General features: G+C 38.6%; 2 protein-coding genes across 7 annotated transcripts; both read left to right on the forward strand.

The window, feature by feature from the left end:
• The first annotated feature begins 2,303 nt into the window (after positions 1-2,303).
• Positions 2,304-96,858, forward strand: ppp6r3 (protein phosphatase 6, regulatory subunit 3). 6 transcript variants are annotated; one of them, XM_057835737.1, is made up of 25 exons: positions 2,304-2,492; positions 8,855-9,012; positions 16,714-16,947; positions 20,961-21,147; positions 21,220-21,357; positions 25,494-25,559; positions 26,243-26,355; positions 28,032-28,145; positions 34,833-34,959; positions 35,157-35,309; positions 44,568-44,717; positions 50,260-50,324; positions 50,777-50,892; positions 58,727-58,812; positions 60,959-61,045; positions 65,564-65,610; positions 70,617-70,671; positions 76,755-76,885; positions 79,122-79,234; positions 85,136-85,217; positions 85,320-85,417; positions 85,509-85,704; positions 89,140-89,157; positions 93,881-93,955; positions 96,528-96,858. In XM_057835737.1, exons 3-25 carry the CDS (start codon positions 16,721-16,723, stop codon positions 96,577-96,579), a joined length of 2,496 nt encoding a protein of 831 aa, XP_057691720.1. In that variant the 5' UTR covers positions 2,304-2,492; positions 8,855-9,012; positions 16,714-16,720; the 3' UTR covers positions 96,580-96,858. The 6 variants fall into 6 exon arrangements, with proteins under 6 accessions (XP_057691720.1, XP_057691716.1, XP_057691717.1 ...); XM_057835733.1 differs by having other exon boundaries at positions 65,513-65,610; positions 96,528-96,857; XM_057835734.1 differs by having other exon boundaries at positions 65,513-65,610; positions 93,884-93,955; positions 96,528-96,857.
• Positions 96,859-99,363: 2,505 nt separating this feature from the next.
• On the forward strand, positions 99,364-108,786 carry tmem170a (transmembrane protein 170A). Its single transcript, XM_057835740.1, has 3 exons — positions 99,364-100,302; positions 104,514-104,684; positions 108,162-108,786. The coding sequence occupies exons 1-3, from the start codon at positions 100,191-100,193 to the stop codon at positions 108,290-108,292; spliced, it is 414 nt and encodes a 137-aa protein (XP_057691723.1). The 5' UTR covers positions 99,364-100,190; the 3' UTR covers positions 108,293-108,786.
• The last annotated feature ends 21,965 nt before the right edge of the window (positions 108,787-130,751 follow it).

Below are 130,751 nucleotides of genomic sequence, written 5' to 3' on the forward strand. Positions count from 1 at the left end.
AACACAGTCGTGCTCACTGTCATTGACCGGTTCTCAAAGACTGCTCATTTCATAGCACTACCCAAGCTTCCATCAGCTAAAGAAACAGCAGATCTGTTGGTACACCATGTCATCCGTCTACATGGAATCCCTGTCGACATCGTTTCTGACCGTGGCCCCAAGTTCATCTCCCAGGTTTGGAAGGCTTTCTGTACGGCCCTGGGCATCAAAGTTAGTCTGTCCTCCGGATACCATCCACAGACTAACGGGCAAGCAGAGAGAGCCAACCAACAACTGGAGTCTGCCCTGCGCTGTATGTCCAGCTCACACCCATCTTCCTGGTGTTCACATCTCGCCTGGGTCGAGTATGCGCATAACACATTACCGAGCGCTTCCTCAGATATGTCCCCCTTCCAATGCTCCGTGGGATACCAACCCCCCTTGTTTCCATCGCAGGAAAGTGAATGCACTGTTCCATCGGTGCAAACCCACATGCGCAAGTGTGCCAGGGTCTGGAAGACTGCTCGCGATGCCCTGCTCCGTGCGGCCTCAACTTCCAAAACGCAAGCTGATCGCCGACGCATACCAGCGCCATCTTACACCGTCGGGCAGAGGGTCTGGCTCAGCACCCGTAGAGTCCAAAAAACTATCACCACGATTCGTGGGCCCCTACGAGGTCGCGGCAGTGATAAACCCATGCGCTGTTCGCCTCAAGCTCCCTGCATCCCTCAGAGTCCACCCCACATTCCATGTGTCTCAGGTAAAGCCAGTCTCATCCAGTCCGTTGTCCGCTCCAGTGCCGGCCCCTCCTCCTCCTCAGCTCATCGATGGGCATCCTGCCTTCTCCGTCCGGAAGCTGCTGGACGTGCGTCGGCGGGGTCTCCAGTATTTAGTGGACTGGGAGGGATACGGGCCTGAGGAGCGCAGCTGGGTCCCTGCCCGCCATGTGCTATGCCGGTCGCTTATCCGTGACTTTCATCGTCAGCACCCTGGTCGCCTCTCTCGTGCGCCGGGTGGCGCCCGTAGGAGGGGGGGTACTGTTAGGAATCCTGCCTCCTGAGCCCTGCTCCTCCTTGTGTGTGTGTGTGTGTGTGTGGGTGCGTGTCTTGATTGCAGGTCTGGACAGATGGGTGAGCCTGGGACCAGGTGCAGGTGATCGTCGTTAACAGCCTACTTAAACCAGTGCCTGGCCTCACCTCATCGCCAGATCAACAACTCAGCTCAAAGAGTTGGTGACTCCAGCCTCAGTCAAAAGACCTGAAAAATACTATTAAGCTAATTTTTCTTTTATTCCCTAGATCCTGTGATTCTTGCCTGCCTGAACACCTGCTTGCCCGTCTGCTCATCTATCGCAAAGACTCACCTGACTATTTCAACACCTTCTGCCAAACCTGCCAATAAAGTGTTGTCACTGCCAGTTTTGCCTGTCATCTCTGCGCTTGGGTCCCCTGCTCAATCAGAACCATAACAGTGACGTAAACGCTCGAGCCTAATAGTGCACATACTTCAGAGCCGGTGTTTTCACACACAAACCGGAACAGCGCGTGCGGCAAACACACACATGCAAAACAGATGCAGAGGGATATGATGGCAGAGCATTCAGAGGAAAATTTGTCCTTTATCAGGTGGAGATATAAACACTATTTCAAGTTGGTTGAAATTAAAGGAAAGAGTGTGCATGTAAAGTGTAATTTATGTCCCGGGGCGAAGCTTTTGTCGACATCTGTGGTAAGCAATTCAAATCTGTTATTTTTTGTTGCACTTCAAGTGTAGGATAAATCTGTTGCTTGTGAGGTGCAATAAATATTACAAGGTTCTATAACACAACTATCTGTTCTTCTCTGTTCAACTGACTCGAATACTGCTCAGAAAATTTCAGATTCTTTGACATACAGCAACTTCTTTTTAAAGTAACAGAAATAGTTACTTTCCCTGGTAACTAGTTACTTTTACTATAGAGTAATTCAGTTACTAACTCAGTTACTATTTGGAAGAAGTAGTGAGTAACTATAACTAATTACTTTTTTTAAAGTAACGTGCCCCACACTGACTGTAGTGTACTACATTATATTACATTACCTTACATTACATTACATTACATTACATGTAGTGGGTTTTCTGCAGAAAATATGACGTTGTCTGTTTGGTATATCCAACAAAACTGCAACCATCACTTGGATTCGTTACATTTTTCTGTCCACGGAGCTCGAGAGCCAATAGAATACAAGGGGCTGTTTTGAGTGATTGGATTTTAACCAATAGTATTACTGTTACCAACTGAGCGACAAACCTCTAACATGCTGTGGGGGAAGGGATCGATGCTATTGACTGGTCGGGAGCGCCATCTTGAAAAGTGTCCTCCATTGCCAACTATTTCATGTTGGTCACATCCCTCAATTTTAAATGTTTTTTTCTCCGGCACGTTTTATATGTATTTATCTTTGGGACTGATTATTGATTTGACTTCATTGGAAAGATATTCATGCGGAGGGTCACCGAGCACAACATTGTTGGTAGGTACACTAGCCGGTCCGTGAAATGAATCATGATTGGTGCTACATGAACGACTTGTCAGCAGTGATTCTACAGTCTAGCCGGCAAACGCAAGATGTGCATGTACGCTACTTATATTTTAATAATTGAACGATATTGATAGATTGAGATGATGTGGTAAACTTGGTTGATATGGCTGGTTCAGCTGATAGTCAAGTAACATTGTTTATGATAAACGTCGCTGTTACTAGTTTGACAGTTGTGTTTTGGAGCAATACGTGCTTGTTGCAATGCGAAATGACATTTTACTAGAGCATTCACTGCTAATAAAGCCAACATGGGCTGGTTTCCGTATCTGAAGGACCAGTACCAAAAGACAACAAACCTAGCAAGGTTCTGTTGGATTTGTTGTGTTTTGCTTCTGGTTGTATTAGTACAGAAAGCAGCCTATTTTGGATTTCCTAGGAGGGTTAACAAGAAGCCGAGCCGATTACAGAGTACAATGGTAATTTTTGAGAGTGGTCCGATTGAATCGGACCCTCCTGACAGCTCGCTGCTAATTGGCCAACCTTTGAACTGAAGCTGCTCGTCGCATCTTGCATTTGCTTGGTCTTTTTCTGCCGTAGAAATAACGGGAACAAGGATGTTGTGTTTATCATATCAGCGGGAGTTTTAAAAACCTTTTTGTTTTATGTAATTGTGCCCGGTTAGTAGACTGCTGAAGGTCGTGTTTTTGTCACGAGTAGAAGCATAACCTTCATTTTTTTGCCTGACTGGATCGTTCAACCACACACCACAAATAAGAACAGCATACATACATACTAGGGGTGTAACAGTACACACAGGTCACGGTTCGGTACGTACCTCGGTACGGGGCTCACGGTTTGGCACAGGTTCGCGACAACAGGGAAAACAAATTGGCTTTAAAAATTTTTTTAAATCACAGCATTTAAAAGTTAAAGTTTATTCTACTGTCTTAAACTAAAAAGCAAGTTCAAAATAGAAGAAAATGTCATCCATCCATCCATCCATTATCTACCGCTTTATCCAGGGTCAAGTCACGAAATGCGAACAAATATTCAAACGCTGGGCGACGAAACGGCCTCTTTTGCCTTGACATGTCCACTTTTCACGTCCTGTTCGTACCGTCCGGCCAGATTTGATAAATTCATGAAAATGTTCGGTTTTCATGATTTTTCACAGGACCAATTTGAAGAGAATCCCTCCAGCTGGGGGCAGCCACCTGCCTGCATTGAAGTGGCTCCTACTAGTAGGGGGAGAAGGAGTAGTTCTAAAAGACGTTATGCTGTTGTATTTTGTTACCGACATCCCCAAGTGGCCGCTATCCTTTTTCGATATGACCGGCCATAGACTTCATAATGTATTGACGGGACACGGGGCGTGGGGCCGTTAAATAGGGGGCCTGCATTGTTGGCGAGGCCTTCTGATCGAATGGAATCACAGACAAAGAGCTTTGCTCGTTGAAAATTCGTGTGAATAAATGCTTAAATCCTCGAATTCTTTCTAGATATGGATGTAAAACAGTCTCGATTCTTGGTTAAAAGCAAAAAAATAAAAATAAAAACGTGCAGTTAGCATTTATTTTAGTTAAATATCTCGAAGTACAATGGTATGCTAGTCTGTTAGTGAATGTATTTAGCGGCTGCCTCATGTAAACAGAGCTTTTCCGGTGAAAATTCTTGTGTATCAATGCTTAAATCCCCGAATTCTTTATAGATATGGACCTAAAACGGTCTCGATTCTTGGTTAAAAGCAAAAAAAACCAAAAACGTGCAGTTAGCATTTATTTTACATAAATATTGTGAACTATGATGCCAATCGGCTAGTTTCTCCCAGTGATTTTTTTTTCACGTTTCAAAATGCATGCATCGCACAAAAAATATAGTAATTACCTTGAATCCTCGAACAAATTACTCCTGAGACCAGAGGTTGCGCTAGACTTTTTCGTTGTCTGTCATTTTGACTGACAGGGTCATAAAAATCCGGTCATAATCTATTTTTACCCGTCACTTAAATTTTAAAAATGATGATAATGACATTGTGGTGACCCTTTGTTTGGCATAATTCACCTTCCGTACTTGTGTGTCCATTTGGCTGAGCGCGTTACCGGCTACGACAGTCACGTGACAGAGACACTTAAGAGCCGCGTGGGTCCCCTCACTATCCACTCGCTCTCGCTATATGATTGGCCGAAGAGTCGAAATGCTCTCCCGTGAAATGCCTGTTTAAAAATGTTCCCGTTGTTACTTCTTGCGTTCGCTTATAAGTGCCCATTTAAAAAGGAAAAGCCATGGATGATACTACACACAGAGCGTATTATTAACAAATGTTAAAGTTGTATAATCATATAGCGAGAATAAGGAACGTCACTGACAAGCGCAGGCCCCCGCGAGTGGATAGTGAGGGGAATAGGATAGTGCGCCTACAGCTAACAAGACTCTTAACATTGCATACCGCTTCAACATATTCAATAGTATTTAGTTTTCATTCATTTTAAATTAATATTCTATCCGAACAAGCTTAACAGAGAATCCACACCGTGCCATCACACATCAAGCAGATGAATATGTAACTTTTTCTCCGCAGTGACAAAAACAGCTGACTGTGGCCCCAGTAAGTAGGTAGCCTACCATATGTAGCATATGGAACAATGAAATTAACAGTTCACCTGCTGTGGCCTGAACGTAGTCTCACACTTTCCTCCTGGTGCGCATGGACTTGAATTGCGTGCCCGCTTGTGCAGTCCCTGTTTTTTCACCTCTTTTATCAACACCATCGTCGTTTTGGGGCTTTTTGAAGAAACTTCGGACACTCAGTTGCCTTGACATTTTTCCGAGTAAGGCCAACGACGTCATGCATCAAGAGAGACAATAGCTAATTAATATGCTCATTCGCCACCCTGTGGTCTGGGGTGTGAATTGCAACCGGTCAAAATGACGGATGGACTTCAGTTTTTTCCGTCACCGTTTTAAAAAATCGGTCAACGACGGAAAATATTCGGTTAACGCGACCCCTGCCTGAGACAATCCTTCCTGTTTGTATGCAGTATAGCTTTCTTACTTTTTCAACAGAAATCCGGCGTTAGATCGCTGGTGGCCCCCTACTTGAAGGCGAGGCGCATGACCGATATGACCCGTCAATACATCATGAAGTCAATGGGCCGGCATTACAAATATAGCGCAGAGGAAGAAATTGGGCTAAAAAAAAAAAGATATACGTCAAATTTCCAAATTTTGGCGCCGATAGTCGGCCTGACCGATCGGTGTATTTCTAATTTCAGGTAATTTCGTGTTGATTTGAGGTTACTTCCCGTTTATTTTTAGGGCATTTATGGATCTTTCTTTGAAATTTCTTTGGAATTTTGGTTACTGACCAGGAAGCTAACAGGGAATATCCAAAAATGAATAGGAAATTAACTGTGAAGTCACTTATAAATGTCCTAAAATTAACAGGAAGTGACCTGTAAATGCCCCCAAAACCGGGATGACTGGCTATAAATGCTTTGATTTAGGTACCTTATTTTTATTTTATTTTTTTAAACACCGACTTTTAATACGATATATCGATAATTGACGGAAGCATGTTTATAACCCTGGATCCAAAGTACCACGATATATTGCCTCTTTGATATATTGTCACACCCCTACTGTTAACAGTACTCCTTATGGCACAGCAGTTACATTTTAGTTCTGTTAAACCAAATGATACTGTCTCCCAAAATTAAGGTGTTTTCCTGTGGTTTAAAATGGTTGAGTGGTCTTTCAGCCTGTCGTTACAATACTTGTTTCACAGTGGATATCGATATGCTTATCAGCTTCAGCCAGAATCATTGCATAGTCTGGTATGAGATGCAGAGGAAAAAAATGCTGAATTATCTTATTCTCTCAGTAAACGTCTGGTTTCCACTGTTTGTCATGTCCAAGCTCATAAAAAGTTGGCCCCACTTCAAACGCAAATTTATAGAAAAAATTTGTTATTCGTTTGTGCAAGGTTTGTGCTCGTTTGTACTGAAAAATGTTTGCTGTTGAGATATTAGCAAGTCTATTATAGATCAATCCGAGGTAGACCAGCATCCCATTCTGATTAAAACTGGCTAAAAAAGATGCCAATCGTTTGTGCTGTAAAACTTTTTGTTTCTGCTTCTATCGTTTTTCAGATATTAAAATATTAGTTTCGAGGGATTGCGTTACTCGCAGCCCTCCAGCGGCTGATAGAGCGTACCAACTCCCTCAATTACAGAGGGGTGTCCCAACAACTAGTTTGAACATAGCACAAACGAATGGCACCCCTTCAGGACCATTTTGCAGTAAATGGGGGTCTGCGAGTCACCATTCGTTGGCGCTACGTTTGCGCTGGTTGTTGGGACACCCCTCTGTTAATGAGAGAGTTGGCACGCTCAGTCAGGCGCGAGACACGAAAAAGCTGCGAGTGACGTCATCAGTCGAAATTAATATATCTATGAAACGATTGCAGCACAAACGAAATTCCTGAAAGTCACGTCAACACTCGAGATGAAAATATCTTAAACCCCATTTAATGCAAAATGGACCCGAAGGGGTGCCATTAATTTGTGCTACATTTAAGCTAGTTGTCTGTTCTTGAGAGAGTTGATATGCTCCAACAGTCAAATGATTTTTTTTTCCCAGTATCAGATCGGGACTCTGTATCAGCAGATTCTCAAAATCAGGTGACTCAGACTCGGGTGCAAAAATATGCGATCGGGACATCACTAATTTTTAGTGTCAATTTAAAAAACTTTCCTACGTAGTCCATGCATGCTCCGCTAAATGCCCTGACGAGTACACAGAGCCCTGACATCTTACCTGAGACTGCCCCAAAAATCCCTTTTCTTCCCTTTAAAAGAGATTGTTTTAGCGAACACGTCCCTGCAGCAGCAGCGCCCTTTCATCTAGCCTCTGCTTTGTCTCAGCTTGGCAAAAACCCTTTTCGAACCCACTTAAGACTTGCTACAAGACTTGCTACTAACGGTAAACAATTACGTTTGCGTTTTTTACGTTTCTGGTGCTGATTTGATTGGCCAAACGCTCGTTGGTTTATGTTAGTGATTGTACAATCATGCGCAGCATGCATGAACTGCAGTTACGCTTTAGGCTGGAGGCGGCAGTCACAGGTAAAAAAAACTCAACCTCCACTTCTCAGTAGCACCTTTAAAGATGCCACATGTTTGAACCGGCCGGCGTAATTGTAGGACTTCCGACTGCAAGCTTGTGTGTGGTAGATGATAATGGATGGATGGATTAATCTATCAATTGGTTCGTTCGAATAATCGAGTAATCGGATTACCAGCATTTAATTGTTGCAGAATAAATTTTAGTAGATGTGTAACAAAGGCTTGTGAAGATTGAACTTTCAAAACATCATTAAATGCGAATACAAAATAAAATTCCAGAGTGTTTTTTTCAACCTATGCAGAATTACATTTTCATTTCACAAGAGCAATAAATACATTTCAAAATAGACCTGTGCTTAGCCTCAAACGGTATACAAAAAAAAAAAAAAAAAATCAAAGTATTTAAGTAGTTATCAGTAGTAAGAGGATCTCATATGTAGTTAGAGGATTGAAGTACAACAAAAGAACAATTGGCTAACTTGCATAGCAAAAGTCCGCTAGCTTAAATGCTATAAAATGCTAACATTGTTTTATTAAATGCAAACACTTTCAAAACAAACATTACAATGCCACTCCAATTAAACGAATCCCCTAAGCAGCAAAATTTTTTTCGAAGCTTTTTTCTAATCAAATTACACAAGTTAATCGATTAATCGTTGCACCACTACTGTATATGTATAATAGTCATGTGATCATTGTTGCCTCACTTTATTGGTGAAACTGGGAGAGCCACCGTCGACATCACTGCCAAAGATAAAGTAAATTCTAATATGTTGAATAAAGAGGAGAAATGTAAGTAACGCAAGGGTAGCCCAAAGTAGCAGAGTAAGAGTAGCGTTTCTTCTTCACAAATCTACTCAAGTAGAAGTATGGGGTGGTAAAACTACTCTTAGAGGTAGATTTTTCTCCAAAAGTTACTCAAGTAATTGTAACAGGGTAAATGTAACGCGTTACTACACACTTCTACCTACAGTAGACTAAGAATGTACATTGCAACCGAACAAAAAATAATGAGGAAAATCATCCTTAGGTGCTGTGTGGATGCTGCCAGATTTGAGAGCGAGCGAGTGGGAGAAGTTTGGAAGGGCTTTTCTCAGCATTGGGTCACTCACATAATGCAAATAATTCTGAGAAGCTCCACTGATGGGAAACATTTTACATTTTACATCAATATCGTTTATGTCTGATAAACCGAAGACCCAGATTGTCTTTTCCTATTTCTCTTTACAGGTGGTGTATGCTGTATGTGCACGGCTGTTGTGACATTCATTTCCATTGCGCTGATTAACCTGCAAGTGCCGACAGACTTGGAATGGGCCACAAATATCACACACCACAACAACCTGTCTTTTAACCTGAGTTCTGACTTGTGGACTTCCCACAAATAGGTATGGAATGCGATTAGTTCGTCCCTAATTTGTTATGGAAAGTTGTGCCGTATGATACGAAGGACTGGGAGTGCCAGTTACAGTAAATTAATGCACAGTTGGATAAATACTATCGATGCAACAATACTCAGTTTTGTATTGAACCATTTGATACGCCCTCTTTGATTCAATACGCAAAAACATTCGATCCAAAACTCCCAAAATATATTTTCTGAATTTATTTTTGTCGTCTCTCTCGCTTAAATGTCCGGCCCAGCTTTGCCTTCAATAAATAAATTCTGCCGTTAGCAGCTCCCCTCCTCCACTCCTGCGCCAAACTGCATGAATGAATGGTGGGAGCTGTGGCGCACGCGGATCCTTACTCATAAGGAAAGACAGAAACTTATAGAGGCGGCTTACCGGCTTCAATATCATATAGAACCGTTGTTTGGCAGCATTTTGGGTGATCTGATATGCTATCCCCACTCGTATATATTAAACAAAGACTGTCTTTTCGGATACGTACAACAAAGACCGTCAATACATTGTTGCTGACTTGGCTGCTACGAATAACCTCGTTTTGACAACAGACAGGTTAAGACCGTGGGTCACAGAGACCTAACTCACGGTTACATGATGAACAATCAGTGGCAAATTAATAGCGCTGTACTTCAAACTCGTCGATTGTCAAATGCTGGTGTTGTGCAGTAATGAGCAGATGTGACTTCTGTGGCGTTTGTTAACTTTTTTTTAATGCCCAACCACACTCGCGCACACAAACTAGATATCGTCAAATAGCAACCTAGATGGGCTATGTTAGAGCCCTCCAAGTCCCATGCCATTGGCTGCGTGAGCCCAGAGTGATCATGGGACGCGTAGTCCATATACGATATCGATGAATTAAAAACCGCCATGACTGAATGGAAGTTAAGCAGGCCATTCCAGTGACTATAGATCAGGGGTCCCCAAACTTTTTCCTGTGAGGGCCACATAACCCTTCTCTTCTCTGATGAGGGGCCGGGGTCAGTTTGTAACAGAAAAAGTGTGACGATTGCAGGAGTGCCTAAATGTAAAAATGTATTGTTTTTCAGAAAGCCACAATCAAATAACCCTTTCTGGATTCTTCATGGAACCAAAGTAAATAAAATAAAAATGATATAATATAGTATAATATAATATAATATAATTAGGGCTGTCAAACGATTAAAAATTTTAAGCGAGTTAATCACAGCTTAAAAATTAATCGTAATTAATCGCAATTCAAACATCTCTAAAATATGCCTTATTTTTCTGTAAATTATTGTTGGAATGGAAAGATAAGACAAGACAGATATATACATTCAACATACTGTACATAAGTACTGTATTTGTTTATTATAACAATAAATCAACAAGATGGCATTAACATTAATATTCTGTCAAAGCAATCCCTGGGTAGAAAGACTTGTAGTTCTTAAAAGATAGATTTTAGTACAAATTATAGAAATTTTATGTTAAAACCCTTCTTAATGTTTTCGTTTTAATAAAATTGGTAAAATTTTCAATCAAAAAAATTAACTAGTAGCTCACCATTGTTGATGTCAAGAATTACACAATGCTCATGGTGCATAAAATCAGTCGCACCCAAGCGCCAGCAGAGGGAGACAAAAAACACAAGTAACAAGTGGACATGACACTGCTGTCATTTTAATCTGTTTGAACGGGGCATATGCGTTAATTGCGTCAAATATTTTAACGTGATTAATGAAAAAAATTAATTACCGCCCGTTAACACGATAACTTTGACAGCCCTTAATATAATATAATATAATATAATATAATATAATATAATATAATATAATATAATATAATCAGGGGTGCACATATTTTTTTTGCCCAGGTTCTCAGAGGAGGACCTGGAGATGTGACATGGTCCTCATTGAGCTTGAGAGCCGACCCACCTGATGCGATAAATTTATGACAAGCTTTACTTAGAGCCAATTAACTTTGATTAATTATATTAACAGTTAATGCTCGATTAACATCAACTGGCACAACAAAATTGCCATTACTTTGAAGTGAAATGTAAAGAAATAAACATAAAAGCACCAATTCAAAATAAAGGGCATTATGCGGCTCCCACATTAACTCCAAGCCTTTTTAACAGTGGGATGTCCTCCTCATAAGACCTCATTGAACGTGCATGTTTAGCTTTGTAAAATGCGAGCAAAAACACGTTTGTCAGTGCATATCGCTGTTCATTACCTTTATTCCGCCCTATTCCGCCACATGTCCATAGGGCGAGTGGGGTCCTGTTTGACATCGATAGTTTGCTTAATTGCCACATGCTCTGTTTTTTTCGTGCTTTTCAAAATTTGGATGGCTGAAATTCTTTGACCCTACATAAATCTAATCGGCGACATTGGGATTCTCACGGCACATTTCCGTGCGAGCATCATTCGCTTCTAGCCATGGTACCTCCTGTAGCCACTTTTCAGCAAAAGTCCTTTTTTTCGGTAGCTCCGGTGACGTCTCTGTCATCTGTCTGTCTTTTGACGGGGGTGGGGGAACACGGAAGTAATTACTCAGTGTGGCCTGCCTCATCGACATTTTGAGAAGTTATTTTCTCGTGTCCGCCGCAAATAGAGTGGTCAGCCATCGGTACGCAAAAGCGTATGGAAGCCGTTGAGGGCCAGCGCGTTTGTCTACGTCCAGTACGCATGTGCGGACCACTTATGTGCACCTCTGAATATAATATAATATAATATAATATAATATAATATAATATAATATAATATAATATAATATAATATAATATAATATAATATATCATGTAATATAATATAATATAATAATACTGTATTAATTAAATAGATAATAACCAAATAACCATTGCTCAGTTCTTCACAGAAAAAAGCCAGGACATAAATAACTCTATTGGGGGGGGGGGGGGGGGGGGGGGGAATTTTTTTTTTTTTTTTTTTTTTTTTTTTTTTTTTTTAACAATTTTTTTTTTGTTTTTTTGTTCAGGGGGCCGGACCAAATGTGGCTGCGGGCCGGATACGGCCCGCGGGCCGTAGTTTGGGGACCCCTGCTATAGATAATGCTGCAAATATTGTTAATTCAGTACGTAACACAGATGGACTCGGACCACTAATAGGATGTTTTGCTCATGTGGTAAACATACCTGCTAAGAGAGTAATAGCAATCAACAGTGTGCCCCGCCTCACTTTACAAACAGTAAAGATTGTTCTCAGCACTTTTATACAAAATTTCTTCAGATCAGTGAGAAGTAAGCACATAAATACGCATGTTTATATGACGGCATTGTCATTTTTGCTTGTTAGCAAAATAAAAAAAACATAATAAAAAAAAAAAAAAAATCTGGGACTCGTCCATTTTATGTTTTTTTAATGACTGGTCAAGCCCGCCTCCTGCCTAAAAGCCGAGTTCAAGCTAGTTGCTAACAGTAATGCACAGCCCTGTCAACCCCGTCCTCCCTGCCTCTCTCACTCTTTTCTGACATAATTGCGGCATGAATTCCAATTTGGGAGACTTGAGAGTTCAGACCGCAGCCATATTCTGGAAAAATGTGGCCCAGATCAGATTGCCACCACATACTAAAGTGACCTTGATCGGATTTGAAATTGTCCACTTCTATGTGACCAATCGGCAAAGTTAATGCCTCACTAGTGTCGGAAAAAAATTGTGATTTGTGCATTAGAACCTGCGGTATGAACCTAGCCTATGTCTGAACATGTTTAATTTATCTAAGTCATAGACTTCATAATGTATTGACAGGGCGCGGGGCCGATTCATAGGGGGCCTATCTCCGTCAAATCTGACCGAGGGGAAACACAGACAAAGAGCTTTTTCTGTTGAAAATTGTTGTGAATAAATGATTAAATTCCTGAATTCTTTATAGATATGGACATAAAACAGTCTCGGTTCTTGTTAAAAGCAAAAAAGAAAGTACAGTTAGCATTTATTTTACATAAATATTACAAACTATGCTTCTAGTCATTAAGCAAATTAGCGGCCGCCATATCACAGATAAAGAGCTTTTTCCGTTAAATTCTTCTAAATAAATGCTTAAATCCCTGAATTCTTTATAGATATGGACGTTAAACAGTCTCGATTCTTGGTTAAAAGCAAAAAAAACTATGCAGTTAGCATTTAATTTATCTAAATATTGCGAACTATGCTTCTAGTCAGTAAGCAAATTAGAGGCCGCCATATCACAGACAAAGAGCTTTTTCCATTAAATTCTTGTGAACAAATGCTTAAATGAATGAATTCTTTATAGATATGGAAGTAAAACCGTCTCGATTCTTGGTTAAAAGCAAAAAAATCATGCAGTTAGCATTAGAGCTGTCCCGACTAGTCGACATAGTCGACGTCATCAATGACGTAAATCCGTCGACGAGCACAACATCCCGTCGACGGTTAATGAAGGGTTGAAAAAATATATGCGTGGAAAGTTAGAATGTCGGATGCTCTGTTTGCAAGCGGGGAAAGCAGCACAAAGCCAAAAAAAGCGCACCAAAGTGTCCAAAACATTGACTTATTTCAAAGAAACTAAGGAGAGTACACTCTTCTGTCCTGTCTCTTCAGTGCCAAGCTTGGCTGCACGTCGGCCGTGAATAAACACCTCAAGCGCCTTCACGCAGTTTGTAATTGTTTTTTTGTTGTTTTTCATTTTTTGTACACCAGAGGGTGCTGTCGCTTAACTAAATAATAATGTTTCATTGACAATGGGCCTATAAATGCTATTAGTATTGTTCTTAATGCTAATTGAAAGGTTTATTTCATCTTATGGTTTATTTTATGGTATAGAAAATTATATAAGGTTAAAAGGTCATAAATATATACAGTATATACAGTGATTGCACTCAAGGGAGAGATTGTCAATGATAAGGTAATAAGGTAAAGGCAATTCATATAGGCAATTCATTGATATATAAATAAGGTTTAAAAGGAAAAAGGTGAAAAGTTTTTGTTAATTTCTAATTGTGTTGCTTTATTTGTGTGCACCGTAGCTCTTACGGTGTGTTTACATCAAGGATGGAATAAAAATTGTAAACCATCAGTTTAAGAGACCATCTTTTCAATCGGGATGCTACACTAGTTAATTCTATCAGTATTTGAACTCATTGTTTATTTGTGATTTATTATTGTTATTTACGTGTTTATTTGTACTTTAATAAATGATTTGAGTGTTCCAGTATGTTTTTTGTGAATTGATAAGCGTCAACAAAAATTTCATTGCTAAATTAGTAAAAAAAAAAAAAAAAAAAAAAATTAATTATTAGATTAGTCGACTAATCGTAAAAATAGTCGGCTGACTAATCGGGAGAAAATTAATCGTTTGGGACAGCCCTAGTTAGCATTTATTTTACGTAAATATTGCAAACTATGATGCTAGTCAGTAAGCAAGTTAGCGGCCGCCATATGTAAACAAAGAGCTTTTTCCATTAGATTCTTTAGAATAAATGCTTAAATCCCTGAATTCTTTATAGATACGGATGTAAAAAGGTCTCGATTCTTGTTTAAAAGCGAAACAAACGTGCAGTTATCATTTATTTTACGTAAATATTGCAAACTATGATGCTAGTCGGTAAGCAAGTTAGCGGCCACCATATTTAAACAAAGAGCTTTTTCAGTTGAATTCTTGTGAATAAATGCTTAAATCCCTGAAATCTTATATAGATATGGACGTAAAACAGTCTCGATTCTTGGTTAAAAGCAAAGAAAAATGTGCAGTTAGCAGATAATTTATGAAAATATTACGTAAGTATAATGCCAATGCTGTATCTGCTAATTTCTCCCATTGACTTTTCAAACATTTCAAAACGTATGCATGGTACGAAAAAAATACAATAATTACCTTGAATCCTTGAACAAATCACTCCTGAGAAAATCCTTCCTGTTTGTATGCAGTACAGCAGCGGTCTCAAACCGACTCCACAAAGGGCCGCAGTGGGTCCTGGTTTTTGTTCCAACAGATCCAGCACAAACAGTTCAACCAATGAGGTTTCTACTAACATAAGCAGCACCTGATTGCAATCAACTGATTACACTTGTAAGAAACCAGATTGGTGAAAAGGTATTTGTCTCGTTTGGTTGGAATGAAATCCAGTACCCCCTGCGGCCCTTTGAGGACCGGTTTGAGACCACTGCAGTACAGCTTTCGTACTTTTTCAACCTAAATCCGGTGTTAGATCGCTGCATGTGACTGACTGCTAATAAATGAAGCGGAGTGTGGGACGGCCCCCTTCGGGAAGGCTTGACGCAGTGAATGGGGAATGTGTCATGTCAATTCATTATGAAGTCTATGTCCAAGTACTGCATATCAGATCCTCTAGCTGGGACGTATTACCAATTTGTGGGCTTCAGTCAGCAACTTTTCTCACCCTCGCGACTATTTTCACTGCAAATTGTTTTATTTTGTTTTGGTGACTGTGGACATTTAAAGTTTTCAAAAGCAGTGAAATGACTGGCTTTATAGCTGGAAACATTTAACATGCAAATTGCCAAATAATCAATGACTTTGAACTGATTCTTCCATATAAATAGCGGAAAACACTCAGATGACTTGAAGTTCCGCTCTGAGACCCCCAATTTGGCCAAATTTCTAAATTGTCCTGTATGCATGTGTGATACAGCATTGGAAAGCTTAAAATCTCAATTTTCTGGGGGAATAATTTTTTTGAACAGGACAGCATTTAAAAAAAAAAGAAAAATTAACAGCAAAACCCTAACTGGAGGTGAGAGCATGCGAGAGCAGAATTACAGACGCCATGACTTTAACGAAATATTATCGCGTACTTACCTTGTTTCAATCCCAAAACTCCATTCTAGCATGTATCACTGAGTGCCAAGACACAGCTGAGAATGGCCACAGCTGGATTTTTGGGGGGATTTTATAGGTGAAACCTGGTAATATAACAACGGTTGCGATGCAGAAATCGCAGACATCAAGGAGTGGTCGAGATTTTCTTTTTCATATATTTACCCTTTTAAATGTTTTTTTTTCTTTTTTTTCCAATTTTTCTTTGTTTGGATCGATTATTTATGTAACGTATTGGAGAAAATGCGACAGTAACAAAAAAAAAATACAATTAAGTGATTGTTATGAGGTAGATATCCGTGACTTTTTTTACAGACGCCATTTTTTCATTGTGACGTAATTTGTTTAAATGTTTAAAATATGCGAGGGAATAATTTTTTAAGTTTTTTTTTTTTTTAAACGAAATATTAGACATCAATTAATGATCCTAAGCTAAAAATGACGGACAATTTGAATGATAAATATAATTAATAACCTTCGTTTTATGGCTGGGTTGAAACAAAAGCGGTTGCGCGACGTCTGTGAACGGGGGTTTCCAGGGTAAAATGGACAATTTAAAGATATTTTGGGGGCATAATGCGCCATGAATCTGCTATGGCAGCATATAGACATATTGTTCTATCAAACACAATAAATGGTTTGGCTTAAAATACAGCAATTTCTTTTAAAGAAGGGTGCAAAAGCAGAAACTGTTTTTTTCAGTCTTGTCAGTGTTTTCCGCCTTATGCTTTTCAAATATGTACCCGTAATGATATTTGACATTAAATGAAGTATTGTTGAACTCTATTAGAGGTATCCATGGAATGATTTGTGCATTTTGAATGTTTGAATCCGATTGTTACAATTTGACAGAATAGTGTACATTATCCTAACCCTGAATTTCTCTTACTTAGGACAACTATGTTTTGGAAATTTGACCTCCATGCCACATCACACATTGACACTCTGCTGGAGAGGGACGATGTAAGACTAACTGACATAATGGATGAAGAGGATGTTCTGCAAGAGTGCAAAGCCCAGAACCACAAATTGATTGACTTCCTTTTGAGACCTGAATGCATGGAGGACCTCGTTACCTTCATTACGCAAGAACCAAGTACTGATGTGGAGGATAATGTTAAATACAAGTAAGATTATATTGTGGAAACTACAGATCGATTGATGTATTAATTCTTTTAGGGACGATTCCCATTCGAGGCATTGCATGGAAATGTAGCCGTAACGTAATCGTTTCTTAAATAGATTTTCAGAATGTTTACTTTTTTATTTTTTTTGTCCATGCCTAGCAGGTAAGAGTCACTGTATTTGTATTCGTCCTGTACCGTCACTGTACGGGCATCACGGTTCGGTGCACGCATTCAGTCGAGGAATACATTTGAGTAAAAAAAAATATTGATAATAAAATCCTTGTCGATGTTAGTTCTCCTCAACTTTAGGGGGCGGTAGAGGTAATGCGACGAAACCAACAACTGAAATTACAGGAAAAAGCAACTTGCTACTAGGAAAGTTATGGCGAATGTGCAGAGTGGGAACTGACAGAAGCGCAGAGCTGCCTGTGTTAGTGAAACATTTCTACTTGGGCTTTCTCGTTTTTAGGTATTGCCAGCTCGTTTTAACGTATTGACAACTTGTTTCAACCTATAGACCCCACTCACCAACGTCACACAATGACGTGTCGCTGTATTGTGCCGCCATATTGTCCGTCATTGTGTGTCCGTATTCTCAATGGTCTCAATTTATCGTGCAATTTATAGTGCAATTCATGGAAGCCCCGGTGCTTTCAGATGCTGTAAACTCATTGGATGTGTTGCATAAAAGGCGTTATTTGGAAAAGCTTCGGTCGATCCATTCGCCAGATCCATATTTGATGCCTAAATCGATATTTTTCGACCCGCTGTCTTCACCGTCTCTGCCTGACATCTGCTACCCTGATGTCTACAACTATCTTGTCCACAGAAACTCAGCCTATTCTCCCGAAACTTTGAAAAACTTTAAGAGCAGCACTCTAAGCAACATTACCCCGTGTGACCCTTTACTTCCAATTCTCTAAAATGGCGACAATCAATAAAAAAAAAGTTGACTGCGATGGCCGACGCTTCAAGGATAGGTGGATATTGGACTATTTGTTCAATAAAATACGCAACAACTGTGTCTGCCTCATTTGCAAAGAGACAGTCACTGTTTTCAAAGAGTTCGAATTGACGCGATATTACCAAACAAGACACACTGACATGTACGACAACATTACGGGGAAGATACGCAGCGAGAAATTATAGCAACTTGAAACTAGTTTAATTTCACAGCAGCAGTATTTTGCAAGAGCCCGAGTGTCGAAAGAGAACGCCACAAAGGCGAGATTGTTGAAATTATGAATTTAAAAAAATGATAATAAAGCAAATGTGACACACAGAAGGGCTTGCTAAAATTTGTTTAAATATATTGTTCTACGTAAATCAGCCTGGGTAGCCCCCCACATTTTTACCACATCAAATCTGGCCCTCTTTGCAAAAAGTTTGGACACCCCTGTTTAACTGATGATCTGTAGACGAGGCCAGCTTCTTTCACTTGTTACCAGCTAAATATTATTCAAAAAATAATGATGGTGGAAGAAATAAGCATCTTGAATTTGAAACTATGTTGTCGGCGATTAGCCTCGCAATGATCTTAATTGTGGTTGTCAGCCCAAAACCCTCTAAATATATATTAAATGCATCTTACCAGATATAAGATGACTACTATATAATCCGTGGTGATCGTTTGGTGCCCAGTTTTCTCGTCGAATTGCAGCAGTCCATCTCGCTCTCCTGTCCGGGTCTCTCGGAATACGGTAGAACTTCAAGTCTCTCCGTCTATCTTCTCTGTTACTGCAACCAACCACCACAAACACCTTCACCATTTTGATTAATAATGTTAACGAGCAGAAAAACACGCCATAATAGGAGGAATTTACGTAGCAGTAATGCGTAAACACGACGAGCTGACAGAGAATATGGCGCAGAGGCGTGGTTGTGACGTCATGTGAGTAGGGTCTATAGCTAACCTCGTTTCAACCTTTTGTTAACCTTGTTTTGACGTAAAGCCAACCACGTTTCAGCGTATTGGCGAACTCGTTTTACCAACTACTTAGTGCTGAGGTCTAAAAACATTACCTTTTCCCATCGTTCCTCAGGCTTTGGGAATTCCCAGTTATACTCAGCTACGGATGCGCCTCTCCGTCACGTTGTTATAAGCATGCTGCATTCAAGGAAGGTGGGAAGTCAGAGGTTTCCAACCTCCGACCAGGAAACATATCATTGGAACGCCACTCGAACTGGGAGATCCTAGTCACGAAGTGAGGGGGGAAAAAAAGCGAGTTTGCTAATACTTTGAAACGAGGTTGGCAGGCACTAGGTTAAAATGTGGTTGTCAATACATTAAAACAAGATGTTAATACCTTAAAACGAGCTTAGCAATACGTTAAAACAAGTTTAGCAATGGGTTTAAATGGGTTGCCAATAGGTTGACACAAGTTGTCAGTACGTTAAAACGAGCTGGCAAAAGCCCTGGTAGAAATGTTTCACTAACGCTGGCAGCTCTGCACTTCCGTAGGAACTATTAAATGCAGTATTCCTAACACTTTTTAAAAAGTATTTCTTTTATTAGTATAACATGAGGTGCATGGACTGCTGCTGGGTGTAAAAAGTATACTTCTGGTGCTCTTCGGTGTGGGGATCAAAAAAGTAATGATTCAAAAAACCGAGGCACTCAGGAATTAGGAAGTAGAAAGCAGAGTCACTTTGTTTGTCTTGATGAAGGCCGCCACGGCAGAAACGTCGGCATTTTTAATCTGAACAAAGCCATGATTTAATAAAGGCTTTTTATTTTTCTACTTCCTGATTGCCTCGGTCTTTTGAATCATGTATTTATTTTATATTTTCAAATCAGGAAATGTTTATTTTGCTCTAGCCCTAGGCTGAATTAATTGAAACACTGAGTATTTATTTTGCACTATATCAAGAGAGGCTTTTTCTGTTTTAGAACGTTAACTGTGTGTAATCCAACACTGAAAATGGTAGTGTCTTATTTTCATTAAAAAAGTTACCAGCTGGCTACCTGACTCTGTTACCTTAGTCCATCCCTAAAAAAACGAGTTTGTGTTTTTTTTTAGCTGTGAATTAAAGAATGTTAGAACAAAAGCAGTTCGATTTATTTTGCACTTCAATAAGAGCTGCTTTTTCTTTCAGCCTATAGAAAAAACTAACCTATTGTACCGAACTGTGAACTCCGTACTAAAGTACAGCGGTATGAAAAAGTATCTGAACTTTTTGGAATTTTTCCACATTTCTGCATAAATCACCGTCAGATGTGATCTGATCTTTGTCAAAATCACACAGATGAAAATACAGTGTCTGCTTTGACTAAAAAACCCCAAACATATATAGGTTTTCATATTTTAATGAGGATAGCATGCAAACAATGACAGAAGGGGGAAAATAAGTAAGTGAACCCTCTTCTCAAGGAGACTTAAAAAGCAATTGAAACCAATTTTTACCAAACATTTTAAGTCGTGTGTGTGCCCAATCACTGATGAGTGGTGATAAGCGTCTGGTTGAAGATATTCCTGCCAAAGGGGGCCACAAATATTAAATGTGATGGTTCACTTGCTTATTTTCCCGTTTCTGTTATTGTTTGCATACTATCCTTATCTAAATATGAAAACTTTTAAATGTTTGGGTGGTTTTCATTAAAGCAGACAGTTTTTTCATCTGTGTGATTTTGACAAAGATCAAATCACATTTAATGGGGATTTTATGCTGAACTGTGAGAAATTCTAAAAGGTTCATATACTGTTTCAGACCACTGTTCGTACCGAACCATGACTTGTTTGTACTGTTACCTACTAGCAGGTGCTATTTGTGTGTGGTATTTGATCAAATTTAACATAAAAATGCTTTCTACCAATGCAGCATGCATTTAATTTACTGTTTTTGTCTAGAATCCTGGGTATTTTTTGAGTACATCAAAGGATTAGATGGTTAAAATACGTTATTATTGTTTTTTACTGTTGGGTGTATGTAATAATGCCTTGCATATATCTTCAAGCCATACCTCTAGACTGCTTTCAAGATATGCATTCCATATGCCTGTTTTTTCCCCATAGGTATCCCAACATATCATGTGAACTGCTTACATCAGACGTGAGCCAAATTAATGACAGATTAGTGGAAGATGAAAAACTGCTGATAAAACTGTATAGCTTTCTTCAGAATGAGCCACCTCTTAATCCACTTTTGGCCAGCTTCTTCTCTAAAGTTCTTTCTATTCTCATAGGACGTAAACCTGAACAGGTGAGCGTTTGGGGAAATTGATACGACCTGTGGTGTCGGACAAAGAATAATTTGATGCTTTTGTGTGTCTAGATAGTAGGGTTTCTTCGAAAGAGAGAGGACTTTGTAAACTTTATGATCAAACACATAGGGACTTCAGCCATCATGGACCTGCTACTCAGGATGCTCACATGTATTGAACCACCACTTTTACGACAGGATGTCCTTAATGTGAGTAGTAGGATTGTTTAATAGTTATTCATGATTTACCCTGTCTTTCCTTGAATGGCGTACCGCAAGCAACACATAACTTTTGCTCATTAATATTCATGACGTTAGCAATTGTTGCTAGGCGGGTCAACCTCCCGTTTGTCCCTAATAGTAAATGCATAGAAATAGTGTACGAACGAGATGTTTACTGAGCTAAACCTACCAATTCTGTCCGAAAGTGACGTCCCTGGTGCCAAATTAACTGGTAAAGATTTGGAAGAACAGACAAATGTTCAGTTAAAGAGATGGCTTGAGTGTCGAGGGGTGAAAAAGACGGGAAAAAGAACTGACCTGATCCAGAGTTAGCTTTTTTATCGACACCTTTTTCTTGTGTGCATTGCCTTTCGCCACTGACAAAGACATTCTCCTGTTTCAACAATCTATCCTTTACCACCATATGCCCTGTTTTTCTCATATATTATATCCCCTGGTTGTCTTACGTCTCTGACAGTTCTTTGGGGCAATATACATTGCTATTTTTGTGTAGCGATTGCAAATGCTACTCAGTGACAGCCAGCGAACACTTTGAATATTTTTTAATAAATAACAAATCTTAATTCTCTAATTTATTTACACTTCCCCCTTACCTAAGTTGTTTTTTTACAACAGGAAAGGTAACAACAGTGGCAGTCAGATACCATTTAAATTTTTTCCTGGTCATTCATTGTCAGACAGAAGCAGCACGGCAAAACGCCACGCTAAAAAATAAGTAAAAATATCAAAATGTCTTACCTCTTCATCCTCTGTAGGACCATGGCCCCTCTACAAAATGTTTACTGCTTATGAAATGTGAATGGCTTCACATTGCTGGCGTTAAACTGGTCTTTTTGACGTCCACGCAAGTTGATCCATTCTTCACGTTTTTTCTTCCGAGTTTTTGGTTTCGGGAAACGTATGAAGAAAACATCCTTCATATGTCGTAATTTCTAGAGTCATTTCTACAAGTTCCATAGCAGCAGTGTTTAATCAGCATGATATTTTTTGAAAGATTACCGGAGAAAACAAGCAGAAATAACATGGATTGTATATGAGGGCGTGTCTACCCCTTCCGCGTTACGATGGCGACGTCACGGTCTAAAAATAACATTTGTGCGGTACGCTATTAAGCATGGGTTAAGTTTCTCCGTAGTAATGATGAAAAGCCATCAGCAGGGGGTGTTATGGGATAATCACGAGATTGATGCAGATCAGCGGGGGAGACAGTGGTAGGGTGCTACTATTCTCTCTGAAGAAGGGTTGCTCATTGCATCGATTGCATACTAGTCTGGGTAAATCACAAAAATTGCTACTGAACTTTGTAGGTGCCCCCTACAAAAAAAAAAAAAAAAAAAAAAAAAACGCAAAACACTGTGCCAAAAGCCAAAAAAATTGCAACCTCCCTGCAAAAAAAAGACAAAAATTGGGGAAAAATTGGCAAAACCTAGCAAGTACTTTGACGATGCTGACACTGTAGGATAATTTGAGTATTTTTGCCGAAAACTGACATGTCCCAGAGTTTGTTTTTGTGTGCAACTCATTCACTCGCAGCCATTTGTCACAAGACATCCCCTTCTTTCAAGCGCCACTGAATAACGTGGTTTATTGCTACATGAAAGCAGAACTTACAAAAAGATTAAAAGAAAGATTAGATTTCCATCTTTCATCGTAAAAAAAAAAAAAACATTTTCTTTTTTGTTCTTTATGAGCAGTTGAACATCATCACAACTTTGTTCATTGTTTTCTTTGAAATTTTGCAAAGACAATTGGTAGAGAAGTTCACTGATGGCCCATTGGTAATGTTAAGTTGACAGGAATTGAAATTAAAAGCGTTATTTGTTATTATAACCAATTCATTTAACAATACTTGAACATAGTCTTACAAAAAGGCAGTGTTGAAATAGTTTTAATGAACAAAAACATAATGCAATTCAGTGCAATGGCAAAGAGCTGTAACTGGTGTGATCACATATCAACTACAGTGCTGGCCAAAAGTATTGGCACCCCTTCTGTCAGATAATGCTGAATTTCTCCCAGACAAAGATTCCAATTGCAAATGCTTTGGTAGCAATATCTTCATTTATTTTGCTTGCAATGAAAAAAGACAAAAGAGAATAAAAAAAAAAAAAAAAAAACAAAAACAAAAAAAACATTAGCATTTTACACAAAACTCCAAAAAATGGGCTGGACAAAAATAATGAAAAATAATGTGATGCTTGTCTAATTTGTGTTATCAACAGCACCTGTTACTTACCTGTGGCACATAACCGGTGGTGGCAGTAACTAAATCACACTTGCAGCCAGTTAAAATGGATTAAAGTTGACTCAACCTCTATCTTGTGTCCTTGCATGTACCACATTGATCATGGAGACAATAAATAAGACCATAGAACTGTCTTAGGACTTGAGAAGCAAAACTGTGAGGAAGCATGGGCGATCTCAAGGCTACAAGTCCATCTTCAAAGACCTCAATGTTCCTGTGTCTACCGTGCGCAGTGTCATCAATAAGTGTAAAGCCCATGGCACTGTAGCTAACCTCCCTAGATGTGGACGGAAAAGAAAAATTGACCAGAGATCTCAACGAAAGATTGTGCGGATGGTGGATAAACAACCTTGACTAACATCCAAACAAGTTCAAGCTGTCCTGCAGTCTAAAGGTACAACAGTGTCAACCCGTACTACCCGCCAGCGTCTGAATGAAAAGGGACTCTATGGTAGGATATCCAGGAAGACCCCACTTCTGACCCAGAGACACAAATAAGCCAGGCTGAACTTTGCCAAAGCTTACCTGAGAAAGCCAAAAAGGTTTTGGAAGAATGTTCTCTAGTCAGATGAGACAAAAGTAGAGCTTTTTGGTAAAAAGGCATCAACGTAGCGTTTACAGGGAAAAAAAAACAAGGCCTTCAAAGAAAAGAACACGGTCCCCACAGCCAAACATGGCGGAGGTTCCCTGATGTTTTGGGGTGGCTTTGTTGCCTCTGGCACTGGACTGCTTGACCGTGTGCATGGCATTATGATGTCTGAATACTACCAACAACTTTTGCAGCATAATGTAGGGCCCAGTGTGAGAAAGCTGGGTCTCCCTCAGAGGTCATGGGTCTTCCAGCAGGACAATAACACAAAACACACTTCAAAAAGCACTAGAAAATGGTTTGAGAGAAAGCACCGGAGACTTCTAAAGAGGCCAGCAATGAGTCCAGACCTGAATCCCATAGAACACTTGTGGAGAGATCTGAAAATGGCAGTTTGGAGAAGCCACCCTTCAAATCTCAAAGACCTGTAGCAGTTGGCCAAAGAAGAATGGTCTAAAATTTTAGCAGAGCATTGTAAGAAACTCATTGATGGATACCGGAAGCGGTTGTTTGCATTTATTTTGTCTAAATGTTGTGCTACCAAGTATTAGGCTGAGGGTGCCAATACTTTTGTCCGGCCCATTTTTGGAGTTTTGTGTAAAATGATAATGATTATTCTTTTTTGTGTTTTTTGCAAGCAAAATAAATGAAGATATTACGACCAAAGACTTTGTAATTGCAATCATTTTCTGGGAGAAATTGAGCATTATCTGACACAATTGCAGGGGTGCCAATACTTTTGGCATGTTGCCATTTAGCTTTCAAACGCATTACCAGGTGCCGTTAAAACATTTCACATTTTTATAATTTATTTTATGGCAATTGTTTTAGCCTGGCTAGGGTACGGGGGAAAAGGCTGGCTGCCTGCCATGCCTATAAAGCATATTGTTTATATATCTTCATTAGTGAATGATTTCAATCTAAATAGGGCAATTGTAATTGTTTTCTAATCAGACCCAGGCATTTTTAGTATGTGGATGAGAATCGGTTATGTATAAGATGTGGGTGCTTCATGGAGACTCACGTCCCACTCATCTGGCCTAAACGTCCCAACAGTTGAAATCACAAATACATCCGTACTAAACAGACACATGGTGCTATGTCACCCTGCGTTTTGTTTTTTTGTGCTTTTTGTCATTGTTCTGATGCTTTGCAGACACATTCATTCACATTAAAGTATTTTTATGTAAAGTGAAATACTACAGATGTGACAAAAAAAATTGAGACCAGAAAACTTCTTTCAGAATACTTGTTTCTCTCCCATTTCAGTGGCTGAATCAGGAAAATATAATTGAGAACCTTGTGGACATGGTACAGCCCTCTCAGGATGAAGATGTAAGTTTCACAGTTTTTTTTCTCCCTCTAATATTTGGATGTCATTATCACATTGTAAAACTGTCAAAAAAATATTGTTGACATAATGTTCACAATCATTATCTCAAAACAAGACAAAGCATAAATACTTGGTAAATACATGGTACTCACCTGGGACGCAAATTATTTGGAAATCAAATTGAAAGGTGTTGCTACTATGGCCAAGTGTAAAAAAAAATCCTTTTACAGCAACGGTGTTCAGTTAAAGGGGTATTCTTCGTTTAATTATCAAACCTATTATCAACCTATGGAAGCCTGTGTGTTTTCTAACATATTTGGTCATATGGATATTTAATATCAATTTTAACAATCTTGAGAGATTCAAGTAATAGAACTAAACAATTAAAACTGGAAGAAGAAAAAAAGTTTCTGTAAAATGTAATTTTAAATAAATGCAATTTCTGTTGAGGAATAAATTAAGAAACCCCCACATTCAATCCCACTTAAAATGGCTAAAATCACACACAGGGGTATCATATCAGGTGCACAGGATTTGAGGGAGATGAATTTGAGGACAGATAAATTGCTATGACAAAATGTGAGGAAACTGAAATCCTATAAATACTTTATGATTTCAGATTACTGGTATTATTATTATTTCATATGATTATTATTTGATATATATCATTTTTTATTTCACACAGAGACACTCCAATGCCTCACAGTCACTATGTGAGATCATCAGACTGAGCAGAGACCAGATGTTCCAGGTCCAAGGATGCCCACAACCTGACCCATTACTGGCTACACTTGAAAAGTATGTTTTGTATAGTCCTTTGCAAAACCATAGAGAAAATCTGTTCTGTCAATTCATCTCTTGAGATCAGTTTTAGCTTATTCGTTGCATTCTGTCATTAATATATTTTTTTTTTCACCTGAATTACTTTCCCTAAGAGGACCTTTGGAACAAAAGTACGCTAAAAAGGGAAGAGACACAGGGGAATGATTTGGGGGGGGGGGGGGGGGGATTTTTTTTTTTTTAGATTTAAGCAGTACTTGAGAAATAGGGGAAACAAGAGAACTCATATTTGTCTCACCTTTTCTCACCGGGTAACTGTCTCCTCTGGGAATGTGCTGTATTGTCTAAAAATGTTTTCCTATGTAAAATAAATAAATAAATAAATACAGGTTTCCAACTATTTCGAATGAACATTGACTGACGAGCACATATTGTAGCGTCTACAAGGACAACGCCGACTTGGTGATAATACACACTCAGCAGGAAAACAGTACATTTTTTTCAATTCAATTAATTATACCCACCTGGATCCCACGAACTGAACGTTTAAAAAAACAAATTCCAAGAGTTTAAGAGGACTCTCTAATGCGCAGCCTAGTGCTAACGCGAATGCTATGCTAAAGCAGCGAGTTACATTTAGTTTTTGATGATCACTCAGCGCAGACCTTTAAAGGCTAAAGCAACATTGCATATTCACTCTGGCCAAGATAAAACAAATCTTACTGTGTGTGCCTGGAGACTGGAGAGGACAGTGCATGGTGAGTCAGGAAGGGGGGGGTGCAGGACGTCACATAAGTGACACAAACAGACACAGCTATGATGCAGGCCAAGTTAACATAAATGTCACACATTGTGAACATGTGACAGAAACTATTTCGCATTTTCGTCTTGTTCTCATCGTTACGTCCAGCCGCTTTGCACAGAATCGCACACCACGCAGTGCTACTGCTAAAGAAGCTTCGTTCAGTTTATCTAGTTACGTTACAGCACTTAAGTCCAAGAAAGACTGCTTTCTTCAACTTTCATAACACGCATAAAGCCTTTTACTCACCGTTTTGGATAATACTCAGCTCATCTACGGTCCTGTCAGCATAGTTTAGCTCTAGTAGCTTTGCCTACTTTGCCTTAGCTCCTTCAGTTACTTCATTGCAGTGACCAAGTTGTCGTCCAGCACGAGTAAGCGTGCCCTCTGTTCCCCGATCAGGATTAATTATACAGGGAGTCTCGACTTATGAACGGGGTCCGTTCCTACACTGGCAATGTAACCTGAATTTCTGCGTTAAGTCGGTCGGTTTTCACTGTTAAAGTCGTAATTTAAGCTAAAATACTTATAAAAAAGTTAAACATATTAAAATAAAAAGGATATAATAAATATAAACATATTCTTTATTCAAGCTCACTACTTCTTAGAGCTTTTTAATCATAAAACATGCCGGCTCTCAGTTAGTTGTGGGCTAAGTTTACACCCTGCTCAGTCAGTGTGAAATAGCATTCAGGAACATGTTAAATTCTATATTTTTAAATTATATAAGTCACACCTGAGTATAAATTGCAGTTACAGCCAAACTGCAAAACAGTGGGAATTACAGTCTGGAAAATATTATATGATTTTGATGATTAATGATTTAAGATTTCTAAAGGCAGTGAATTCAGACTCAACAATGTTTATAATTGATCTTCTTGTATTTCTTCAGGCAGACCACCGTGGAAAAACTGCTGTCTCATATCTTTGACAAGGAGAAGAATGAATCTGCAATTGTCAGTGTTATCCAGATTCTTCTGACATTGTTTGAAACAAGACGACCAGCGTATGTCTTGTGATCTTTTCCACTCTTTCTATTTTAATTTTGTCACGCCATAGGTATTTTTTAAAACACCAGATAGATTACAGTGATCCCTCATTTTTCGTGCTTAATGGGGACCGCTACACCCGCAAAAATAAAAAATCTGCAAAGTAGAGGCGGAGCTTATTGACATTAAATTTTTTTTTGGGTGTGTGTGTTCAATGTTTTTATTCAGATTTAATAACAATCTAAAGAGATACATATAAGACATTTTCTCCTAAAGTAAAATAATAAATAAAAAAAAGCTGATATGTATATTTTAATAAATGTGTTTTAGCACTGCAAATTTTATGTTTATGATATAAATGAGACATATACAGTGGTACCTCTACATACGAAGTTAATCCGTTCCAGGAGCTTGTTTGTAAGTCGAAATGGTCGTATGTCGAGCAGGATTTTCCCATAGGAATACATTATAATTCCATTAATTCGTTCCACAGCCCAAAAACCTGCACTAAATCCTTAAAAAATACTGCTGGTACTATTACAAATGGCAATTACATATAGCAAAACAAATAAATAATAAATAAAAATCGGATTAATAATATAATAATAATAATAATTCCTGTAATAGTGTAACGAAACGGGTTCTAATAAGGCGGACGTTTTTTTCTGTACCTGAAGGCACCGCGGCGCTGACGTGACAAAGAGGGAGGGGAGCGGGTGAAAGTTTACTTTCGCTTTCAATGCTTTCTTGAGAACATCGTCAATTGCGGCAGACAGCAGGCGTTTTGTGTTGAATAAGTTGTGAAAGAAATGATGAAAACGTGGCGAAGCTGGCGATTTCTCTGGAGATGTTACCACAATAAGAATTGTCAGCTTAACTTATAAAGACTGGCGAACGATGGTCGGAGGAGGACCGTGGAGATGTATTGTTGAGCCATTTCACGGATGCCCACCCTACGCTCATATTTTTCTGTCATTTGCATCTTCATTTAGAAGGTAAGCGTCAACTTTTTCCTTGTTTCACCACCTGTACCAACCTTTTCTGAAACCTGTGTTGATTTGTCACACAAGAAAATCCGCCGTGCATTCGTCTGCGGTGCTGCCATTGTCGTCGTATTTCGAGCATGTCGTCGGATGTAGAAACAAATGGCGAGTCAAATTTTACGTCGGATGTCGAAAAGTTCGTGTGTCGAAGCGATCGTATGTAGAGGTACCACTGTATGTATATGTGTATATATGTATACATACTAGAGCTGGGAATCTTTGGGCACCTAACGATTCGATTACGATTAGATTCAGATGGTCCGATTCGATTCTAAAACGATTATTGATGCACCCTCCCTTTTTTTTTTTTTTTTTAAAATATTTTGTACATTTGTTCCAAAATTGTTCAAAAATACTCTCAGGCTAAACCAAACTACTATTTCAGTATCAAGTTAACATATAGCAGTAAACAAATATACAAAAATAACAGTAAATAAAAAACTCCAGTCCCCATTCTGTATCAGCAGCTTTAAACTACATTCAATTAATTTAATGTTGTGAATCAACCGTTAAAGTTGTTAAAATTGCTCCCGTTAATCCATAATTTCCCTTTTGTCAACTTTCGACATGTGAAAGTTTTAAAACTATTTTAAAGATAGATTCAAGTCAATATTTTACCGATTTAGGAGTATTTTAGATAAAAAGTTAATTAGGTTTGCTTGGAAGGTTCGCTACAACAGCCTTGCAGAGAAGTGTACTGCTTTAAGATGGCGGCCGTTTACTACGTCTGCATCTAGCTTTTTGTAGATGTGCTGCAAACGCTACCGCTACCGTAGTGCATCTAGTCTTATATAAATGATATCTACCGTAACATTATGTGGATGACGTACTTTTGTAGCAGCTTCAGGTATGTTGTTGTGTTTTTTTATCTCGTGGCATGAGTTGAGCTAGAGCCGTGAGTTGAGCATTGGCATTACCCGAGGGGCCGGGTAATGAGAAGCATGATGTTTAGCTACTCTCGCTCCGTTGCTCATTGACCGCGCGGCGCGCTGAGTGTGTTGTACTTCCGCTTTACTTGGCATATTTCAATAATCGGAATTTGGATGTTTGTGAATCGTTCTCAAATCTTCCACGGCCGAATCGCGAATAATCTAAGAATCGGAAATTTTGCACACCTCTAATACATACAGTATATATATATATATATATATATATATATAAAAGAAAACAATGATTTGTACACGTATACATGCACATATCTTAACATATTTAAATAAAACACTGTATATATTTTTTTAATTGAAATAAATCTGCGATGGACTGAGGGCGCGAAGTTTGAAGAGCGAAGTAGCGAAGGATCACTGCATTAGATAATATTTTATACACTTGAAAGTACAGTACCAGATAAACATTTTTATAGTGAGGTAAAAAACAACAACAACTGTCTTCTAAAGCTCGTTTACGAGTTCTAATGGTACAGTAACAAAAAACAAAGACCATCGTTCAGAGCAGTGTTTTTCAACCTTTTCTGAGTCTCGGCACGATTTTACATTGGAAAAATCTCGCGGCACCCCACAAATTAAAATTTTTCCAAAATTACTTTCTGTACAGTATATTTAATTATAAAATAATTTCTCAATATTTACAGTGCCTTGCAAAAGTATTCGGCCCCCTTGAATCTTGCAACCTTTCGCCACATTTCAGGCTTCAAACATAAAGATAGGAAATTTAATTTTTTTGTCAAGAATCAACAACAAGTGGGACACAATCGTGAAGTGGAACAACATTTATTGGATAATTTAAACTTTTTTAACAAATAAAAAACGGAAAAGTGGGGCGTGCAATATTATTCGGCCCCTTTATTTTCAGTACAGCAAACTCACTCCAGAAGTTCAGTGAGGATCTCTGAATGATCCAATGTTGTCCTAAATGACCGATGATGATAAATAGAATCCACCTGTGTGTAATCAAGTCACCTGCTCTGTGATAGTCTCAGGCTTCTGTTTAAAGTGCAGAGAGCATTTTGAAAACCAAGGAACACACCAGGCAGGTCCGAGATACTGTTGTGGAGAAGTTTAAGAGCCGGATTTGGATACAAAAAGATTTCCCAAAGCTTTAAACATCTCAAGGAGCACTGTGCAAGCCATCATATTGAAATGGAAGGAGCATCAGACCACTGCAAATCTACCAAGACCCGGCCGTCCTTCCAAAAGTTCTTCTCAAACAAGGAGAAAACTGATCAGAGATGCAGCCAAGAGGCCCATGATCACTCTGGATGAACTGCAGAGATCTACAGCTGAGGTGGGAGAGTCTGTCCATAGGACAACAATCTGTCGTACACTGCACAAATATGGCCTTTATGGAAGAGTGGCAAGAAGAAAGCCATTTCTCAAAGATATCCATAAAAAGTCTCGTTTAAAGTTTGCCACAAGCCACCTGGGAGACACACCAAACATGTGGAAGAGGGTGCTCTGGTCAGATGAAACCAAAATTGAACTTTTTGGCCACAATGCAAAACGATATGTTTGGCGTAAAAGCAACACAGCTCATCACCCTGAACACACCATCCCCACTGTCAAAAATGGTGGTGGCAGCATCATGGTTTGGGCCTGCTTTTCTTCAGCAGGGACAGGGAAGATGGTTAAAATTGACGGGAAGATGGATGCAGCCAAATACAGGAACATTCTGGAAGAAAACCTGTTGGTATCTGCACAAGACCTGAGACTGGGACGGAGATTTATCTTCCAACAGGACAATGATCCAAAACATAAAGCCAAATCTACAATGGAATGGTTAAAAAATAAACGTATCCAGGTGTTAAAATGGCCAAGTCAAAGTCCAGACCTGAATCCAATCGAGAATCTGTGGAAAGAGCTGAAGACTGCTGTTCACAAACACTCTCCATCCAACCTCACTGAGCTCGAGCTGTTTTGCAAGGAAGAATGGGCAAGAATGTCAGTCTCTCGATGTGCAAAACTGATAGAAACATACCCCAAGCGACTTGCAGCTGTAATTGGAGCAAAAGGTGGCGCTACAAAGTATTAACGCAAGGGGGCCGAATAATTTTGCACGCCCCACTTTTCAGTTTTTTATTTGTTAAAAAAGTTTAAATTATCCAATAAATGTTGTTCCACTTCACGATTGTGTCCCACTTGTTGTTGATTCTTGGCAAAAAATTAAAATTTTATATCTTTATGTTTGAAGCCTGAAATGTGGCGAAAGGTTGCAAGGTTCAAGGGGGCCAATACTTTTGCAAGGCACTGTATACTTAGGTCGTGTTAAACTTGAGCCTGTTTAGATGAACACAAAGCCAATATCCCTGCAGGAATCTTCGTCAACAACTCTCAGTCTCTGTTTTTATTTTTTATAGCAGTTAGGCTTGAAAAGCTCAGAATTATCAGACAGGGGGACTTTTGCAATGTCTAACCGCATCAGGGCCGAGCATCTCGCTGACAATGGCTTTACAGGCAGGTAGTATAAATGGCCCTGCCACAGTGTGGGACGTTTTGGATTTAGCAGAAAGTTCAGCAACAAGGTAACTGGCTTTGAGGGCTTATTACTTATTAACCTTTGTATTTTTACTCAAAAAAGTTGCCTGTTTCTCCTTGACTTATTTTGAGGCGACGGGTGTTTGGTTTGGAGATGGCAATTAAGCTTGCTTGGCACCATAGCGCTAGCGGATTTCTAGCCATCGGCCACCTTGCTGTCCTCGACAATGTGTTGGAATAAAACACGGGGAGGATTGACGGTCGTCACATATAGATAAAATGGAAAGGACGCAATATCTCAAATGTATGTACTAGTATATACTGGATATATAATAGGGATGTCCTCTATCCGACCACGCGATAAGAAATCGGGCCGATCAGGCCATTTCTCAGAGGGATTGGAATCAAGTGAAAATGATTAATTAAAAAAAAAAATTAAGGGCTAAAAAGTAACAAAATATTGCCAAAAGAAACAAAAATATATACGTTATAAACTCTGCAGCACTCCCGGAAAAAGCGTAAGAGGAAATACTACAAACAGTTCTGTACTTGGAACTTTTATTTAAAAAATAAATAAATAAAATAAATCTGGAATCGGATCGGGACTCTCAAAATCAGTTGACTCAGGTGCAAAAATATGCTATCGGGACATCCCTATAAAATATTTGAATTAATTTTCTGTTGTTGCTTTTTTGCGTTAATGTACCTTAAGAGATATGGTATTTGGTCTTTGAAATTAAGTGAAACATTTGGGGAAAGTATTGCTTGTATACGAACCCTGCCTATGACAAAAAAATATATATACAAGTATCTAAACAAGCTATGTACTAGAGCAGGGCGGTAAACCGAAAATTTACCGTTACCGAAATTCTTCACGATGACCGATGTAATTTTGACCATGTCGGTAAATTCGGTAATTTAATAAAAGAAGAAAATATAGTCTTTTCATCCCGCTTTGACTCTGTGTTGTTCGGCTATGTTCATTCCCCTTTAAGAAAGCAGACAGTGTGCTTACGTTTGGAGTCACATGGTTTTCAGGAAGCCAATCAAACAGAAGCCCGGTAGGCTAACGCTAGCAGCTAACGCTAGCGGCTAACGCTACAAGTAAACGGGATGAAGTCGGGCTTAAGTTAGCTTCGCCAAACTTTCACCCGACATTAAGTAAACTCTTGACGGGTTCCAGATAGGGATGGAAAAACCGAGGCTTTCTGAAACAATGAACCACTTTTAAGACAATTGCCCTAAATTGAATCACTGTTTGACACACTGTAAGAGCCCCATCTACTGGATAAACAGTGCATGTTTCTTTTTAAAAGTAAAATTGACAAATTGCCTCAGCATTACATATCTTCAATAGAATTAAGTGGATGTCGTCTATTTCAACCAGGAGATCGCGTCGTCATTAAGTGTGATTTACACAATTAAAGTTGACCTCTTTAAGCCTGTGTCATTGCTTTTGTCTGTGAAGATGTGTTCAAAGCAGTATTTGTAATACACGACAGTGCTAGTCTTGTAAGTGGCTCGTCCTAGATGACGGGGAGTAACTATGTATTGTTTATTTTTTGTAAAAATAACAGTACAGCAAGCACAGTGCTTGGGAACAGGAATATTATTTATTGCATACTGTAAGGATTTCCAAAATCATAAGATGTAAATAATTGAGCCGAATAAAAGAAAGGAAAGGTTTGTGAAACATTTTATTTTTTAATTAAGTATAATTTCTGGGGGGCGGGCGGATGTGTCGTATTTGTACCTATTCTAAATATCTAAACGTATGCCACTATCTAGTGTATAACAATGCGGAATGAATTTAATGAAATTCAAGTGATGATATTTTTCAAGTCATACAAGCTGTTATAAATGTTCACACAAGAATTCTTATTGTTTACAAGATTTTTTTTAATACTTAATGTTTAGACTGCATGTGCAATTGTTAAATTGAAAGCTGGTAAATAAATTTAACGAGAAACTGTTAATTTGTATTCCATGCATTGATTCAAATTTTCAAATTATATAACAGTTTGCTTGGGCGAATTTATCGTCATTTATCGTTATCGAGGTAAATCTGCTCAATTTATCGTGATACATACTTAAGGCCATATCGCCCAGCCCTACTATGTACATTGATACTGAGCTTTATACTAACATGTTCGACATCATTCTGGAAAAAAAACTTTTAACTTAAAATTTTACCCAGCTTCACTGAGAATGTTATTGGTGTTTTGTCTTCAAGGTTTGAAGGCCATATGGAATGCTCCCCAAGAATGTCCAACCCTTCATTCTCTGTCAATCAAAGCATCTTGGAGGCTGTGAGACCACGACTAAAAGATTTTCATCAACTTCTGCTGGATCCCCCAAAGGTAAATTCCAACACAGCGGTATTTGACGTAGTTAGTCATTAGTTAATTAGTTAGTCATGATCCTGTTCAAAGACTTGTTTTTTTTTTTTTTTTTTTTTTTTTTTTTTTGGCACTGCCGTTTAAAAAAACAAAAACAAAACAAAAACATGGTTTTTATACATGTTTTTTTTACTAAATACCAATATTGTCCCAAACAGAACGACATGATGAAGACAACATGGGGGGTACTCGATCCTCCTGTGGGTAACACAAGGCTCCATGTGGTCCGACTAGTGGTCAGTCTGTTGCAAACCAACACTCCCTGTATCAGTAAAGAGCTCATTCACCTCAACACCCTGGGAATAATACTTGTGAGTATTACAGTTTCTACTAAACTTTACAGACCACTTTTAAAATCAAACTGCAGCTCAAAAAGTGTCATATATGAATAAAAGCAAACAAACAAAATATTAGTAGCAATACTATTTCTGTATTTTTCAGGCTACATGGTGCACTTAAAATTCTTTTTGTTTTTCAAAAATTGACAGTGCGCCTTTTGCATTCTGGTTGTGCTTAATGACTTTAATAACTGTATAAGGCTGTTCCAGTGAAGTACTCAAGACACACATTCATCATTCATAAAACCCATAAATGAGACAGTAAAACTAAAAATAAACACCTGTAAAAAAGACAACACAATTACAATTTTAAAATCTGAAGAAAAAAATGACAAATGCAGTACTTTGATGTACAAAGGCATTGGTGTAAAACCAATAGACCTTTCAGAAACTCCGCCTCCGAAACAGCCATCTACCAGTTATGCGTCCCAGAGACCGTTGTTAAAGGTATCCTCGATCTTAAAGACATGTAATTCTTAAAAGATAAATGTTAGTATGAGTTATAATTTGATATTAAAACTAGGGCTGTCAAAATTATCGCGTTAACGGGCGGTAATTAATTTTTTAAATTAATCACGTTAAAATATTTGACGCAATTAACGCACATGTCCCGCTCAGACAGTATTCTGCCTTTTGGTAAGTTTTACAGCAAGGCTTTTTGTGCTGTCTAACAGCGAACTCTTGTGGTCGCTTTGCGACATGGTTTATTGTTTTCTTGCCAGTTCAATATGGCTGCACGACGTCTCGGGCTGACGACTACGTTGTAATGTTGTGCTTATATGATCCTTGGACAAGATTTGTCCCTTAGTATGGTTGGTATAAAGAATATACATATTATGTTAGTAAGCGAAATGTTATATTTTTTGTATGAGACGCTTTTCGTTTATGTTTAGTGAACCTGTATAGCGTGCTAAGCTAACGTTGTTGCTAATGCAATGCTTGTGTACTTTTTTTTGTAGTTTTACGACAGTCTAAAGAGGACAATGGTTTGAGGCCATTTTGTTAATAAATCAGATGAAAAAGGAAGAAGTCTGATTATTAAGGCGTCGTTCACTAGCTGTCTAGCTTTGGAAAAAGCAGACGCTTCGGAGTGAGGACAGCATAGACAAATTTAAATGACAGTAGAGTGAAATGCCTACTACACTCCTTATGTACCGTATGTTGAATGTATATATCCATCTTGTGTCTTATCTTTCCATTCCAACAATTTATTTTATAGAATATATATATAATTTACAGAAAAATATGGCATATTTTATAGATGGTTTGAATTGCGATTAATTGTGATTAATTACGATTAATTAATTTTTAAGCTGTAATTAACTCGATTAAAAATTTTAATCATTTGACAGCCCTAATTAAAACCTCTCTTAATGTTTTCGTTTTTGTAAAATTATTTCAACTGATAGGTCGCCATTCTACTTGATGTCGCAGTGCGGTGACGTTACATGGCCCACTGCCGAACTTCCAGCATGTCGTCGGTTTTGCCCTTCCAACTTGAACCACAACGGAAAAGTGAAGAGCATGACAGCACTGTCGGTCGTTCACAAGACGAGCAGCAAAGGCAAAATGCAGAGCAGCAAATACCTGATGAGACAATAATTGGGCAAAACTGGTGTACTTGCAGCAAGAGCGTCTCAATGACAACGGAGCAAGAGTGCACGCCAGTGTTAGCAGATCATCAAGGTGTGAGCTGTTGCGTGATCAAACTTATTCCAATATAACTATGTAGATTGTTAGCATCCAGAGCTGTCGTGTGCTTTACATACAGTCGGGCCAAAGGTTTGAACACAACGTGTCATTTGTGCATTTTTATTTTCATGACTATTGACATTAGAAACTCTCACTGTAGGTAGTAAAACTATGGAAGCACATGTGTGATGGTCAGGATTGGGATTGTGTGTTGGCTGACTGTCCTCATTAAATTTGTCATCTGATGGGAACAAGTGTCCTCCATGTCTTGTACATCCCACTCACGTTTAGCTACGTAAGGGTGGTCCATATTAAGTGCTCGCTGTGCATCAGCTGGCCACTGTACCGCTGCATCGGACGTGTCTGGATCAGTTTGAGTGGCAGCATCACTCATAGTACTGCACAGACACACTTACTGCCTGATGAACTGAGAGTATAGGTGAATTATTAGTTTTCTAGCGGTACACCCAAGGTTCGCCTACCGCTGTAGCGACAGGAGCGGCTTGCCTGCTTAAGAGAGTGGACAAAGTTTCTTGTCTTTGGCGCGTTATTGCGCATTTCACTCGCTATCCGAGCGCGTTGAGGCTTCTTGTGAGGGAAAATAGTTGGAACAGCATTTGATTTTAGTCTTCACTATGTCCAGCCGCTCCGGTGAGCTCTTTCATAAGTTCTCGTCGACTAAAAGCCTCGAACGTGGTAGGAGAAAAATGGCGAGAACAAAGTCTTGGGTCTTTGGGAAGTTTTGTCAGTCTACTAACCCTTCCCAAACCTTTCTCCTCTTCTTGTCAATCTGAAATCTGTGGAGACTCACATCACTTCCTATTAGGCCTGAACGATATTGGGAAAAACTATTGCTGCGATTTTTTTTGGGTTTGCGATATATTGCGATATTAAAAAAAATTTATATATATTTTTTTCAAGATATTTTCACAAGATGACTTAAATAGCTGTTTGGAAAGACTTTAGATCACCACAGTGTACAGTCATCCCTTGTTTTTCGCGGTTAATGGGGACCAGAACCCGCCGTGATAAGTGAAAAACCGCGAAGTAGCCCACCCCCCCATTTTAATTTTTTTTTTTTGTGTGTTTTTTGTGCCCAATGTATTTATTCAGATTTAGCATTGGAAAGAGATACATACAGGTTGACCCCAAAAAAAGTTTTCAATCAGTTGACTGCTTCTTTAAAAGCCATTGAAACATATCTAAATAGGTTGTCATGCTTAAGTGATTCATTAAGGTCACTCAATGCAGCTGGTAATCTCTCGTCTCGACAATTCCTGTGCTTCTGCTGAAAATGAAGAAAACTTTAGCTGTACCTGAATTGCTGCGTGCCGGTCTGACACCTACTGAGATTGCAGCAAATCTGAGAATATCCAGATGTGCAGTCTACAAAGTTAAAAAGAAGCTGAAAGATATTGGAACAGCCTCACGAAAACCTGGGTCTGGAAGTGCCGATCTGTGCGGACCAAAAAGTTAATTGACAAGGTGATATGTGGCCACCCCAGAGTCCAGATCTCAATCCCCTGGATTATAGCATATGGGCAACTGTGGAGGACAGTGCCTGTAAGAAGCCACAAACTTCTGTGGCAGCCTTGGAGAGGTCCATTGTTAGATCTTGGGAAAAGATGACAGCATCCTACATAAAGAAGCGTTCCGCAGGCGCCTGGAGGCTGTTGTGACACTTAAGGGAGGACACATTGAAAAATAGAGTGTACTGTACATGTTCTTTACAATAATGTATATTATTATATATATTAAATATTATAAAATATTGCCATTGATTTAACGTTTTAAGTGTTTCTAACAAAATATTTTAGTATAAGAGAACAATTGTGGTTTATTAGAGCCTACATGTCTTTAAGATCGAGGATCCCTTTAAGGAAGTGGGTCCAAGAAACTCAGACCCAATTGTCTAATTAATTCATTCGGTGACTAGGAGAATAAAGTCATATTCTCGTAATATTACGACTTTTATCTCGTAATATTGCGACTTTTATCTCGTAATATTGCGACTTGTTTTCCTCGGAAGTATTACAATCAATGACTTAATTCTCGTGGTATTGCAACTCTAATCTCTTAATATTACAATTTATTCTTGCAACATTGACTTTTAACTCGTATAGTTGTGACTTTTTTTCTCGTAGTATTCCAATGTCCAACTTAATTCTCGTAACATTGCAACTTTAATCTCATATATTTTTTTTAAATTTCATAATATATTCTCGTAGTCTTATAGTTTTTTAGATCTGTGTTTATGCGGGTCATTAAAAAGCATTAAAAGTCATTAAATGGATTTTGTCAAACTTCAGGCCTTAAAAAGCATTAAAAAGTAAAAATATATGTTTGAAGCATTTAAAAATTTTTTAAACATTATTTTTTAGAGTTGTCTGATATTATTGTGTAGCTGGGATAAGAGAACATAAGATAAGATCATTACGGGATATTGGCTCCCCGGAAACATCGGCTGATAAACTCATTTTAAAATGATATCGGATCATAATGACATGTTTTTCATGATCGGTTTTGGGCCAATATGCATGTTGCCTTTACAGTGAATGTAGAAGCCGTTTGCCTTTGTATAAGGGCTGGGCACAGCTTGGTACAGCAGTTATGCTTAACCGACTATTATTACCGTAATTTCTGGACTATAAGGCGCACCTGACTATAAGCCGCCAGCCACCAAATTTGACATGAAAACGGCATTTGTTCATAGATAAGCCACACTGGACTATAAGCCGCAGTTGTCCTCATTGTATTATGGGATATTTACACCAAAAGATATTAACTGGTAACACTTCATTTGACAATGGCACCATAAGACTGTCATGAGACCAAATGAACCACCATTAAGCTTTGAACCAATTGGCTGCAAAGCCTTATTGTCACTAAAAGCTTCATTTGGCCATCACTGCTTCCTTGGGGTAGACAGTCAACCTCTGCTGCCACCTGCTCTCAACACTGTTGTCATCCAATATTCCTCCTAGCATGTATGGCGGTGCTACAGATGTAAATAACAGTCATGTTCTGTGCTAATTATTTCTTCAGTTACTGTTCCAGTTGTTACATTAATTGCTAGTTATGGTATTTGGTAACTTTTTCTTGGATAGTGGTGCTAAAAGATGTCAGAAGACAGTCATAATTATTACATGACACTGTCATATGCATTAATGAATGCTTATAATAGATGTCGGTTAATGTCATCCAGCAAATTATCTCACTTTTGAATGGACGTAAAAGATCTAAGCTGGACATAAATGGATTTAGTGACATAATACAGTGCTGCTCGAAAGTTTGTGAACCCCACAGCGATGGTCAGATTTTTTGTAAAAAAAACTAAAATAACCTTATTAAATGTTAAGTTATACCCAAATCCACAATACTGACATTCCAAATAATGGACTGAAACAAAAGAAATAGTTATATTGTCATTCTTTATTTAACAAAAGTGGTTGATTTAAGAAAAACTCAGATATCATGTGTGCAAAAGTATGTGAACCCCTTCAGTTAATAGGATATTGCGCCTCCTTTTGCAGAGATTACCTCAACCAAACGGTTTCTGTAGTGACTAATCAGCCTCTCACATCTACTTTGGGGGATTTTTGCCCATTCTTCCTTGCAGAACGCAGTCAGTTGAGAGAGGTTTGATGGGCGTCTGGCATGAACTGCTCGCTTCAGGTCCCGCCACAGCATTTCAATGGGATTTAGGTCAGGACTTTGACTGGGCCAGTCCAGAACACGAATCTTCTTCTTTTTCAGCCATTCCTTGGTTGTATTGCTGGAATGCTTTGGATCATTATCATGTTGCATGATCCACCTTCTGCCAAGCTTTAACTTCAAAACAGATGGCGTCAGGTTATGTTCTAGGATTTGACAATATTCCTCAGAATTCATGATTCCCTGGACTATGTGGAGTTGTCCAGGTCCTGAGGATGAAAAGCAAGCCCAGATCTTGACATTCCCACCTCCATGCTTCACTGTTGGGAGAAGGTTCTTTTGGTGGTATGCAGTGTTGACTTTTCGCCAGACATGGCGGTTTTGGTTGTGACCAAACAGTTCAATTTTGCACCTACATCAGTTGATGAAAACTCTTTTTAATTTAGTCTCGACAACACAACTGTTAAAAAAACAAAAAAAAACTACTGAATTGATTGATTAGGAAATCAGGTTGAAATAATAGAAAATTCCAAAATGTTGAGGGGGTTCACAAACTTTTGAGCAGCACTGTATGCCACATGACACATATTGATATCTGTTATAAGCATTCAGTAATGCCCATGTTAGTGTCATGTCATAATTATGATGTTTTTATGACAGTCTTATGATGCCGCTGTTAAATAAAGTGTTACCTGTTAACCCAAATAAATCAACAAATAAGCCACACTGGACTATAAACTGCAGGATTCAAAATGAGGGACAAAAGTAGCGGCTTATAGTCCAAAAGTTAGGGTAGCTGTCTCCAAACTAAGTTGCTTACATTACATGCCTCATTCACTGTGTGCACTTTGTTGTCATTTTTAGCCAGAAGCACACTGTGAGCCATATGTGATATGGCAGTGCCTAATTGGCACTTTGCTCTTGCACTTGATCAAAAAAACGGATGTATGCACCATTTTGATTTCTACAACAAAATAGTGGTGACATTTCGGCACTTTTTCCAAAACTTCAGTTGAAGTGTTCTCTTATTTTTCACAGAATGGAAAATATTGAAGTTTTTCATGTATCAATTTTAAAGTATCATGTGGGGCATCACAGTACAATTAGCCATAATATGTTTTAAGTCCACGACCGCATATATCTGTATCGGTTTGATATCAGTACAGTGGTACCTCGACATAGGATCAATTGAAATATGACGTAAAATTTGACTCGTCGTTTCTCTCGACATACAATGGTATGAAAAAGTATCTGAACCTTTTGGAATTTCTCTTATTTCTGTATAAAATCACCATCAAGTGTGATCTGATCTTGGTCAAAAACACACAAATGTAAAAACAGTGTCTGCTTTAACTAAAACCACCCAAACATTTATAGGTTTTCATATTTTAATGAGGATAGTATGCAAACAAGGACAGAAGGGGGTAAAATAAGTAAGTGAGCCCTCCGTCTAAGGAGACTTAAAGAGCAATTGAAACGAATTTTTACCAAACAATCTAAGTCAGGTGTGTGCTCAATCACTGATGAGTGGTTTAAAGCGGCCCTGCCCACTATAAAATAGACACCTGGTAAGAATTGTCTGGATGAGAAGCATTGTCTGATGTGCATCATGGCTCAGTCAAAAGAGCTGTCTGAAGACCTGCGATCAAGGATTGTTGATTTGTTTCAAGCTGGGAAAAGCTACAAAACTAAATGTCTGGATGTTCATCAATCGACAGTCAGAGAAGTTGTCTACAAATGAAGAGTTTGGCACTGTGGCTTCTCTCCCAAGGAGTGTCTGTCCACCAAAGATGACGCCGAGAGTTCAGCGCAGAATACTCGGAGCGGTAAAAAAAGAACCCAAGCGTGTCTGGTAAAGACTTAAAGAAATCACTGGCACAGTCCAATATCTTTGTGCACACAACAACTATATGTAAAACTATGGCCATGGGAGGACACCACGGAGGAAGCCAATGCTGTCTGAAAAAAGACATTGTTGCTCATTTAATGTTCGCAAAAAGGCACTTGTACACTCCACAGAAGTTTTGGCAAAATATTTTGTGGACTGATGAAACCAAACTTTGAGAAGAATTGTTTGGGAGTAACACACAACATCATGTGTGGTGAAAAAATGGAACAGCTCACCAAGATCAACACCTCATCCCCACAGTGAAGCATGGTGGACGGAGCATCATGATTTGGGTGTGATGTTTTGCTGCCTCAGGGCCTGGACAACTTGCAATCATTAATGGAAGAATGAATTCAAGAGTTTATCAGGATGTTTTGCAGGAAAACCTGAGGCCATCTGTCAGACTGTTGAAGCTAAAAAGAGGATGGGTGCTGTGACAAGACAATGATCCGAAACGTAAATTAACTTTAGATTGGTTTATAGAAGAACAAAATACACGTTCTGGAGTGGCACAAGTCAAAGTCCAGACTTGAACCCCATTGAGATGCTGTGGCATGACCTAAAGACAGCGATTCATGCCAGACATCCCCGGAATCTGACTGAACTACAGCAGTTTTGTAGAGAAGAATGGACCAAGATTAGTCCTGATCGATGTGCCAGACTGATCTGCAGCTACAAAAAGCGTCTGGTTGACGTTAATTGCTGCCAAAGGGGATGCCACAAAATATTAAATGTGATGGTTCACGTACTTATTTTTCCCCCTTCTGTCATTGTTTGCATACTATCCACATTAAAATATGAAAAACAATAAATGTTTGAGTGGTCTTAGTTAAAGCACACTTTTTTTTTTCATTTGTGTAATTTCGACAAAGATCAGATCATATTTGATGGTGATTTTATGCAGAAATGTGACAAATTCTAAAAGTTTCAGATACTTTTTCATACCACTGTGTGCTCAAAATACGACGATTTATGACCGTTGCAATTTCATTGTTTCCCGCAAGCCGGACACACGGCAAATTTTTCTTGTGAGAGAAATCAACAAGGGTCCCAAGAAGGTTAGTTAAGGTGGTGGAAAAAAAGGAAAAAGGTGATGTTTACCATTGAGATTAAGAAGGAAATGATAGAAAAATATGAGCGTGGTGTGCGCGCCAGTGAACTGGCTCGACAATACAGGTGGAATACGTCTAATATGATCTCGAGGACGACTCTCATTAATATCATAATTGTTGAAGCATCGGCAAGGAAGTCGCCAGCTTCGTCAGGGTTTTTGATCACTTATTTCAGAACTTGTGCAACACAACACGGGTACTGTTCGCCGTAGCCGACGCCAGCAACAACAGAACATGAAAAGAGAAAGTAAAAGCTCACTCAGTCTTGCGTCAGCCACACGGTACATTCAGGAACAGCATGCAAAACACAACCGCCACATTAGAACCCGATTCTTTACATTATTGTTATTATTATTATATTGTTATTCCGATATGTTTTTTTAAGGATTTAGCGTAGGTTTTTGGGCTGTGGAACGAATTAATCTAATCATAATATATTCTTACGGGGGTAATCCAGCTCGACATACGACCATTTTGATTTACAACTCGGGTCCTGAAACGAATTAAACTTGTATGTAAAGGTACCACTGTATTGGATTTAAGAGTTGAAAATTATCGGGATATCGGTTTAAAAGTCATTATTGGACAACTTACAGTTTGTGTGTGTAAAACTGTGTGCAGTTCGGCAGGAGCATTAAATTAGTTTAAAGTGGCATTAAAGCCATTTAGATTCCCCTTCGAAGGTGGAGAACTACTCCAGCCCCATGTGGGCAAATTTAAATTCAAATTGTTAACTTCAATAAACGTTATTTTTTTTTAAAGGCTTGAAAGGAATACATACTGTATATTTGAAGGATAGTGGAAGGCCAACATTCCATAATTGATTACATTTGACCATCAAGTTTTCACTTTAATTGGTAATAATATAACACTGTTGTTTTATAGGATATGTATTTCAGATACATCTGGAACAACTTCCTCCACATTCAGGTGGAAATCTGTACAGCTGTGATTTTGGTTATGCCTCCTTTCACCACTGACGTCCAGCTTGATGCAGAACAGGAAAATGCCAGAGAGAGCATCCTCGTCAGACACGTAAGATGACAATATATTTGACATAAATTTGTCAGGTGTTTAACAGAACTGTGACCTTAATAAATGTTGATTACTTATCATTATTGATGATTGTGAGACTTTGGTGAACAGAGAGCGATATGGATTAGTATAAAAGATATCCAGCAGGTATGAAAAGTAGACAGAAGGACATGCTACCAAACTATTTTTAAACACCAATAAATCAAATAGCATCAATCAAATCAAAAGCCTTTATTGTCATTCTATGCAGTGAATACAACAAATTTATGAGTGCTGCTCCACTAGTGGTCAATGTAAGAACAATCAATTGAAAACTAAAAAAATAAATTAATGTCAATTATCTTGCAAACTATATAAATAATAGGACATAATTAATTAAACACTAACAAAATGTTAACATTCATAATGACTTTATATATATGGCGGAAAACACACACAAGGCAGAAAAAGCAGTTTCTGCTCTTGCACCCCTCTTTTGAATAAACTGCTGAAGCCCAAAAACTTGTGTTTGATAGAACAATGTCTATATGCTGCCATAACAATTTCATGGCGCAGTATGCCCCCAGCCTATTTTTAATTTGTCCGTTTTACCCTGGAGACCCCTGTTTACGGATACATCGCAGCCGCTTTTGTTTCAACCCAGCCATAAAAAGAAGGTAATTGTACTATCACTATACTATAATTACTGTTTGAAATGTTGTTGTCTAATATTTAGTTAAAAAAAAAAAAAAAAAAAAACTTAAAATAATTGTTCACTCTATTTTAAACTTTTAAACGAATTTCGTCACAATGAAAAAAATTGTCTGTAAATATTTTACGGATATCTACCGCATAACTATCGCTTAATTGTATTTTTTTTTTTTTTTGTTACTTACTGTCGCATTTTCCCTGATATTTTAGATGGTAAATAATCGATCCAAAGAAAAAAAAACTTTTAAAAGTGTAAATATTAGAAAAATAAAATCTCGACCACTGATTTTTGGCCGTGACCTAAGCGTCGTGTCCCTTGCTATATTACCATGTTTAGCCATGAAAGCAACACAAAGCGGCCATTCACATGTGGCCATTCACAGCTGTGTATTTAGACTCGATGATACACGCCACACAGAGTTTTTGGTTTGAAACAAGGTAAGTACGCGAATTCATTAAACCGTTAAAATCGGCGCGACTTTAGTTATGCTCGCTCATGCTCACACCTTGACTTAGAAGAGTCAGGATCAGGACCGACAAACCCAAACCTGAATTACTAGAGTGCTATCCATCATCTTTCTGTGTTGCCATTTGGATTGCTTATTTTAGGATGGTATCAATGTATTAGATAAATTAGATGATTAAATTATAAAGCCTAGTTCGTAAACTTGGAGGGTAAACACAATAAATAGTGTTATTTACGCACCTTTATACTGTATGTTCACTTGTATGCATTATGTAGCCTTGTATTCTCAGTCAAAGCAATCATGCATGTGGGAACTTAGCTGTAGCTTCTAAAAAGAATGGCCGGACATCATTCTTGGGTTCCTATTTACTTTAAATGGCGCATTTTACAACAGGATTACAATGAGCACACTCATCTGCTTCTCTTATTCAGCTCTATTTGTCCAGTAGTACTATAACACCACCAGTGACGTGCTGTCAGGGGAGGCAGGTGAGGCAGAGCCTCACCTGTCATCATGACAAAAAAAATAATTATAGCATCAAATTTATATTATTATTTGTCCATTGCTCTTAATGTATGACTCATTTCAAACATTTTTTATAGTCAAAATCGCTGAATTTGCCCATTTCCTGTTCAAATAACGAAATGAAACGAGAGGTGCGGCAGCAACGAGTAAAGCCTCACCTCTGATTGCGCAATCCATAACAAACTGGGTTGATACATGGAATTGGAGCGTGCTGGTTGCCGTACATCTGCATGTCGCCATTATAATGTTTCCAGATACCTTTATTTGACCTGATTTTCCACAGTCTGGCTAATGTCTTTAACCCTTAAAGTTTAATGTTTGTTAGCGACATATTTAGTTTTGCTGATGGGAAATAAAACCGCAGTGAAAAGGCACAGGTTGCGGCAGATAATACGCTGCCGCACAGAAGGGGGGCGTACGTGAGCCAATAGGTAATGGGCGGCGCCAGGCGAGTCAAGTGCACTGCGGCGAGCCGTTTTGTATTGTTTACTACGTCTACATCGGACCCCCAAAATGGAAGAGGATTATATATCCAAACTTAAAAATTTCTCAAAACTGGACTTTCAGTCAAAAGTGGACCTGATTAACAGAGGTAGACCAACGCCGGAGCTAAAAGGTTTGCTTCAAACTATGGGACAGTCTAAGATAACTCGCTGTTTTCAAACGGAGTGGTACACCCGAAAAGACTGGCTATGTGGCTGTCCTTCGAAAAATCGCCCTTGCTGCTTTCCCTGCCTTTTCTTCTCAACTTGTGCCAATGTCTGGACTAACACGAGATATTGTGACATTAAAAAACTACCACGAAGGCTAAGCAAACATGAGAGCTCGACCACTCACATTTAAAGCCTGAATGCTTTAAAAACTTTTGGAAGCTCAAGGATCGATTTGGCTTTGACAAACAGCGGAAGCTCAGCGGTAGCAGCCACAACGCCCAAGGTAAAGGAAAACCGAAAGAGTTTGAAAGACCTCATTAATGCAACCTGCATCCTAGCTAAACAGGAGTTAACATTTCGTGGTAACGATGAGCGTGTAAGCTCTTCTAAACGTGGCATATATGTAGAACGATTACATGGTTTTGCTGAGAAAGATGAAAGGTTAGCTAGACATTTGGACACATCCACTGTGTTTTCTGGCTTGTCAAATAGAACACAGAACGATCTAATTGAAGCAATCCTCTCCATTGAGGCGGAGAGATTTTTTAAAGTAAAGGAAAATAAGGAGCACTTTTACAAAAAGGGCGTAGGTTTGCATAGGGACGGTAGGGACATAACACTACCAACTTCTCAGGATGCTAAAATTGTCCCCACCAACTTTTAAGCAACCTTACCTTTTTTGCTTGATATAATGTTCAGTTATATAGAGAATTTAGATCTTTCAATAGTTCCATATGTTGTAAGGATAGAATTGACCCTACCATTATTAAGTGAATTATTTTCATTATGTTTATGTTTGCTAATAAAAACCAGACATTTATTCAGGAAGTTTTCAAAATGTTTCTTTAGTATTTTTTGAAAACAAAGGTTTGAATCGAACAGTGTATCATCTGAACCAATGCACGTAAAAGTTATTATCATCCAATCTGTTTGGTCTTATTAATGTCCCGTCCCCAGCAAAAAGTCTACCTCCATGCAGGTTATGCTGTTATATCGTCCCTACGAAAGTTGAGACCAAACCTATGCTCTTCCAAAGTAACGGCGGTTTTTGTGGTGAAGGACAGGCGCAAGACCACAAACAGTTTTCATTTCAATCTCATAAAAAAAATAAAAAAAAAAAAAAAAGAGAGAGAGAGAGAGCTTAGATTAAGAAAAATACAATAGAATATTTAAAAACTAAATTTTGGACTTAAATAAAATATCCTTTCTTTTTCTTTTCACACTTTTTGTTTAGCAATCTGTAATAAATTGATTAAAGTATCAGAATTAAAAGTTTTAAAAACAACTGAATATTTCACTAAAGGTCAGAATTAAATTCTGTGGTTTTGTACACCACTCTTTACTCTCATTTATGTTGCATGAATTATAGAATTGCGACGGCCAACACATTGAGGGTGTAGAGCAAATGCATGTTATTTTCTTACTTTTACGTATCGATAATATGTACCGTGTGCGCGTGTTTTGTGAAGAATGCTCAAGAGATATGAAATAACCAGTAGCCAATTGAATAAGCTACCCTTTTTGGTTTATATATTTGGAAATCTGACACTAAAGGAGTCAGTGCCTCACCAACCATGAACCTTACCGCACGTCACTGAACACCACACTCTCTCTTTTACAACACTGTTTTTTTGGGCAGAATAAAATTGGTAACATCAAAAGTTAAACAGGCATGCACCGACATCTAGCGGTTAGCAGAAATAACTGCAGAAGAGTTGAAATGCATCCACTTAAACGTTTTAACCTAAAAAGCCTTTTAACTAATTTTAAACAACAAAAATAACTTTCTAAATGAATTGAAGAAACAACAATGCATTCACATTATTTAATTTTTCTTGAAAAATTATCTCAAAAGCCCACTTGCAAAAAATTAAAATATTATGGTATTGGAATTTAACCCCTAAAATTCCCCTCGAAATCTTTTTTGCACAGATTAAAATTCCTATCCCACACCCTCAGAAAAGCCGTGCACGCTGTTAAAAACCTCCGCAACGCCAAGGGCATGGTTGAGTATGCCAAAGAAGCACGGCACAGCCCTTAGGTAACGGTTGCATCTCTTTTTCATACAAGTCGATTTGTCCTTTACTCCTTTCACCAAACGACTATGAAATGACAATGAGTGGGGACATCATAAGAAATGGACAAAATAAAGTTTCTGTTACAAAATGTTCCTTGAAGTGTTTGTTATTTATTATGTACAAGGATGGGTGTTAAAAACCTTTTTCTTTTTTTTTAAGTGAGAAACTTAAAGAACATTTCAAAGGTCCCAACTCACCTGATTTGAACTACTTTTGAGGTGTCAATAAATGCCCTCCTGCTCATTTATTTTTCCATCAGAAAAAAAGAGATTTTAAGCTTTCCAATGATGTATCACACATTCATATAGGACAATTTTGGAATTTGGCCAAATTCGGGGTCTCTGAGTGGAAGGAATGTCAAGCCACCAGCGTGTTTTCTGCCATATACTGTATATATATATATATATATATATATATAACAGAATTGGACCTTTAAGTTGTATCTGAGTATAGAATGAAAATGGAAAATTATACAAAGGCTCTGGAAAATTATTTGTGGGATTTGCATAAATGTAGTCTTACAAATTGCCATTACCAGTGTTGTTTTTGGTTGCCTTTTTAATATTCCTCTTAGTCTTTTGGATGATAATACTTATTTGTCTTAGTCATATTTTAGTCATCTCAAATTGTGTTTTCTTCTAGTTTTTGTTGACGAAAACTCAAGACTAAATTCGTCTAGCTTTAATCGACGTTTACTAAAAATGTTTTCGTCTGTAAAATTTAAAAACATTTAGTCCCAGTCCCAAAATAAATAATGGTTTCCAACTATTTCAAATGAACATTGACAGAGAAGCACTTATTGTAGTGTCTACAAGGACAACACAAACTTGGTAATGACAATGCACACTCAGCAGGAAAATAGTACATTATTTATTACCCTTTGAAGGCTAAAGAGCATGTCTCCCAAAACACGTTTTTAGCTCGTTATCGTCTCGTTGTCATCATAAAAAAAGTATTTGTTGACAAAATATTTTCATTATCGTCGTCGTTGACGAATACAACACTGGCCATTACACCATATTATATCTATTATGTATGGTAGTTCATTAATGTTTCATCAATAAAAAGTGTTTTCAGTTGAAAATTGACTTTTTTTTTTTTTTTTTTTTTTTGTAATTCTCTCCAACAGTTGTTTCAAAAATGCCATTTCATACAGAGAATCGTTGAAGCCTGGAACACTAATGAAAAGGAGCAGTGAGTACTGTTTTTATTCTATTCATCCAACATGCATTAATGAAAATGCTTTTGGTTGAGTCAATAATTTTGTTTCTGTGGTATCTGTTGAATCAGATTCAAATGTTTGATTTTTCCCTTGTGTAGTATATGATAGCCAGACATTTATTTGGATTGCATTTACAAACAGTTTAATATTGAATTGGCTGAATACATTTTTAAATTGAGCGTTTTTTCTGCTTTACTTTTAGATTTGTTTTATTATGTTTGATTTTTCCCATTTGTCCTCTTAACTTTTCATCACCCACACACAAATTATGAAGAAAATAATTATTTTATTCAGGCCCAGGGCACCTTTAAATAACAATAGATAAAAAACAAAAAACCCTACCAAATATATAACATGAAAGGTCAAAGGATGGTTTTAAATTTGGAAGTTATGTGTAAGATAAATATTGTTTTTTTGTACATAGGGTCGAAGGTGGTCGGCGGCGAGGATACATGGGTCACCTCACTAGAATAGCTAATTCAATACTTCATAACTGCGATAAAGGTCCTAATGGATTGCAGATACAACAGCTCATCTCTGGTAAGTAAAAGTTACTTTATACAAGCAGTACTGGACTCAGTGTGTCCAGCATTTTGTCTGAGATCTGCAAAGCATTGTGGACAGCCCTCCAGCCCGATTTTTTGCCGTGTTCTCCAACCAGCCAGCGGGGTAGCCATAGCAGATTTCTGGCGGCTATGGATCTTCCCAAACTGCATTGGAAGCCTTGATGTAAACATGTTATTATAAAAGCACCGAGGCACTCTCAATCAGTGATGATGTATGCAGTGTTTAAACTTTCTGTTGTTGAAATTTAAACATCAAAACAACTTTTTTAGACACCAAACCTGTGCTTTATTCTTCATATGCTTTAAGTGTAAAAGTCACGGACTCAGAGAAAACATACAGTGGGGAGAACAAGTATTTGATACACTGCCGATTTTGCTGGATTTCCCACTTGCAAGCCATGTAGAGGTCTGTAATTTGTATCATAAGTTCTCTTCAACTGTGAGGGACGGAATCTAATACATAAATCCAGAAAATCACATTGTATAATTTTTAAATAATAAATTTGTATTTAACTGCATGAAATAAGTATTTGATACATTACCAACTAGTAAATTTCGGCTCTTAGTTCTTTTTTAAGAACCCCTCCTGTTATCCACTCATTACCGGAAGTAAGTGCACCTGTTTGAACTGTATAAGAGACACCTGTTCACATGCTCAAACAAACAAACTCCAACCTCTCCACAATGGCCAAGACCAAAGAGCTGTGTAAGGACATCAGGGATAAAATACAGTAATAGACCTGCACAAGGCTGGGATGGGCTACAGGAAAATAAGCAAGCAGCTTGGTGAGAAGGTAACAACTGATGGAGCGATTATTAGAAAATGGAAGAAGCTCAAGTTGACGGTCAATCTGCCTCGTTCTGGGGCTCCATGCAAGACCTCACCTCGTGGGGCATCACTGATCATGAGGAAGGTGAGGGATCAGCCCAGAACTACACGGCAGGACCTGGTCAATGACCTGAAGAGAGCTGGAACCACAGTCTCGAAGAAAACCATCGGAAACACATTACGCCGTCATGGATTAAAATCCTACAGCGCACGCAAGATCCTGCTGCTGAAGCCAGTGCATGTCCAGACACGTCTGAAGTTTGCCACGGACCATCTGGATGATCCAGAGGAGCAATGGGAGAAGGTCATGTGGTCAGATGAGACCAAAATTGAACTTTTTGGTCTAAACTCGGCTCATCGTGTTTGGAGGAAAAAGAAGGATGAGTACAACCCCAAGAACACCATCCCAACCGTGAAACATGGAGAAGGAAACATCATTTTTTGGGGCTGCTTCTCTGCCAAGGGTACAGGACGACTGCACCGTATTGAGGGGAGGATGGATGGGGCTATGTATCGCCAGATCTTGGCTGACAACCTTCCTTCCTTCAGTGAGAGCCCTGAAGATGGGTCGTGGCTGGGTCTTCCAGCATGACAACGACCCAAAGCACACAGCCAAGGCAACTAAAGAGTGGCTCCGTAAGAAGCATCTTAAGGTCCTGGAGTGGCCTAGCCAGTCACCAGATCTGAACGCGATAGAAAATCGATGGAGGGAGCTGAAAGTCCGTGTTGCTCGGCAGCAGCCCCGAAACCTGAAGGCTCTGGAGAAGATCTGCATGGAGGGGTGGGCCAAAATCCCTGCTGCAGTGTGTGCAAACCTTGTCAAGGACTACAGGAAACGTTTGGTATCTGTAATAGCAAACAAAGGTTTCTGTACCAAATATTAAGCTCGATTTTTATGATGTATCAAATACTTATTTCATGCAATTAAATGCAAATTTATTATTTAAAAATCATACAACGTGATTTTCTGTTTTTTTGTATTAGATTCTGTCCCTCACAGTTGAAGAGAACTTATGATACAAATTACAGACCTCTACATGCTTTGCAAGTGGGAAAACCAGCAAAATCGGCAGTGGATCAAATACTTGATCTCCCCACTGTATGTACAAAATAAATGATAAAGTGCACCAACCAAAAATACGACATAAAGTGATTAAAAAAAAAACTGGCAGTTTTTGGCCGCCTAGGTCACCGCTTCATGACTCGGAGGTTCGTCCATTTTTTTTAATGCGTTTGCTGACCTCTAGCCCCGTATTTTCAGCAATCTCCTTCCACAAATTGCTTGCCATTTGACAATCTTTGTAATGTCTTGACGGAACATTGTAGAGGTTGTTGTACTTGCGGGCCTCTTATATGATACTCTCGTCGGCTTGGTCCATTTTTGCGTGCGGAAACAACAGTCTGAGCGGACCAATCACAGTCCATTTGCGCCACGTTAACGTGACAGTCAGGAATCTGTGGAGGTGCACGTTAGACTACGGCAGAGAGTCGTAAATCGGGTCTGCATGGATGGCGTAGGTCTGCGCAGAAGCATAACTCGGCCTTAAGAGTAGTTTTACAACACCATACTTTTTACTTTTACTGGAGTTCAATTGTGACGAAGAAATGCAAGAAGTGCAACACAACACACCTACTGTCCCCCGCAGTTGGCGCCAAAAACAACAGGACATTAAAAATGAAAGTAAAATTTCTTACTCACGCACCTATCTCACTGTCACGTCAGCCACGCGGTGCGTTCACGTACAGCGCGCAAGATCCGCCATATTAGAACCTGATTCGTTACACTATTACATGAATCATTATTATATTATTATTACTAGAGATGTCCCGATCAATCGGCGTCCCGATCGATCGGGTCTGATCACGTCATTTTCAAAGTATCGGAATCGCCAAAAAATATCGAACATGCCTTTTTTAATATATATATATATATATTTTTTTTTTTTATTAAATCATTATCTAATTGTAATTAACGTTACAGACAAAATGTCTTACACTCATCCAGAGTCTATAGTTTTGGCTTAAAGTGGGGCTGTCAAATTTATCGCGTCAACGGCGGTAAAAATATTAAAATATTTAACGCAATTAACGCATCCGCTGCACTACCTACTCAGGCATTGTCGCGTTCAGTCTATAATGGCACTGTATTACGTATACATAGAACTAAAAGGCAACGTAAAATAAGTAGAGAGAATTTTGGCAGCCTTTGAAGCCTTTTTTTAATTGGCTAAAGCCTTCCAATCCCTCGCTTAATGATCAGGAAATATCGTGAAAAGCAATGTGGGGAAGAAAGGTAGTAGTTGATCTTTTTCTTAACACCCTATTCCCAACGCTGAGAAGATATATCAATTGGTACCATTACGCACAGTCATGGTTGCACTTCCCATCATGCATTTGGGCAGAAGTTAAATGGCTGAATTATCATTTACTGAAAGCTCATAAAAATCTACTAGATGGCAATATTTAGTTACAATATACAAAGTCACATTTGTCCTTTTATCCGTCTATCTATCTTCTATCTGTCTTTCTATCCGTGGATCCCTCTCACAGAAAGAATGTTAATAATGTAAATGCAATCTTGAGGATTTATTGTCATAATAAACAAATACAGTACTAATGTACTGTATGTTGAATGTATATATTCGTCCGAGTTTTATTAATTTTTTTCTTAATGCATTGCCAAAATGTATATGATCGGGAAAAATTATCGGGAATGATTGGAATTGAATAGGGAGCAAAAAAAAAAAGCAATCGGATCAGGAAATATCGGGATCGGCAGATACTCAAACTAAAACGATCGGGATCGGATCGGGAGCAAAAAAACATGATCGGAACAACCCTAATTATTACGATTTTAATTTATAATTTATTTGTTTTGCTCTGTGTAATTGCTATTTGTAAAGGTACCGGCAGTATTTATTAAGGATTTAGTCTAGGTTTTTGGGCTGTGGAACGAATTAATGGAATTATAATGTATTTTCATGGGAAAATCCTGCTCGACATACGACCATTTCGACTTACAAAGAAGGTCCTGGAACAATTTAACTTTGTATGTAGAGGTACCACTGTATGTATTTTTGCTTTTTATTCTGTACGGTGACCTTGAGTGTCCTGAAAGATGCCAAGAAATAAAATGTATTATTACTATTATTAAAAGAAGAAATGGAATAAGCTTGGAAATTGGGGGCAAACCAGTCCAAAACCTTGTCTAAAATGCCGCTTTGCAAAGATTTAGCCCGCTACATGCTTTTTTTTTTTTTTTTTTTTTTTTTTTAAACGTTTGCCCAAACCCTTAGATTTACTCACTGAACCACTGGAGTTTGATTGAACCCAGGTTAAGCAAGCACCATTGTTCTAAATCAAGCAGATTGTCTATGATGGCATAAACCCACCTTCACCTTGCATTTTTTACCTAAGGTAAACATGTTCATATGAAGGAGAAGTAATATTGTCTGTCAAAGAGCCATTTTCCTTTTCATGGCTTTGACCACTTCTGTTTCTGATAATCTCAAAGCATCCTGCAGTATATTTGGCACCTTACGCTTAGCTCGATATCAAAAGTCCATATATGTCAATGCTTGATCAGCAGGAAATTGTACTTCAAACTGATTATAGCTCGCAGGCCACATTTAGATCTGAAAAAGGCCTGATCAGTATATTTTTGGCCTGATAGTTATGAATAACAACGATTCAATTCATTTTCATCTTTCAAGGACACCTAACATGTCCACATTACATTATCAGTTTAACTTAGCATCATAAAACAAATTATGATGTAGACAGTGGTGGTTTTAGAGGTGGGGCCACAGGGGCAATGGCGCCACCTCTAATTTTAATGGCCCCTGAAATCCCATTTTGACACAAAGCATGGCAATCTGTGAATCCTTCTTTTCTGAAGTTAGAGAGAATGAGAGAATGATGTTTATGGAGTAGGCCTGAACAATATATCGTTTGAAAATCGTCATTGCGTTGTGCAGATATGCAATATTTGCATCGCAAGGACGTGTGATATTTTTATTTATTTATTATTATTATTTATACTATTTTTTCTGCTTCATGCTCGTACAGTGTCACAGCCTCTCACCCGACCTCCTGCTAAGCAGTGCGACCAAACTCTTTTTCTTGGCTGCAATTGGTGCTGGCATTTGGTACTTAAAGTTAACGATGATTGAATGGTTTGTAGCTTTACTCTGGCCAGAGAAGAATCAGTAGCTCTATGATCAAAAGGAACAAATGCATTAATTATTGTTTAAGTGCCTGTGACAGCATAAGAAAAATCTTAAATAGTATTATTGTGTGAATTAGAATCATGTTTTGAGACGATTCGACTAAATTGGCAAAGCGCAGAAATTAGTCTTTTAATCTGCCGTTTAGCCCCGCCTGCAATTATAGCACTGTCGCGTCCCCAGCTGGATGATGACGTCGGCAGGGTCAAGATTTCATTTGATTTACAACCCAGCCCATTTAGGAGGAAGATTCAGATGGAGGAAGATTCAACAGAGAGCAGCAAGATGTCATGATTGTTTTTAATCTTTCTACTCCAATATTTTTACAGGACATTCTTTTTACCCAAGTATTTTTCCCTAATTGCTAAATAAATGGTATGGTCATGACAAATAAGTCTTGTGCTAAATGGAATATGAAATATTAAAAATGCATTTATTCAGTACGACACAGCAAAATTACTGCATAATGGTCAAAACTGCCGACTTTATTCCTCTCCGTAATGGTATTTTATGCCACCGGAGTTAGTCGGGCTTTTCTCATTTCCCTGCCTCGGGTTCAGAGATGGAGGAAAGAGCGTAAATAAAACAGGAGACGTGACGGCTAGCCGACATGCTAACCCGACCCGAGCAGCTTTTCCAAGTCTTATTCTCACCTTTCGAAAACGAAAAATCACACAAAAGTACCCCGACTCATGTCACACACGGCGGTGGTGTTGATTATCTTCACTGATCGGCCAGCCCACAGCGGGAAGCAAGTTAGGGCTTGTCTCTCTGCTGCGTCAAAGGCAGGCTGGCTGTGCTCGTCGCCGGTAATGAATGCCGAAAATAGCCCTTTCTCGGTGGACAAACCGGCTGAACTTTTTGAAACCGCAACAAAAGGCTGCAGCACAATGGGCCGGCGTGATGCAAAAAATAAACGAAATAATCCGCTCAATCAGCTGAATCCGCAGTCGTTCTGCATACTGTAGTATTGGCTATATACTGAAGATGATTAGCCCGCTGACGTCACATTCGTATTCTTCGTCATTCCAGGAAGTCACTGATTTTAATGGCGCGGTATTCAAAAAATTGAATAAATATATCGATCGCTTTCACACACATACAAGCGGTCCATTTCATTCTGGAGCATAAAATACCGCATGAAATGTGAAATAACCATGCTTTTTGCTGTCATAGGCACTTTAAGCTTGTTACACACTAGCGGTAGCCCAGTCCTAAGTGTGTAAGTGAGAGGCTGTTCTCTGCAGCGTGAGCTTCAAAGCGTGTGTGAATTTGAATGGACTAACTCAATGAAGCATTTAATAAAGACAACCATTTTCTACGTTATTCTTGTTAAAAAATAATTCACATTATGAAGGCGGCGCATGTGGGTTTTCTTCGGGTTCCTGCCACATCTCCAAAAACCATGCATGGTATACTGATTATACACTCCAAATTGTGCAGAGATGTGAGTGTGTGCGTGAATAGTTGCGTGTCTATGCGTGCCCTGCGACTGGCTGGCAACCTGTTCAGGGTGTACCCCGCCTTCTGCCAAAGGTTAGGTGTGATAGGCTCCAGCACCCCTGTGACCTTCATGAGGATAAGCGATTCAGAAGATGAATGAATGTTATGGAGAGTGATTAAATGTACGGCGTTAAAGGTGATACAATGAAAAATGTGGGTGCGCCTACGTTTTGTGCTGCTGCACTTTAAGAAAAAAGTTAGGAGCACCAGTGCACCACTATATACAGTGGGGAGAACAAGTATTTGATACACTGACAATGCCCATTGGCAGTGTATTAAATACTTGTTCTCCCCACTGTATAATATTGCAATGTTAATTTTTTTCCAATATCGTTTAGGCCTCATTTGTTTTTTTTCTTTTTAAGGGCTAAAAAGTAACAAAATAATCCAGAAATGCAACGCCACTGGCAAAAGATACAAAGATATATACGTTTTATACTCCGCAGTACTGCCGGAAAATGTTGAAGAAGTACTTTAAAAAGTACAGTACTGTAAGATGTTTAGAACTTTTGTTCAAATAAAAGCTTTTTTCTCTGTATCGGATCAGGACTGTCTTGGCATATTTTCAAAATCAGGTGACTTGGATTCGGGTGCAAAAATATGCCATCGGGACATCCCTAGACGTTTCGTATCGTGACATGTCGTATTGTGACTATGGCATATCAAGGTGCATCGTATCATGAGTTCAAGTGTATCGTCCCATCCCTCATATAAACAGGAATTGCTTCTGCAGGAGTACACTGAGTTTGTCTATGCTCCACGCATCTGTGTCGAAATTAAAGCATGTCATTTTGTATGTACTGTTTGAATGAACTATAACAGGCCTGTCAGGCAGAAGAACCCCACGGCAGTACTGATTCATTGTGTATGTAGCCAAGCAGTTGAGGAGCATTTATTTGTTATGCCTGTCAGTATTTGACACTATAATGTATATATACCACAAACTGTTTGTTGGACACACCGCTGTAATTATCTTCAGTTTTCTTGTGTTATTTAATTATGTTTGGTTGGCGCACCAATGAAGGGTTAGACTCACAAACCTAGTCCTCGAGACAACCTTTTAAAGCTGTTGTAACCTTTCTTGGTTTAAAAGAAAAATAATAGAGCTGCTATTAATGCTTAAGAATTTAACGCAACACATTTGGACCGGATCGAAAAAGTTTTCAAAAACTGTTTGATCCTTTGTGTATATACAGTGTATGTGTGCAAGTACTGTATGTACATGATGTGTAACTCACTATGTGTGACAGAGCTAAAAGTCGAGGACAGAGAAAAATGGGAGGCCTTCATATCTGGGCAGCTGGCTGACACAAACAAAAGAAACACTGTTGACCTGGTGAGTTCTCACAAACCCAGTTGACACTCTTGTCGAGCACGGTTTTGAACTAATATCTGAGAATCATTTTTGTCTTTAGTCATCTCTGTTAACATAGAGTTGTTGTCTATTGACTTATGACTAGAGCTGGGAATCTTTGGGCACCTAACGATACGATTACGATTACGATTCAGAGGCTCATATTCGATTATAAAACGATTATTGATGCACCCCCCCTCCTTTTAAAATTTTTTTTTTAAGTAATTTATTTTTTTAATGTTTTGTACATTAGTTCTAAAATTGTTCAAAAATCCTCTCAGGCTAAACCAAACTACTATTTCAGTATCAAGTTAACATATAACAGTAAACAAATATACAAAAATAACAGTAAATAAAAAACTCCAGTCCCCATTCTGTATCAGCAGCTTTAAACTACATTCAATTAATTTAATGTTGTGTATAAACTGTTACAGTTGTTAAAATTGCTCCCGTTATTCCATAATTTCCCTTCTTTCTACTTTTGTCAAAGTTTTAAAACTATTTCATCATTTAAAGATAGATTCAAGACAAGATTCTGCCGATTTAGGAGTGCTTTAGATAAAAAGTTAATTAGGTTCGCTACAACAGAGCCTTCTAGAGAGGTCTACTGCTTTAAGATGGCGGCTGTTTACTTACGCTGGAAAGTGTCATTTCGCATCTCTGTTCAATAATACATGTTCCAACACCAACGTCGTCTGTCATTTTGCATCTAGTTCTACATATATATGATATCTACTGTAGCCGTATGTTTGTAGCAACTGGGCGTTGTTTGTAGGTTTGTAGCGGCTGTCAGCCGCAGTCAGGTATGATTGTTTTTTTTTTTTTATCTAGCGGTATGAGTTGAACATGATATGTACTCTCGGTCCGTTCCTCATTGCGTCCCAAAGACCGCGCTGACTGTGTTTTACTTCCGCTTTACCTGGTATAATTCAATAATCGGAATTTGGATATTTGTGAATCGTTCTCGAATCTTCCACGGCCGAATCGCGAATAATCTAAGAATCGGAAATTTCGCACGCCTCTACTTATGACGGTACTTGAATATCTTTCTTGAATACATAAGTACAGTGGCATGAAAAAATATCTGAACCTTTTGGAACTTCTCACATTTCTGCATAAAATCGCCATCAAATGTGATCAAATGACAAAAGAGAAAATGTATAGGTTTTCATATTTTGATGAGGATAGTATGCAAACAAAGACGGGGGGATAGGTAAGTGAATCATCACATTTAATATTTTCTGGCCCCCCCTTTGGCGGTAATAACTTCAACCAGTCGCTTCCTGTAGTTGCAGATCAGTCTGGCACAATGATCAGGACTAATCTTGGCCCATTCTTCTCTACAAAACTCCTATAGTTCAGTCAGATTCCTGGGATGCCTGTCTTTAGGTCATGCCACAGCATCTCAATGGGGTTCAAATCTGGACTTTGACTGGAACACTCCAGAACATCTATTTTGTTCTCCTTAAACTATTCTGAAGTCCACGAAACAACTCTCTTAACCTGACAATTATAAGACAGCAAGTCTATCAATAACCAAATGGCCTCACCATAACTTGTAAACATAACACTGTAAAATGCAAACCTTTGCTGTTTGCCATAGTAAGGTTCATCACTCAGTGATGGAAAAATACGGTCTTTAGAATAGTAACAAAACATACTGGCATACCGGTAAAACAGGAGTGGAAACACACACACATCCCAATCCACCGACACCGACATCAACATGCTGAAACAGAGTCAAATACCGAGGAGGACTCCAGCCATGACCACTGACCTCTTACATCCCAAAATATCCTGTTAATAATGTTATCGGATTTATTGGGATGACGTCATAATTTCTGTTATTGGACCGATAATTATCGGACCAATAATTGTCGTGCACCTGTAAAATATATTGGAATTTTTTGGGGTCAAACTGGTAGCAGAACTGTACAATTTTGGCAAAAACTATATTACCTTTGTTTGCCTTGAAAATTTGCAACTTTTTCGGTGACATTTTCACAATTTCACTGCATTTGTATTTGTAGGCTTTCCTTGTGTTTTTGCTTGTTTTGGCAGAAATAGCAACCGTGGTTTTCCCACAGTATGCAGCTTCTTCATCAATGTCATTACTTATTCTTCTCAGGTGAACACACACCAGATCCAATCCTCAACTGATGATGAGGTTGAATTTAAAGATAGCAGCTTTCACCATGACTCATCTATTCAACAAGTAAGAGTGACAAATTGATCAACTTCCATGTACGCACGCATGTACCAGGCCCTTACTCATGCAGACGAACAAATGTAGTATCCGTATATTTTTACTCTTGTTATCAGATGTTGACATACACTCAACATTGCATTGGTCTTAAAATTAGATTAAACAATATCACCCTAAACCTCAAATATTAAACGGGACCTTTAACTTGAAGACCGAATTAGCCAGAAAGGTCCAGAACCTCTGGCTAAATTTGATGACTGCTGCACAATTATTAAAAGCAACTCAATTACACTCGAATTAGGGGGTGAGTAATGTATGGTAACAATCAATAAGCACCACGCAGGATCAGAAGAGATTGCTAGTCGCCATCCACCGATCATCATAAAATTGAACTTAAAGAAACAGCAGCAGTTGTTTTGATTGGTCGTTTGATAGTATAGTGGAGTGTATGGGTGTGTTTTGAGTTTTTTTAAAGTTCTAATCAACAGCCAACTGTGTTTACTGTGTTTATTAATCGATTAATCCATCAATTAGTTTGAATGATCAAGTAATCGAATTAGGAACATTTAATGCGTTGCAGAATAAAATTTAGGAGATGCAAAGCAAAGGGTTGCTAAGATTGCACTTTCAAAAAGCATTAAATGCGAATACAAAATAAAATCCCAAGTGTTTTTTTCAAACAATGCAAAATTGGTCTTTCATTTAACAAGAGCAATAAATTCATTTAAAAATAAATTGAAATACATTAGCTTAGCCTCAAACGTTATAAAAAAATACAAATAAAGATCGAAGTACAGCAAAAGAACAACTGCCTAACTTGCATAGCAAAAGTCTGCTAGCTAAAATGCTATAAAATGCTTTTCTACAATGCTTTACAATGCTCTTAACAAATCGTTCAAACACATGGTCCCAAAACTGCTAAGTACACTTCTGAACTAAATCACGAATGCATAGACAATCATATTAGGTGTAAAAAAAAAAACTTACAACCTTATGTTGGTCTTAACAGGGAGCAACTGGATCCAGCCATGTTAGATGAGTTATGTCATATTCAGTGTTGCCACTAGAGGGAAGTATATTCACCCAAATGAATAAAACTAAATGCAAACACGTTAAAAAAAAAAAACATTACCAACCAACGCCACTCTGTTTAAACAGCAGCAAACCCTGTTTCGAAGTTTTTTTCCCAATCAAATTACTTGAGTTAATCGATTAATCGCTACAGCACTAATATGTACAACACATTAATCTTTTGCTAGTTGAAATATAATTGGCTATTTGTAGTCATACGCCAAGTTTGGTGAGGCAGTATCTCAAAGGGTTGAACTGTCTAGCTGACAGCAACACTTATGGTTATGAATTTGAAGTCTGACACTGCTCCATACTGAATCCCATTGGTTGACTGTTATGCACAATTAAGCTGTTGAAGTTCATATCAGTAGAAAGTCCTTGAGTTCTGAACAACTTCCATTCCCATTCTGACAATGTAACCCGAATTTCCTCATAAGTCGGATTTCAACGTTAAAGTTGAAATTTACATGAACATATTTATATGTCCTTAAACTTATGTATAAAAAAAGTAAAATACATTAATCAAAAAAAGATAAGATGCTGTTCTACCATTACTGCTGAGAGGTGGATGGAGGGTTAGGGTTTTCAATGGTTAATTTGCAACCGAAAGCACGGAACACGACTACTGTGAACTGCCTTCTCGCTCCGGCCACCCTACCTCTCTCACTGCAGTCAGACATGCGGTGCGTTTAGAAACAGCCCAGAAAACACAGCACTCAGTACATCAACATTGCAACCTGAAGAATACATGCAAGCTGATTTGAAAGTTTTGCAGACTTCGATTGTTGGTGACATAAAGTCTGTGTGAACACAAAACTCATTTTGGCGACAAGCAAGTCGTTTTCGCACGACAGTTTAACTTAGGTCTGAACGCAGCAAATCTTTGCCAATGATCGTCAGTGTCTCTCTCCTTTCTCTGTTCCTTTTATGATATTAAGCTTTGTTTCCATAGTAATTGCATTTCTTTTGACTGAACCTAGAATCCAGCTTTCTTCTTTGGGGTCATAATGTGAAAGAACTAGGGCGAAAAATGCAAAGATCCTCCTGGCGCACAAACACAGACAAGCGCTATGCACGAGATAAGCAGAAACTGGTCCTGGGGACTAAACTGCAGATGAGGCACAGGCGTCTTAAAGTCGAAGCATCGTAGGTCATCGTAACCCAAGGGCTCCCTTTACTTAGATTGGACGCTCCCAAATTTTTTAGTTGCGTCCCTAAAATTTCATTTCGTTTGTTGCACTGTTGCAGCTTTCTCAAAGATAGTCAAATCTTATAAAATCTTTCAGCTATCAATCTAACAAAAAAAAAGGTTTGCACCAATAAATTATGTTTTTGAAAACATTCCCTCCTCTATACACTATGCTATTCTGTGTCTACAGCTGTAGCATGTTACATGAATTGTTGTTAAACCTTGAAGGTATCTGAATGACATTGGATGAGTGAGTGTCTGAATGCGATTAGATGAATGAGTGAGGCCTGTAAACTGAGACAGGTGATTGAGCAAGCGAATGAGTGCTAGAACGAGCGAGCGTGCGAACGAGCTTGTGTTATGGGCTAGGGCTGCAGCTATCGATTATTCAGGTGGTCGACTAATCAATCCATAACTTAGTTCAAATAATTGAGTAATCGGATTACGAAGATTTAATGCATTGAAGAATACATTTTAGAATACATTGAACAAATAAACAAGTTTCTATGCCTGCAATTATTATTTTGGTTTGCCAAGAGGACACTTTCAAAACAGCATTATATGCGAATACAAAATAAAATTCCAGAGTTTTTCATTTAATTTCTCAAGAGCAATAAATGCATTTATAAATAAATTAAAATACCTGACTTTAGCCTGAAACGATATTAAAAAAATAAATGAGGATCTAAGTACAAGCAAAGAACCATTGGCTAGCATGCATAGTTAACGCCTGTTTTAAATGCTATAAAATGCCAATGTTTATTTTATTTTATTTTTTTTACGATGCACTTAACCATTCAAACACATATTTCCACAAAACTACTGCTAAATTCTAAACTAATACAACTAATGTAAACTAACGAATGCATAAACAAACATTTTAGCTCAAACAAAGATATACCTTATGTTGGTTTTAACAGGGATTCTGGGATTCCTGGATTCAGCCATGTTGGACGAGTTATGTTGTTTTTCCCCACTGTTGCCACTAGAGGGCAGTGTATCCACCCAAATCAATAAAACTAAATGCTTTCTTTCTTTACTTACTTTCTTTACTTTCAAAACAAACAGTTACAATGTCACTCTAAAGAATCCTCGAAGCAGCATGTTCATAGCAGCAGTTTTGACTTTGGCATTGCAGCGGAGTAAATTTTTCCTAAAAAAAATATTGGCAAACACATTCACTTCACATAAAAAGAATTTCTGAGTACACAAATCGGATAAAAGTTCACTCAAATAAAAAAAGGTGCTGCTAATTGACAATTTTTTTTCTTGTGGGCAAAGCGCTGATATAAAACACTGGTATAAATTGTGTCAATGACTCCTTCATTTTCTTTAAACAAACTCAACAAAACAAACTCAACAAAATTGAATGAGAAGGAGGCAATGAATCAGTTTACTTTATTAAACAGTTATTCATAAATACAACCTAATCCAATTTCAAAACACACTCTGTTGTGTGCCAATTTATAGTTTGAATGGGAGTTTGGTTTGAAAGCTGTTAGATGAACGGGTTTATGTGGGTGGTTTCTATATAAAAATGAGACAGCTTCACTAACAATTACTCAAGTACTAATATGCTTCTCCAAAACACAATACAAACGGACACTTAGGAGACTGATTAGCATAATTGCTATCCAGCTTAGCACTCCGTGCAAAGAAGCAACGTCTCAACAACAAAGAATACAAACGATACAATTGTCGTCATTTACTCACCTTTGACTGAGGCACACTGGATCTGACAGCACATTAGACAATCGAACTCTCGACAATTGGTAATATTATTGATTCAGCAACCCAACCTGAGTGTAGCAGTGAACTCTCTCTCTCTCTTTTGCTTGAATCACTGGCGCGCACAGCCTCACATTAAACACAAACAAGGACCCAAACGGGACTGATCATAGCTGCCGGCAAAAATAGATTATCAAATTTGTTGGCAGCTAATTTATTAATCGATTTTAATCGATTAGTTAGCACCAATGACCTAATGAAGTTCCGACATTATTAAATCACAAAACGATACATACTAAAATGATCTTTTTGAGTATGTAGGGCTGTATAGATGCACTTCACATTATTTATGTTAAACATTGCATGTTTTTACATTTTCAAATGATCATATAAGCAATATTCCTAGAAAATCACAATGCCCCACTATGTTGGTGACCCCTGCCCGAGAGAGTACATCATTAATCAATATTGATTTTGGCTTTTGCTAGGCGTTTTCTGATTATCAGATGCAACAAATGACGTCCAATTTTATTGAGCAGTTTGGCTTCAATGATGAAGAGTTTGCTGATCCAGATGATGTTTTGGAGTGAGTACAATCGATGACCATGTTAAGAAATGAATATTTAAAGAGAATTCTGAGTGAAGTGACATGTTGGTTTCATATGTTTCATTCTGACGTTAGTAATACATATCCATAGACTTCATAATGTCTTGACGGGGCGGGGGCCGATAAATAGGGGGCCTGCATTGTTGGTGAGGCCGTCAAAGCTGACGAAGTGGAATCACAGACAAAGAGTTTTTTTCGTTGAAAATTCTTGTGAATAAATGCTTAAATCCTCAATTATTATTATTATTATTTTTTTTTTTGTAAATGTAGCTAGCGGCCGCCTGATGTAAACAGAGCTTTTCTGGTGAAAATACCTAAATCCCTGAAATCTTTATAGATTATCACCACAAAGAGCTTTTTACGTTGAAAATTCTTGTAAATAAATGTGTAAATCCCTGAATTCTTTATAGATATGGACGTAAAACAGTCTCGATTCTTGGTTAAACGCAAAAAAAAACCTAGCAGTTAGCATTTATTTTACGTAAATATGTTGAAGTACAATGCTAGTCTGTTAGTAAATGTAGCTAGCGGCCGCTTGATGTAAACAGAGCTTTTCTGGTGAAAATGCCTAAATCCCTGAAATCTTTATAGATTATCGCCACAAAGAGCTTTTTACGTTGAAAATTCTTGTAAATAAATGTGTAAATCCCTGAATTCTTTATAGATATGGACGTAAAACAGTCTTGATTGTTGGTTAAAAGCAAAAAAAACAAACGAGCAGTTAGCATTTATTTTACGTAAAGATGTCGAAGTACAATGCTAGTCTGTTCGTGAATGCAGCTAGCGGCTGCCTGATGTAAACAGAACTTTTCCGGTGAAAATTCTTGTGAATAAATGCCTAAATCCCCAAATTCTTTATAGATATGGACGTAGAACAGTCTCAATTCTTAGTTTAGAAAAAAAAAAAAAGCAAAAAAACGTGCAGTGAGCATTTATTTTATGTAAATATGTCGAAGTACAATGCTAGTCTGTTAGTCAGTGTAGCTAGTGTCCGCCTGATGTAAACAGAGCTTTTCTGGTGAAAATTCTTGTGATTAAATGCTTAAATCCTCAAACTCTTTATAGATATGGTGCGCAGCACTTTGATCAGAATAGAGCAGTATTAATGTCTCAGCAAAATATCATTTCTCCCAAGTAGGAAACAGTTTTTTTTTTAATGAGTCAACACTATCCTCTGGTGGCTGGTGGAATACTTTCCAGGTGCAATGTGACAAAAAGCACAGCGAAAGGAATATAGTTTCTTTTTAATGCTTAACATAATTACGGCGGCACCATTTTACGCCACCACATTGCGATGTATACAACAATGGGGATTTACGTTTGAAATAAAGTTTTTAACATTGTATTAAAGCTGCAAATGATTTTTAAAGCTTGTATATTATAGATGAGTGAACTAACATTAAAAAAAAACATCCAGAACCAATATGTCATTTTACTCAGGGTTCCCTTTAATAATCCTAATGGGACAAGACACTGAAGACATTCCAAAGTTGGCGAGCATATTGTCAAACGGGGATGTAACCCTTTTTACTGAAAAACTGTTTTTTTGTTGTTGTTTTCTTACTTTGCCTGTAAATCTTTCTAATTATTCAAAACAGCGACCAGAATGTTTATATCTAGCTGCTCAAAGACAGTACAGAGCCACTTTGAAGTCAATGGTGTGCTGTCCCAATTCTTATCAGAAATGAGGTTTTAAGAATCTGTTTAGCTCTTAGTGGCGCAGTGTGTAGCTCAGACTGTTGTTCCCTCGTTACACCAGGCATAAGAGTCTGTTTTTCATTATTAACCTAAAAGTTCTTGTTAATTAACTAATTCACTATTATGAACGGCAATGGCTGTCCAATCCAATTAGACTGGGGGGGCTGGAAGCCATCAAATAATGATCGAAGCCGCCAATGGCACCGAAACATGGCCATTCAAAGCCACCCCATCCCACTTCAACTGAATTTAACGTCTATCTTTGTCAATTGACCTTTTGCAAAAACCCTGCCCCCTAAGTTACGGTTGCTAAGATGACAAGCTTCATGACTCCAGACGTATATCGGTGTGTTTTAAGTGATTTATTTTGGCGCAATACCAGTGCAACATCCTCTAAATTGAAGCAAAAGTTTACAATATGCAGCGGTGGGTTATATTGAAAATATTACAAAAATCGTAGCAAGCTATCAAGGCAAAAGCATACAGATTTCCTCACTGACACCATAGCAATGGGTTGGGATACCGAGGTGTCCATTCACAAAATGTTACATGAAAAAATAAATAAATAAAATTAAGGCGCTTACTAAGATTCCATGTTTACTTAATAAGAGGAAGCATCACTTTAATGTTAGCACACTAATAGAACGGGCAGCGAACAAAGACATTGATTAACAAACTTTAATTAAACAGCTAAACTTAGACGTTACAGCAATGACATCCTAGTAAGATACAGTGCTGGCCAAAAGTATTGGCACCCCTTGCAATTCTGTCAGATAATGCTCAATTTCTCCAAGAAAATGATTGCAATTATAAATGCTTTGATAGTAATATCTTCATTAATTCATCATTTATTTTGCATGCAATGAAAAAACACAAAAGACAATGGGGGGGGGGGGGGGGGGGGGGGGGGAATCATTATCATTTTACACAAAACTCCAAAAATGGGCCGGACAAAAGTATTGGCACCCTCAGCCTAATACTTGGAAGCACAACCTTTAGACAAAATAACTGCGAACAACTGCTTCTGGTATCCAGGAATGAGATTCTTACAATGCTCTGCTGGAATTTTAGACCATTCTTCTTTGGCCAACTGCTCCTGGTCTCTTAGATTTCTCCACAGGTGTTCTATGGGATTCAGGTCTGGACTCATTGCTGGCCACTTTAGAAGTCTCCAGTGCTTTTTCTCAAACCATTTTCTACTGCTTTTTAAAGTGTGTTTTGGGTCATTGTCCTGCTGAAAGATCCATGACCTCTAAGGGAGACCCAGCTTTTTCATACTGGGCCCTACACTATGCTGCAAAATTTGTTGGTAGTCTTCAGCCTTCATAATGCCATGCACACGGTCAAGCAGTCCAGTGCCAGAATGAGCAAAGCAACCCCAAAAACTTTTCATTCAGATGCCGGTGGATAGTACAGGTTGACACTGTTGTACCCTCGGACTTCAGGACAGCTTGAACTTGTTTGGATGTTAGTCGAAGTTCTTTATCCACCATCCGCACAATCTTTCGTTGAAATCTCTCATCAATTTTTCTTTTCTGTCCACTCTTGGGGTGGCGTGGCTCAGTGGTAGAGTAGTTGTCCCCCAACCCAGAGGTTGTGGGTTCAATTCCCTGCTCTGATGAACTCGTCTAAGTGTCCTTGAGCAAAATACTGAACTCCACATTGCTCCTGGTGCTGCGTCACTAGTAGGTGGATGGCGAAATAGTGTAAAGCGCTTTGAGGGCCTTGAAAGGTGGGAAACAGCACTATACAAGTATAACACTATGTAACCATATCTACGGAGGTTAGCAACAGTGCTATGGGCTTTACACTTATTGATGACACTGCGCACGGTAGACACAGGAACATTCAGGTCTTTGGAGATGGACTTGTAGCCTTGAGATTGCCCATCCTTCCTCACAATTTTGCTTCTCAAGTCCTCAGACAGTTCTTTGGTCTTCTCTCTTTTCTCCATGCTCAATGGAGTACATGCAAGGACACAGGACAGAGGTTGAGTCGACCTTAATCCATTTTAACTGGCTGCAAGTGTGATTTAGTTACTTCCACCACCTGTTATGCGCCACAGGTAAGGAACAGGTGCTGTTAATTACACGAATTAGAGAAGCATCACATGATTTTTCAAAGGGTGGCAATACTTTTGTCCGGCCCATTTTTGGAGTTTTGTGTAAAATGATCATGATTTCTTAATTTTTGCCATTCTCTTTTGTGTTTTTACATTGCAAGCAAAATAAATGAAGATATTACTACCAGAGCATTTGTAATTGCACTCATTTTCTGGGAGAAATTGAGCATTATCTGACAGAATTGCAGGGGTGCCAATACTTTTGGCCAGCACTGTATAATATTCCTTGATATGATATCCAGTTCTATGAATGAAAAGTTAGCCTCTGGCATTAGCTTAATCTTACTTCAACACTTATGTACGCTTGTTTATTTTGGAGACAATTAGCTAGGAGCGACGCCATAAGTCCCAAATCTTTAATATCTTGGAATCCAGTTGTTGTCTGAATGGTTGATGGCTGTTTGTAAGGTGGAGTTTGCGAAAGGTCAATTGAAGTGAATATGTTAGAAACCAAAAAGTACAAGATATTGTCTGTACCCTATCCCTAACAAAATGCTAACATTTCAGGCTCTATTTGGTTGTTTGGTTTACATCTTATATTCTCACCTTCCTAAAATAATATCCTCAGCCACTTTGTTCAAAGACAAACGTAATTAGAATTGTTATCAAATGTAACATCTGTTTCAACAACTATTTGTCTTGTGTTTCCTTAAAAAAAAAAACTAAGATTGTGTCAATATTTAATAGTTGTAATGGCAATAAAGAAAAACAAGTTTTTATTTTTAATTAAGTTCAATATTTTTTATTATTATTACCCCTTTTCCACCAAAAGAACGAGGTGCTTGTTCGGTACTTGCGCTGGTGCTTTGTGACATATCTTACGATTTAATTTGACATGTTCTGAAATGACTTGGAATTAATTTCAATGTTATAAAATTTCTTTATGCATTTCTTGTGCCATTGAACTAAGTTTTCTTTAAAAAAAAAAAATATATATATATATATATATATATATATATATATATATAATTTCATTTGCTAAGGATCTTCTGCTACAACTAAATAAAATTGACTACAGAGGAGGTTACCAAAAAAAAACAACAAAAAAAACTAACAAAAAAAAAAAAACACACAGCATGTCACTGTATGTTGTAGTTTCCTTTGACGTATTGGACAAAATCCATACGGAACTTTTAACTAACCCACTTTCTCTTTAACATTGCAGTATTCCCTTTGACAGAATATCAGACATCAGTTTTTCACTGAATACAAATGAAAGTGTAAGTACCTTCATTATTCATCTTGAATATTAATGTAGATAGCAAAATGTATTTACAATTGTACTCAATCAATGATCCTGCATCAAAGAGTCAAGAAGTCAAGTGTATGTTCGGTAGTCACTTTAAAACTGCTTCCACAATGCATCGTTATTCATTATTTTACATGAGGTATGTTGACATAGGTCAAAACTACTTGTTTGAAAAGGGCTGGAACACAAAATAATGACAATACTGGATTCATCCATCCCCAAAAATCACACAAAACTAAACCTTTAAAGTTATACTAAATTAGAGTGGGAGTGTTATGTCAATTTTTTGTGATGTCTTTTCTGACACAAAGCGTTCTTTTCTTTTGCCATATGGTCTAAAAAAGCACCGCACCACTGCATGTTCTGGGTCCACTGTATCTGTATCTGTTATTGTTGGTTTTCTGTCCTTAAATGAGCATGAGTCACGAACCATAATTGTCCTGTTCTGGCCTTAAGTTACACGAGCTTGAGTCGTGAACGAGTCTGTGCTGCCCTCTATTGGCAAATGCCTAACCTACAACAGGCTGTCCTTTCCCGGCTGCCGTTAATTAATTTGCCCTGCTACAATAAATTAGTTTGACGGAGGAGGAGGACTTCAAAGTGTACACAAGAACAACAACACCAACCTGAGTGGTTACTTGACAGTCCTTCAGCCTGTAAAAAAAATGTTGACCAGTGCAATCAGAGGAATATGAGATTGATTTTAGTGACCTCAAGAGCCCTGAAACACTGTATCATACAGAAATTTATTTCGAAAGGAACATGTTATCTTTAATGACACTTGAATGCAATTTACATAATAATTTGGAACATTGAAGCCTCTTGTCCCTGAGGTGCTGCTTTGTGGCTAATAACTGATTTGGGTGAGTCACTCAGTTCATTAATCTTCACTGAAGATTTATCGAGCCCAGGAGAAGCCCTTCCCAATGCTTACAGTGTGTAAAGGTTCAATCTTATTGTCTCATCATAACATCAAAATTTGTTCCTGAATTTTTTAAGCTCCTCTTTGTATTGTTAGAAAAGTAAAGCCTGGACATCTTCTTCTTGTTAATGAGTGGAATGCTACGTCTTGTAGTATCGGTACATGTTAATGAAGTTCACAAATTCCTGGAAGTTAGTCACCAACAGTTGTTTTCATGTAACTATCTTGTTTATGTTTGACTTTTTAAACAGATGTTTCCCTTAACCCATATATTTCACTTACATATAGAGCTGTCCCGACTAGTCGACATAGTCGACGTCATCGATGACGTAAATCCGTCGACGGGATGTCGGATGCTCTGTTTGCAAGCGGGGAAAGCGGCACAAAGCCAAAAAAAGCGCACCAGAGTGTCCAAAACATTGACTTATTTCAAAGAAACTAAGGAGAGTACACTCTTCTGTCCTGTCTCTTCAGTGCCAAGCTTGGCTGCACGTCGGCCGTGAATAAACACCTCAAGCGCCTTCACGCAGTTTGTAATTATTATTTTTTTTATTCTCCATTTTTTGTACACCAGAGGGTGCTGTCGCTTAACTAAATAATAATGTTTCATTGACAATGGGCCTATAAGCGCTATTAGTATTGTTCTTAATGCTAATTGAAAGATTTATTTCATGTTATGGTTTATTTTATGGTATAGAAAATTATATAAGGTTAAAAGGTCATAAATATATACAGTATATACAGTGATTGCACTCAAGGGAGAGATTGTCAATGATAAGGTAATAAGGTAAAGGCAATTCATATAGGCAATTCATTGATATATAAATAAGGTTTAAAAGGAAAAAAGTGAAAAGTTTTTGTTAATTTCTAATTGTGTTGCTTTATTTGTGTGCACCGTAGCTCTTACGGTGTGTTTACATCAAGGATGGAATAAAAGTTGTAAACCATCAGTTTAAGAGACCATCTTTTCAATCGGGATGCTACACTAGTTAATTCTATCAGCATTTGAACTCATTGTTTATTTGTGATTTATTATTGTTATTTACGTGTTTATTTGTACTTTAATAAATGATTTGAGTGTTCCAATATGTTTTTGTGAATTGATAAGCGTCAACAAAAATTTCATTGCTAAATTAGTAAAAAAAAAAATAATAATAATTTTTTTAATTATTAGATTAGTCGACTAATCGTAAAAATAGTCGGCTGACATATCGGGAGAAAATTAGTCGTTTGGGACAGCCCTACTTACATATAGTACATTTATTTGAATTGATGTCACATAAATCGCTTTCGGATCTTAACTGAAGTTTTAAAATTATTAATTGAACAAAAGGTTGCCTCTCTCCCCCTTTGTTTACGTTATTTATTTTGTTTAGCAACATCTCCCAGATGGAGGCGGAAGGGGTTACAATATACAGTGGGGGGGTTGTATTGAAAATCTAAAAAAAAAAAATGCATATAGGTTCAGCATAGGGATGTTCCGCTCCAATCAGGTGATCGGAAATCGGGCCAACACGCCATTTTTTAGAGGATTAAAATCTGGTGAAAAGGATTAGGTTTTTAATTTCAAAAATATATTTGTTTTTCTGCTTCATGCTCGTACACCCATACACTCTCACTCCTGCTACTTTTCTTGGTCACCAGTGCAGCTGGACTTTGCCACTTTAAATTCATGATGATTGACAGGTTTTTAGCTTTGATCTGGCAAGTTTGAAGGCTCTGTAGCTTTACAATCAAAGGCACAATCGTCGTTTAGTCAGTCTTCATTGTTTGGAGGCTGTTCTCGCCATCGTGAGCGTCAAAGCATTCGTGAATTCGAGTGGACTCACTTATATGAATTATATGACTGTTATGGAGAGTGACTAAAAGTATTGTGTTAAAGGCGATGCAATGAAAAATGCGGGTGCGCCTACATTTTGTGCTGGTGCACCTTAAGAAAAAAGTTAAGCGTGCCGGTGCAACTAATGCAAAAAGTAAGTGTAAGTAAGTAAGCCTTGGCAATATATATGGCAATGTTAATTTTTTCGAATATCATTCAGGCCTAATTTATACATTTTTTTTTTACTTTTATGGGGCTAGATAGTACCAAAATAATCCAGAAAGTGATCCTTCGCTACTTCACGCTTCAAAGTTTGCGCCCTCAGTCCATCGCAGATTTTTTTATTTTTTCCAGTAAAAAAAAATTAATTAAAAAAGGCAGTATTTTATAGAGCTGTCCCAATCCGCTCACATAGTCTCGCACTCTCGCTCCTGCCTCTTTTAATGGTCATGCAGTGCACTGGAGTTGCTTATTAAGGTTAACGATGATTGACAGACGTTAAGGTTTGATCTTTCTAGAGACGCATGGAAGCCAAAACTTGCCGCATACGGCAATTATCGTTTAACTTGTGAAACAGTTGCTGTAGCAACTCATTGTGTGTAAATGAGCATCTTGAGCGGATTTGAGTGGACTCACTCAATGAAGCATTTAATACATGCTTTTTTCTACTTTATAGAGAGTAACATGTTTAAAACATATATATATATATATATTTTTTTGTTTTTAATTATTATTATACTTTGGGGAGAAAAAAGTGAAAAACATGTCTTATACAGTATGTAATATCTCTTTCCAATGATGAATCTGAATAAATACATTAAACACAAAAGAGAAAAAAAAAAAATTCAGCAAACGAAGACATGAAGTTAACCAACTTCAGCTAATGAAACAGCTATACTCATAGCGTTATAGCGATGACACCCTAGTAAGATATAATATTCGAAAACTGTAACTACAACTTTGATATCCAGCTTTATGAATGTTCTTGCCCCTACTTGAAAGTTTGGCAAGATACTGTAGCTGTTAGTAATCCTCTGCCATTAGCTTAATCTTAAGAGAGCATGTCTGTATGCTTGTGTACTTTGGAGACATATCATTATTTATAGACTCAAATGCGGGGATTTCTTTTCACGTGTGAATTATTTGAGTTAATGCCAATGTCTGGTTGAAATTTCATTTCATTTGCATTTTTGAAAATAACTAATGAGAAAACGGTTGATGTGTTCATTATTTATTTCCCTCTTTGTATTTCTTTTTGTAACTTTTGATCTTGAAGTGATCTTATGTATATTTGGTATTCAATGCAGCATTTTAAAAGCAAACAAAGTAATAATTTTAAGTATTATTATTAGTATTAGAAAAATACAAATATACACGTGTAACACTAGTAATATAAACTAATAGTAATAAAACATCTAACAATACATAGGCCTACTGTAGTTGTTGAGCGTTTTGAAAGTCTTGTAAAATTGTGTTGTTTGCAAGCAGTGTATCTGTTAAACACACAAAGTGATTAGCGTCATGTTAGTTGGAAATGCATTAATTTTCTATTTTATTGGAAGACTATTATAAATGCAAGAACAGGGTTTATGCAGGTCATTAAAATGCATTAAAAGTCATCAAACGGATTTTGTCAAAATCCAGGCCTTAAAAAGCATTAAAAATCATTAAACTAAAGGTTCAAGGCAATAAAAATTGCTAAATTGATGGCTTAAAAAAATTTTTTGGGGAATTTTTTTTTTTTTACATTATTCATTAAAGTTGTCTGTTATTATCGGGTGGCCGGGATAAGATTGGGCCGATAAATGCATTCTAAAATATCGGATAATAGTGATGGACGATAATACATTTTTCAACCGATATCGATAACCGATAATTTCCTGCCCCTTCCACCCAATAACCGATAATGTCAAGCCGATAATTCTATTCAAATATGTATGTAAAATGTCAAAGTATACAAAGATCAAATGTTACTGTGCAAAAATGTAATTTAGTGCTATTTTTTCCCACATCAAATGTGAACAAGTAGTAAATTCCAACATCTAAACAATGGCAATGACATTGTGTAATGGTAAGCTTTTGGCAACGATTACTTAGAGAGTAAACACCCAAGTTGCACAAAAATGCCTTTAAAAGTAAGCCATTCCTAACATATATCACATTACTACACTGCAAAAACACCTCCTTTAAACTAGCAGAATTGGACAAAACTGTTGATTGCGCACATTTGGAGGCTAAATCAAGTATGTAATTATCGGTTGAATTTTGTTTTATCTGGATTATCTGTGTGACGTCATAATTGCCATTATTGGCCAATAATTATCGGTGACCGATATTATCGTGCATCTCTATCGGATAACAATGACATCAGTTTTTCATTATTCATTTTGGGCTAATATGCATGTTGCCTTCAAAGGGAATGTAGAAGCCTTCTGCCCTTGTACAAGGACTGGTCACAGCTGAGCATAGCAGTTATGCCTAATTAGTATTGGATGTCTCCAAACTAAGATGCTTTGGATTTGTTATGAGAGCAGACCATTTGTATTCATGGTGAAAAAATGAAATGAACAATAAATGATTGAAAAATAATGAATGAGAAAAATGAAATGAACAATAAATGACTGAAAAATAATAAATTAGAAACTCATTACGTACCTCATTCACTGTGTGCCTTTGTTCTGTTTTGAGTTAGAAGCGCTGTATGAGCCATATGTGTCATGGCTTATTGGCACTTTGCACTTGCACTTCATCCAAAAATCTGATGTTTGCACAATTTTGATTTCAACAAAATAAATATAGTGGTACGATATAGGCTTTTTTTTTTGCATAACTTCAGTTGAAGTTTTACTATTTTTTCAGAGTGCTTATCGGACAACCTTGAAGTTGTTACATTTATCATTATTAAAGTATCCTGAGGGGCACAATAATATAATTAGCCATAATATGTTAAGTCCACGACCGCATATATCGGATTTTTGGAGTTGGACAATATCGGGTTATCAGTTAAAAAGTAATTGTTGGACAACGCGACTTAAAATTTGTGTGTTTCAAACTATCTGCATTTGGGCATGGGCATTAAATTAGTATAAAGTGGCATTAACAGTGTCACTAAAAAGCATTCAGTGACATTTGCTGATACCTGTAGAAACCCTGAAGAAAGATAGTTAAAAAAAAAAAAAAAAGGCATATACTCTATGTTGATAGACTAATAACGTGTAGGATAGCTCTGTTAGCCTGCTTTGGAGTTGTATGTAATTCACATGTGTGTACAATGTTTTTTCTTATAATATGATCTGTATGTGTATTTTTGCAGGTGAAAGTAGCTATGTTTGAAGCCCGCTGTAGAGAGAAAATCCAGCAATTTGAGGATGTTGGTTCAGATGAAGAGGATATCTGGGATGAAAAAGATGTCACCTTTGTACCAGAAGCACAGAGGCGCCCCAGGTCAGATATATGCGGATGGAAGATGAAAACACACAATCCTATTGTGTTTTAGTGTCAAATGCACAATAACACATGCAAACATTCAAATTAACTAGCATAATTTTCGGACAGTATGCTGTGACTTTTTTCCATTTCTTTGACCCCTGCAGTTTGTAGTCCAGTGCGGCTAAGAAATAATTTTTACAGGACAGTGTTGTTTTGTCGACAGTAAAAATATTTTGTTAATAGACACTTTTTTCATGACGAGACGATAACGAGCTAAAAACGTGTCTTGGGAGACTAAAGAACAACGAGACGAATTCCAGTTTTCATCCGACGAGACGAGAAGTTGTGCTGCACCGATTACATTTTCTGATACCGATACCAGCAGTATTTTTATTGCATACCTGGTATGGGTGACAATAGTTGAATAAACCTTTGGCTCTCAAAGGTCAAAATAGTGCTAAATTCGTGAAATTAAAACGTATAATACCAGCCCAACAGTAAGAAAGTTAAAAAAAAACAATGAAGAACTGAATAAACTTTTTCTTAAACCCTGAGTTTTGGCTCTCAAAGGGCAAACAGTGGAACTTTCATGAAATAATAAGTAATAATAATTGACCACAGCATCCTGTCTCTTTATTAGCCTCACTCTCTGTGCACCAGCAGTAACATACACTTAGCCACATAGCTTAGCTTACTTCTACAGCACTTTTGAATAGGCTTGCCACCCCGTGCTTTGAAATAAGGAATCGTTCCGAATTGGGAATTAAAAGTTGTGTTCCATATTGAACCAATACGGAACATATACATAAAAAATAGATACATTTCTATGCATTTTCAAAGTTTGGGGATATCCCTTTTTTTGTCGTCTGTATGGCTTTGGGCGGGAGGGGGGCTTCCCTTATTTCTATTTCTGAAAGGTGGCAACCCGACTTTGGAAACAGGTCTCAAATTACTGCGACATTTCTATCAGTAAAAGATAATCTAGTAAAGTAGACGAGGTAACTGATCAGGGTCTGTTTCCAGCCCCCTTTCTCTTGGTAGCAGTTGCTGTTGTTGTAGCCTGTAGTGTTGTAGTGTTCGTTCACGTTTCGTCTTCAAATTTTTATCAGGTTCGAGGTATTGAAACTGGCTGATTTAACTCCACCTCTCAAAACTTTCAGGCCGCAAATCTTGCATGCAGCCATTGATTGTACTGGACGGAATTTGTTTGCTGAAATATTTCCAGACCGCCGCCATTTCTTCTGGTTTGTTTTTCCTCCATATGAAAAAGGTTCAAGAGCGACTATTGGCCCGCTCTCATTGGTCTGGAGCAGGCCAATAGCGATAGCTGCTTGCATGCAAAGTGATCACGTGTCATAACACAACACAGAGAGTGTAGTGAGCGTCAGGAGGTAAACAGGCTGCGGTCAAGTGTAAAATACTGGACCGGAAAAATGGTATCGGCGCCCTCTTTGTTGGTACTCGCCCATACCGATACCACCATTTCGGGCTGGATTGGCCCCTCCTGCCGATACTGGTATCAGTATCGGTGCATCTTTAGTAGTTAGCCTGCATCGTACCATTGTCTGGTTGTGTCACTCGTAATGTGCTGATCTTCCCCTTCGCGAGTTGCCAGTGTGTCGTCGCCAGGTTCCATGCAGGCTTGCACACACAGCAAGATATGTTTTCTCAGCCAGAGAGAATATGCTATGCTGCTTTAGCCATTCAAAGGTCTGTACTGAGTGATGATTACACACTAGATGTAAGTCATTGCGTTAGTTTAGCAATCGCAGGCTTAAACTCTAGGACAACTTTTTTTTACTTAGTTCTTGGCGTGAAGGTGGGTATAACCAATTGAAAATAATGTACTGTTTTCTTGCAGAGTGTGTATTCTCGTCCTTGTAGATAGACACTATAATATGTGCTAGTCTGTCAATGTTCATTCGAAATAGTTGAAAACTATTATTTATTTTTTGAGTAATTTTTTAACATTTTACAGACGGAAAAATTTTTAGTAAACCTTGACTAAAACTAGACGGAGTTAATCTTGAATTTTCAGATAAATGCATTTTGAGATGACTAAAATATGACTAAGACTAATAAGTATTATCATCCAAAAGACTAAGACGAAAATTAAAAGGGCTACCAAAAACAACACTGTGTCACAGGCTAATGAACTCATAACTTTAGAGGGTTACACGATGGATAAGTCCTGGAAAATGGCAATATTTGCAGTGTTTACTTTCTACTCTTCATACACGTTTTCACCTAGGAGTGCGGGTAGCACAGACAGTGAGGACAGCACTGACTCTGAGGAAGAGGATTCCAAGAAAGATGTATTTGAAGCTTCTAATCCCAACTCTGAAGACATGGAAGTCGAAACAGGTTGGTGAACTCAACCTCTTGCAGTTAGTTCGTTTTAGATCAGTCTCCAATGGTGGGGCGATGCCGTGCCACCCTTTGGATGGCACGGCATGCTGTAATGCCAGGGTTGGGGGCCCTTGACCACAGGGAACTTGGTTATTTTTTCTTGTTTTGTTTTGTTTTTGCTGTACTAGATTAAAGTGTACTTGCATGTAGGCCTGTCGCAATGACAAATTTTAGTGGGCAATATATTGTCCAAAAGTATTGCCTATATACGATCTCATTAAAAAAAAAATAAAAAAAAAAAAAGAAAGATTTAACCAACTTAGCCACTAATGTAGTAAAAAATAAACCACCCATTCAAATGCAGCAAATGTCTGATGGTAGTAAGCATGTAATGCAAAGGCTACCATCTATAATGTTCCTTTACAATTCCTCTGTGTACCGCCCGGCCAAACACTTTTGACCCATCGACACAAAACACCAAAACAAATGGAATTATCGCGAGACGCAGTTTGACACCCCCAAAATTTCCGTTTGCCCAGAAAGAATTTTTTTCTGAAAAAGAATTGAAATTTCAAAATGTATTTTTTCCGTTTTTTGTCCACATCATACAATTTACACACATAAGCAATTTCAGGACTCGAAGGGGTACATAACTTGTATACAGTTTTTGCCAAAAACGTACAGCTTCCAAAAACTTCCCCATTCATTTCTAATGGCCAAAATGTCCCTTTCATATGAATGCACAAAAATGTCTACTCACTCCTATTGATTTCCTTCAAAATTACATTGGCACACCCAAAAACTCTCTATTGGTTATTGTGATTTTTGACCATAAATGAAATGCTCCCAAATCAACAGGAAGTGACTAAATATGATGAGAAAATGACCCTAAAATGTCTCCAAATCCTCAAAAAGTTATTTCAAAATGCCCCAAAATCAACAGGAGGTGTCTTAGGTGTTTAACCCTTTAAGGTCTGGGCCTATTTTGTCTGATTTTGCATGCCTTTGAAGTTGCCTTTATATTTCAAAGAAAGAATTGGTTACGATGGCCTGGTTTGGTCCCTTTTTTTGTGACACCTTGAACTTCATGTCCAAATTGTTGTTTCCTTCACTGATCAATTATAAATCATCATTTTGGGCCCAAAAAGACCAAAAATTCCAAAATCGTTTTGTCAAAATTTTTAATATTGATGTCCAATTGACAACCAAACATGCGTAACGAACCGTTTTGAAACTTTGTAATATTTATTCAACATGTTAGGATGAACATTCAACCAAAAAAATTTAGAATAAATAGTCTTATATTTGACAATTCAACATAAACAACTGGTATAGCCACAGGCGTTTTTTGCCTTTATACATGCTCCAGTCAAAACAGGTTATATACAGCAGATCTAACAGTGAAGAACAGTGAAAAAATATATACCATCTAACACAAAAAGTGTTTAGAGGCCATCTCTTTATGAGTTTAGGTATTGCGGCCCATCGCCTGATGAAAACTATGTACACACAATCAAGCTTCTTGAACACACATTTATATACACAAATTGAGAAGATTATCCAACTGGCCGTCGCTCGCCACCTCGCTGCTTCAGAACACTCCTCCCTCTGGTTCGGTTGAACCTCGCACCGCAGTTATATTTATTTTAAAAAAACACATTTTGTGCTTCCACTGTGACTTCGAAAGGGTTCGTTTGATTTGTGTTTTTTTCATGGAGCTTCCGTTTTGAAAAAAGGACTAGAAATGATGGAAATATAGACATAAACAAATGATCCATGCAGCGTTTTAATGTTTTTTTGAGAGGACAATAAAACTATAAAACTTAAATGACAATATCTCACGTTCTAGTTGGTCGATTGACTTCAAATAATAACGAGAGTAAACCGCAACCTCCGCACTTTAAAACGAGACCAACAATGCAATGCAATGCATGTGGGTGACGTAATTAAAACGTGAGGGCGCTTCAAAGACGACGTGCGCTGAGGACGCGCCGGCGCGTCCTTCGACTCTCAAGGGTTAACTACCGCAGCAAAGCTACCATTGCAATTTCTCCAGAAATGACATTTTCTAATTCTTCGTTAAAACACACAAACACCACACACAGTCGTATTGAGGTCGATTATCTCTGACAACACATTGAGGACTGCCATGTCTTCCAAAGAATCCTTTCATGTGCACAATAACAGACCGTGATCTGGTGCCGGTGAGATGGGCAATCTTAGGATAGTTTGAGTAGTAGTCAATGAGCAGATGAAACAATTCAGTGCCAACTTTCTCGCAGGGTGCTGTGGGGAGGTCAGGCAATAACATGGGCTCTTTCACTTGTTTATAGTGGTGTCTTGCACATATCTCACATTTTTGTATTATTTCCGGTGTGTCTTTGTTAATACTTGGCCAGTAGACGGCTTCACGTGCCCTTCTCTTACATTTCTCCACTCCCAGGTGTCCTTCAGGTAGTCGATAAAGCATGTCCTTGTGCATACTTTTGGGTATCACCATCCTGTTATTTTGTATATAGACCATCTGACATACACAGTTCTGCTCGCACAGGCAAAAACTGAGGGCAGACTCCTTTAGTCCATGGATTCAGGCGGCTACTTCGTCATTTGGAGCCAGGTTCATCATTCCAAGCCGCCGCCACTTTTAAGTTAAATGTTTACCGGGATGAGATTGCCACACGCTTCCGTACTTCGATTGGCAACCATGAACAGCACGTAGGTTTTCACCCCGGACATACAGTATAGACGTGTAATGTTAGTCCTGTCAGTATGCTTGGTAGGATTTCGTACTATGCAGAGAAGAAACCTCATACTTTATTGAAAATGGGTTCTTTCACTGCCGTTTATATTATTACCGTATTTTTCGGACTATAAGTCGCATTTTTTTTCATAATTTGACTGGGGGTGCGACTTATACTCAGGAGCGACTTATGTGTGAAATTATTAACACATTATTATATCATTTCACATGTTGTTTTGGTATTTTGGATTGAACTTGTTAGCATGTTCTTTATGCTATAACTCTTTAATAGCTATGTCACATTAACATACCGGCCACGTTCGCATTTTGTTGTTCATGCATCATGTAACATTATCATACTGTTCATTAATTCAGCATGTTGTTCTCGATTGTATTTTTCTTTTAAATTGCCTTTCAACATGACATATCTGCTCTATGTGTTGGATTTTATCAAGTAAATTTCCCCCCAAAATGCGACTTATACTCCAGTGCGACTTATATATGTTTTTTTCCTCTTCGTTGGGCATTTTATGGCTGGTGCGACTTATACTCAGGTGCGACTTATAGTCCGAAAAATACGGTATAAGGCAAGCCATTAATCCTTTTTGTTCTACCATATTTATGTTGTGAGAAATGAGTGATGAACCTAACTATGTAATGTTTGCATTTTACAGCGTTAGTTCTAAGTTAGTAAGTTATTGAGAGGCCTTTTGGTTATTGATAGGCTTGCTGTCCTAATCTGTCTTTTGGGTTGAGAAAGTTGTTTCATGGCCCAAGACCACAACAGTCTCCTCTCCTGTAGCACCAAATATTTTTATCTGATGACAAAGCACAATACCTGTTGGATTTATGTTTTTGTTCAGGAAACACATCTTCAATCATATTGACTAATTGGTTGTGATTGACTCAAATCATATTTATTTGAATAAATAAATATCGGCACTTTATTTGAAGTCAAGTCATTTTAATAATGTGCACGTCATTATGAAAAATCTGGTTAGGTCAAAGCCAAATCTATGTTGAATCCACCACCAGTTTTTTTAAACCTCCAGTGGCCTATACTACGAAGCCGGTTTTCTGGCTTAGCAGGGTAACTTCGAGAGTAACTTTATCACGTGCGACGTAAGTTCGCGGCTATGCGAGACTACAAAAGGTGGATATGTTGGAACCGAGAAGTGTTGCCATGGCAACACACGCCACACGCCAAACCTGGTCGTGTCAGAGTTAGATCTGGCTTAACATCAGTGGCCTATACTACGAACCGAGTTCAACCTCCCCAGAAGTAATCCAGTTTACCAGCAGGTAACCGGAGTTGACAAAACCTGGTTGTCTAGTTTGTGATCAATCGGTGCTACGACGCTGATTATGAGGTTGATTAGTCGAACCTGTGTCAACCCAGTCAGAGTTACTGCGCGTTCACATAAAAGGGGGCGGAGAGCAGAGTCAAACACTACTTGTGACGATGGCACGGGCACCTTACTTCACAGTGGAGGAATGCGCGATGATTAAAATCCACCCTCACCGCGAAATCCAACACCGATTCGGCGAGTTGAGCGCGACGGGTCTGTTGACAGCGAATTTACAGATCGTGTGATTTGTGAATGCGTCAAAATGCCAGTTTACTTATGTCCATGAAAAGAAATAAAGCCTGCTGTCAGGACAATACAGGTACAGGTACGTTAACAGTAAGAAATAATTTATCGCGCATCACCACATGAAGCAGGATGATTGTATGTTTAGTCTCCTTGACTGTATGAATACCTATGTTCTTTTTTTTAGTTTGGGCCTAAAAAATCCAGCTCGACCCGACCCGAGGCCGATCAATCAACTTGATTTGCAGGCCCAAGCCCGACCCCCCCTCCCAAAATTTTATGTTATATTTGTGAGGACTCAGGAGAAGAAGAAAATGCGGGGATGCCATGCGTTGTTGCGTAAATTAAAGCCCGTCTTTTGTAACGAATTTTCGCTGACAAACAAGACTGTAAGATGCATATTCAATAAACATTTATATCTTTTATATTTGTGCGTCTGTCCTATCAGTGGATTTGACAATTTAATCTCTTCGAGTTGGCAGAAAAAAACGCAAGTTTTCTCAATGTTTAAATAGTCTACATATTTCTATGATTATTATAAATGCATTTACACACCAAATAACGCTGGAAAGTCCGTTAAATATATTTCTTGTATGAGAGCAAAGCTCCGCATTCGTTTACATTCAGCGATTTCAACAATCAATTTGAAGCGTTTCCATACCCCACTCCGAATCGCACGGCATACAGTGTTCTTACGCAGATATTCAGCATCACCGATGGACTCATGGAATACATATATTGTTCCTGGCAAAAGAGCACACGGACAGGCACACAAGCTGCGCGGTTGTGAGGGCCTGACTCGGCAGGTTACATTAGTGACGTCCGCCTCGATCAGTTGGCACAGGTAAAGAATTTCCTCACTTGAAAATATGTCTTTCATGGAGAACATCTTCCGGGTACGCCAGCGAATTTTGGCGGTCCCGAAATACCCGTGCCCTCCGGAGAGAGCTCCTTTCCTATGGTGTGGGGTTATTTTGCACCGAGCAACTTGGTATGCCACCTTATATGATGCTGACAGTGCTTGCTGGTTTACTGATGTAACACTGACAAAACAGGAGGATTGTTGGCAATATTCGGCACGTTTTCGCTGGAAAAAAATAATTCCTGCTGTCTGCAGCAAACATTTTTGCACAAAGTAAACAGACTGGCCTTTCCTCGTCTCCCACTGTACTAAAAGTCAAAGCCAAAAGCCAAATGCTACATAAGCTTCGTCATATTTCCTTGTCTTAGCTTTTCATATCTCCAGTGCTCTTTGCTGTATGCTCTTGTTTGGTTCAAAAATATTGCGCACACGCCTTTTACTCTTCTTCCGTACTTTTATGGCAGTTGGCGACCCATGAATTGACCCCTCCCCTAAAAACTGTCTCTAGATGTATGATTGATTGATGGCCGTTTTAGAAGCGGAGTTTGCGAGAGGTTAATTGAACCTTGCCCAGTTTTCAACAGTTTTCAAAATACTGGTCTTGTTGAATTGTTGCCACACAAGGCAAACAGACATTTTCATGGGCTTTTGTGTCGCCTAACCAACAGCCTCAACAAGCCTGCGGCTAATATTTCATTTTTCTTTCTCTTCTTCTCCTACAGACACAGCATGGAGTGGCTATTCTGGTCCCGATTCAAACTCCGGGACAGGCTGGGCTGATTTCTCTAACTTCTCCCCCACCAGGTAGATGTTGATTGGGTATTCTGTCCGCATCCATCATTTGTCGCCTGCCATAAAGCTTTGCATGCCAAATGGGTGCTTCGGAGTAAAAAACTTCTCTTTTAGCCCCAATGATCCACTAATGTGCAATACTCCTGTTGCTATGGAGACCAACATAGAGAAACTGGATCCTCTAGGCGTCATCGGACCGTTATATTCGGAGGGTGAGATCAATGGATTGAAATATATCAAGTCATTAGGTCAGTCCTATTGACAACCTTTGTTTGCGTCTTTTGTCGTTTTTGCTTTTTACAGAAAACAATGGCTGGTTGAGTCCGAGTGTTTCGTCGTCCTCATCTGTCACATCTAAGGGTTGTGGAAGATCTAAAATGGTGGATGAATCTACTTGCAATGTGCAACGGAGTATGACGGACACCGTCATCAATGGCTCTTTAAAAGAGACTTTCAGCCTCACTGTTGATGCAAAGACTGAGACTGCTGTCTTTAAGAGGTTAGACACAACACAAACTCATTATTCTTATTCTTGCAGTAAAATCTACAGGTAATATCTTGCCTTCTGCAATGTATTGCACAAAAAATAATCACATAGATGTTCATTTTTGCATTCAAAGGTGCCCTGATGCAGTTTTTCCAATTTAGTTCACCATTTCATGCATAGGATAGGTCAAAATAACTGCATAGCTTTCGTAAGTCAAACCATTCTACGAATGTATTTGACACTGGTGACGATGTGACGTCACATTACGCCTTATCATAGAAGTTCCTGCCCACTTTGTTCTTGCATCACGCCCACTCATATCGGCAGCAATTAGGGAGGTAGACAATGCGTCTCGCCAATAACCATTTCCTTCTTTGACTGAGCCACATGAAACATAATTTATATCAATAAAGTTCTAATGAAAGATGTGCATTTGTGCACAATGCAGGGAGTCCTTGAGTCATGAACAAATTGCATTCCTATTCTGGTGACATAACCGGAATTTCCGCGCAAGTCAAAATTATATTTGAAAGTTGAAATTTACGTTAAAAGATAGAATAGAAAAATTCAAATACATTAATGTAAGATAATATGCTATACTTACCATTATTGCTGAGTGGTGGATGGAGAGTTAGGGTTTTTATTGCAGCATTTAGAAGCACAGCACTCATCACATCAATATTGCAACCTGAAGCATACTTGCAACCCAAAACGTTACATTACGGTCCTTATTTGTAGGTTATGTGAACCGTTGTTTGACTGTTGGCCTCGTAATGAACACAAAGGCTAGGTTCATCCCGCAGGTCTTAATGCACAAATCCTATTTTTTTGGTGTTTTGCTGGCTCGTGTGAGACACTAATTTGACGGCCTCAACAGGACAAGTCACATAGAAGTGGACCATTTCAAATCTGATCTAGGTCACTTTCGTATGTGGTTAAAATCCGATCTGGGTCGCATTTATCCAGAATGTGGCTGCGGTCTGAACTCTCGTCTCCCAAATCGTAATTCATGCAGCAATTACATCAGCATAGAGCGAGAGAGGCAGGAAGGCATCGGAAGCGATGGAGCTGTCCATTACTGTTAGCGCCTAGCTTGAACTCACCTTTCAGGCAGTAGGCGGGCTTGACTACAGTCATAAAAAAAAAAAATACCATGAAAAGAAAGGATATGCCTGAGAATGCTCCGTTTTCTTTGTGTGCGCTAAATAAGCAATATTTCAATATTGCTTAAATGTCCGAGAGTCAGGGCACACTGACTGTATATGTGTGCGTCATGGCGCACACATATACGGTCAGTGCATGCGTTCTATCAATCTATATAAACTTTGAACATCAGACTAAACGGGAATTATTTATGTGTTATTTATTTGTGTCCACTTTTTGGACATCAAAATATGATCACCCTAGAACAGGAGTGTCCAAACTTTTTGCAAAGGGGGCCAGATTTGGTGGGGTAAAAATGTGGAGGGCCGACCTTGGCTAACGTCCTTTACGTTGAACAATATATTTAAGGAAATGCTAGCAAGCCATTCTGTGTGTCACATTTGCTTTATTATTTTTTTTTTAGTGCTGAAACGTTTTAGTGCTGAAACGATGAATCGATTACCTCCAGTATTCGATTAAAGAAAAAAGATTTGAATTAAATTTTGCTGCTTCGAGTATTCGTTTAATTAAAGTGATACACTGCCCTCTAGTCTGCCTCATTTCACATGGCTGAATCCAGCTGCTCCATGTTAAAACCAACATAAGCCAAGTTTTTGTTTGAGCTAAAATTTTTTTTTTTTTTTTTATGCATTCGTAATTTAGTTTACTGGTATATTTAGCAGTTGTTGTTTTTTTTGGTGGGAATATGTGTCTGAACGATTTGTCAAGAGCATTGTAAAAAAAAAAAAAAAAAAAAAAAAGCGTTAGTGTTTTATAGCATTTAAGCTAGCAGACATTTGCTATGTAAGTTAGCCATTGTTCTTTTGTCAATCCTTATTTATTTTTTATACCATTTGAGGCTCAGCTCAGGTATTTTAATTTTTCATGTTCCTTATCCGATTACTCGATTATTCGAACTAACTAGTTCATCGATTAATCGACTACTAAAATAATCAATAGCTGCGGCCCTAATTTTTTAAATTAATAATTTAGACAATCTCACAACTAGCCTTTGTGGCGTTCTCTTTCGACTCTCGAGCTCTAGCGAAATACTGCTGTTATATGTAATGTAATAATGCTGCTGTAAAATTAAACTAGCTTCAAGTTGCTTCAATTTCTCGCTTCTTCCCTGTAATCTTTTCGTACAAGACAGCGTGTCTTGTTTGGTAATATCGCCTCTGGTAATATCGCCTAACATTGAACTATTACTAAACAGCGCACTGTCTCTTTGCAAATGAAGCAGACACAGCTGTTGTGTATTTTATTGAAGAAATAGTCCAATTTCCACCTATCCCTGAAGCGTCGGCCGTCGCAGTCAACAGTTTTTGTTGATTGTCGCCATTTTAGAAAATTGGGAGTAAGGGGTCACTCGGGGTAATGTTGCTTAGAGTGCTGCTTCCTTTTAGTGGGTAAATGAGGTGCAGCATTTAGTGTGTAAGCTACTTCATATGCTGGTAGCAGTACTGCTGACCAATATATTAAGTCTATGCGGGCCAGATGTTAATGATTATTATGACAGAGGCTGGGGGCCGGATGAAATTTGACCGAGGGCCGCATTTGGCCCCCGGGCCGGACTTTGGACATGTCTGCCCTAGAATGACGTAAAGCTAGCATGTGAAATTTGTTTTAATGCTTCTGCACATGCGTAATACTTGAACGGGCTCAGTGGACAAAGGCAATCTGGAATAGACACGCCAAAAAATCAGATATGACAAAAAAACGGAATTGTGCATTATGACTTGCAGTATGAACCTAGCCAAAGAGTGCACACAAAACTGCACTTTGGTCTGAACGCAGCATATCTTTTCCCGAGGTCTGACTGTGTCTTTCCTTTCTCAATTTATATTATGATGAAAGCAAAAGGAACCAACTAAAATAGCTTAAAAATGACATACTGGGCGAACCTTTGTGCAAACACAGTAAAATGGCATCATAGGTTATTATTACAAATAATATGAACAAAACCGCATTAGGGCACCTTTAATATTTTGGTAGAGATGTTGAATCAAAAATTGAATGTCCTGGGTGAAAAACACAAGTAATGTTTTGGTAGTTGGTTTTAATTGCACTGAAAATTTTCCTGCAACTGAACTGTATCAAGTTCTAATACCACTTAGGTTTAGTATTGCCCCAAGTGAATTGTCTAAATAAATTTGGTCATCTTCTGTCACCCTGCCCTTGTTCATACCGCATTACAGACTAAATAATAATTAACACTTTCTATTATAAAAACCAAATGACACTTGCAACATAAGCTTCCCTTCCTCTCTCCTTGCTGTGCACTGTCGCTGTGGTCTTCGTCAGAGTGTTGAAATCATATCGGTATGTACCACCAATCAAATTTCAGCTTGCAGCCATCAACCTCAAACATTTCTGTCCATATTTTGATATTGTTTGTGTTTTTCGTCATTGTCCCTTGTTTTGCATGTACTGTAATCACAGTGTTTTCCATTTGGGGGTTTCAAAAGTTTATACATTGTTCCTTGTTTTTTTTGCGGTTAATGGGGATCAGAACCCCTGCAAAAAAATCAAAAACCTCAGAAGTAGGATTATACTTTATGCTGAGCTGATCTATTATAAATTACACCATTATATAAGCTATCAGAGAAATCGCACACACACACAAAGACACAAAATAACGCAACATACTGATTGGTAGGTGCAGTCTGTGCCCAAAACACTGCTCCCCATCCACTCATTGAGCTCGAGCCGTTTCCACAGTGTTTTAGAGCTGCTGTCATTGGTGACTGCGACAAAGCTGTACTCTTTCAGGTCCCACACAAGAGCATTTTTTTCAGGGCCTGAGCGATCATTTCACCCGTGGGATCGTCCAGGAAATAGCCTGTATGTTTGCAGCTTTCACTTGTTGTCTATAAAATGGACCGTCAAACTGATGTAGGGCTCCATGGTTCGTTGTCCTTCTCAAATCCAAAATACTTCCAGACAACCGAATCGAGTTCTTCCTTGGCACCAACACCACACTATGAGCATCGACTAATGCAATACTACTAGTGTCTGTGGCCTGGCTACCGGTAGACGTTTCACTATTATCCATCTCCCATCACGTTTACTTGTAGCATTAGCGTACCAGTTGATAGCAATGTGCTTCTGCTGTTTGTTTGATTTTCTGATAGCCGCGTGACTCCAAACGTTAAGCACACTGGCTGGCTGGAATTTCCTAAAGGGGAATGAGCATAGCCAAACAACACAAAGTCAAAGCAGGCTGAAAAGACTTTAATTTTTTCGTTTCATTAAAAAATCAAATTTACCAACAATTACGTCAGTCATTGTGAACCATCTCTGTAACTTAATTTTCTGTATACTGCATACAGCTCCAAATGGCAAGTCGCAGTTGAATTTTACCTCAGTGTTTTATGGGCCATTCTGCCAATCGACAGGCCTATTGGAGGCATACAGAGCCTGTAACAATTGTCTTCTCTAAATTAACGATTTATTGTAAGCTAAAAAGATGGGGATCAGGACGTCGCCAAATGTCTTATATTTTATAGTAATAAAATGCGAATTATAAGGGTAAAATCTGTGCTTGCACTCATGCTTTCATTCTTTCTCTACTCACAATAATTTTTTTAGGCGCAAATGCACAAATTTAACAAAAAAAACACCAAATGAATCACTTAGACAATTGGGCAGAGTTTGTCAGGCATGCTCCCTTAACACTGGTCTTAAGGACGTATCATTGGTTGATGGCCGTTTAGGAGGCAGAGTTTGCAAAAGGTCAATTGTTTGCCAGCTCGTTTGTCCGTCATTCTTCATTATAATAATTGTTGCATTAACAAGCAAACAAACTACCCAATCTAAACACTCAAGCTGAAACTACTGTATTGGCCCGAATATAAGACGGTGTTTTTTGCATTGAAATAAGACTGAAAAAGTGGCGATCATCTTATATTCGGGGTCAAGACATTATACCCAATCACGACGCTAGATGGCGCCAGATATCATTTAAGCGAATGCTGAACTTGACTCCCCAGGCCAAAGCGAACCCCTTATGGTTAATGCAGTTATTGCAATTTTGTTGTTTTATCACAATAGATTGGATTATTTACATTTCAAAAACCAGAAGCCATTCATTTACGAATGTGATTGCGCTTTAGTTTACATATTTAAATGTGCAGATATTAAGATTTGAATGAGGCAAAATAACATGCTTTTTCTCTCAAATATATTGTTATAATCATTTGTTTCAGATGTACTGTAATTATGTTCTGTATAAAAATTAATTTGGTGTTCAAAAATTATTTTTTCAAACTTGAGTCTTGAAAAAGAGGGGGTCCTCTCATAATCAGGGCCGTCTTATATCTGGGCGAATAAGGTACATTTCCAGGTTTACACGTAACGATCTGCAAATATATACATGTAAAGTACATACAATTTGTTCAGCACACATATTAGGTTTTACAACTATTCCTAACTATCTTCATTATTTACAGTACAGTACTGGCCAAATGTATTGGCACCCCTGCAATTCTGTCAGATAATTCTCAATTTCTCCCAGAAAATTATTGCAACTACAAATGCTTTGGTAGTAATACCTTCATTTAGTTTGCTTGCAACGAAAAAACACAAAAGAGAATGGGGGAAAAAATGAAATCATTATCATTTTACACAAAACTCCAAAAATGGGCCGGACGAAAGTATTGGCACCCACAGCCTAATATTTGGTTGCACAACCTTTAGACGAAATAACTGCGAACAACCGCTTCCGGTAACCATCAATGTGTTTATTACAATGCTCTGCTGGAATTTTAGACCTTTCTTCTTTGGCTAACTGCTCCAGGTCTCTGAGATTTGAAGAGTGCCTTCTCCAAACTTCCATTTTCGGATCTCTCCACAGGTGTTCTATGCTATTAAGGTCTGTACTCATTGTTGGCCACTTTATAAGTCTCCAGTGCTTTCTATCAAACCATTTTCTAGTGCTTTTTGACATGTGTTTTGGTTCATTGTCCTGCAGGAAGACCCATGACCCATTAGGGAGACACAGCTTTCTCACGCTGTGCCCTATATTATGCTGCAAAACCTGTTGGTAGTCTTCAAACTTCATAATGCCATGCACACTGTAAAGAAGTCCAGTGCCAGAGGCAGAAAAAGCAACCCCAAAACATAAGGGAACCTCCGCCATTTTTGACCGTGGGGACCATGTTCTTTTCTTTGAAGGCCTCAATTTTTCCCCCTGAACTCTATGTTGATGCCTTTTCCCAAAAAGCTCTACTTTTGTCTCATCTGACCAGAGACCATTCTTCCAAAACATTTTTGGCTTTCTCAGGTAAGTTTTGGCAAACGCCAACCTGGCCTTTGTATGTCTCTGGGTCAGAAGTGGGGTCTTCCTGGGTATCCTACCATAGAGTCAGACACCGACGAATTGACACTGTTGTACCCTCGGACTGCAGGACAGCTTGAACTTATTTGGATGTTAGTCGAGGTTCTCAATCCACCATCCGCACAATCTTTCATTGAAATTTCTCGTCAATTTTTCTTTTTCGTCCACATCTAGGGAGGTTAGCCACAATGCCTTGGGCTTTACACTTATTGATGACACTCTGCACAGAAGACACAGGAACATTCAGGTCTTTGGAGATGGACTTGTAGCCTTGAAAGTGCCCATTTTTCCACACAATTTTGCTTCTCAAGTCCTCAGACAGTTCTTTGGTCTTCTTTCTTTTCTCCATGCTCAATGTGGTACACACAAGGACCTAAGACAGGGGTTAGGCACCTTTAATTAATTTTAACTGGCTGCAAGGGTGATTTAGTTATTGCCACCACCTGTTATGTCCACTGGTAAGTAACAAGTGCTGTTAGTTACACAATTTAGATAAGCCTTACATGATTTTTCAAAAGGTGCCAATACTTTTGTCTGGATCATTTTTTGGAGTTTTGTGTAAAATGATAATGATTTAATTTTTTTTTCCATTCTCTTTTGTGTTTTTTCATTGCAAGCAAAATCAATGAATCAATAATGAATGAATCATTTTCTGGGAGAAATTGAGCATTATCTAACAGAATTGCAGGGGTGCCAATACTTTAGGCTGGCACTGTACCTATGGACAAAATATCGATGAAAATTTACCATATGCATTAGAGCTGCAACTAACAATTATTTTTATAATCGATTAATCGGACGATTGATTAAAGGACTGCCATATGACCAAATGAACCACCATGAAGCTTTGAAACAATTGGCTGCAAAGCTTCATTGCTTCAAGAAGCTTCATTTGGCCATCACTCCTCTCTTGGAATTATCTCTTTAACTCAATTTATGTCCAGCCCGGATCTTTTACATTCATTCAAAACTAAGATAATTTCCCGGATAACCAAAAATGACATCTACATTTATTAATGCTCATGACAGTGTAATGTCATAATTATTATGATCTAATGAGTCTTATGGTGCCACAGTTAAATAGTGTTACCAAATACATTATCTAGCAATTAATGAAAAAACTGGAACAGTAAGTGAAGAAATAACTAGCACAGAACATGAATTTTGATTGTTATTTACATCTGTAGCGCTGCAATGCATGCTAGGAAGCATGTTGGACGACGGCAGAGGATGACTGTCTCCACCAAGGGAGCAGTGTTGGCCAAATGAAGATTCTTGAAACAATGAAGCTTTGAAACTAATTGGCTGCAAAGCTTCATGGTGGTTCATTTGTTCATATGACAGTCGTAGGATGCCACTGTCAAATTAAGTGTTACTGGTTAATATCTTTGGCTGCGACTTATAGTCCAGTGAAACTTATCTATGAACAAATGCTGTTTTCGTGTTAAATTTGGTGGGTGACGGCTTATAGTGAAGTGCGCCTTATAGTCCGAAAATTTCAGTAGTTTATCTAGACATTAAAATACATGTTGTGATTGTCTTTTACCATCAGGGGCATATAGTTTTAATTTGATTTATACATCATATAGTTGTTGTCCAATATTTATGTATTTATGGTGAACTGCATCCTCGCATTGTATTGTGAAATGTTTGAGTTTGTCTCTTTTGTTTTTGTCAATATAATGACTGTGTTTCTCCTCTTGAAAGCAGTGAGAAGTGCAAGTACACAATGGAATTCCCCAATGGCCCTCGAGAGGAAATGTCAAACATAGAAGATGCCAAGTAAGTACAATTGTCCTTTATTGCAGTTGATCCTCACTTTGTCTATAAACTGATCCAGTTCAAATGTGTTCCATTTGGCTTTAGTGCTATATGCCATACTGTACAACACTGTTGTTTTTGGCAGCCCTTTTAATTTTCATCTTAGTCTTTCGGACAAAAATACTTAATAGTCTTCGTTATTTCTTAGGCCTTGTATAGACTGGCAGCCAAAATCTTGATTTTTTTTTTTTTTAGCCCATCCAAATAGAAACTGGATGGCTACTTTTGTAATGCTTTTGTAGTGAAAACAGTCGCAAAGCACAGAAATCTGTTTTATGCAAGTCGAATTGAAACTATACAGTGGTATGAAAAGGTAACTAAACCTTTTGGAATTTCTCACATTTTTGCATAAAATCACCATCAAATTTAATCTGATCTTTGTCAAAATCACACAAATGAAAATACAGTGTCTGCTTTGACTAAAACCACCTAAACATTAATAGGTTTTGATATTTAATGAGGATAGCAGGCAAACAACGACAAAAGGGGGAAAATAAGTGAACCCTCTGCCTAAGGAGACTTAAAGAGAAATTGAAACCAATTTTTACCCTAATAATTTAAGTCAAGTGTGTGCCCAATCACTGTTGAGTGGTTTAAATCTGCCCAGTCCACTACAAAACACACACCTGGTAAGAATTGTCTTAATGAGAAGCATTGTCTGATGTGCATTGTGGCTCGGTCATGCACATCACACCTATATACAATTCTAGTGCAGTAACTCAACAATGGGAGCATCGCGTTGCCATATCGTACACGCCAATAGCAGTGTCGCGCAGACACATCACTGCGGCGCTGCATAGATTTTCTTGTGCGCTGAGTATGTGCAAGCAGTGCGTGATTGTGCACGCACCTGCCCACAGCTTAGAGGTAACATTGCACGCAACCTGATTCGTTTTAGACAGTCCAAATACGGGTTGAAGCACATGCTGCGTGATCAAAATATGCCCCAATTTTCTTCCTTCCTGCCATATAACATGATGTAGTTAGCAGCGCAAACAAGCTAGAATATAGCTTGAATAGAATAGCCTGAACTTGATGTGCCATTTACACCAAAAATGTGGAAAAGGCTAAAATTAGTTCACCATTCAATCTGGCTGGGAGTCACTTCGTTCTGCTTTGTCGCCTGCTCGGCCTGCTCGCCTGGTTTTCGATCGACTCCCCTTGTTGCACAAGAAAACAGCTTCTAAGGAGTAAGAAAGAGCCTTGTGAAGAGCTTCCCTAGTTTATGCGAGAACTGAATAGTGTTTTGTTGTTGTGGTAAACTACAGTTCGTACATCAAGATATAATTTAGTTAGCAATTGGAGGCGTGGGAGCCATTTTCCAGTGTCCCAGACTTCTAAGAAAGGGCATTTATCAATGTTTCCTTGGCCGTGACGTTTGTGTCTTCCTCCACCGAACAGCATGCGATCACTACGCCAGCACTTCTGCATAGACTTCATAATGATATTGACAGAGCGCGGGGCCGATTGATAGGGGGCCTGCATTGTTGGTGTGGCCGTCAAAGCTGACCGAGTGGAATCACAGTCAAAGAGCTTTTTTTCGTTGAAAATTCTTGTGATTCTTGGTTACGTAAATATGTTGAAGTACAATGCTCGTCTGTCAGTCAATGTGGCGGCCGCCATATATAAACAGAGCATTTCCGGTGAAAATTCTTGTGAATAAATGCTTAAATCCCTGAATTCTTTATAGATATGGACATAAAACAGTCTGGATTCTTGGATAAAAGCAACAAAAAAAAAAAGTGCAGTTAGCATTTATTTTAAGTAAATATGTCGAAGAATGACGCTAGTCTGATAGACAATATGGCGGCAGCCTAACAACAAAGAGCTTTTAACGTTGAAAATTCTTATGAAAAAACGAAAAATATAATGATTACCTTCAATCCTCGAACAAATCACTCCCGAGACAATCCTTCCTGTTTGTATGTGGTACAGCTTTCGTACTTTTTCAACATAAATCCGGCGTTGAATCGCTGCATGTGTCGCTGCGACCGACTGCGAATGACTGAAGCAGATTGTGGGATGGCCCCCACTTGAAGGCGTGGCGCAGTGAAGGTCGCATCTGACCCGTCAATATCATTATGAAGTCTATGACGTCTGCTATAGGACGTGTTCAGAGTTCACCCTCACAGAGGGTTTCAGAATAAGCGCCTTTTAAACTAAATTTTTCGAGCCTCCACGGTTGGAGAGCATTTTGGAAGACGATTGCGTACCTGGGAGAAGGCACCATATTGTATTTCTGCCTGAGTGTAAACAAAACAAAACAAAACATTGGGATTTTGTTGAAAAGGTACAGGAAAAACTGGAAAATTGGTCTTGAACATCCTTTAAAAATGCTTGAATTTGGCCATGAAAGAGGTGTACGAACCCTGTATAAGATGGCAGATACATGAATATATTCCTGGGGATGATTCTGTCAACATTAGGTTCTATTTATATTCCTATGTTCACATTTCCTATAGTTGCTAAACATACAGTATTTCCCTGGTACCCTCCTCTTGTTTTTAATGTATATTCTTTTTTACCTACCCAGACTGGACCAGAGTGCAATGTCCTCAGATCCAGCAGTAAATGGACCAGCATGAGGATGGGTAGTCTTTAGCCAGCGTAATCAACAACTTGAGAAGAATCTCCTCATGAATGAGCAGAGGCCACTGGTCAAACCTGGTCATAAAACAGCAATGACGTACTGTTGTTTAGACCTGCAACTGACTTCTTCTCATTCAGATTTGTTTAGGAATGTCACTATGTTTGAAAAGATGATTGTTTCAATAAAATATTTTGTAAAATGTAATTGGAATTTAAATACGGAGGTTAAATTATTCCAGCACTATAATTGTTGCTTCATTTTGCAGTATTTCAAGTTGTCGTAAAAAAAAAAATATATATATATTTATATATATATATATATATATATATATATATATATATCATAATAATCATGTTTTCATTTCGAAGATTTCATTCATCATGTTGATGTACTTAACCCTTCTGCTGACTTTAGAAAAAAACCATTCACTGTACTATCTTCTAATTTACAAACTTTGTTAATGAATTTTAAATATGGGCACGTGACATTTGTGGTCAAGGTTTCCAGAGGGCCGCATCTCTTCAAATGTGAAGAAGGAAGGCAACTTTGGGCAACACTCAGGGGCATCACTAGAGCTAATACAATACTGGAGCACAAAAAGTCAGAAATAGCGCTTTAAAATATATATAATTTAATCTTATCTTTCCTTTTGACCAAAGTCACTTGACAGAAATACAAGTTTCTGTTTTAAAAAAATGTGTTTTTTTTTGTTGGTTTTTAGCCATCAGTATTCAAAATTAAAATTGGGACATCCCTTGTTAATAGTCAATTCACCTCTACTCATGCTCATCAATCTCTCCTTCACCTCTTCCTGCATTCTGCTGCTCTACTTTGTAGGGACAGAAATGGGGATGTATCACTGTAACTGTCATGCAATTAATCAATATTTCTCAACTGTTAGGTTGGGACCTAAAAGCCGAATAATTTTTTTACTTGTACTTGAGTAAACTTTTTGGAGAACTACTTTGAAGTAACGCTACTCTTACTTGAGTCACTTTACCCACCTCTGCTCAGTGGACTGTTGACAGAAATGCAGCGGATCGTAATTCATCAACCGTCGGCCGTAGTTGTCCAATGCATGCGGGGCTTGCCAATCACACTGCATCGGCGCCATTTGGCTCACCTAGATAAAGCATCGAAGAGATGATGCATTTGGTGGCTAGAGGGTTATAGCTTGATGGTGAAGTAAATGAAGAAGTTGCAATTGTCTTGAAGGAGAACCAGGGTTCTAAGTCACGTCACCTTCAACCGTGTTTAGGGCAGCCGAAAAAATCCTGCCGCCTGAGGAGAAAGAAATATTCTTGCTATAACTCAGCAATTTAGCCTGTGCATGTTTTCAGCACGTATCTTCAAACGTATTTGTTTTTGGAAACGCATCAAAATGATTGTACAGTCCCTTTAATGGCAATTCTATACTAATACGATACTGGAAAACGGACAGCCATGTTGTTCAGCCTGGAATGCCACTTTCACAGTTCTTAACTGGGTTATCAGGTAAGTTGATCAGTGATCACTTCTCTTTTTGCAAATATACCCTAAATATGAGGTTAGAAATGAGGCAACACAAAACCAACTTAAAACCTATGCACAACTCTGATATAAATAAACAAAAATAGAGCATCCAATACCGTTTATTCTATGAAATACTCCTCAATGCAATCTTTTGGTAGTTATGAACTCTGACCTGCTTGCAATAGAGCAAGACATACAAGTAGGGTTGATAACTGTCCCTTGAAAAACAGATTTGTCTGGAATTCAGAAACAAAAGTACGCGTCCGTGTTTGAGCTTTCAAGGGATATGCTTTGTCCCTTATTATCATCAAACTCGAAAATATTGTCTTATCTGTAGAATGAACAAATGCTGGTATGGTGCTATACAAGAAAATGCCTTGACCAATGAGCTGACGGAACAATGACAGTATAATCCTACTCATCTCATTGGTCAAGGTACTGTCGTGAATGAAAGACAACATAAGAGTGTACTCATCTCATTGGTCAAGGTACTGTCGGAATGAAAGACAACATAAGAGTGTGGGAGATAAGAGTTTGAGTGAAGCGAGCGTAAAAAGGAAAAAGCATGTTCACCATTATATTTTTGTCTTCTGTCAAATTAGCTATTTGGAGTGATCATTTGCAGTGGTGGAATGCTACGAAGTAAAAGTACTTCGTAACTGTATTTAAGTACATTTTTGTGTATCCGTACTTTTCTTGAGCACAAATACGAAGTGGTACTTTTCACTTTAACTCCACTATATTTTACAGCAGGTATCAGTACTTTTTACTCCACTACTTTTCGAATTGTCGGTTGCGTTTCATGTTGTTTTTGTTTTATTTTCATTGTGAATTGGTAGTTTCGTTTAATACCTCCGGCGCAATCAATAAGCCCCGTGCAACTATACCATAAATGAGCACTAGAGACAGCAACACGAGTACAAGCAAGATTAGGCAGGTGAACCAATTGACCAATAAAACCCACCACACTCTTGTACAGTAGGTCGCTGTATGCACCTGATAGTTGCCAACAAGCCGCCATTAAGCGGAGTTTTTGAGCTTGTTAGGCCGAGTCAATTTGAAATCCGTTTTAAATAAAACTGAGCAGTCAATTATCTGTATGTATGATTATATATACATATGATATATAAACAAATACACACAAATATATATATTGTGTATATATATATATATATATACATATGTATATGTATATTGCATTTTTGCATTGGGTTTTGCTCGAGTACATTTTTTCTTAGATATTTCTACTTTAAGTAATTATTTGCACCTGTATCTGTAGTTTTACTGAAGTAAAAAAGTGAGTACTTTACCCACCCCACCACTGATCATTTGTGAAAATGCTATTGCTGAGGGGAGGCTGAACGCAACTAAATTGTAAAAAAAAATAATAATAATAACTTTACCTGAGCGTTTGTTTGCAATAATATAAAAACAAATATGGCCAAAAACACACACACACACACACACACACACACATATATATATAAAGGCTCAGGAACTTAAGCGTTTGATTATACAATTTTAAATTTAGCGGGACAGATTTAATTCAAGTATATTTTGAATTTAAAATACACAGTTTTTCCCATTTGCTTACATAACTCAAATATGTACTTAATTGATTCAGTTTTGAGTATAGTTATTATAATATTATTATTTTTCACATCCAAAAATTAATAATTAAAGAGGAATGGATACCCGGCCGACAGGTGTTCTTACGAGGTGTCCCTTATTATTTTTTTCAGGGAGTTGGCAACCCTACATACAAGTAAACCAGTCAATTCCAAGCAAATGGTCTGCGAGCCTTTCTTCTGCACAGATAGACATAAAATATGAAGAGGAAAAAGAAACAAGTGGAAAAAAGGGGGAAATAAAATAATATTAGCATAAACATTAGTTTTGTAAGAACTACACCACACATTCCCAACAGCTGGTGGCAGTAATTTACGCAAACAGTTTCCCGCGGACCACAAATTAACGCGAAGAAGCCGACAAAAAAGAAAATGGCCGCAGAGAAAAACAAAAACAAAAGTTGTTACCAGTGCAGTGCAGTTTCTTCCTTTTAATGATATAAACTACCGAAGATCTTCGTGAAACATGGGCCAATCTAGCGAAAATGACCTTCTCCAGCAACTACTCGAGATGAATTTAGTGCCAAGAAAAAATGGTACACACAGATACAACGACACATCTCTTGCTGATTTCTCAGGTAGGTCCATATTATTGTAATCTGTACACGCCAGTGCTTGCGCCGACTATTCTTTGTTTAGTTAACCAGTACTTTATAACTTTATTAACCTTAACTTAGTTAACTTTATAAAATGACTTTAGGGGATATTAAACGTGCGCGGTTGTACAGTTGATAGTGCATACAGTAGATAGTGCATATTATTAGCATTTCCACACATAATGGACATCGATATTTTAAATTTGATACATTCGTTCCTCCGTTAAACACTCTATACTGAATAGAATTGGAAGCGTTTATTGTTTACCATAACGTGCACCACATTAAAGAGAAGCAAAAGTACAATAAGGCTAATATAAAAACACAAGTTCAGGGTACACAGATTGGGAAGAAAGTGACTAAACTGGCAGCAAGTGGCGATGTAGTGGTAATGTAACTGCGCAAATATGACAATTTACAGTACCGACTCAGACTAGGAGGCAGGCAATAATGACAAGGCTTAAAGAAATGCGCTACTTTTACAGCTTTTGACATTAAAGGAATCGTAATCGTTTTGATCAAGTGCATCTAAGCACAAAGAAAATTTATTTTTCATTTTCAAATTTTTATAAAATAATCTCCAGTGTTATAATGGAGAAAAACATTTAAGGCCAAGCAGCCGCAAAACACGCAATGGCGATCGCCTGTCATCTCACATTTTGTGGATTTCGGGCTGTGAAAGAATTTTCCAAAGCTACTGAAATACCATCCAAAAATAAACAGTTTAAAGCCGAAGACTGTGGGAAAGCTATTATTTCTAAATAAAATGAAAAAAAAAAAAAAAAACTGATCCTACTAGCACTTGTTGCATTGTGTTCATATAGCAACACAAGCACATTCATATAATTTTCTTAAACAAATAGCCATAGAATTTTCAAACCTCTGTGAAGTTGGCCCCCGATCAAATGCAAATTTAAATACAAATTATGTAAATTGTTTGTGCTTTTATAGGTCAATCTGATGTCAAACAGTCTCCCATTTTCTTCAAAAATGTTGTCAATCATTTGTGCTGTAAAAAGTTTCGTTTGTGCTGTTTTTTTGAGATATTGACGTATTAATTTCGAATGATGATATCATGCGTAGGGTTGGACAGCCCGGTTCTTCCGGAACCGTTAGAATTTTAAAAAATTTGATTCCAAGTTTCAATGCCCTGACTGCCTGCCGAACACTACGAAGAAGAAACCGCATGAAGATTAGCTCCTTTATGAGCAAATTATATGAAGTGGCTAATTTAACTTAGCACAAAAACGTGTTGCTTCGCTTCACATAAATGACACTAAAGTAACAGAATAAACACACTGAAATGATATCAGACCCTCTGTTAAAACGCGCAAACTTACAGATTTTGTTTTATCAAGGGTTCACAACGATGTGTAGTGCATATGTGTAGTGTTTGTACACCTCAAGGATGCTTTTCCTACTAACGTAAACAGTTCTTTTTGCCTTCTGCTTCCAGTAAGTCACCACTAGGGGAAGCCAAGCGCACATCGCAAAACCAAAGAAAAATTGAGTCCAGAGTTATAATAGTGACATCTTGTGGACAGATGAACAATATATCAGTTTTAAAGAAATTAAACTTAAAAAGTAGTCAACTTAAGATCAAGGGACAGAACACTCGCTGCCTGAACTAACTTGTAGAAACACCACCTAAAACAAACAATGCAATACAATAAATGCCTGTGGCATAAGACACTCTAAAACATAGGCAAAAGAATATTTGTAAATGTTTTCCCCATGAGCTTTTGAAAAACAAACATCTTTGTGACAAGTGCACTCCTGTGGAAAGAAACCTCATCATACACTGTTTACCAAAAGTATTGACACCCCTTCAATTCTGTCAGATAATGCTCAATTTCTCCCAGAAAATGATTGCAATTACAAACGCTTAGGTAGTATCGTATTGGCCCGAATATAAGACGGTGTTTTTTTGCATTGAAATAAGACTGTAAAAGTGGGGGTCGTCTTATATTCGCGGTCTAGACGTTATACCCATTCACGATGCTAGATGGCGCCAGATATCATTGAAGCGATGTTCTGTCATGACAGATCTCAGCTACTCTCAAGTTTGCATTATTTTATTGCAATGGACAAAAGTATTGGCACACTCAGCCTAATACTTTGTAGCACAAACTTTAGACATAATAACTACGAACAACCGCTTCCGGTGTCTATTAATGAGTTTCTTACAATGCTCTGCTGGAATCTTAGACCATTCTTCTTTGGCCAACTGCTCCAGGTCAAGGGTGCCATTTTCAGATCTATCCTCAGGTGTTTTATGGGATTCAGGTCTGGACTCATTGCTGGCCACTTTAGAAGTCTCCAGTGCTTTCTCTCAAACTATTTTCTAGTGCTTTTTAAAGTGTGTTTTGGGTCATTGTCCTGTTGGAAGACCCATTATCTCTGAGGGAGACCCAGATTTCTCAAACTGGGCCCCACATTACGCTGCAAAATTTAATCAACTTTGATCCATTTTAACTGGCTGCAAGTGTGATTGAGTTATTGCCACCACCTGTTATGTGCCAGGGGTAATTAACGGGTGCTGTTAATTACACAAATTAGGGAAGCATTACATGATTTTTCGAAGGGTGCCACTACTTTTGTCCGGCGTTTTGGAGTTTTGTGTAAAATGATAATGATTTACTTTTTCCCCCATTGTCTTTTGGGTTTTTTTTCATTGCAAGCAAAATAAATGAAGATATTACTGCCAAAGCATTTGTAATTGCAATCATTTTCTGGGCGAAATTGAGCATTTTCTGACAGAATTGCAGCATTGTATTCAAGTTCAAAACCTGATATTTATATACAAGTAAAAAAAAAAGCCCTGTGAGAAATTTAAATCAAAGTGAGTTCATGTAATAAAAAAATAGAGAAGTTAAAAAATTGATATAAACTATGCAGTTTTTTTAACCTGCCTATTAAAAGAATCGGAATCGAGAATCGTTTGGAACCGGAATCGGAACCGTTCAAATTCAAGCGATGCTCTCAACCCTAATTTCTCAGCCACCCATTCATTGCGTAATGGACCCGAAATGGTGCTATTCATTTATGCTACGTTTGTACTGTAGAAATTTTCGTACGTGCTGCTATTGTTTTATAGATATTGAGATCTTAATTTCGAGTAATGATGTCAATCGCAGTCCCTCCGTCGCGGCTGACGGAGCACACCAACTATCTCAATAGCAGAGGGGTGTCTCAAAAACAAGCGCAAACGTAGCACAAATGAATGGCACCCCTTCGAGGCCATTTTGCAGTAATGAAGGGGCTGTAAGTCATGTCATCACTCGAAATTAATATCTCAGGCCCCCCATTTACTGCTAAATGGACCCGAAGGGGTGCCATTTGTTTATCTTACGTTTGCGCTAGTTGTTGAACCCTCTGTCATTGAGAGAGTTGAAACGCTCCGTCAGCGCGGGAGTTGGATACTGAAAAGCATTGAGTGACGTCATCACTCGAAATTAAGATGTCAATATCTATGAAACTATAGCAGCATAAGCGAAATTTGTTACAACACAAATGTAGCATAAACGAATGGCACTATTTCGGGTCCATGTTGCAATAAATGGGTGGGCTGCGTGATGTCATCACTCGAAATTAATATCTAAATATCTATGAAACGATAGCAACACAGACGACATTTTTTACAGCAGTACGTAGCCGAAACAATTGTCACCATTTTTAATCAAAATGGGGGGGCTGGTTGACCTATAAAAGAATTGTTAACATCTCAAAAACCATAGCAGCACAACCAAAAATATTTTCAGCACAAATGAATGACCTCATTTTTTAAAAATATAAATTTGCGTCTGATGGGGGGCCAATTTCATGGAGAAAACTCGCAACACTGTTGACCTTTGGGGCTTCTAGACCACCTGATGTTGCCATAGAGCAAATGAAGCACCATGAATGACACTTTGAACTATGTGCAAACCAGTTGTCCGGAAAGCTTCGCGGCGCTTCATTTGGCAGACGCTTATCATAGTTCTAAGAAATTCCTTATTTGCATACTTAGATTCTATGCACTAATGACTCCCATGAAAGTATACTAAACGATTACTATTGCTTTAAGCTTCAAATTAAGCTCAGGTGTTGCTTGTTGCCATCACTTTATTATTGTCACATCATTGATGATATTCTTTGAGACATTTAGGCTTGCAATGCATTAACAGTATATGTAAATATGATTGTGTTTCCAGAAATGTGGTATGGGGTTTTTCTATGGGCAGCCGTCTCCTCTCTGATCTTCCACCTGCCGGCATCTTTGCTCTCGTTCGTTGCACTTAGACAGCACAAAATGGCCCGATTCATGCCCATCGCCATCCTCTTAATGGGCATCGTTGGACCTGTGGGTGGAGGCGTACTCACCAGTGAGTTTGTGATTTTTTTATTTTTTTATTATTTGATGTTCTTAGTCAAGGCATAGACTTCATAATATATTGACGGGGCACGGGGCCCATTAATAGGGGGCTATCTGTCAAAGCTGACCGAGTGGGAACACAAAGAGCTTTTTAGAAAATTCTTGTAAATAAATTCTTAAATCCCTAAATTCTTTATAAATACTGACCAAAAACAGTCTTGATTCATGGTTATAAGCAAAAAAAAAAACCTGGGCAGTGTGCATTTATTTTACATAAATATGTCGAATGTGCTGCTAGTCTTTAAGCCACTGTGGTGGCGCCTCATCACCACAAAGACCTTTTTAAGTTGAAAATTCTTGTGAATAAATGCTTAAATCCCTGAATTCTTTATAGAGATGAACGTAAAACAGTCTCGTTTCTTGGTTAAAAGCAAAACAAGAAACAGGCAGTTAGCTCTTATTTTACATGAATATTGCGAATGCTCTGCTAGTCTTATAGGCACTGCGGTGCCGCCTTATCATCACAAAGAGCTTTTTACGTTGAAAATTCTTGTGAATAAATACTTAAATCCCTGATTTCTTTATAAATATGAATGTAAAACAGTCTAGATTCTTTGTTAGAAGAGCAAAGAACCGGGCAGATAGCATTTATTTTATGTAAATATTGCGAATGCTCTGCTAGTTTTTAAGCCACTGTGGCGTCGCCTTAACACCACAAAGACCTTTTTACATTGAAAATTCTTGTGAATAAAGGCAATAAATAATTTTTTTGATTAATCACTTTAAAATATTTGACGCAATTAACGCAAGTGCCTCGCTCAAACAGATTAAAATGACAGCACAGGGTCATATGTAGGCATGTGCCGGTATGAGATTTTCACGGTACGATAACCGTGAGGAAAAATACCGCGGTTTCACGGTATCACGGTATTGCAATTATAGCTCCAAAATTTTGAGATGTATGGGTTTAAAAAAAAAAAAATTCCATTGAACAGGATTTTTTTCAAAACATATTTGCAAATTGGAACATGAATATAATGTGAAAATAAATAAATTAACAAAAAATAACAAATATTATATAAAATTAAAATAAATAGAACCTAGACTATACCCACAGCCACAGCTCAAGTTGCTCAATTTTAGAGTAAGAACAAAATAATTGCTATAGAAAGTAAAAACACTTCTAAATAAAATTAAAAATATATACTGTATGACTTTTTTTTGAGGTGGGGAAGCTCAAGTGAAGTTTCACCATTTTCAGCCACTGTGTCAACTCTAGTCTACATGATGCCATGCCTTTGTGTTAAAAAGAACAAAGAATTCATAAGTTAATAAGTTAGTTAAAAATGTATAAGTTAGTTTTATAAATTAGTTAAAATGTAAATATTGTTGAGGAAAGGTTTCATCTAAAAAAAAAAAAGAGTGAGACCTCCTCTCTCAATTAGCGATCTTTGACGCGTTTCTTTTTCTTCCCCCCTGCATTCAAGCTTTTCTCTCACTCAGCGGCTGTGAGACATAAAAGAAGCTGCTTTCCCAGTTTAGCCTAGGCTAACATTCGTCTTTGTAAGTTTTAGTTAGTTTGTATATTGAATTCGAAAGGAAAATGTGTGTTTTGTTTTTGGCGAACTTTTTAATGGAGCTACTGCTATCCTGTTGAACCTAATCACACGTGGAAAAATACAATTGTACAGCTTTTTAAATGTATTTATTTGTATATTTCACCACGATTTGAGAGCTCAATAAATTGAAGAAAAGTACGCCTTGTGTTTGGAGGATTTGTTTTTGGGTTTGCTGGCTGTTTAGTGACACTCACGGCAACAAACGGGAAGGGGTGAGCGGTGCTGCACCAAGCCACTTCGGCTGCATTTTGGCACATGAAAAATAGCGAATACCGTACTAAGGTATGACGGAAAATTTTAGTGGTTTTGAAACCGCGACGTTTTCACACCACGGTAAACCGTAAACCGGTAACCGGCACATGTCTAGTCATATGCGCTTGTTACTTGTGTTTTTTTTTGGGGGGAGTTTTGTCGCCCTCTGCTGGCACTTGGGTGTGACTGATTTTATGGGTTCAGCACCATGAGAATTGTGTAAATATTGACATCAACAATGGCGAGCTACTAGTTTATTTTTTTGAAAATTTTACAAATTTAATTAAAACGAAAACATTAAGAGGGGTTTTAATATAAATTTCTCTAACTTGTACTAACATTTATCTTTTAAGAACTACGTCTTTCTATCCATGGATCGCTTTCACAGAATGTTAATGTTAATGCCATCTTGTTGATTTATACTTATAATAAACAAATACAGTACTTATGTACAGTATGTTGAACGTATATATCCGTCTTGTGTCTTATCTCTCCATTCCAACATTAATTTACAGAAAAATATGGCATATTTTATCGATGGTTTGAATTGCGATTAATTACGATTAATTAATTTTTAAGCTGTGATTAATTCGATTGAAAATTTTAATCGTTGGACAGCCCTAGAATAAATGCTTAAATCCCTGAATCCTTCATAGATATGGACGTAAAACAGTCTCGATTCTTGGTTAAAAACAACACAGGCAGTTAGCATTTATTTTACCTGAATACTGCGAACTATGACGCCAATGCTGTAGCGGCTAATTTCTCCAATTGATTTTTTTCACAATATTTCGAAATGCACGCATTGTACGAAAAATATAATAATTACCTTGAATCCCCGAACAAATCGCTCCTGAGACAATTCTTCCTGTTTGTATGCGGTACTGCTTTCGTACTTTTTCAAGCTTAATCCGGCGTTGGATCGCTGCATGTGTTTGAGAATAACTGCGACCGACTTCGACTGACTGAAGCAAAGTGTGGAATGGCCCCCCCACTTAAAGGTGTGGTGCAGTGTCTGGGGAATGTGTCCCGTCAATATCATGAAGTCTGTGGTTGAGGCTTTCTGTTCATCATGAAGTCTATGGTTGAGGCTTTCTGTTCATAACGTGAACTACCAATGGTTTCGTTCTATTTTGGCAGAATCTCCCGCTAGTCATGTTTTGCAGTCACTTTAAAGAGCAGTATGTAAGATTTCACGTTATTAATTCAATGGCCCTAATATTTCAATAGACATTAAAGGAAAAAAATGCCATTGTGATTGATTAAACTGAGATTTCCGCATTTTAAAAGAAAATTTGTGATTTGCAAAGTTATTCTTTTGATCCTGTGCTACAATCACAACAGGAGTATGACTCCTACAGTATGTGAAGCATAAAACTGTTCAGACCATAAGGACACTCTCTGTGTCAAAGCAGCTGAACAGGACAGGTTAAAAAAAAAATAATAATAAATAACAAATATAAAATACAGAAATCACAAAGGGTCGGACCAGAGGAAAGTGTAGAACGTTATCTTGAAAAAATAGGTTTTAATAATAAACTGTGTTTTTAAACTAGTCAGCTGAGTATAATCCCGACCAAACCTTTATAATGTTTATCACTTGTGTTTGATTGCAGGTGCAGCCATAGCAGGCGTTTACAAGGCAGCTGGGAAGAAGATGATCTCTCTGGAGGCTTTATTTTTTGGTGTTGGACAGTCCTTCCTGATCCTCGTTATTTCATTCCTTCGAGTGCTTGCCACACTTTAGCGGCAGGATACAGATAGCCTCCTTACTAGTCACAACAATTAGCTGTGGCTTGGACAAATGGAGATGCATCATGTGATTTCATTTCCTGCTGCTTGAGCAGTACGAGGGTAGAACTTCTGCTAAAACAACATGGAGCAACTCAGGTGAAAAAATGAAATATACAGCAGGATCCTGCTTGTGTGGACTTTGATGGGTTTAATGGGTTCTTAGCCAGTTGGATCCCAGGAATGCTAGGCAACAGCCAATGGCAGATCAGCTATAAGTATGTTACGTTCTGTAAACACTGGAGGCTGCGAGTACCAGTCATAATGTATTTTTGCCTTTTGTATCCTGAAATTTCTTCCGTAACGAGGTAATATTTGCCCGTTGAGACGTGTTTCAACCTGAAAATTCAGTATGTAGAGACGTTTGTAAGTAGTACCAATATAGAAAACAATGATTTGTACATGTATACATGCATATATCTTAATATTTTTAAATAAAATAACACTTAGATTACACTCCAGCAGCTCCTTTTTTGACTGACCTGATGATGATGATGATGAAGATACACCTGAGCACTTCGATGAAGATGACACAATGCACAGGTGTCAAGGCAGCCTCATACAGTACCGTAAAAAATCTGCGAATAACAAACTGCAAATTTCAAAGCTCAAATTGGCGGGGGATTTCTGCGCTGTCAGACAGTGCTGTAACAGATTTGGAACTTTTGTCCCAAAAAAAAAAAATCTGGTGTCTCTCGCTCAGGTGCAAAAATATGTGATCGGGACATCCCTATACAGTTCCCAGATTGAGACTGATGTCTGAGAACATTACTTAGTGAGTTGCACGTGACAATGTTGTGGCATTAGCAGTGCAGTGACAGTGATGTTTCAGTGCAAACATGAGTATGATGAAAACTGGGAAAGAAACTCTATGGCATAGACTTTATAATATATTGACGGGATGCTGGGCCGATAAATAGGGGGCCTGCATTGTTAGTGCCCCGTCAATGCTGACCGAGTCGAATCGCAGACAAAGAGCTTTTCTTGTTAAAAATTCTTGTGAATAAATGCTTAAATCCCTGAATTCTTTATAGATATGGACGTAAAACAGTCTCGATTCTTGTTTAAAAGCAAAAAACGCGCAGTTAGCATTTATTTTACATAAATATGTTGAAGTACAATGCTGAATGTAGCTAGCGGCCGCCTTATGTAAACAGAGCTTTTCCGGTGGAAACTATTGTGTATACATGCTTAAATTCCCGAGTTCTTTATAGATATGGACGTAAAACAGTCTCGATTCTTGGTTAAAAGCAAAAAATAAAACGTGCAGTTAGGATTTATTTTACGTAAATATTGCGAACTATGATGCCAATGCAGTAGCGGCTAATTTCTCCCATTGATTTTTTTCACGTTTCAAAATGCATGCATGGTACGAAAAATATAATTCCCTTGAATCCTCGAACAAGTCACTCCTGAAACAATCCTTCCTGTTTGCGTGCAGTACAGCTTTTGTAGTTTTTCAACAGAAATCCGGCATTAGATTGCTGCATGCGCGTGTTTGTGAATAGCTCCTCTTGATATGGGTGGCCCTCTACTCAAAGGCGAAGCGCAGTGCATGACCGATCTGACCTGTCAATACCATTATGAAGTCTATGTCTCAGGCTACACTAGTACGGACAAATTTTTGCCTTGTAATTCAGACAATATTTTCTAACTGTCCGTAATACTTTTAAGGTGCGTTTATAAATTTGCGGACTACGCCTGTGCAAAAAGGAGCAGTGTGTGACATCATCGTCCTCGCGATTCACCTCTGAACCGAAAGATTATCATTTTTCTGCGTTGTTTGATGTCTTATCTGGACATATTCGAGCGTAAGGTTTACAAGCTCTTTCAGTTGAAAAAAAAGGAGCAGGAAAGCAGTGTATTATATTCCACCATTGTTTACAGTGCTGTAATGCCACATAAATTTGGCAATGGCGCGCTGCATGACGTCACTTCCTTTGGCTCCGATTATTAAACGGATAGCCTGGCTATAGGCTATTAGGTGGCAAGTGTGAGAGAATTTTATTCATGCTTAAAACACAATCATTATACATCATATTTTGTATGCTTTTGTTATGCTTGCATGAGAACATTGTAGCATAGAGTATCATTGTTATATTAACCTGTTTGAGTGTGCCTTCCCATAGCCTTCACGATATGCCCAAATATGGACTGTTATGTTCCTGTTTTCCAATATGCCCTGAATGAATACAAGGGAGGACTGTGGCTTATCAGGCTGAGCTCAAAATCTTTCTGGCGAAGAAGTGGTTTGCATGACAGTTCTGAGATCAAGGGCTCAAGCACGGGTTGTGTGTGTAATTGTATCCTATATATTAGACTAACTTTTTAAAGGCTCAGGAACCTTTTGCAGGTGTTTTGAATGATGTGACAACTGTGTACCAAACTGAAGCTTTTCATCGTATTCAATTTTTTTTTTTTTTTTTTTAAGTTTGTGTTAATAAGTAAGCCTGTCGCGATAAGCAATAATTCCATTTATCGCACGGTAAATGAAAATGAAGGCAGTAATTTTCCCGCTGCGATTTATCGCCTCATGTGCATGTGTGCGGCAGATGTGCTGTTAAAAGTTTGGCTTCCTTGTTACCAACAGCACAATGTGCTGTGACGAGGATTCACTCTGTGTTATTGAATTCTGGGTATGTTCGTTTTTATACATTTGAGTTTGCGTGACCATCATTCAATGGGGAGAGGCGGGGCCGAGTGCACTGTCGGCGTACAGCAATGAGCGAGCAGCAAAATGGACGGAAAATGCTGATTTCCAAGCCAAAGACCACAGCCCCGGTGTGGGAATATTTTGATTTTAAACCAAATGAAAAATGGCGAATCAACCAAAAAGGATGAACCAGTCTGCAAAATGTGTTTGGAGGTTGTTTCAACAAAGAGGGCCAACACAACAAATCTACATGTTCATTTGAAACAGTCTTTAGTTTTCACTGCTTGGTGAGAAAACTGCATCGCAACAAGTGGAGCCTTCCTCGTCACGGCAGTCGACAATTACAGAGGTAATCGCTTGATTTGAGAAATACAAACGAGGTCCTGCAAAATGGCATTCAATTGAGACCGTTTTACCTGTTTAATGTTGTTTGACACTTTCTAGGTTCATGATGCAGGTCTTAATTCAAGAATCGATTTTTTTTCTTGTTTTTCCGACTCAAGTGAAGCATTAACTTGACGGTCTGAACGTGACAAGTCGCATAGAAGCGGACCATTTCAGATCCGATCTGGGGCACATTTTTCCAGAATGTGGCTGGCAGTCTGAACTTTCAAGTCTCCCGAATCAGAATTCATGCAGCAATGACGTCAGCAAAGCGAAAGCGGCAGGCAGGACATGAGTGATGTAGCTGTGCATTAGCTTCTAGCTTGAACTCTGCTTTTATGCAGAAGCGGGCTTGACCACAGTCATATAAAAATAAATGAAGAAAAGGATAAGCCTGACAATTTTCGATTTTCATTCTATGCGCCGAATGAGCAATATTTCAGTATTGCTTAAATGGCCGAGACGGGGCAAATTGACACACCCACGTCACACACACATGTCAAGGCTTATGTGCGTGCATGTATGCGATCTATCAGTCCATATAAACTTTGAATAAAGACTTAACATTGTTGAGGTGGCTCGGGCATCTGGTTCGGATGCCTCCTGGACGCCTCCCTGGAGAGGTGTTCCGGGCATGTCCCACCGGCAGGAGGCCCCGGGGTCGGCCCAGGACACGCTGGAGAGACTATGTCACTCGGCTGGCCTGGGAACACCTTGGAATCCCGCCGGAGGAGCTGGCTGAAGTGGCTGGGGAGAGGGAAGTATGGGCTTCCCTGCTAAAGCTGCTGCCCCCACGACCTGACCCCGGACTAAGTGGAAGATAATGGATGGATGGATGGAAAGACTTAACGGGGATTATTAATTTCTGTTATTTGTGTCATCTTTGTGGAAATCAAAATATCACCCTGGAATGACATACAGCGAGCATGTGTAATTTGTTTTGATGCTTCTGCGCATGCGGGCCACTTTGCTGAGCGCATCTCGGACTGCGAATTAGTGCGCATGTGTGATACTTGAAAGGGCTCAATGGACAAAGGCAGTCTGAAAAAAACAGACATGACAAAAAAATCAGACTAGTACATTACGACCTGCAGTGTGAACGTAGCCTTAGTGAAGCCGAATTTCTGTTATTGCTACTTAATGTAGTTTTCTCTTGTTGTTGAAGTGCAATTGTTTGTGTTACTACAACTTTATATCTCTGTGCCTAAATGCTTAAGTTATTGAAGTGCAATTTTATTTTAATTTTATTTATTTATTTATTTTTTTAAACCTGTCCTGTTCAGCTGTTTGACACAGAGAATGGAAGTCTAAGTGCCCGGGTTGTCTGAACAGTTTTAATGTTTCACATTGAGAATCTGATATACTCCCATTGTGATCATTCAAAATACCTTTTTATTATGACAAAGCAGCGAACAGGAAGGGATTATGGGGGGACAGAAGAAAAGCAACACAAGAGAAGAAAGAAAAGAAACACATACACAAACAACAACAAGAAATACATAGAACATCTAGACTAATGATTAATATGCTGGTGCCATCGTCAGCGAGATGTATTTCCGGTTTACACCATGTGGGGGCCTATTGGCCAGTGAAAGAGGGGGACAGGGGTGTCTATAAGCTAAGTGATTGAAAGAGGTAGAGTGTACACAAATCAGTTCTGTGATCTAGAACCCAGTAATCATGTGAATCTCTTATGAATGTAAGCCCGTTGGCGACCAACCCTACGCCGCCCCATCGCCAATCCCGGCACCAAGACCCCCAACTCGAGCATGCACTACCGCATCCCGTGGCACGCGAGCCCCACCGGACGCGCGACAGCCACGCAGACGGGCGGAGAAGCCGCGCGGGAGCCAACCCAGGGCCACGGCCCCCACCCAGCCAGCCCGGGGAGGGAGGGCCGGCAGGGGGTCGGGGGGTCCAGCGCAGCCCATCCCTCCTCCCGCAGCCCAGCAAGGGAGCCATCGCCCCCCCCCCCCCCCCCCCCAGGATCCAGGGTGGTCCCCCGGGCCACCCGCGCACCCATCAACCGGCCTTCAGGGATGGCAGGGGGGGACGCACCACCAACCCCACATCTATCCCCGCCCGCCCACCCGGGCCACGAGCCACAGCCGCAGCCCCCCAACCGGCACGGCACGCCACGGGAACCCCAGCAGCCCACTAAGCCCAAGGCAGGGCAGGGCCCCCCGCCGGTGCAGGCAACACCCTGCTGATACACCGGCGCCCAGCCAGCGACCCGCGACAGAGCGCAGGGCGGATGCCCAGTCAGAGAAGAGGGGAAGGCGGAGGCAGGAGAACGCCGAGGAACTGCCACGGGGCGATGCAAGATCGGAGCCCCAACCCCCCCACCCCACTCCCGCCGCCGACAGCCCAGGCAGAGGGGAGGCCACACCCCAGGAGCCACGCCATGAGGAAAAAGTGTGGGACCCACCTACCACCCTATTACTGTGGCTGCCAGGTTCCCGGCTGGCAGCCATCACCCAGCACCGTGATGGGATTGTGAGGGGAGGGTAGTGCAATGTATGCATTAAAATAGGAGAGCTTGGCTTGGGGCAGTGGGACCGCAGCATGGATTTCTGCCCAGCCGCCCGTCCCACCGCCCTTTGCCGGAGCTCTCCTGTGGAGTATGATGTGTGTGGTGCATTTAAAAAAGGTGCAGGGATGGCGGGGCCTGTCGTGAGGGGGCAACCAAACACCATTAGATATGTGCCAAGGACCAGTGAAGTGTATTATTTAAGCATAGTTCCTTAACCCTTGAGAGTCGAAGGACGTGCCGGTGCGTCCTCAGCGCACGTCGTCTTTGAAGCGCCCTCACATTTTAATTACGTCACCCACATGCCGTTGGTTGGTCTCGTTTTAAAGTGCGGAAGTTGCGGTTTACTCTCGTTATTATTTGAAGTCAATCGACCAACTAAAACGTGAGATATTGTCATTTAAGTTTTATAGTTTTATTGTCCTCTCAAAAAAACATTAAAACGCTGCATGGATCATTTGTTTATGTCTATATTTCCATCATTTCTTGTCCTTTTTCAAAACGGAAGCTCCATGAAAAAAACACAAATCAAACGAACCCTTTCGAAGTCACAGTAGAAGCACAAAATGCGTTTTTTTTAAATAAATATAACTGCCGTGCGAGGTTCCACCGAACGAGAGGGAGGAGTGTTCCGAAGCAGCGAGGTGGCGAGCGACGGCCGTTTGGATCGAGCAGCGACTTTGTGTGACTTTGAGAATGAACGGAAAACTAAATTTAGCGCAAGCAATTGTGCTTTTTGATCAACTTGAGGAAGAGGATGGTCCAAATTCGTCATCATCGTCTTCTTCGGAAGAGTCCTTGAGTGAAGATAGTGACGGATTTGAACACGTGGGTGACGCCATCGACGAGCAGAGGTAAGCAAACTCACTTTTTTTTTTTTTTTTTTAATGCTGAAAAAGTTTCTTTTGAAAGTTTCTTTTGATATTGCAAGACAAAGTTAATTCTGATGCAATATAAGTGTGTGTTTGTGTATATAATAATAAAATGTGCATATCAGATACACTGTGTGTATCCAAGGCAGGAATTTATAATTGTGGTGATCTTTCTATATGAAGATTAGGGATGTAGCAACTATTCAGCTATGGTATTCTTTGTATTGTCATACATATAGATTTCCATTATTATTTAATGCTGTATATATTTTTATTTTATACTTTATTATTTTCATAAATACTGACTTTTTTTCATGTACATTTATAGTGACAATGAAAGTAAAGCGAAATGAAAATGGAAGGGTGGAAAGAGGACCGACACCCCATGGAAGTGTGGGCTGTGTGATGTCGCCCTGTGTCGAATTCCAGGACGAAACTGCTTTTCGGAGTGGCATGCCTGAAAAAAATTTAACTTGTTTATTGTAATTATTTTTGAAAATACTTTTTTTTCCCCAATGTTATATATATATTTTTTTGTCCCACAATCAGTCTTCTGAATTTGTGTACATAAATGTGTGTTCAAGAAGCTTGATTGTGTGTACATAGTTTTCATCAGGTGATGGGCCGCAATACCTAAACTCATAAAGAGATGGCCTCTAAACACTTTTTGTGTTAAATGGTATATATTTTTTCACTGTTCGGTCTGCTGTATATAACGTGTTTTGACTAGAGCATGTATAAAGGCAAAAAACGCCTATGGCTATACCTGTTGTTTATGTTGAATTGTCAAATATAAGACTATTTATTCTAAAAATTTTTTGGTTGAATGTTCATCCTAACATGTTGAATAAATATTACAAAGTTTCAAAACGGTTCTTTACGCATGTTTGGTTGTCAATTGGACATCAATATTAAAAATTTTGACAAAACGAATTTGGAATTTTTGGTCTTTTTGGGCCCAAAATGATGATTTATAATTGGTCAGTGAAGGAAACAACAGTTTGGACATGAAGTTCAAGGTGTCACAAAAAAAGGGACCAAAGCAGGCCATCGTAAACAATTCTTTCTTTGAAATATAAAGGCAACTTCAAAGGCATGCAAAATCAGGCAAAATAGGCCCAGACCTTAAAGGGTTAATTGTTCCAAGTCTGATAAGTAATATATAGGGTGTTCCAAAAGAGTTGCATACGTTCCCCAGCAGCTGGAAACCAAATTGTCTGTGGGTTTCTTTGTAAATTAAACCCATTGACTGACTAAACTGTGAAGGAAGAAAAAATATTTATTATATGCTGCTGGGAGTGTATAAAACAGTTCGGATTTAAACATATCCAGTTTCCAGCTGCAAAAGGATGCATACAACTTCCCTGGACATCCCGCATACATCAATTTATGTATACATTTTATTGTTTTTGTGACATTCCTTCGCAGGCGAGAGAGAATCCTTATTCTATGTTCATCATTCTTGCGACCGTTCCCCACTGTTGTTCGTATTTGTGCATTTTATTTGTCTGTTTGGCAGATATTTTCTCTAATGTTATATATTCAATGATTAGATTTAGCCATTGGTTAATGCTAATGTTTTGTTTGTTTTTCCAATTCAACAATATGGTTTTTTTGGCTATCGTTAAACTTGCTAGTAGTGGACGGGTTTGATGGTTAGAGATATTCACTGTATTCAGATCGCCAAGCAGACAAAGAGTTGGAGACAATGGAATCCTGCAGTTCAATAGGAAAGAGAGTTTCTTCGTTACCTGTGACCAAAACTCTCGCACTGATTTACATTGCCAAAGAGCATGAAAGTATGTGTCTGAAGAATCTTCGTTGCAGCTTGTGCATTTATCTGATTGGGAGCACCCCATTTTGTACATTTTAGATTGAGTAATATGGCATCTGTGCAGTATTTTGAATTGTATAAGCTGAAGGTTCTTATTCTTTGTCATTATAAATGTATTTTTACAGATGTTGGACCAATAGTTATTATCTAATGTTACCGAAAGTTCGTTACTCCATTTTTTGATTGGTAGGCAAGTTGAGTTGTTACATGAGAGGGCTTTATAGACTTTTGAAAGTATTTTTTTTTTTTGTTCAGGGTGGATATTTATTATTTTATTTACGAAAGGTGGTGGGTCTAACGTACTCGTTAGTGATGGGAATTTGCTTCTGATGGCTGCCCTGATTTTATTGTATTGAAGGAAATTGACCCCTTTGATCTGGAAATTTTGTAGTATTTTTTCATATGACATGAATGTATTATCTTTAAACAAGTGCTGTAACTGGTTTATTCCCATATCACCCCATGTGCTGAAATAAATAGGAATTTTATTAATTCCAAAGTCTGGGTTGTGCCAGATTGGTGAAAATTTACACAGGGCTTGTTGTGATTGCGTAATTTCCATACTTCTCCACCAGGCTTTCAAGGTACATGCTATCATTGGGTTTTTGAAGCAGCTATGGTGCTTAATACTAGAACTAATAAAGGGCAGGTTTGCCAATTGTATTTGGTTGCAGTCTATTTGCTCTAATTCTAGCCATGACTGTTGTTCAGTGTAAAGATATAACCACCGAATAAGATATTGTATTTGATTTGCTATATAATAGTGTTGGAAATTAGGGGCCTCTAGACCCCCCTCCGGTTTATTTCTTTGCAATTTAGCAAGGCTAATTCTGTTTTTGTTGTTCTTAAAGTAGAATTTTGTGACGGCTGAGTCTAGGTCTTGAAACCATTTTTGAGTGGGTTTAAAGGGGATCATTGAGAACAAATAGTTTATTTGTGGTAATACTTTCATTTTGACTGTTGCTATCCGGCCCAAAAGTGAGATGGGTAGATTATTCCAGTGTGTCAAATCTTCACATATTTTTGCTAAGAGGGGTGTATGATTTAGTTTAGTTAATTCTGTAAGTTTTGGTGAAATGTTGATTCCAAGATACTTTATATTCCCTATTGGAATATTGTGATTTAGATTTTGATCTGCAGGATTCCATGAGTTTGTTGATAAGGGCATTATAATTGATTTTGACCAATTTATAGCATAATCTGATATTTGCGAAAATGTTTTTATTAGTTCAAAAGTCTCATTTAGGGAGGATTCTGGTTTTACTAGATATAATAGTATATCGTCTGCGTATAAGTTAATTTTGTGTTCTGATGTTTGCGAGCAGATCCCTTTGATATTAGCATTTTGTCGTATTGCAATTGCTAATGGTTCAATAAATAGAGTGAATAATAGGGGTGAGAGTGGACAGCCTTGTCGAGTTCCCCTTTGACGACAGAAACTTTGTGAAATGACCCCGTTTGTGTTGACAGTGGCTTTTGGGGCGTTGTAGAATATTTTTATCCAACGGATAAATGGCTCACCAAAGCCAAATTTTTCCAAAATTTTGAAGAGAAAAATCCAGTTAACTTTGTCAAATGCTTTTTCTGGATCCAAAGAGAGGATAATTGCTTTCCGTTTATAATTCTGTGCGATATTAATAAGATTTAACAATCGTCTTATATTGTTTGTAGAATTACGTCCTTTAATAAAGCCGGTCTGGTCTTTATGAATTATAGTGGGACGAGTTTGTTCTAATCTAGTAGCTAAAGCCTTTGCAATAATTTTAATATCTGTATTCATTAAGGATATTGGTCTATAGTTTGCTGGTTGGGTTAGGTCTTTCCCCGCTTTTGGCAGTAGTTTGATTACTGCAGTGTTCATATTGTCTCTAATTTGACCCTTGGCACTGATTTCTTGAACCATTCTATAGAAAAGTGGTGCCAGCATATTCCAAAAGTGTTTAAAATATGATGTTGAGAACCCGTCGGGCCCCGGTGCGCGACCTATTGGCATGTCCTTTACGGCATTCCATAATTCAGCGAGGGTAAGTGGGGTATCTAGCAATTGTTGGCTTTCTAAAGTTATTTGGGGGATGTCAAGATTACTGACGAATAAGTCAGTGTCTTCTTCGTTATGATCGTTTGTCACCGAGTATAAGTTTTTGTAGTAGCAATAGAAAGTTTCGTTAATTTTTTCTGGTGATTATGTTATTATGCCTGCTGAATCTTGTATTGTTGTAATTAATGTTTTTTCTTTGTTACGTTCGAGTTGGTTTGCCAAATATTTCCCGGATTTGTTATTATGCTCATAGTTGGTATATCGTAGTTGTTGTAACAGAAACTGAGTTTTTTTAGACAGAATACTATTGAGCTGTTCTTTGGCGCTGAAAAGTTCTTTTGTGGTATTGTCTGTGGGATTCTTGGCGAATTCCTCCGTCAGTTGTTTGATTTTTATTTCTAATTCGTTTTCCAATTTCTGTTCTTGTTTCTTTTAATATGATGAATATGAGATAATCTTGCCTCGAATTACACATTTTCCTGTTTCCCAAGGCAATGATGGTGAGATGTTTGGGGAATCGTTAAGTTCCATAAAGTCTTTCCATTCTTTCTTAACGAATGTATCAAATGCTGGGTCATCTAATAAGGAATCATTACAGCGCCAGGTTGCGTGGGGTATCGTGCGGGAGTCAATTTTAAGGGCTAAAGAAATTGGTGCATGATCACTGATGACTATTGGATGTATTCTTGGCGAAATATTATTACTAACGGAATTATTCGCTAGAAAAAAATCGATTCTTGAACACGAACCATGGGCTAGGGATTGAAAGGTATATTCCCTTTTTGTTAAATGTTTTGCTCTCCAAACGTCACTTAAGCCGAAATCGTCCATATATTTCCTAATGGTTCTTGCAGTTTGTGACTGTTTAGTGAGTTTAGAATTGGAGCTATCTATACTTGGATCGAGTGTTGTGTTAAAGTCCCCTCCTATAATAACTGTGGAGTTCACTGACATGTCACTCAATTTACCAAAGATATTGTGGAAGAACTGTGTATCCTCGTTGTTTGGGGCATATATGTTCACTAATGTGAACAGTTTATTACTTATGGTAGCTTGTACTATTATGAATCTACCTTCCGGGTCTGCAGTTGCATTATTTAATGTGAATGAGATTCTTTTATGTATTAATATTGATACTCCTCTTTGTCTGCTGTTATAGCTGGCTGAATACATCAAATTAAAATTTGAGTGTTTAAGATATTTCTCTTCGGATTTGGCTAGATGTGATTCTTGCATAAAGAAGAGGTCTGCCTTTAATTTGGTGATGTATTCCATAATTTTAGTTCTCTTTGCCTGCGATCGGAAGCCATTCACATGAAATGAAACAAAATTTATATACGTCATAAGCGGATATTCATAGGTATCCTAAGGAAAGTAATGATCTCAGGATGTGTGATATAATATTTGGTCCTGAATGTCATCAACCATTCACATTCATTAGAAGCCATACGAGTATGTAATAAACCAAATTCTAATAGAACTGAATGCAATTTTTTGTAAACCGCTTGGCATAATTCACATGACATTAAGACGTTGTTAGAAAGATTACATACATGGGTAGCATCAAAACTAAATATTACAATTTTAAAGCGTGTACTTAGTGTGTGTTTGAAAACAGCGGTATGGAAAAGGTGAAACAAATAACCCAGAAAAAGAAGAAAAGATATGAGCGCCAGTACAGAAATGTGTAGTGTGAGACATGCGTGACTCTTATAGACTAAGTGATTATCATGCAACCCTGATCTGTACGTGTGCATTGTTGAAATCAAATCGACTTAATACGGCCTTATGTACATATTGGAAGTGTTTAGGAAGTACAGACAAAGTGATTATCATGCAACCCTGATCTGTACGTGTGCATTGTTGAAATCAAATCGACTTAATACGGCCTTATGTACATTTTGGAAGTGTTTAGGAAGTACAGACAAAGTGATTATCGTGCAATCCTAATCTATACATGTGCCTTGCTCAAACAAAAAAAACAACTTTCAGCATTACATACGAACTGGAAGCGTTTCGAAGGTACAGACGAAATAATTATCATACAGCCGTAATCTACATATGTGCCTTACTCAAACCAAAACAATTTAATTCAGCATTATATGCGTACTGGAAGTGTTTAGGAATAGCAAACTAAGTATTAAGCATCCCTAATCTATAAATCAAGACAGCTACATTCAGCATTGTATGCATAATAGAAATATTTAGGCATTACTTATCGGTCAGAATAGCCATGGGGTGAGCACTTGGTTTCGATATAGTTGACCATCAATGTAAAGTTTGTCGACTGTGATAACCGCACGTTTGCCCTCTGCTCTGGAACGCTTCAGAATTGGATAGAGGATTTTCCGTCTTTCATTGATCTCGCGCGGGAAATGATCATTCATACCGAATCTTGTTCCTTGTAATTCTCTTCCTTTGGATTTCACCAGTACTTTCTGCTGGTAGAGCCCGAACTTGGCGATTATTGGACGCGGACCGCTTCCTCTTGGCTTCCCAAGACGGTGTACCCTCGTAAACTTTATCGAGTCCACCATTTCCTTGGGCAGCTTGAGAGATGTTGCCATAAATGACTTAACGAGGGCTTCTGGTTTGTCTACTGTGTTTTCTTCGATGCCAGAGAAAATTAAATTGTCCCTCATGCTCCTTGATTGAAGGTCCAAAAGACATTCTTTCATTATCTTGTTCTCTTTTTTCATGGATTCTAATAGTCCTGCCGTCGACTCGAAGGCGCCTTTAAGGATATCGTTTTGCGTCTTGAGATATACTACCTCCTGTTGTGTAAACACGAGGCTTTCTTTTAACTCTTTAATCTCGGCTTGAAGGATTTCTAATGCTATCGATATTTTCTTATCGATTGATCCAATTCCCTCGCTAAGTGACTTTGTGTATTCGGGTGGGCTTGCTAACAACAGATCGTCGGTCGATGTAGCCGAATCAATAGAATCTGCCTTCTTACGCTTCGCCAGGAGATCACTGCGTTTACCAGATGTTGCCATGGCGTTTCCTTGATGTGTGGCGGAGTCGGAGAAAAAAGCTAAATCACGATCGTGAAAATTTTGAGGGAAAAATTAGTTCAAATCTTCTTGAGCAAAGTTACTTGCTAGCCTAGCCAGTTGATTGCGTCATGCGTTTACGGAGTCTCGCGAGAGTAACGACGTCACAGCATGCTCCTAGCCTCAATTTTATTTTTTCTTGAAAAAGACATTATATTTATTCTGTGTTTCTGTGCGACATTGATATTGAGTAAACGTTTATTGCATTTAAATGGGTGTACTTAATATTACTTAGTATTATTCATATATACTGTATTCTTACTGTGTTATTGTAAATTGGTTAAAAAAAAAAAACGGGGGTGCGCAATAATATCGCATATCGCAATAATATATGAGAGAATTTATCGCCCACTAAAATTTGTTATAGCAACAGGCCTAATAATAAGCTGAAATCTTATTTCAGCTTTCTGGAAATGATCATCAATTGTGGTTGTGATGTCACAATTAGAATTGCAGAAAAAAGCAGGTGTTGCCTGATGCATTGTTTTGGCTATGAATTAGTAAAAAATAAAAACAGCTAGATATTGAGTATATGTTTGCCCTTTGATTTTTTTTTCTTTTTTTTTTCTTGTCTTCACAAAAGCGGCCTTTGGAGGAAAAATAAGTTGGTCCCTTGCCTACAGCAACAGCAGCATTTGGCTTGAATCACTCACATTACTTGATGAAAGGCATGTTGTCCAAAAAATATGTACAATAAATAAATTTGCCATAACCAAGTATTGCTTTCAGTCTGTGCACATTTATTACATTGAGCACGTGTGCCAATGAAATACCAATAGCGATACATGGCTCAGGGAGGTTGTCCGTCAACACGAAGGCTGCAAGAAACTCAACCCCTATTTGCTCTTGGCACGGCCCCATTGTTGTGGAAAAATACTGGAGCCTCTTTGAAGTTTTTTTTTTTTTTAATCATGACAGTATTGTATATTGTGCCCCTTGAAACTGCGAGAGGGTAAAAGGTCACATTCCAAAAAGTGCTTAAGTACCTTGGAGGTAGGAAAGCAAAGACATGAGACAAGCATGTACCATTAGCTTAGAATTGTGATCAAAAGCGTGATATGTGAGCCATCTCCACTGAGATATTGAACTAACTAAATATGAATGGAAAAAAAAATAAAAGCTTCATTTTTTCTTAGCATGTTTAACATTTTACAGAGCATTTGAATTCATTTATTTTACTTTTGAATGAATTTCCCTTATTTGAATCATTAAGTACACTTAAATTTTTCTGATATTTAAATATGGTGTCACTTGTCAAACCTCATATTGAAACAACAGCTTAATAATACATTTACTTAACTCATTGGCTGCCATTGACGGCACTAGATGTCCAATCCATTTTGAATGAGAGGGTGAAGGAACCCCTCCCATTCAACATGGATTGACTGAAACACGAGCACTCACACACTCCTCCCAGTTTTAATGAATTGGACGTCTACCGTCACTGGCGGGCAATGACTCCAAAATAATCTGCCAATATTGATCATTACTTCGACCTACTTTGTCACTGTATTTCATTGTTGGTGGTCAGAGGTGGGTAGTAACGAGTTACATTTACTGTTTAAAAGTGTGGCGAGGTAACACTATTCTGAGACTTTTACTTCAGTAGATTTGTGAAGAAACGCTAATCTTACCACACACAAGCTTGCAATCACGTGGTGCATTTAAAGCGCCATGAAAAATAAACTACCGTATTTTCCACACTATAAGGCGTACCTATAGCCTTCAATTTACTCAAAAGCAGACAATGCACCTTATAATTCGATATGCCTGACAGTGGTATGAAAAAGTACCTGAACCTTTTGGAATTTCTCACATTTCTGCATGAAATCACCATCTGATCTTTGTCAAAATCACACAGATGTAAAAACAGTGTCTGCTTTAACTAAAACCACCCAAACATTTATAGGTTTTCATAGTTTAGTAAGGGTAGCATGCGAGCTATGACAGAAGGGGGAAAAATAAGTCAGTGAACCCTCTGCCTAAGTACACTTTAAGAGCAATTTTTTACCACAATTTAAGTCAGGTGCGTGCCCAATAACTGATGAGTGCTTTAAAGCTGCCCTGCCCACTACAAAAAGGCACATGGACACTCCACAGAAGTTTTGGCAAAATATTTTGTGGACTGATGATACGAAAGTTAATTTGTTTGGGAGTAACACACAACGTCATGTGTGGAGGAAAAATAGAACAGCTCATCAACATCAACACCTCATCCCCGCCGTGAAGCATGGTGGAGGGAGCATCATGATTTGGGGCTGTTTTGCTACCTCAGGGCCTGGACAACTTGCAATCATTAATGGAGTAGAAAATTCAAAAGTTTATCAGGATTTTTTGCAGGAAAACCTGAGGCCGTCTGTCAGACAGTTGAAGCTAAAATGAGGATGGATGCTGCAACAAGACAATGATCCAAAACACAGAAGGTAAATCAACTTCAGAATGGCTTCAGAAGAACAAAATACACGTTCTGGAGTAGCCAAGTCAAAGTCCAGACTTGAATCCCATTGAAATGCAGTGGCATGACCTGAAGACAGCGATTCATGCCTGACAGCCCAGGAATCTGGCCTAACTACAATAGTTTTGAAGAGACGAATGGGTCAAGATTAGTCCTGATTGATGTGTCAGACTGATCCGTAGCTACAGGAAGCGTTTGGTTGAAGTTATTGCTGCCAAAGGGGGTGTGTGTGTGGGGGGGGTGGGGGCACAAAATATTAAATGTGATGATTCACGTATTTTTCCTTCTTGTCATTGTTAGCATACTATCCTGATTTAAAATATGAAAAACTATAAATATTTGGGTGGTTTTAGTTACTGTTTTTTCATCTGTGTGATTTTGACAAAGATCAGCTCACATGATGGTTGTTTTATGCAGACGAGAGAAATTCCAAAAGGTTCAGGTACTTTTTCATACCACTGTACATTTGGATCAATATTGGTTCATCATGGCATCACCTTCGCTTAAACGCAGCACCATCTCGTGAATGTATAATGCAACTCCAACCACTACTACTACGACTACTCCTGCGCCTTACAATGTGGTGCGCATTATATATGAAAACAATTTTGAAAGAGGCTAGTCATTGAAGGTGCGCCTTATACTCCAGTGAGTCTTATAGTGCGGAAAATACAGTATTTATTATACAGCGCTGCCGTCAACATTACTCGAAAGCGCGGATTTCAACTTCTCTCAGTTTTTATTTATTACCGATAGACCATGGAAAATGTGAGATCTGATCTTATTAACTTCATGGTAGGAAATGCACTTTTGACTGGTGATGTTTCTTTTCTGTAGCTTTTTCTCATTGGAATTTGTGGGTTTTTGTGTATTTTTTTTTGGCCTGTGTAATAGTTTATAGTACAGCATAATAAAAACAGTCACACAGGATTGATGACGTGCCGAGAAAAAAAATGGTATATATACACTGCTGGTCAAAAGTATTGGCACCCCTGAAATTCTGTCAGATAATGCTCAATTTCTCCCAGAAAAGTGACTGCAATTTCAAATGCTTTGGTAGTAATATCTTCATTTATTTTGCTTGCAATGAAAAAAAAACACAGATGAAAAAAAAAAAAAAAAAATCATCATTTTACACAAAACTCCAAAAAATGGGCTGGACAAAAGTATTGGCACCCTTTGAAAAATCATGTGATGCCTCTCTAATTTATGTAATTAACAGCCCGTTTTACTTACCTGTGACACAGAACGGGTGGTGGCAATAACTAAATTACACTTGCAGCCAGTTAAAATGGATTAAAGTTCACTCAACCTGTGTCCTTGTGTGTACCACATTGAGAAGCATGGAGAAAAGAAAGATGACCGAAGAACTGTCTGAGGACTTGAGAAGCAAAATTCTGAGGAAGCATGGGCAATCTCAAGGCTACAAGTCTGTCTTCAAAGACCTTAATGTTCCTGTGTCTACTGTGCGCAACCTCCCTTGATGTGGACGGAAAAGAAAAATTGACAAGAGATTTCAACGAAAGTTTGTGCGGATGGTGGATAAAGAACCTCGACTAACATCCAAACAAGTTCAAGCTGTCCTGCAGTCCGAGGATGCATGCAACAGTGTCAACCCATACTATCCGTCGGCGTCTGAATAAAAAGGGACTCTATGGTAGGATACCTTGGAAGACCCCACTTCTGACCCAGAGACATAAAAAAGCCAGGCTGGAGTTTGCCAAAACTTACCTGAGAAAGCCAAAAATGTTTAGGAAGAATGTTCTCTGGTCAGATGAGACAAAAGTTGAGCTTTTTGGGGAAAAGGCATCAACATAGGAGTTTGCTGGGGGAAAAAAACGAGGCTTTCAAAGAAAAGAACACAGTCCCTGCAGGCCAACATGGCGGAGGTTCCTTGATGTTTTGGGGTTGCTTTGCTGCCTCTGGCACTGGACTGCTTGACTGTGTGCATGGTATTATGAAGTCTGAAGACTACCAACAAATTTTGAAGCATAATGTAGGGCCCAGTGTGAGAAAGCTGGGTGTCCCTCAGAGGTCATGGGTCTTTCAGCAGGACAATGACCCAAAACACACTTCAGAAAGCACTAGAAAGTGGTTTAAGAGAAAGCACTGGAGACTTCTAAAGAAGCCAGCAATGAGTCCAGACCTGAATCCCATAGAACACCTGTGGAAAGATTTGAAAATGGCAGTTTGGAGAATGCACCCTTCAAATCTCAGAGACCTGGAGCAGTTGGCCAAAGAAGAATGGTCTAAAATTCCAGCATAGCATTGTAATAAACTCATTGATGGATACCAGAAGTGGTTGTTCGCAGTTATTTTGTTGAAAGGTTGTGCTACCAAGTATTAGGCTGAGGGTGCCCATACTTTTGTCCGGCCCATTTTTGGAGTTTTGTGTAAAATGATTTTTTTTTTCCCCATTCTGTTTTGTGGTTTTTCATTGCAAGCAAAATAAATGAAGATATTACTACCAAAGTATTTGTAATTGCAATCATTTTCTGGGAGAAATTGAGAATCATGTGACAGAATTGCAGGGCTTGCCAAAACTTTTGGCCAGCACTGAATATTTTTTTTTTTTTTAAATCAGACATTGTTAGCAGTTACTCATTACTTGAGTATTCTTTTGGGTGACTAACTGTCCTTTTGTAATATTATTTTAACGTAACGCTATTCTTGAGTAAAACTTTTCTATTCTACCCAAGAAAAGTGTTGTAGGAAAGGCGCGTATTGCAGTATTTCAGGTACAGTAATACCTACAACACCAAAGGAATTGCAGGACAATACTATCACAACAATACATTTAAAATTGTATATCATCCCTCCCCCAAAAAATAAGCTTAGCAATCATTTATTGTGGTTTTATCCTTAACAAAAATACTTTAAAAACATTATTGTGTATATAGAACAACACTGTTCATTGACCCTAAATGCATCAACATTTTGAAATGAATGACCTCAGTTTCATTTTGCAAGAAACATACTGACATTTTCAAATCCAAATTGAAACATCTCAAATTCAAACACTTACAACGGGTATTTCAGCATGAATTCAGTATCCAGTGTGACATTGGTTAATATCGTCTCAAGATCAGTAGCATGCAAAAGGGTTTGGACTACCACTAAAGACGGGTCTTTTTCACAGCAGTCATTTTGACAGTGTAAGACAGTAATAGTGTGACAGATACGCATATAAATAATAAACCGACACAAGAATTAAAAACGATTTGGAATATGGAATGCTTGATTGAGGGGAAACGTTAACTGTTCATTCACACATTCACAGGAGAATTTCATGGGAAACAGAATCAAAACAAGGTCACTTTGAGTCAATGAAACTGCCAAACAACAACTAGCAAAAATGTGTATTTACAAGTTTGTTCAGATCCTGTCCTGAGCAACATTCTGACACACATTGTTGAATCTATAATTTCCCCCCAAAAAACTGATTTTGCATGATACACGGTGCATGGAAAATGTAACTTATATACAAATGTAGTGTATTAAAACCGTATAGACGTATGGAGGACCAAAGCTGCCAGAAATGAAAATAAATGTAAAAAAGTGAAAATAAAAATGACAATAAATACAAAATTTAAAAATATATGATTCAAACATTAAAAAATAAACACAGAAATAAATTGTGGGCATGGCTGACAGAGATGTTTTTGTACATCCTCAGATGAGAAATACAATCACACACCTAGGTGAAAAAAAGCTCGATTGAAGAGGGTCCTACAAAAAAGGAGGCACTACTGAGCATTGCAGCCATGCCCTTATTCAAACCCAATATGAATCTTCTAATTGGGCCAATTCGACCTAGTCTGCCAAATTTCATGGCTCTATAACAGGCACGTGCAGGGAGGGGGCAAAGGGTGCTTGAGCACCTGCTCTACATAGCCAAAGTGCCCCTTTTGACTGGGCTTTTTTTTGTCCGAATGTGTGTGCTGGCCGGCTGTGCAGGCACACCACCAAGTACTTTACTTGAACACCGATAACACCTTAAAAAAAAAAAAAAAAACGTCTGTGTCCCACTAAGCCGCCGCATAACTGCCCCTCCCCCTGCACGCTGTTCGTCTATGACTGGGTGTGTGGTGAGGAGTCTGAGGACATCTGGTGGTTGAAAACAAATGGTGTTACTCTATTAAACCGTGTTTGAGCAAATACTGTAGTGAGAATTCTTACACCAGGTTTATTGTGGGGATTTTTAAAAAATAATAAGATGTAATTTTCTCATATATTTTTCTACTTTAATAATGAATGACCCCCCCGCCCCTAAGCTATTTCGACCCGTGTGTCTCTACTCTCTATAGGCAACCATATTTTTCTGTTCTCTTCACAACGTTATCTAGAAAGCTACGCACCTTTAAGTTCTCTAATAATGAAATAATCGTTTTGAAAAAACTGTGCTGATGGTGGCTCAGTGAATATCTAATTTGGTTTGTTCTCAGATGAACAACAAGTTGAATAAGGAATTTTTGATATAGAGGTTGAAGGAAGAGGCATAGACTGAGTCACAGCCAGAAAGTGTTGATGACAGTGTTGATTTCTATTCACTGTTCCCCCTCCCAATTAAATTCTGTAACAGTCACAGCCAATTATACTTTAAATCTGGTTAAACTGGAAGTTGTTGTTGTGGTAAGGTGTGTTAAATTTTTGTTCATGTGCCCCTTTTGATCTATGAGCACCAGCCCCTTCATCAGTCTCTGCATAGCCTAGCTCTATAAGCTGTCTAAGTCTCTGAAGAAATCTACTTCGTTTTAATGGCCAACAAAAAGTCGTCACGGCAACAGACATGTAGACGTTGGCCTTAAAATGTCGTATTACAAAAGGTCTTGTAACTACACTGACCAACCGGAAAGAAGTAGAACATGTATAAGTAAAATGAGTGACTTTTTGTTGCCGCTAGTTGGCACTGGAGGTTTGATACAAATGAACCCTACAAAACCTTTCAGAGTACGACTCTCATCAAGCGCGGGAAGTTTGGCACAGATATGTCGTATATCTGCCAAGTTCTGACTGTTCAAAAATTTGTGGTGACACAAAATGGCAACGGTCATTTTCATGTTCCTTTTTGGGCCCCTCTGCTTCAACCAAACCTGATTTGAGGTCAATTATTTTTTTGCCTTGAAGGAGGCGCCTCTAGTAAAAAAAAAGCACATTTTCTGTTCCCAGCAGGGTGCACAAGGCCTAATGGGTAATATTTGAATGCAGTCGTGTTCAGGCTGGGATACCTCTCATACATGCCAGATATGAAAAAGACAATCTTGGATCAGGGAGTTGGTAGAGATTTACTGTAGAATAAAAAAATAAATAAAAAAAAAAAAAACAGTATATATATATATACGTGGGTTCCCCTTCCCATGGGCTCACCACCTGTGGGAGGGGCCAAAGGGGTCGGGTGCGTAGGGAGTTGGGCGGCAGCCAAAGGCGGGGGCCTTGGCGGTCCGACCCCCAGCTGCTGAAGCTAACTCTTGGGACATGGAATGTCACCTCTCTGGCAGGGAAGGAGCCTGAGCTGTTGTGTGAGGCAGAGAAGTTCCGACTAGATATAGTCGGACTCTCCTCCACACACAGCTTGGGTTCTGGTACCAATCCTCTCGAGAGGGGTTGGACTCTCTTCCACTCTGGAGTTGCCCATGGTGAGAGGCGCCGGGCAGGTGTGGGCATACTTATTGCCCCCCGGCTTGGCGCCTGTACGTTGGGGTTTACCCCGGTAGACGAGAGGGTAGCCTCCCTCCGCCTTCGGGTGGGGGGACGGGTTCTAACTGTTGTTTGTGCTTATGCACCGAACAGCAGTTCAGAATACCCACCCTTTTTGGAGTCCTTGGAGGGTGTGCTAGAGAGCGCCCCCTCTGGGGACTCCCTCGTTCTACTGGGGGACTTCAACGCTCACGTGGGCAATGACAGTGAGACCTGGAGGGGCGTGATTGGGAGGAACGGCCCCCCCGATCAGAACCCGAGTGGTGTTCTGTTATTGGACTTCTGTGCTCGTCACGGTTTGTCTATAACGAACACCATGTTCAAACATAGGGGTGTCCATATGTGCACTTGGCACCAGGACACCCTAGGCCGCAGTTCGATGATCGACTTCGTAATCGTGTCATCGGACTTGTGGCCGCATGTTTTGGACACTCGGGTGAAGAGAGGGGCGGAGCTGTCAACTGATCACCACCTGGTGGTGTGTTGGCTCCGATGGCGGGGGAAGATGCTGGCCAGACCTGGCAGGCCCAAACGTATTGTGAGGGTCTGCTGGGAACGTCTGGCAGAATCCCCTGTCAGAAAGAGTTTCAACACCCACCTCCGGCAGAACTTCTCCCTTGTCCCGGGGGAGGTGGGGGACATTGAGTCCGAGTGGGCCATGTTCCGCACCTCCATTGTTGAGGCGGCCGATCAGAGCTGTGGCCGTAAGGTGGTTGGTGCCTGTCGTGGCGGCAATCCCCGAACCCGCTGGTGGACACCAGCGGTAAGGGATGCCGTCAAGCTGAAGAAGGAGGCCTATCGGGCCTTTTTGGCCTGTGGGACTCCGGAGGCAGCTGACAGGTACCGGCTGGCCAAGCGGACTGCGGCCTCGGCGGTTGCCGAGGCAAAAACTCGGA

The sequence above is a fragment of the Corythoichthys intestinalis genome, chromosome 5 (genome assembly GCF_030265065.1).
Source record: "Corythoichthys intestinalis isolate RoL2023-P3 chromosome 5, ASM3026506v1, whole genome shotgun sequence".
NCBI lineage: Eukaryota > Metazoa > Chordata > Actinopteri > Syngnathiformes > Syngnathidae > Corythoichthys > Corythoichthys intestinalis.

Bases quoted from the DNA above. Each gene is read 5' to 3' on its own strand.
- ppp6r3 (XM_057835733.1), top strand. From the start codon at position 16,721: ATGTTTTGGAAATTTGACCTCCATGCCACATCACACATTGACACTCTG. The intron at 50,893-58,726 runs GTAAGTAAAAGT...TATGTGTGACAG, and splicing joins GATACAACAGCTCATCTCTG to AGCTAAAAGTCGAGGACAGA. The intron at 70,672-76,754 runs GTAAGTACCTTC...GTATTTTTGCAG, and splicing joins CACTGAATACAAATGAAAGT to GTGAAAGTAGCTATGTTTGA.
- tmem170a (XM_057835740.1), top strand. From the start codon at position 100,191: ATGGGCCAATCTAGCGAAAATGACCTTCTCCAGCAACTACTCGAGATG. The intron at 100,303-104,513 runs GTAGGTCCATAT...TTGTGTTTCCAG, and splicing joins ATCTCTTGCTGATTTCTCAG to AAATGTGGTATGGGGTTTTT. The intron at 104,685-108,161 runs GTGAGTTTGTGA...GTTTGATTGCAG, and splicing joins GGGTGGAGGCGTACTCACCA to GTGCAGCCATAGCAGGCGTT.